Genomic DNA, 144,179 nt, shown 5'->3' with positions numbered 1-144,179 from the left:
ATAGGATTCATAAGGAAAATTTATTGAAAACGTAGATTCCTGGCCTTGAACCCAGAAATCAAAGTCAGGGGATTGTTATAAACCTGGGAACTTGAAATTTTAACAGGCATCTTGAGTGACTGATGGGAATAACATGATTGGATCATTTTAAATATGATAACTCTATCAACTTCTCTATGCATCTAGTAATTTGGTTTTCGATGGGCCTGAGTCTACAAATTTTCCTCTCTTTAAGAACTGTGGAATCAGGCTGTTATAATCCAGACTCTTCCACTTAGCTATTGATTAAATTAACCCCTTTCTGTTCTCTGTCCTAATGTTAGGGTATGTGGGAATCAGAATACAGTATCTGTCTCAGAGTTACCTTGCAGATTTAGCAAGTAAAGCATGTGTGGCCTTACAGAAGTAAGCATTTAAAAAATGGAAGTCCTTATTGATGTTCTCGTCGTCACTGATAGTAGTTTTACCACAGTTTTATTTTTTAGAGGGAAGAAGAGTAGGACATACTTCCCTGGTGGCTCAGATGGTAGAGAATCTGCCTGAAATGTGCGAGAACCAGGTTTGATTCCTGGGTTGGGAATATTCCCTGGAGAAGGGAATGGCAACCCACTCCTGTATTCTTGCCTGGAGAATCCCATGGACAGAGGAACCTGGTGGGCTACAGTCCATGGAGTCGCAATGAGTTAGACACAACTGACTCACACACTAACACATCTAAGAGTCACCTTGTTTAATTAATTTAACACAAGAGAACAAGCAGAAAAAAACACCGATAAATTTTTCAGAAAAAAATTAAACCTACCCTCCACATTCCTTCTCTCCCAAGAATTAGATGAGCAAAAACAACATGGAGGAGAGCAGGATTTCTACCATTTATGTGGATTTTAGCCAAATTTTTTGAACTATACAGGACAGACAGATACCTAAAAACAAATGCTTTTGTTGGAAAGTGAGTGGTACAGCAACAGAATCGTGGCTTAGCTGAAAAGCAGAAGGGAACTCTTTTAAAGTGTTGTGTTTAAAAAATCATTTTTAATTTTCCTACAACCACGTTCAATTGTTAGCTCTTAAAGCTATAGAAGGCCTTTTAGTAAACAGCTTTTGAGGCAAATGATTAAGCTATTAAAAAATGAACGATTGAGCTGTAAAAATAAAATTACAGAATTTACTCCTATGTGATCAAATTTTGACCATGTAATTTTTAAATTGATGTGTGTCATATTCCATCGTATGAATGAGCTATTGGCTATGGTTGCATACCATTCTATCTGGCCCAAGGAGGAGAAATTTATTACCCGGTACTAGATGGCTTAAACTCTGGCATCCGGGAGCTTCCGGGAAGGACTTCCACTCATCAGAACCACACCGCCAACCCTTACTCCCAAGTAGCATTGCCATTAGGAAGTCATCAATGCACGAGGTTGTGGGGGTACAGAACAATACAGGCTCCGCCAGGGTTCGCAGCAACAAAACCTGCCTCGGCTGCGCTCTGGCGTTTACTAACTGGTCTCTGAGTGGCAGATCCTAAACCCATCCCAATGCAAACAGCTAGGGTATCTGGGAAATGTAGTTTTTACTTTCCAACTTCGAAGGCACAGAAAGAATACTAGAAGCAGACTGGAATGCAAGTAGAACATTGTTATAATTTACTTAAATTCCTTAAATTTTAGATTTTTAGGTTTTTTATATTTTTCTCTTTGATAAATAAATTCCTCTAAGTGGAATCTCAGTCAAATGGTATAAATATTTTTCAAGTTTTTATAATTATTGCAAAATTCCCCTCTTGAAAACTTATACCAGTTCATTTTCTTTCCAACTGTCCTGTTCCATATTGTCAATCGCAATTAATGTAATTTAATTTCCTTTAAAAAGGAAAATGACACATCATTTTAAAATTTCTAATTTTTTTTTCTAGTAAGTTTGAACATTTCAGTTCTTACTGTAGGTGAAGTACGATGAAGTCCTTAGACTACCCATTACCCCAGTATTTCTCAGTGGGATAGGCTACCCACTCCAGTATTCTTGGGCTTCCCTTGTGGTTCATCTGGTAAAGAATCTGCTTGCAATGCAGGAGACCTGGGTTCTATCCCTGGGTTTGGAAAATCCCCTGGAGAAGGGAGAGGCTACTCACTCCAGTATTCTGGCCTGAAGAATTCCATGGACTGTATAGTCCATTGGGTCACAAAGAGTCAGACACGACCAAGCGACTTTCACACAAAGCCTGTAGATCATAACTTGATTATGATACAACCACATTAGGTACAAATACTAGACTTGAATTGGAAGCATCTGAGTATCTATCAATATGATTTTTTTTTGCTTTAATATGTATTTATTTGGCTGTGTGGGGTCTTAGTTGTAGCATGCTAAATCTTTGATCTTCGTTGCAGTATGCAGGATCTTTTAGCTGAAGCATGCAAACTCTTGGCTATAGGTTGTGACCAGGGATTGAAGCTGGGCCCCCTGCATTGGGAGTGTGGGGTCTCAACAGTTGGACCGCCAGGGAAGTCCCTATCAATATAAGTATATATGAGTGTGTGTATATATATATATATCAGTTCAGTTCAGTTCAGTCGCTCAGTCGTGTCCAACTCTCCGCGACCCCATGAATCACAGCATGCCAGGCCTCCCTGTCCATCACCAACTCCCGGAGTACACTCAAACTCATGTCCACAGAGTCGGTGATGTCATCCAGCCATCTCATTCTCCGTCGTCCCCTTCTCCTCCCGCCCCCAACCTTTCCCAGCATCAGAGTCTTTTCCAGTGAGTCAACTCGTCGCATGAGGTGGCCAAAGTATTGCAGTTTTAGTTTTAGCATCAGTCCCTCCAATGAACATCCAGGATTGATCTCCTTTAGAATGGACTGGTTGGATCTCCTTGCAGTATAAGGGACTCTCAAGAGTCTTCTCCAACACCACAGTTCAAAAGCATCGATTCTTCGGCGATCAGCTTTCTTCACAGTCCAACTCTCACATCCATACATGACCACGGGAAAAACCATTGCCTTGACTAGACGGATGTATACATATAATTATGAGTATATATATCTCAGAATTTTATGAAATCTGTGGGCTACATGTCCAGGCTCTGAAATTCTTGCCATTCACAGTAAGAACCGTGGAAGGAGGGAAGATCTGTGAGGAAGCACTCTACAGCGCAGGGAAGTCTGAAAGGTCCAAGGTCATTCCATCAGCTACAATCAGCTGACAGAGTCACTACCCTTCTGTGATTTAATGTGGCTTGATGAATTCCCCAGGAACCCTTGGGCTGTCAGGACACTAGTTCCCACATCATTTTCTTCCAGCAAGTAGCATGTACAGCATGCACTCTTAAATGGTAATGAAAATTTTGGTGTTGTTTCCGGGGGCTCCAAAAGAGCTCCTAGTACCAGAGTCCTTTATGTCTCAGCGCAGAAAAGAATTCAGCAAGAGACAAAGCAATAGATAAGAAGTGATTTATCAGAAGAGGAGGCTTGTGAGGCTTTCAAGTGGGCAAGCGAGAGAGTGCCATACCTTGAGAATTTCCTGGGCTATAGTTTTATAATCAAAGGAAAAGCAAGGAAGAGAAGAAAAGCTTCTTTTTCTTGAGTAGTCATAATGCTTCCAGCATCAGCTCCTCCTCCAGATTGGGCAGGGGAATTTTCTTGTCCCTCTGTGGTCAAGCTAGGTCCACAGATTATTGTTTTTAATGTGTGCAGAAAGCATGTGCTAGGGATCATTAACCTACTGAGCTCACTGGGCAGGCTGTGTGTCTCATGCCACCATTGTTTTATTATTTGGGGGCATGTCTCATGCTTCTGTTGCTTGGTTTTGTTGCTAAGCAAGGCTACTTGGTTTTGCAATTAAGCAAACCTGCTTTCTTGAGTAACCATTAACTTACCAAGTCTCCCATATTTTTTGTACTTACAATCCCCTAGTGGGATTAACTCTAATCATGCACTTTGTTCCTTTATTCTGTCCCTATTGGTAAGAGATTGAATGATTGATTGATTTCTTACTATTCTTAAGGTTAAAGATCCTCTCTTTTCTTCCCAAAATAAACATAGGGATGTTTCAGTTCAGTTCAGTTCAGTTCAGTCGCTCAGTCGTGTCCGACGCTCCACGACCCCATGAATCACAGCACGCCAGCCCTCCCTGTCCATCACCAACTCCCGGAGTACACTCAAACTCATGTCCACAGAGTCGGTGATGCCATCCAGCCATCTCATTCTCTGTCGTCCCCTTCTCCTCCCGCCCCCAACCTTTCCCAGCATCAGAGTCTTTTCCGGTGAGTCAACTCGTCGCATGGGGTGGCCAAAGTATTGCAGTTTCAGCTTTAGCATCAGTCCTTCCAATGAACATCCAGGATTGATCTCCTTTAGAATGGACTGGTTGGATCTCCTTGCAGTATAAGGGACTCTCAAGAGTCTTCTCCAACACCACAGTTCAAAAGCATCGATTCTTTGGCGATCAGCTTTCTTCACAGTCCAACTCTCACATCCATACATGACCACGGGAAAAACCATTGCCTTGACTAGACGGACCTTGGTTGGCAAAGTAATGTCTCTGCTTTTTAATATACTATCAATGTTTGTCATAACTTTCCTTCCAAGGAGCAAGCGTCTTTTAATTTCATGGCTGCAATCAGCATCTGCAGTGATTTTGGAGCCCAAAAAAATAAAGTCTGACACTGTTTCCACTGTTTTTCCATCTATTTCCCATGAAGTGATGGGACGATATGCCATGATCTTTGTTTTCTGAATGTTGAGCTTCAAGCCAACCTTTTCACTCTCCTCTTTCACTTTCATCAAGAGGCTTTTGAGTTCCTCTTCACTTTCTGCCATAAGGGTGGTGTCATCTGCATATCTGAGGTTATTGATATTTCTCCCAGCAATCTTGATTCCAGCTTGTGCTTCTTCCAGCCCAGCGTTCCTCATGATGTACTCTGCATATAAGTTAAATAAGCAAGGTGACAATATACAACCTTGATGTACACCTTTTCCTATTTGGAACCAGTACGTTGTTCCATGTCCAGTTCTAACTGTTGCTTCCTGACCTGCATACAGGTTTCTCAAGAGGCAGGTCAGGTGGTCTGGGATTCCCATCTCTTTCAGAATGTTCCACAGTTTATTGTGATCCACACAGTCAAAGGCTTTGGCATAGTCAATGAAGCAGAAATAGATGTTTTTCTGGAACTCTCTTGCTTTCTCCATGATCCAGCAGATGTTGGCAATTTGATCTCTGGTGCCTCTGCCTTTTCTAAAACCTGCTTGAACATCTGGGAGTTCACTGTTTACATACTGCTGAAGCCTGGCTTGGAGAATTTTGAGCATGACTTTACTAGCCTGTGAGGTGAGTGCAATTGTGTGGTAGTTTGAGCATTCTTTGGCATTGCCTTTCTTTGGGATTGGAAAGAAGACTGACCTCTTCCAGTCCTATGGCCACTGCTGAGTTTTCCAAATCTGCTGGCATATTGAGTGCAGCACTTTCACAGCATCATCTTTCAAGACTTGAAATAGCTCAACTGGAATTCCATCACCTCCACTAGCTTTGTTAGTAGTGATGCTTTCTAAGGCCCACTTGACTTCACATTCCAAGATGTCTGGCTGTAGGTGAGTGATCATACTATCGTGAGTATCTTGGTCGTGAAGATCTTTTTTGTACAGTTCTTCTGTGTATTCCTGCCACCTCTTCTTAATATCTTCTGCTTCTGTTAGGTCCATACCATTTCTGTCCTTTATCGAGCCCATCTTTGCATGAAATATTCCCTTGGAATCTCTAATTTTCTTGCAGTGGTCTCTTGTTTTTCCTATTCTGTGAAGGCATTAAAGATAAGGCTTGTTTTATTAATATTTAGTGCTTTAGAAGGGGAAGAACTTGTTATAAATTCACCTTTGAAACTAGAATGTTAACTTCTCACCAGATTAAGACAAGACTCTCTACAAAGGCATTAAATAGCTATCTTTAAAAGCTGATTGAGGGCCTCCCTGGTAGTTCAGCTGGTAAAGAATCTGCCTGCAATGTAATCGAGACCCTGGTTCGATTCCTGGGTCAGGAAGATCCCCTGGAGAAGGGCATGGCAACCCACTCCAGTATTCTTGCCTGGAGAATCCTCATGGACAGAGGAGCCTGGTGGGCTACAGTCCATAGCGTTGCACAGAGTCAGATATGATTGAGCAACTAAACACAAAGCTGTTTACCACAAGTCCGTAAATGGTCATTCCTCTCCACCTAGTGGCAAGATAGGTTAATTGAAAGCAAGAAATATTCTGACACTTGAATGCTAAAGTGAAATATTATTTAAAAAGAGAACAGTTAATATTTACAGCATCAAATAAAGCTGACCACTGTTCTGTTAAGTTTTGGTATAACTTAAAATGCTATGTAAAGTAATCCATGATTGTAATTTGATATTGTGTCATCTAATTTGGAAATGAAAATTCTTGCTGGATGATAAACAGAATATTCGTAACTACAGGCCTTATCTTGAAAGCATTTCTTCTTAATATCTTAAATATTTTATGACCTTAAAAATCTTATTGTTCTTAAGAAAATGCCAAATTATATTTTAACTGTTGCAAGGAGGTTTAGAGAATATATTACCAAGCAATTTTAAAATCAAAATCAGCATTGGGACACTAGGCAGGATATTTTTAGTACAAGAACTTTGCAATCTGGGACTATTAATCAGGATATATTAGTACTTATAACTAGCAAAGGTAGCTGAGAGTCTCAAATTAAGCTGACATTCAGTTTTGAGCCCATATAGGGTCATTGCAGTGGGCATCCATCTGCTGAAATGAGTTCAACATTCTATTAAGATTAGTCCATGCAATCTGCTTATTAAATCATTTGGGTATTACTCCGGATCCTAAGGGACATAAGAGAAAATAACAAAGTAGGAAGAATGCAAGTACTATGAAATGAAAGTAAACAAGCTGAGAAGTCTTTAGTGGAAGTCAGATGAATGGACCAGACTAAATAAGAAATTAAAAAAAAAAAACATACTAAATAACATTAGAAAGCTAAAGGAAGAAATTGGAAGCATGAATCAGGAAAATCAGGTATGAAGGACCAATTGGAGACATTGAATATGAAAAATCTACCAGATGAAATTGTGTAGTAAGAACTGTATCAGAAACACCTTACTACTGTTTTGTGGATACTATTTATCTGAATAATTTACTAATTTGAAAAACAAATTAGTAAAATGAAAGATCAGGTCAATGAACATTTCTGAAGGAATTAGGTAAAGATGAAGTGCTACTGGAAAACTGAGAGAAGGGACTTTCCTGGTGGTCCCATGGTTGAGACTCTTGCTCCCAATGCCGGGGCCCAGGTTTGATCCCTGGTTAGGGAACTACATTCCACATGCCAAAGCTAAGAGTTCCCATGCCACAAGTAAGGATCCTACACGTCACAACTAAGACCCAGTAGCCAAAAAATAAATAAAATAAATATTTTTTTAAATAAGAAAAAGATATACTGACAGATTTTTGCAAAATTTAAGAATGATATTACTATCTAAATGGAAAGCACTCAGAAAAAGTGCTGAAATAGGAAAATATCATTTTAGCATTCTTAAATCTAATTAATTATATTTAAGAATGAATCTGAAATACGTTATTGAAAGGTGCACAAAACTTGAGAACTCTGATACAGTTCTTACTACACAGAAAGACCCTATTTGAAAGCATTATGGGAGGAAGTGTTTGGGCAAGAAAAAGAATGACTCCAACAGGTGATGTAGTCGATGTGGAAAGTATGGGAGAATCACTTACACTTGGATCAGAAGCCTCCAGAGGCTCTTTAAAACACCTTCAGGGATAGACGAGATTGGACTGCTTTCTTTATCCCAAAGATTTTATAGAGTATATATACGTGTGACATATGTCATTTGTATCTGTGTACATTTGCTAGAGGAACAGAGGCCAAAAATCCTCCCATGAATTTATTTACAGGTTGTACATGTAAATATGTACAATTTCCAATAATCAGAAATGATATTTAAAATATATAACACCCAGTACGGGGACTCTTCTGGTGGTCCAGTGGCTAAGACCTCACACTTCCAATGCAGGGGCCCAGGTTCCATCTCTGGCCAGGAAACTAGATCCCACACACTGCAACCAAAGATCCTGCATGCCGCAACAAAGATCGAAGAACCTGTGAGCCTCAACTAAGATATGGACCGGCCAAATAAATAAATAATATAAAAAGAAAACCAAGCATCTGGTACAGCATGAAGCACTGACCACTCAGAGCAGACATCAAAGGGCTGGAGCAGATTCCAGGAGGCTCCTACCTCGCTCTTCACCTAGGGATTAGGAGTACATGCGGGTCGGGCTGGGCCAGTGGGGAGGCATGGGAATGGAGCTCAGGATAGCTTCTATTTGCCAACAGATACCACATAGTTCAAAATTTTAACAGTCAGTATGATCGTGTACCCTGACAGATGTTCCTTGAAGTTTGATGATGCTACACAATTTTCTAAAACATGCTTAACTTGTTTTTTAAAACAAACCTTGGGTAGATGTTATTTTCCTGAGAGGTGGAAACAGTCTCTGTAGGAAAACAATTTGACTTGTTGAAGAGCCTTATCTTCTGACACAGCAAGTCAGAAAAATTACATAGGCACATTAAGTTGTAATAAAGGAGAGAGAATAATCAAAAAATCTTACTCAAGATATTTTCCTGACTAGGCATCTTGCAAAGGTTTTCACTTAAGTTTTTGGGGTTATGTTGTTTCCTATGTTTTAAGGAAAGGTGGTTTAAAACATGAAACCTATTGAGCAAAGTTAAACCAACAACAACAACAAAAACCTTTAAGGATAGTTTCTTCTCATTGCAGACTGCAGGCTGGTATCAGACCCAGTAGATATGAGCAGAGCCACAACTTCCTTCAGACCAGTCTGCATACCCAGGAGTGAGAAATTAACTTTTATTCATTGAATTGTTCAGTTGTTTGTTATATAGCAAAAGACATTCCTTTGTCAGTTATTAATATATTCATCATTTATATGATATATATATATACATATATATTTCACATCTGTGTGCTTAGGCATTGCTGTAAAAATTCAAATTGCTGTTTTCTTTTTTTCTTGTAAAAGGTTGATTAGACCAGTTTCTGATAAAACTAATCAGGAGGAACTTCCCTGGTGGTTCAGTGGCTAAGATCCATGCTCCCAATGCAAGGGGCCCGGGTTCAGTCCCTGGTAAGGAAACTAGATCCCACATGCCAAAACTAGGAATTCACATGCCACAATGAAAGAACCTGCGTGCAGAAGCTAATACCTAGCAGAGCCAAATAAATAAATATTTTAAAAAACTAATCAGGAAAAAAGGAAAAGATGCAATAAATAACACCACCCATGAAGCTCTGCTATTGAAATAGAAAATACACAGAGAAACAAACTTGAAAATCCAGATGGCTGATAAACAAATGAAGAGTTATGTAACCTTTCAAGTAACAAGAGAGATGAAAATTGAAACATCAGTCAGAAACCTGATAAGATCAAGTAAAAGTGAGGATGTTGAGAAACAAGAATTCTCCCATAAAGCTTAAAAGAAAGTAAGCTGGTGCAACCATTCCAGACAGCAACCTGCAAGTCCTTGGTACATCATACTGCTTATACTCTCTATAGAATGTAGCAATTATATTCTAGATCTCTTACACATGTCCCTAAGGATATTTTTTATAGCACTGGTTGTGATAATCAGAATGGAAGAAGCCTAGATGCCTATGAAATGAGAAGTGAGAGATTGTTACATAATATAGTTATATTATGTATATGTATTATATATATATAGCAGTATCCAGAATTAATATTCTAGATTAGTTTATAGCTCAGTGGATCTTAAATATCATGGCAAGTAGAAAAAAAGAAACTATGAGATTTACAAAAGAATACCTTTCAAGGAGATTAAATGCACATACTCAGAAAGCAAAACTGTATTTATTTTTCAGGATACATGTGTATCTAAATAAACATGGAAAAGCATATATTTGAATATTATATACAAGGGTGGAAGAGAGATGAGGATAGTGGATGAATGGAAAAATAGTGAAACAAAAGTAGGAAAAATAAGAGACACTTGTTGATAATGTAAAATGAAATAGGAGAGGATGATTAATTCAATTTTGTGCACTTGATCATCAAAAAGGGATAATAAATTGTAGAAGCTGGGGTATGGGGTTTGGGGTAATTTGAGAGCATAAGAAAACCAGTGCTATCTGAGCATGAGCATGTTGAATTCGCAGGCTTCTGAAGACCCGTTTTTTTATATTCTTCCCGGGATAAGTGGAAGATAATAAGAATCATAGTAGCTATATTTTAATTCTGTTTTAGTTTAGCAAATGATAACAAGATAAGCTATAAAGCTCTGATACATCTATATATATCAGTAAACAAATTTAATAAAATACTTTTAAAAAGAACATGATGTATCATGTTCATCGAAAACCACATTTCCATGTGACAAGCATGCTGATTTTTTCATAGTGGGAATTATTTTGCAATTATCTTGTTAATTGGTATAATGTGGGGCTTAAATTGCATTCATGGATTTTAATATATCATTAGAAATTACTTCAACTGAAGCTTTCATTTTATCTTTCTTTAACTATCATTCATGACCTGGAATGAGGATTATCTTTGGAACTCAGTGCCTCTCAAAACTTTTTGTCTTAGATTTATCCTGTCCTCTACATTCTTTTGTCTTGGTTCCTTTGAAAAATCACAAGAGGAAAAGATTGCAGTGGAGTCTATAGCACAGCCTATTAGAGAAAATAGATGAAATAATATTTTCTTAACTGTTGCATGTGAATATTAAGAGGATATTATGCTTCCCTGTAGAACATCTAATTATATTCAGTGTGTTTTAACATCACTGACTGCTTCTTAGTTGATGGTGTAATGAAAGTTTGTCACATGGAAAACTGCCAACTTTACATCTCAGGGAATCTGAAGAATGTCTTCGGTTGCTGATTAAAATGCTTCAGAAAGTTTTAAAAGAGGAGTGTGTGGGGTTTTTTCTTGTGTGTGGTGAGGAATGATAGACATTACCATTTGAGAAAGAAAAAGCTATTATATTACTCAGAGTTGACGATTACAATTCAGCTGTCATCTTTTTTTTTCATCTTCTAACTAGTGAAGGGTAGGTTACTTATTTCTTTGACTAGTTGAATTGAGAAGGAATAGGTTCAAAAAGATTACCTAGGAAAATGCATAATTATGGTAAATTGATTTATATTCACTCTATGAAAGAATGTGATGCTGCTTTCCTTTTTATTTTCATCATAATTATGCTTATTTTCTCTGGTTATTTCCAGTGAATGTCTAGATACACTGTATTTCAAAATGATTCTGCAGTTCAAAAATGACTGAAGGCAGATGAACAAGCTAACCCTTGGTGTCTGATTATGTTGAAACTATAAGGTCTTGCTTATTTTTCTCAGCATGATTATCATTCCTCATGATTTGTTCCCCCCAAAAGCAGGATTTGTGAGACTTGGCTCCTCTACTCCTGATTTTGATCCCTCCCTATGAGACAGGTAAGTTACAAACTCCCTGGTTCATTACCACAATAAGCACTGTGACTAGGAACACCCTATAGGAGTTGCTTTCAAAATGAAATGGAGCAAGACTCTATGGTCCTCATCCCCCATTCCTCTACCTGCCTTTTGTCTGTGGAAAAACTTTAGCCAAAGAATAAGTTTAATCAGAGAAGTGAGAACATGCAGAAACAAAGGAGAAAACACTCAAAGGAGACCAAATAATAATAGTTTAGTCATTAAGCATAGTCAAGGACCTTTAGTTCCTTCTCCAGGTCTATAGGTAATATTCTGAGCCATATCCTGTGAGCTGTCTTATGGAGACTGAAACTCCTACTAGGTGGAGAGGTTAACTCCATGATGTCCAGACTGTAGCCGTGTCATTAGCCACTATAATTCTAAGAACTGGCCTCAAGAACTGGAAACAGACTGACCTTGGAACTAAAGATTAACTGTACTTAAACAATCAAGATGATGCTAGTCAGACCACCAAAGACCAATTTCAAGATAACTGTCAGAGCTGACTGTGCTGTTTCTGCACGCAAGTCCCTCCTTCAGCCTCTAGCTCACAATTGTCAGTGGGGGAGTCAGTCTTTGAACAGGAATCTGCACTCCCTTGAGATTGTTGGCATCCAAAGTAAAGCAAACCTTCCTTTCCACCAACCTGGCCTCTTTAATGGCTTTTGAGTGGCGAGCACCCAGACCCCACTTTCATATAATTTGTGAAATATGAAACAAAACAGTCATTTAGGTCAAGGGGTTTTAAAATGGAATTGGGAGACCATAAAGAAGGTGGACTTTATACATGTCCCAATGGATAGAGCCATGGAATTCTGAACTGGGCCAATCCACAAATATTGCAAGGACTCTGCAAGAATGCCTACAACTTGTCACAATAATAAACTTTTCCCTCTTCCTAGTGGTAAAGAAACAGACTTGGGTTCAATCTCTGGGTCAGGAAGATCCCCTGGAGGAGGGTACGACAACCTCCTCCAGTAATCTTTCATGGAGAATCCCATGGACAGATGATCCTGGCAAGCTATAGTCCATAGGTTTGCTCAGAGTCAGACGTGACTGAAGTGATTTAGCATGCCCATAAGCATAGCCTTAGCACTCAATCATGACTAGTTTCTACCTCTAACTCCAATTAAAATTTTTTATAATGCAAATCTCCCTTCTTTGCCTTTAAAAGCTCCTGACTTTTGCCCCCTAGTGGACACTGTTTGGATTGAGTCTGTTTATCTGTGTGCCCAGAAGTGCAATTCCCAAACAAACATTTTTTGCTTGATTATTGTTTCCTAGGTTTGTTTAGGTTTGCAGACTGGTAACTAGGATGTGGACTGCAGTCATTTTGCCACTTCGAGACCTGGCACCTTAAATGTCTCTTCAAAAAATTTTATGCACAATCTTCATTTCCCCAAGACTGTAAGCAAAGAATTCTGAGAGTGGAGCTTCCTTAAATCAACATTTGGAAGAGAACTGTGAGACCAACTCTGGACCGTGGCTTCATCAAATCACTAAGATTTTGAGATAGCAAGGACAGTAATCCAGAAGAAATTATGTAAGCACAAGTCTGAATTTAATCTGTTGGAATGTTAGAAAAGAAAGGGTATCTTATTAAAGGGAATTATTGGATTCCTTGGAATATTGCACAGTATATTCCAAGCATAGATAGGCTCATTAGTGAGAAATAGATGTGTGAACAAAGAATGTTGCCTGCCATTCAGGTAAACAAGGGATATTGCCACCCATCAAGCCATCAGTCACTACAGTTGTGCCTGATTATGCACTCTGAGTGAAACTCAGGATGGAGAAAAACAGGATACTGGCCCTACATAGTTAAGAAGCATATCAAAGGAATATTTCGATAAGCCCAGACTCTTGTATCTTTCTGTGATATGGAAAAGCACTAAAATCATTCACTTGAGGTTTTTTGTTGGTGGTGGTGATGGTTTTTTTTTTTAATTAGCAGTGTCCTTTGATGTTAAACTACATATTTTTTTTCCCAATAAAAACTCCTATATATCTTGGTTCCTTCCTTACCTCTTTGGAGCAGTTTCCTCAGAGTCATCTGAGAGGCTGCCTTCCCAGGCTATAGTCTTCAGTAATGTCCTCAAATAAAACGTAACTCTCAACTATCAGGTTGTACATTTGTTTTTTCAATTGACAGAATAGAAAAATGGAAATGGGTAATTACCTCTTCAAAACAGAATGAAAGCCAGCAAGAAGCAAGGGAAAGATAAGAAGTGGTCTTAGACAATGATTCCCAGAACTGGGGTTGGGTCAGAGGAGGAGTTGGGGAGTCATGTAAATGACTTAAAATTTTTTGTGGAGGCTAAGGTATTTTTAGTGAATCCTACAGGTGGGAATTGTGTGTTTGCCTTATCTGGGGAACAGCTTCTGAGCCCAGGAGGATAAAAGACTCGGAACTGCTCATCTAAGACATGAATGGTTAAGAACCCTGAAGGAAAAGTTTAAATGTACATAAGATAATAGAAACATTGTTTTTAAGAGAAATGAGTTCTTGGAAAGTTTGTTAAGGAGAAAGAAGAATCAAAATTTTGAAACAAAGTCAGATTTGCTAATTTTTTAATCTTTAACAGTTTCTGTCCTAAAATAAGGACTTTCCTGGTAGCTCAGCTGGTAAAGAATCCACCTGCAATGCAGGAGACCCTGGTTCAATTCCCAGGTTGGTAAGATCCCCTGGAGAAGATAATGGCTACCAATTTCGGTATTCTTGGGCTTCCCTGGTGGCTCAGACAGTAAAGAATCGGCCTGCAATGCAGGAGACCTGGGTTTGATCCCTGGGTTGGAAAAATGCCCTGGAGGAGGGAATGGCTACCCACTTCAGTATTATGGCCTGGAGAATTCCTATTTTATATTTGGTAGCATTTGCTACTTTTTCTTTAAAATTTACCCTAGTCATATGGAGCTAAGTTCATTCCTTTATCTATGTATATTTATCATTCCCGGTGTGCAGAACATTAAAATTACACTGTATACTACGAGTATGAAAAGAATAAAGATTTTAGTCTTCAGAGTTTGCAATCCATTTCAACAAAATCATTAAGCTCAGCAGTGAGGATATAGGATGAGTAAGTTACAACACCTACCCTTAAGGAGTGAACACTCAGTTTTCAAGAAGGACTATTATTCTTTCTCCTATTCCCTCATTTGGGTTCTTTCCCTACATTATCAAACATTCTTCTATCATCAGGTGAGTGTTCTACAATTCAATTCAATTTTGACATTATCTACACAAAGATGGGCTTCCGAGGCACTTGTGGTAAAGAATCCGCCTGCCAATGTCAGAGACATAAAAAACCTGGGTTCAGTCCCAGGGTCAGGAAGATCCCTTGGAAGAGGGCACGGCAACCCACTCCAGTATTCTTGCCTGGAGAATCCCATGGACAGAGGAACCTGGTGGGCTACAGTCCATAGGGTCACACAGAGTCATACATAATTCAAGTGACTAAGCACTCAAGTACCCAGAGATAAGCATTAGATTAAGAGCTCAGTCCCATAAGACTGCCCTACATTTCATATGCCAATTGCAAGTCCAAGTTGTCACTTGTGCTTCTGACTGACTGGCTGTAAATCAGTTCCCATGACCTCATCTCCCTTGCTACGGTCTGCCTGATTTGCTGGAACAGCTCATAAAACTCAGGATATGAGTTTACTCACTAAATTACCTGCTTGTTACAAAGGATATTTTTTACATATAAATTAATAGCCAGAAGAAGAGATACATAGGGCAAGGTCTAGAACAAAGTAGCTTCCGTCGTCTTGGAGTTTGGGACCTGGCACAGATGGTATGGAAATGTAATTGTAACTGAGCAGGACCCTGGTGCCTTCTCGGGACAGGCCCTCCTCCATATCCTCTGCTTTAGTTCCTCTCTGAAGTGCTTGGATAATAGTATTTGATGCACATTTCCTGAAATGTTCTGCGGATGAAAAAAGCCTCCTTATCTCCAACACATGGAAGATGTTAACTACTTGACAACCATGAAAACATAGCTCTAGTTCTCCTGGAACCTAAGGACTGATAATGTTCACCTTGTGTGACACCAACCTGCTACCTCACATCAGCCAGAGAACTTGATCAAGCTGATTATGAATCTTGTGACTCAACAATAGGGAAACCTCTTTATTGTTCAGTGGCTAAGTCATGTCCAACTCTTTGTGACCCCGTGGACAGCAACACACCTGGTTCCTCTGTCCTCCACTATCTCATGGAGTTTGCTCAAATTCATCTCCACTGAGATGCTATCTAACCATATCATTCTCTGCCACCCCCTTATCCTTTTGCCTTCAATCTTCCCCAGCATCAGGGTCTTTTCCAGTGAGTTATCTCTTCATATCAGATGGCCAAAACTTCAGCTTCAGCAACAATCCTTCCAATGAATAAGCAGGGTTGATTTCCTTCAGGATTGATTGATTTGATCTCCTTGCTGTCCAAGGGGCTCTCAAGAGTCTTCTCCAGCACCAGTTTGAAAGCATCAATTCTTGGGCATTCAATCCTCTTTATGGTCCAAATGTCACATTAGTACATGACTACTGGAAAAACCACAGCTTTGACTATATGGATCACAGTCCACCTCCCTCACTTGGCTTTTAAAAGTGCTCTGCCAAAAGTTTTGGGGGAGCTCGAGGCTTTTTAGGGCATGAGCCACCTTATCACCTTGCATAACCTTGCAAGGAACATGTCTCTGCTCCAAACTCCACTGTTTCAGTTTGTTTGGCCTCGGTGTGCTTCAGGCACACAAACTTGCATCAGCAGTTTGGTTCAGCAGCCTGAAAGCTCTCAGAATTTTTATTTTTCTAAAAATTTTTTAATTTATTTGGCTGTGTTGGGTTTAGTAGTACTATGCAGGATCTTCGTTGTGTCATGTGGGACCTTTTGTTACAGAGTACAAACTCTCTAGTTATGGTGCTCGGGCTTAGCAGTTGTGGCACACAGGCTCTGGAGCTCAAGGGCTCAGCTTAGTTGCTCCAGCATGAGATCTTTGTTCCCTGACCAGGGATCGAACCCCTGTCCCCTGCATTGGAAGGCAGATTCTTAAGCGCTGAACTACCAGGGAAGTCCCTCAGAACCCTTTTTTTTTTTTTGAGTTTTTATGGAAACTTCATTGCAGAGGCTTGAATGATTAAATCACTGGCCTTTGATAGTTGAACTCAATCTCCCACCTCTCAGTCCTCTCTGGAGGTAGGGAGGTGGGATTCAAGGATCCAATCTTCTAACCACTTGGTTGGTTCCCCTGGCAACCAAACCCCACCCTTAGGTGATCTAGGAGCTTCCCAATAGTCACTCAACCCAGGTTCAATTCCTAGGTAAGGAAGATCCTCTAGAATAAGGAATGGCTACCCACTGCAGTTCATTGGAAGGACTGATGCTAAAGCTGAAACTCCAATACTTTGGCCACCTCATGTGAAGAGTTGACTCATTGGAAAAGACCCTGATGCTGGGAGGGATTTGGGGTAAGAGGGGAAGGGGACGACAGAGGATGAGATAGCTGGATGGTGTCACTGACTCAATGGACATGAGTCTGGGTAAATTCCAGGAGTTGATAGACAGGGAGGCCTGGCGTGCTGCGGTTCACAGGGTCACAAAGAGTCGGACATGACTGAGCGACTGAACTGAACTGAACCCACTGCAGTATTCTTGCCTGGCAAATCCCATGGACAGAGGAGCTTGGTGGGCTACAGTCCATGGGGTTGCAAAGAGTTGGACACGACTGAGCGAATAACACTTTCACTTTGGCTTCCCAAGTGGCACTAGTGGTAAAGAATATGCCTGCCAATGCAGGAGATGCAAGTGACACAAGTTCAGTCCTTCGATGGGGAAGATCCCCTGGAGAAGGAGAGAACAACTCACTCCACTATTCTTGCCTCGAAAATCCCGTGGACAGAGGAGCCTTGTGGGCTACAGTCCATTGGGTCACATAGAATCAGATATGACTGAGCTACTGAACACAGGCAACATAACAAAATACACTTTTATGGCTCCCGTCACTTAGGAAATTCCTAGAGTTTTAAAAGCTCTGTACCAGAAATGAGGATGAAGACCAAATATATATTTCCTATTATAAATCTGAGAAATGGACTATTCCTGCCATATCACTAAACAAAGGTGTCACAGCCCTCAGTGATTCTGGCCCTCCAATTGTGAATTTCTGAGCCCTGAGGATGCCCAGGAAGGAGAACAATACCTGTGATGGAGCAGCCATTAGGCTACAGCCTCTCGGATACTGGCCTCAGATAGCTGAGATGCATATGAAAGAAGTGATTTCAGTAAACCCTGACTCCATCATCTTCCCATATATAGAAAAGTGCTAAATTCCTGAATTTGAGATATCTGGTGTTCTTTATTTCACAAAAATACTTTTGATGTTCAGACTATCTGTGCCTCGTTGCAAACCTCTGTATAACCTGACTCCCACCCTTTTCCACACCCCCTCCAAACTCTCCCCCGTCTCCTCAAAGCAGTTGTCTCAAGGCTACTTGACATGCTGCTTCCTGGGTTTAAGTTCTAAACATTTCTACCAAATAAATAAGACATAACTATCAATTTTTAGGTTGTGACATTTTTTTTTAGCAGACAAATCATAATATGATAATTACATGCAATGTAAAGAGACTGCTTATAATCCAATGAAATAGCATTGTGATTAAGAACATAGACATTTTCTTTTTTTTTTTTTTTTTTTTGCTGTACTGTGCAGCATATGGGATCTTAATTCACCAACCAGGGATTGAACCTGTGCCCCTACAATGCAAGTGTGGAGTCTTAATGCATCACCAGAGACGTCCCTAGAACATAGACTTTTAATCCAAATTGCCTGGGTTCTAAACCAGTTAATTTCATTGACTGAATACATGACGTTTGAAGAGATATTTAATATTTATTTGCTTAGTAGGGATAATAACAGAACCTCCTTCACAGAGTGAATTTGAAGTTTTAGTGATTCAATATATCTAAAGAATCCAGAACAAAACCCAGTACCTAGTAAACACTATATTATTAACTGTGATTTTAACAGAAGAATCTGTTATTAATCCTTACATGTGGAATCTAGAAAGATGGTACTGATGAACCTATTTGCAGGGCAGCAGTGGAGACACAAACATACAGGAAAGACTTGTGGACACAGCAATGAAGGAGAGGGTGTGACAAATGGAAATAGTAGCATGGGAACATTTAAAGAACATTTACATTCAGTTCAGTTCAGTTCAGTTCAGTTCAGTCGCTCAGTCGTGTCCGACTCTTAGCGACCCCATGAACCACAGCACGCCAGGCCTCCCTGTCCATCACCAACTCCCGGAGTTCACTCAAACTCATGTCCATTGAGTCGGTTTTACATTACCATATGTAAAATAGAAAGCCAGTGGGAATTTGCTGTGTGACTCAGGGAGCTCAACCTGGTTCTCTGTGACAACCTAAAGGGGTGGAATGGGGTGGGAGGGAGGTTCAAGAGAGAGAGGACATATGTATACCTATGGCTGATTGATGCTGATGTATGGCAGAAACCAACACAATATTGTAGAGTGATCAATCTTCAATTTAAAAAAAAAAGAATGCTACAGAATCTCAGTTCGTTCGCCCAATGCACAAGGAGGTCAAACAAATGGAATTGAGTTTCGAGCAAAGAAAGGTTTACTGTAGAGCCAAAAAAAGAGAAGAGGTGGCTCTAAGAAACTGAAGCTGAGCGGGACCATGTGGGACTCTCCCAGGTATAAAAAACCTTAGTTTTCTCATCGCTTTTTTCATCGTTCCTCCCACTCCATCCCATTTCTTGGGTAGATTTCAAACATTTATGATTAGAGAAAGGAAAGAATTCAGAAACAAAGGAAAAGCAGTCAAAAAACAATAGTGCAACAAGAAAGCAGAACCCTACTCCTCCCCCCACACCACCCCAAAGGAATATACATTGCAGTATACCTTTGAGTTCTTCTACAGGACCTATTGGAAAAGGGCATGGCAACCCACTCCAGTATTCTTGCCCAGAGAATCCCATGGACTGAGGAGCCTGGCAGGTTACAGTCCATGGGGGTCCCAAAAGAGCTGGACAAGATTGAAGCAACTTAGCATGAACAGGAACTCTGGCTCCCCACCCAGGTGGAGAATAGCAACTACATACTGAGACTGAGTGACTGGACTGAACTGAACTGAACTGAGACCCCAGATAGGTTGGAACCAGAAGGCCCAGGATTAAGATTCCTAGATCACTGCCCTGTTACCTCACCACCAACCAATCAGGAGAGTCACACATCCTACAGCCCCATCCCCAAATTTTACCGATAAAAACTCTTCTCTGAAAATTACAGGAGAGTTCAGGTCTGTGAATAGGAGCCAAGCCACCCCTTCTCCTTGTGTGGTCCTTTCTCTGCTCCAAACTCTGATGTTTGGGTTTATTTGGCCTCGGTGTGCATCAGGCATAGGCTGCACATGCATATAATGCCATACCCTTACCTTTGGCAACAAAATGAGTCAATAGCATTAGCTCCAATGGCAGGAGAAAAAAAAAAAAAAGTCTAAACTTTCAATTGACTAGTTTGGCTAAAAGATCAAACAACTTCTAAGAGGCCTTTTCCAGATAAGAAGGTGGAGGAGTAGGTGGATGTGGAGTACATCTCTCTCCATGGATACATCAGGAATACACCTTCAGACACAGAAGTGCATGCAGAACACCAGCTGAGACTGGACAGGAGTACCTGACCAATGGAAAAGAATATATAGTACCACGCAAAACTTGGTAGGATGAAGGAACTAGGGGGAAAACAGGAGTGTTAGTAGGACTGGACCTGCAGGGGGAACTGAAGCAGGGGTCCGATCCCCACATTGGAGCAATTGTCTGAGTCAGAGGAGAAACATTTAAGGCTGAGAGTGAAACAGCTGATCTGTGGCAGCCTAAATGGAATGAGAATCAGACAGTCCTTACCACAGCCATACATTCCGCAGACAGGAGTGCTGGTCCACAGAAGGGGGGACCCTTCTATGTGCCTGAATGGGAAGAGCTATGGAGAAAGACTGGCCAAAGACGTCTTTTGATCACCAGCTACAAGAGGCTCGAAGAAAGATTCTGATAGGGCCATAACTCCTGCTGCGGAGGCAGTCTGTATCCCTGCACACTTGATGCCGCCAGGGTCCCTGCAAACCAAGCAGCTGTGCCACCTTCAGGCTCAACTCTCACCGGGGCAGAGCTACCACAGGCAAAAAAACCTTTCATCTATGCATTAAGGATCACTTTGGTCATGTCGACCCTTTGTGACCCTGTAGACTGTGTCTTGCCAGGCTTCTCTGTCAGGGAGCCGGGTTCTCCAGGCAAGAATACTGGAGCCTATTGGCCAATACTGGTTGCCATACCTTTCAGAACACTATATTTCCTGTGGCCCTAGCCATCAACTCCCCTGAGTACCTGGTCCTGCTAGAACCCCTGTGACCCAAGCAGCTGCATCACCTTCATACCTGGCCCTCACAGGGGCAAACCCAAGTGCTCCAGGACAGCCTCAGGAGCAAACCCCAGTGGACAACCCACATGTAGAGGTGGAAATAAAACCACAATTGAAACCCAGGGGCAGTGTGGCAAAGGAAGAAGACCCAAGACCTTCCCACCAGCTGTACAAGCTACAGATTAAATCCACACGATCAACTAGGTGGATTGTGTTTATGGAATATATAAAAGGTCATAGAGAACTCCCATGAAGGAAAATGTGCTAGTTCTGATGACTGTGGATGTTGAAGGCAAGGACACATAGGAGTAGGACCAGATTAGAATCTGAGCTGCCCCCACAGCAGGTCCAGAGATCAGCACAGAGTTGGAGGGCATCCTAGGGAGCTAAGGTGGACTGTGACTCCCAGTTAGGGAAAGGACCCTGACAGCAGTGACTCAAGAAAAACATTTCTTATTCTTATGTTTTGACTTGTTCTGTAGACTCTTTTGGACTTTTTTTTTCTCCCCTCTGTTGTAGTTGTTGATTTTATTGGCATTATGAAGTCCAGTTAAGCTTTTGAGCTTTTTTCCCCTCAGTCACATTTTTTTATTGTTGTTATAAATCTCTGCCTCTACACTGGGCTTTTGCAGCTCTGTGGAGTTTTCCTTTTTTTCCTCTCTCTTGCTCTTTTCTCTTTTTTTAATTTTAATTTTTTAAACCTATTATTATTTTCTCCACATTTATTCCTTTGTTTGCCTTTCCTACTGTTCTTTTCCCTTTCCTACTGTTCTTTTATACATTAAAGATTGCAGTCAATCTTTAATGTATATAAATCTTCTTCATCTATGTCTATTTAAAGTTGCATATCAATTCTTTCTTTCTTTTCTTTTCTCTCAATATGTTTGTTAGTTTTGTTTTCATTGCTTTATCCCCCACTTTGCACCTTGCTTTAGTTTTGTTTTCCAGTTTGTGCTTTAGTTATTTTTGTTCTGGTAGATATAAATTTTGATTTCCTTTGTTCACCAGGTCAGTCTATTGTACTTTATTTTTGTTGGACTGTTTTGATTTAACTTATGGGTATATGTGTATATTCAGTCACACTTTTTATTGTTGCTATAAACCTCTGCCTCTATGTTGGGCTTTTGTAGTTCTGAGGAGTTTTCCTTTTTTTTCTTTTTTTTCCTTTTTCCTTTTTTCTTCCATTTTTTTCTTTCCTCTTTTTTATAATTTTAATTTTTAAAAACTTATTGTATTTTTCTACATTTATTCCTTTGTTTGCCTTTCCTACTATTCTTTTCCCCTTGCAGTTAATCTTTAATGTATATAAATCTTCTTCATCTACCTCTATTTAATGTTGCATATCTATTTCTTTCTTTCTTTCCTTTCCTCTCACCATGTTTGTTAGTTTTGTTTTCATTGCTCTATTCCCCACTTGACACCTTGCTTTAGTTTTGTTTTCCAGTTTGTGCTTTAGTTAGTTTTGTTCTTAACTGGTAAATATAATTTTTGATTTCCTTTGTTCTCTGGGTCAATTTACTGTACTTTATTTTTGTTGGGCTCCTTCAACTTTGCACATGAGTGTATATGTATATGTTTATATTCCATTATTTTAATTATTATATGCCTGATTTTGTAACTTACATTTGTCTGGGATTCATCTTTGGTTTCTCATTATTGGATATTTGTTTTAGTCTCACTTAATACCATAGCAAACCACATGTGGAATCTTCAGTCCTGACCAGAGATCAAGCCCTGAGCCTTTAGAGTGGGATCATTGATTCCAAGACCCTAGAATACCAGAGAACTAACCCTAGGGAGTATCAAATAGTGAGAATTCACACAAACGAAACCACTTGAATACAAGACCCAGCATCACCCAACCACCAGTAGCACCCTGTGCAGGATGTCTCATCTAAACAACAAAACAAAAATTCAAACCCAATCATTAACAGACAGGATTAACACCTCACTCACCCTTGTCCATCAGAGGAAAAACAAACAAACAAACAAAAACTCAGCACAAATCTCACCCTATACAAAGCTTACACAAACCACTGGACCAACCTTAGGAGGGCAGAAACCAAAAGGAGGAAAGAATTCAACCTTCTTCAAAGAAAGAATTCAACTTTCCTTGAAGCCTGGGAAAGTGAAGTGAAGTCGCTCAGTCATGTCCGACTCTTTGCGACCCCATGGACTGTAGCCTACCAGGCTCTTCCGTCCGTGGGATTCTCCAGGAAAGAGTACTGGACTGGGTTGCCGTTTCCTTCTCCAGGAGATCTTCCCAACCCAGGGATCAAACCCGGGTCTCCCACATTGGAGGCAGACGCTTTACCATCTGAGCCGCCAGGGAATCTGGGAAAAGGAGACCTCAAACACAACAAGTTAAAAAAAAATAATGAAAAGGCAGAAAAATACTACACAAATGAAGGAACAAACTAGAAACACAGAAGTCCAAATAAATGAAGAGGAAATAGGCAAAATACCTGAAAAAGAATTCAGAATAATGATAGCAAAGATGTTCAAAAACTTTGAAAACAAAATGGAGAAAATGAAAGAATCAATTAACAAAGACTTAGAAGAATTAAAGAATAAACATACAGGGACAAACAACACAATTACTGAAATTAAAAATACTCTAGAAGGAATCAATAGCAGAATATCTGAAGCAGAATAACAAATCAGTGAGCTGGAAGATAAAATGGTAGAAATAACTTCTGAAGAGCAGAATAAGTAAAAAGAATGAAAAGAACTGAGGATAGTTTCAGAGACCTTGGGGACAATATCAAACACACCAACATTCAGATTAGAGGGGTCCCAGAAGAAGAAGAGAAAAAGAAGGGGTATGAGAAAATTTTTGAAGAGATTATAGTTGAAAATTTCCCCAACATGGAAAAGGAAATAGTCAATCAAGTCCAAGAGGATAACGAGTCCCATACAGGATAAACCCAAGGAGAAACACACCAAGACACATACTAATCAAACTAGCAAAGACTAAACACAAGGAAAATTTTAAAAGCAGCAAAGGAGAACCAGCAAGTAACATACAAGGGAAACCCCATATGCTTAACAGCTGATCTTTCAGCAGAAACTCTGCAGGTCAGAAGGGAATAGCAGGATATATTTAAAGTACTGAAAGGGAAAAATCTACAACCAAGATTACAGTATCCAGCGAGGATCTCATTCAAAACTGATGGAGAAATAAAAAGATTTTCAGACAAGCAAAAGTTAAGACAATTCAGTACCAACAAACCAGCTTTACAACAAATGTGAGAGGGACTTACATAATCAAGAAATACAAGAGGCGAAAAAAGATCTGCAAAATCAACCCCAAGTAATTAAGAAAATGGCAATAGGAACATGTATCAGTAGTTACTTTAAATGTAAATGGATTAAGTACTCCAACACACAGACTGGCTGAATGGATACAAAAACAAGACCCATATATATACTGTCAAAAAGAAACCCACTTCAGACCTAAAGACACATATAGACTGAGACTGAGGATGGAAAAATATGTTCCATGCAAATGGGGAGCAAAAGAAAGCTGAAGTAGCAATCCTCATATCAGACAAAATAGATTTTAAAATAAAGAAGATTATAAGAGATAAGGAAGGACACTACATAATAACCAAGTGATTGGTTCAAGAGGAAGACATAACAATTGTAAATACCTATGCACCCAACATAGGAGCAACTCAATACATAAGACAAACACTAACAGATATAAAAGGAGAAATTGACAGTATCACAACAATAGTAGGTGACTTTAACACCCCACTCACACCAATGGACAGTTCATCAAAAGAGAAAATTAATAAGGAAACACAAGTCTTAAATGATACATTAGATGAGACGGATCTCATTGATATCTTCAGGACATTTCATCCAAATGAAGAATACACTTTCCTCTCAAGTGCACATGGAATATTCTCCAGGTTAGACCACATCTGGAGAAGGCAATGGCACCCCACTCCAGTACTCTTGCCTGGAAAATCCCATGGATGGTGGAGCATGGCAGGCTACAGTCCATGGGGTTGCTAAGAGTCAGACACGACTGAGCAACTTCAGTTCAGTTCAGTTCAGTTCACTTTGCGACCCCATGAATCACAGCACGCCAGGCCTCCCTGTCCATCACCAACTCCTGGAGTTCACTCAAACTTATGTCCATCGAGTTGGTGATGCCATCCAGCCATCTCATTCTCTGTCGTCCTCGTTTCCTCCCATCCCCAATCCCTCCCAACATCAGAATCTTTTCCAGTGAGTCAACTCATCACATGAGGTTGCCAAAGTATTGGAGTTTCAGCTTTAGCATCAGTCCTTCCAATGAACACCCAGGATTGATCTCTTTCAGAATGGACTGGTTGGATCTCCTTGCAGTATAAGGGACTCTCAAGAGTCTTCTCCAGCACCACAGTTCAAAAGCATAAATTCTTCGGTGATCAGCTTTCTTCACAGTCCAACTTTCACATCCATACGTGATCACGGGAAAAACCATAGTCTTGACTAGATGGACCTTGGTTGGCAAAGTAATGTCTCTGCTTTTTAATATGCTATCAAGGTTGGTCATAACTTTCCTTCCAAGGAGTAAGCGTCTTTTAATTTCATGGCTGCAATCAGCATCTGCAGTGATTTTGGAGCCCAAAAACATAAAGTCTGACACTGTTTCCACTGTTTCCCCATCTATTTCCCATGAAGTGATGGGACCATATGCCATGATCTTTGTTTTCTGAATGTTGAGCTTCAAGCCAACCTTTTCACTCTCCTCTTTCACTTTCATCAAGAGGCTTTTGAGTTCCTCTTCACTTTCTGCCATAAGGGTGGTGTCATCTGCATATCTGAGGTTACTGATATATCTCCCAGCAATCTTGATTCCAGCTTGTGCTTCTTCCAGCTCAGCGTTCCTCATGATGTACTCTGCATATAAGTTAAATAAGCAGGGTGACAATACACAGCCTTGACGTACTCCTTTTCCTATTTGGAACCAGTCTGTTGTTCCATGTCTAGTTCTAACTGTTGCTTCCTGACCTGCATACAGGTTTCTCAAGAGGCAGGTCAGGTGGTCTGGGATTCCCATCTCTTTCAGAATTTTCCACAGTTTATTGTGATCCACACAGTCAAAGGCTTTGGCATAGTCAATGAAGCAGAAGTAGATGCTCTTCTGGAACTCTCTTGCTTTCTCCATGATCCAGCGGATGTTGGCAATTTGATCTCTGGTGCCTCTGCCTTTTCTAAAACCAGCTTGAACATCTGGAAGTTCACGGTTCATGTATTGCTGAAGCCTGGCTTGGAGAATTTTGAGCATGACTTTACTAGTGTGTGAGATGAGTGCAATTGTGTGATAGTTTAAGCACTCTTTGGCATTGCCTTTCTTTGGGATTGGAATGAAAATTCACCTTTTCCAGTCCTATGGCCACTGCTGAGTTTTCCAAATTTGCTGGCATATCAACAGCAGCACTTTCACAGCATCATCTTTCAATATTTGAAATAGCTCAACTGGAATTCCATCACCTCCATTAGCTTTGTTCGTAATGATGCTTCCTAAGGCCCACTTGACTTCACATTCTAGGATGTCTGGCTGTAGGTGAGTGATCATACTATCGTGAGTATCTTGGTCGTGAAGATCTTTTTTGTACAGTTCTTCTGTGTATTCTTGCCACCTCTTCTTAATAACTTCTGCCTCTGTTTGGTCCATACCATTTCTGTCCTTTATCGAGACCATCTTTGCATGAAATGTTCCCTTGGTATCTCTAATTATCTTGAAGAGAACTCTAGTCTTTCCTATTCTGTTGTTTTCCTCTATTTCTTTGCATTGATTGCTGAGGAAGGCTTTCTTATATCTCCTTGCTATTCTTTGGAACTCTGCATTCAGATGCTTATATCTTTCCTTTTCTCCTTTGCTTTTCACGTGTCTTATTTTCACAGCTATTTGTAAGGCCTCCCCAGACAACCATTTTGCTTTTTTGCATTTCTTTTCCACGGGGATGGTCTTGATCCCTGTCTCCTGTACAATGTCACAAACCTCGGTCCATAGTTCATCAGGCACTCTAGCTATCAGATCTAGTCCCTTAAATCTATTTCTCCTTCCACTGTGTAATCATAAGGGATTTGATTTAGGTCATATCTGAATGGTCTAGTGACTTTCCCTACTTTCTTCAATTTAAGTCTGAATTTGGCAATAAGGAGTTCATGATCTGAGCCACAGTCAGCTCTCGGTCTTGTTTTTGCTGACTGTATAGAGCTTCTCCATCTTTGGCTGCAAAGAATATAATCAGTCTGATTTTGGTGTTGACCATCTGGTGATGTCCATGTGTAGAGTCTTCTCTTGTGTTGTTGGAAGAAGGTGTTTGCTATGACAAACAGTGTGTTCTCTTGGGAAAACTCTATTAGCCTTTGCCCTTCTTCATTCCGTACTCCAAGGCCAAATTTGCCTGTTACTCTAGGTGTTTCTTGGCTTCCTACTTTTGCATTCCAGTCCCCTGTAATGAAAAGGACATCTTTCTTGGCTGTTAGTTCTAGTCAAAGTAGCAGCAGCTGCGTGGGTGCAGGAGGGCCAAGAGGAGCTACTCTATGTTCAAGGTCAGGAGGGGTGGCCATGAGTCGATACCCCTCATACAAGGTAAGGAGTAGCGCCTGAGCTTTGCTGGAGCAACCGTGAAGAGATACCCAACGTCCAAGGTAAGAGAAACCCAAGTAAGATGGTAGGTGTTGTGAGAGGGCATCATCAGGCAGACACACTGAAATCATAATCACAGAAAACTAGTCAATCTGGTCACATGGACCACAGCCTTGTCTAACTCAATGAAACTAAGCCATGCCGTGTGGGGCCACCCAAGACAAGCAGGTCATGGTGGAGAGGTCTGACAGAATGTGGTCCACTGGAGACAGGAATGGCAAGCCACTTCAGTATTCTTGCCTTGAGAACCCCATGAACAGTATCAAAAGGCAAAATGATAGGTTACTGAAAGAGGAACTCCCCAGGTCAGTAGGTGCCCAATATGCTACTAGAGATCAGTGGAGAAATAACTCCAGAAAGAATGAAGGGATGGAGCCAAAGCAAAAACAATACCCAGTTGTGGATGTGACTGGTGATAGAAGCAAGGTCCGATGCTGTAAAGAGCAATATTGCATAGGAACCTGGAATGTTAGGTCCATGAATCAAGGCAAATTGGAAGTGGTCAAACAGGAGATGGCAAGAGTGAATGTAGACATTCTAGGAATCAGTGAACTAAAATGGACTGGAATGGGTGAATTTAATTCATATGACGATTATATCTACTACTGTGGGCAGGAATCCCTTAGAAGAAATAGAGTAGCCATCATGGTCAACAAAAGAATCCAAAATGCAGTACTTGGATGCAATCTCAAAAACGAAAGAATAATCTTTGTTCATTTCCAAGGCAAACCATTCAATATTACAGTAGTCCAAGCCTATGCCCCAACCAGTAGTGCTGAAGAAACCGAAGTTGAATGGTTCTATGAAGACCTACAAGACCTTTTAGAACTAACAACTATCTTTTTAAAACTTCTAAAAAATTGCAGAGGAAGGAACACTTCCAAACTCATTCTATGAGGCCACCACCATCCTGATACTAAAACAAGACAAAGACAACACACAAAAAAAGAAAGCTATAGACCAATATAACTGATGAACATAGATGCAAAAATCCTCAACTGGGTTTTAGCAAACAGAAGTCAGCAACACATCAAAAAGCTCACACACCATGATCATATTGGGTTTATTCCAGAAATGCAAGGATTCTTCAGTATATGCAAATCTATCAATGTGATACACTATATTAACAAATTAAAAGATAAAAACCATATGATTATCTCAATAGATGCAGAAAAAACCTTTGACAAAATTCAGCACCTATTTATGAATAAAACTCTTCAAAAAATGGGCATAGAAGGAACCTACCTCAAGAGAGTAAAGGCAATATATGATAAGCCTACAGCAAATATTAATCTCAGTGGTGAAGAACTGAATATCAGGAACCTAATATCAGGAACAAGACAAGGGTGGCCACTTTCACCTGTATTATTCAACATAGTTCTAGAAGTCCTAGCTACCGCAATCAGAGGAGAAAAAGAAATAAAAGGAATCCAGATCAGAAAAAAAGAAATAAAGCTCTCACTGTTTGCAGATGACATGATACTGTACATAGCAAACCCTAAAGACAGTATCAGAAAATAACTAGAACTAATCAGTGAATTTAGCAAAGTTGTAGGACACAATATCAATACCCAGAAATCACTTGCATTTCTATATACTAACAATGAAAAATCAGAAAGACCAATTAAGGAAATAATCCCATTCACCACTGCAACAAAAAGAATTAAATATATAGGAATAAACTTACCTGAAGAGACAAAAGAATTGTACACAGGAAATGATAAGACACTAATGAAAGAAATCAAAGACTACAGAAACAGATGGAGAGATATTCCATGTTCCTGGGTAGGAAGAATCAATATTGTGAAAATGAATATACTACCAAATGTAATCTACAGATTCAATGTAATCCCTATCAAATTACCAATGGCATTTTTCACAGAATAGAACAAAAAATTTCACAATTCATATGGAAACACAAAAGACCCTGAATGGCCAAAGCAGTCTTGAGAAAGAAGAATGGAGCTGGAGGAATCAACCTTCCCGACTTCAGATTATACTACAAAGCTATGGTCATCAAGACAGTATGGTACTGGTACAAAACAGAAATACAGACCAATGGAACAAGATAAAAAGCCTAGAAATAAACCCATGCACCTATGGGTACCTTATTTTTGACAAAGGAGGCAAGAGTATACAATGGGGCAAAGACAGCCTCTTCAGTAAATGGTGCTTGGAAAACCGGACAGCTACATGTAAAAGAATGAAATTAGAACAATTCCTAACACCATACACAAAGATAAACTCAAAATGGATTAAAGACCTAAATGTAAGACCAGAAACTATAAAACTCTTAGAGGAAAACATAGGAAGAGCACTCAATGACATAAATCAAAGCAAGATCCTCTATGACCCACCTCCTAGAGTAATGGAAATAAAACCAAAAGTAAACAAGTGGAACCTGATTAAACTTAAAAGATTTTGCAAAGCAAAGGAAACTATAAGCCAGGTGAAAATACAACCTTCAGAATGGGAGAAAGTAGCAGCAAATGAAGCAACTGACAAAGGATTAACGTCCAAAACATACAAGTAGCTCATACAATCCAAGGCCAGAAAAACAAACAGCCCAATCAAAAACTGGACAAAAGACTTAAATAGACATTTCTCCAAAGAAGACATACAAATGGCTAACAAACACATGAAAAGATGCTCAACATCGCTCATTATTACAGAAATGCAAATCAAAACAACAATGAGATATCACCTTACACTTGTCAGAATGGCCATCATCGAAAAGTCTACAAACAATAAATCCTGGAGAGGGAGTGGAGAAAATGGAATGCTCTTGCACTGTTGGTGGGAATGTAAATTGAAACAGCCACTGTGGAAGATGGTATGGAGATTCCTTAAAAAACTTGGAATAAAACCCAGCAATCCCACTACTAGGCATATACCCTGAGGAAACAAAAACTGAAAAAGACACATGTATACCATTGTTCACTGCAACACTATTTACAATATCTAGAACATGGAAGCAACCTAGATGTCCATCAACAGATGCATGGATAAAGAATTTGTGGTACATATACACAATGGAATATTACTCAGCCATAAAAGGTAATGCATTTGAGTCAGTTCTGATGAGGTTGATGAATCTAGAACTTATACAGAGTGAAGTGAGTCAGAAAGAGAAAGATAAAGATCATATTCTAATGCATATATACAGAATCTAGAAAAATGGTACTGAAGAATTTATTTTCAGGGCAGCAATGGAGAAACAGACATAGAGAACAGAATTATGGACATGGGGAGAGGGGAGGAGAGGGTGAGATGCACAGAAAGAGTAACATGGAAATTTACATTACCATATGTAAAATAGATAGCCAACGGGAATTTGCTGTATGGCTCAGAAAACTCAGACAGGGGCTCTGTATCAATCTAGAGGGGTGGGATAGGGAAGAAGATGGAAGAGAGGTTCAAAAGGGAGGTGATATATGTATCCCTATGACTGATTCATGTTGAGGTTTGACAGAAAATAACAAAATTCTGTAAAGCAATTATCCTTCAATAAAAAATAATTTAAAAAGAATGAAATAATTCATTAATCCACTGAAAAATGACTACCTCTTGTCTATAAAAAAAGAGTTTTTGCTTTTTGAAAATGAGAAACTGTTAATTTCTTAATTTTATTCCCAGAGATTTTCCAAATTTCAGACATTTTTGTGAGTGAGTCTGCCCAGCAGTCAGAAGGCAACAAGCCAAGGAAGGAAAGCTACAGAGAGGCATCAGTTTTATCCCAGGGCTTTGCAATGAAAGTGCCACCTGCTTCTTTTTGGGGTGACTACACCCTGTCCTCTCCAGGCATTGTGGTTTCTCCTGTAAATGTAAGAACCATTTGTCTTTCTGACAACATTTCATTGTCAGGGAGTTTCTAGATAGGGATCTCTGAGCTAAAATCTCAAATTATATGCATTCACCCACCCTTATATTATAATTACTCTTTTGGGCTTTTAAAAAATAACTACATACATCACCAGTTTCACAACTGCTTAAGTGAGTGGTAAGATTAGTAGGCAAACTCCTAGAGAAATCATGCTGGTGACCACAGCTATTAAAGTGCACATTGTTAAAATGTGTGCATATTTTCCTAACCGCTGGACCACAAAGGAATTCCAATAAAATGTTTGCATGTTGTCAGGAAGGCACCAAAGTTTGAACATTTCTTCAACATGATAGTACTGACTTGGCACTTCAGAACAAAAATTAAGGGCTTTGTAAGGGGGTTACCTTAGCTTTATGCTGCCCACTTTGGGATTTCCCCCTGATAAAGAACATCATGCAGTATTTTGGGTGGACATTAAATTTTCCCTTTTAAGAAACACAGATAAAATTACATTTTGTTAGCTGCTTTATTAGGGTTTCCCTGGTGGCTCAGATGGTAAAGAATTTGCCTGCAATACAAAAGACCTTGGTTTGATCCCTGGGTTGGGAAGATGGCCTGGAGAAGGGAACAGCAACCCATTCCAGTATTCTTGCCTGGATAATGCCATGGACAGAGGAGCCTGGTGGGCTAAAGTCCATGGGGTTGCAAAGAGTCGGACATAACTGAGAAACTAATACACACAGCTGCTTTATCAAGTCTTTATATGATAACTAGTCATCAACAATTCTTTCCTTTATCGATTTTAGTTTGGTTAAATATTTCCCAGAGTAAAATTAGAGGACAGGATTTTCCTGCACATATGTAAATTAATTTATAATGAAACAATACACATATTAGACTAATAGAACTGAGAAAGGCAATAGAAATATTGATATCACTAATGAATAAACTATTTGGTCCAGGAGATGAAGTGATTTTTACATTTTGGTGTGTAGGGCTAGCAAATTTCCTTAAGTTATTTCTGGACCCTTTACCTTAATTTCCAACTCAAATTAGCATTATATAAGTGATCAGACAGTTCACAGAGCAGTACTGACACTGTGAATAAATTGGGCTTGCTATCTCTACTTCAGATCCTTTCTAGTTATCTATCTTTCTGGTCAGGTGAAAGACAGGACTTGGTTTAGCAGCTCACTTTAGTAGAAGGGATGAATCATTGGGAGCTCCAAATTTAGCCACAGGACTCACTAGGGAAGTCCGTTCACTACTGAAATTTCAGATAATACTTATATTCAAAATCAGTTAAAAAATTAATCTAGACATCATGTAAAGATCGTCACTGTTATATTCTCATTTGTGTTTGTTTTTCTATATGTGTGTATTAATTTGGTATTTGATGATTTTCAAATCAAAATAATATGAAAGTAATAATTAAAAAAATACAAATACCATAAATAAAAATCCAAGCAAGCCTCAAGCTTGCTTCCACAGCAAATATACTGAAATTGGAGCTACACAGAGAAAATGAGCATGACCTCTGCCAAGAATGACATATAAATTTGTCAAGTGTTCCTTATTTTTCATTTATGCAAGATAAATATTACACCTCAATCAAGGTGGAAAAAAAGTGCAAGCTTATATGTTTTCATAAGACTGGCCCTACATGAACTATGACAGTGAAATAATCCCTTTTGACATGGTGTAATTGCTATAGCTATAAACATAGGTGTCGTGGCAGATGTTGGCTGCAGAGGCTCCTGGGCTGCTGAGAGAACACTTGTCAGCTTTGTTTATGTGGGTGAGGCACTCTTCTGTGTGCTCCACACCCCTGCTTCATTGCAAGATGACCCTGAAGGCAGGATGCTGTCTTCCTTTTTGACCTGACTCTCTTTCTACTTTTGACTTGCAGTAGAGTTGGATCATCATGTATTCTGTCTTCATCCTCACCACCTGAGATTTGAATACGAAGGAACCTCTCCCTGGAATTATGAGGATATTAACAGAGGCCTCTGAGCAGAAAACATTTGGCTTTCACATCAGATCAAAAAGAGAGGAGTCGTTGGAGAGGCAATAATTCTAGAATTAAGGAGTTTTAAAAATATGAGGAAGGATTTCCTCTCGGCCTTATATTATTCAATCAACAATATGTGTTGCTTTTAGAATGAAGAACTTAATACTAGAAATGGAAAACTGAAGGCTGACCATGAACTCCAAGGTTTAGGGGACTTTTTTGCTAACACTTTTTCCTAAAATATTATTTAGAGAAGTAGGGAAAATATATTTCCTTTTAAGAAAAGCAACCTTGGCAAGACACCAACTTTTCTAGAGGAATTAGTCAATTCCATTTTTCTGTTTCTGATTGTTGCTGCTGCTGCTGCTAAGTCACTTCAGTCGTGTCCGACTCTGTGTGACCCCATAGATGGAAGCCCACCAGGCTCCCCCGTCCCTGGGATTCTCCAGGCAAGAACACTGGAGTGGGTTGCCATTTCCTTCTCCAATGTGTGAAAATGAAAAGTGAAAGTGAAGTCGCTCAGTCCTATCCGACCCTTAGCGACCCCACGGTCTGCAGCCTACCAGACTCCTCCATCCATGGGATTTTCTAGGCAAGAGTACTGGAGTGGCTTGCCGTTGCCTTCTGATTGTTACAGATTCTTAAATAACATCTTAAAAAAAAACAACTCTCCAGTGATAGTCTGGATTAAGCAGGTTTCATTGTCTCCATTGAAAATGAAGTATTGCTTATGGAGAATCATGCCTTATTTGTAGTACTTAAATGGTTAAATCTAAGGCTTTTCACTCATCCTCACTCCCACTCCCCTATGAGAGATGTTAATATAGAAAAGTCTGCCACTCTGGTGAGCAATATTTATTGAAACTTCAACTTTCAAATGCTAGTTTATGAGAAAAGACATCTATTTATTTTTTTATATTTGCATTATCTATGTTATCTTTTAGCATAATGTGTTGGGTATATCACTTTTCAGTAGTAAAACAATACATATGTATTGAATTGAGAGGTCTAGTCAAGGGAAAGCTTAATTAATTTCAAGACTAGAAGCAAAAAAGAGCATGTTTTCTACAAATCTTACTGGTTATTTCATTCTGAGCTTGAATAGTGGCCATAATTTAGTTGAAGCACATGGTTATATAACCAGTATTAAAAAAGTATTGAAAGATCCCCCAAAGTCTCAGCTTTCTCTTCTAGGAAGTATGCAGGCATTATAGATAGTAAATATTCCCTTTAACCTTGTAATATTTATCCTTCTTTAATGTGTAAGGGAAACATTTAGATCATAGCCTGATCTAAGAAAAGCAATTTATTCTTTTGGCAAAAATTTCTAATGCATAGTTTACTTTGACATACGTCTCTGATGGCCCTAGTGGTAAAGAACCCGTCTGCCAATGCAGGAGACATAAGAGACATGGGTTCGATCCCTGGGTAGGGAAGATCTCCTGGAGAAGGGCATGGCAATCTACTGCAGTATTCTTGCCTGGAGAAACCCATGAACAGAGGAGCCTGGGGGGCTACAGTCCATAGGGTGACAAAGAGTTAGAGACAACTGAAATGACTTAACACACACACACACACCTCTCTGGATACAAGCCTCTGTTGTTTGATGTAAATGAATATTTTCAAATCACTTTTCAGGAGAAATAGAAAAACATATGTACCCACAGGACTTTTCTTAAGACAAGGTCTCTAGTTGCATATATGCTGTGCTAGGCGTTTCCTGTAAGGGCATACGCCACACACTAGGCTTTTTGCCAGAGTTAGTTTTTACGTATCATTCTGCATTTGTCACACATAATGAGAGCTTGAAGTGGATGTGTCAGGGCCATTTGGCAACTATTCCATTAAAAACACTGCTCTGAGTGTGTGTGCTCAATCGTATCCAACTCCTTGCGAGCCCATAGACTCTAACCCTCGAGGCTCCACTGTCCATGGAATTTTCCAGGCCAGAATACTGGAGTGTGTTGCCATCTCCTACTCCAAAAACAGTGCCATTCTGCTTTTCAGAAACAGGAGGGCAAAGCATAAATTATTAATGCATGTCCTTTTCCAGTGTCAATAAAAGTGATATCTTAGATTATTTTAAAATCTGAGTAAGGATGTAAATTAATGAATAAATAGTGGAGGACAAATGAAAGAGTTTTCAGTTGAGGAAGATTTGAATTGCTTATTTCTTTTCTTTGGACAAGACTTATTAACTGTTTGTCTGATTCCTCACTGTGATGGATTTGAGAGCAAAGGAATCCTTGTTATTGACAATTAATGATTGCCAGTCATATTACTTCTTTTTTAGCAGATTAAAACTATCCTGGGATAGTTTTCTGGCTCACCTATTTCTTGGCTCATCATTCTCATTTAATTTTACCAACTGTTATTACCTCATAATGCCTCTGCCTCAGGCAGCAACAGTTTCCAAGATCAGCATGCTACTATTTGCCAAAGAGGATGGCTGTTCCAGGCCTGTACACCAAGTGTTTAAGGGCCCAGATGGGCTCTGGTTGTAAGTGGTAACCTCAAAATTATCTTGTTTATTCAGTTTTTCCACTTTTTTTTTTTTTGTCATACTCTTTATTTATTTATTTATTTTGATGTGAGAGTGGAAAGTTCTTTTTATTTTCATACTCTTTAAAATTATACATGGTAATTGGAAAAACTTGAGGATATTAAAAAAACTAGAATATATATCAATTAGTTTAAAAAACATATTATACAGAAAATAAAAACAGAAAGGAATCTTTTTAAAATATCATTGGATTAATGTTTTCTCCTCCTCATCCTCTCTCTTTTTCTCACTTCTTCCTTCTCCTTATATTTCTTCTTTCCCTTCCTTCAAGTAATTTCTAACATATCCAAAGGCAAGCCTATGCAGTTAGAAAATATTCTACTCCTGGCAAAGAAAAATATAACTTAGCATGTTAAAGAGATATTTATTGACCACATGGTCAGCTCACAGATTCTACAGACAAAGGTGAAACTGAGGCTTGAATCCCAAGCAGTGCCTACTGCATGGTAGTAGACATGAGCTTGGGTTTTGTAGAATAGGGATGATCAGAAATTCTCAATTTAATTCTGCATTCTATGTGCTTAATCTTTGAGATATGTTACATTGTATTGTTGGCACAAATGCTTGTCCAATAATTCAGATACACCCTATGAGTGCCAGGAAAGGAGTGAAGGTAGAGAATATTTCATTTGTCAATATTTCAAAACACTATTGATTTAGGGAAACTCATGAAAGAACTCAGAATGTCCAGTCTTACAGTAGGCCAATGAAGTCTGTATCTGAGTATAGCTGAAAAGTTTAAGACCCTCAGATAAATCAGCAATGCTTCCAGAGATAAGGAAAATTTCTTCCTTCATTAAGTGATATTCATGTGTCTATTAAATATAGTTATTCATTGTATTCCTTTGAATTTTTTACCCACTGAATTAAAAATTAATGTGATCCAATTAATGAATAAAATTTAACCCTATCTCTTCAGTATATAGGGACACTTCAGTTCAGTTCAGTTCAGTCGCTCAGTCGTGTCCGACTCTTTGCGATCCCATGAATCAGAGCACACCAGGCCTCCCTGTCCATCACCAACTCCCAGAGTTCACTCAAACTCATGTCCATTGAGTCGGTGATGCCATCCAGCCATCTCATTCTCTGTCGTCCCCGTCTCCTCCCACCCCCAATCCCTCCCAGCACCAGACTCTTTTCCAGTGAGTCAACTTGTTGCATGAGGTGGCCAAGGTATTGCAGTTTCAGCTGTAGCATCAGTCCTTCCAATGAACACCCAGGATTGATCTCCTTTAGAATGGACTGGTTGGATAGGGACACTGCTGCTGCTGCTAAGTCACTTCAGTCGTGTCCGACTCTGTGTGACCCCATAGACGGAAGCCCACCAGGCTCCCCCGTCCCTGGGATTCTCCAGGCAAGAACACTGGAGTGGGTTGCCATTTCCTTCTCCAATGTGTGAAAGTGAAAAGTGAAAGTGAAGTCGCTCAGTCATGTCCGACCCTTAGCAACCCCACAGACTGCAGCCTACCAGGCTCTTCCATCCATGGGATTTTCCAGGTAACAGTACTGGATAGGGACACTAGGGGATCACAAAAAACAGTGTTATGTTAATATCCTTATTATAGGAAGCATAGAACGAAGATGGAAGACTGGAGACAATGTTATCATTGGCATTATTCCAGCATCATAATGGTGGAATGTTATCATTTGCATTGTTCACCACCTTAAGAAGAGGTGGCAAGAATACACAGAAGAACTATACAAAAACGATCTTAATGACCCAGATAACCACGACGGTGTGATCACTCACCTAGAGCCAGAAATTCTGGAATACAAAGTCAAGTAGGCCTTAAGAAGCATCACTACGAAAAAAGCTAGTGGAGGTGATGGAATTCCCATTGAGCTATTTCAAATTCTAAAAGATGATGCTTTGAAAGTGCTGCAGTCAATATGTCAGCAAATTTAGAAAACTCAGCAGTGGCCACAGGACTGGAAAAGGTCAGTCTTCATTCCAACCCTAAAGAAAGGCAATACCAAAAAATGTTCAAACTACTAAACAATTGCACTCATCTTACACACTAGCAAAGTAATGCTCAAAATTCTCTAGTTGAGGCTTCAACAGTACATGAACGAAGAAATTCCAGATGTTCAAGCTGCTTTTAGAAAAGGCAGAGGAACCAGAGATCAAATTGCCAACATCCCTTGGATCATAGAAAAAACAATAGAGTTCCAGAAAAATACCCACTTCTGCTTTACTGACTGCGCTAAAGCCTTTAACTGTATGGATCACAACAAACTGTGGAAAATTCTTAAAGAGATCGGAATACCAGACCACCTGACTTGCCTCTGGACATGGAACAATGGACTGGTTCCAAATTGGGAAAGGAGTACATTAAGGCTGTATATTGTCACCCTGCTTATTTAACTTATATGCAGAATATATCATGCAAAATGAAACACAAGCTGGAATCAAGATTGCCGGGAGAAATACCAATAACTTCAGATATGCAGATGACACGACCCTTATGGCAGAAAGTGAAGAAGAACTAAACAACCTCTTGATGAAAGTGAAAGAGGAGAGTGAAAAAGCTGGCTTAAAGCTCAACAGTCAAAAAATGAAGATCATGGCATCCAGTCCCATCACTTCATGGCAAATAGATGGGGAAACAGTGGAAACAGAGACAGACTTTATTCTCTTGGGCTCCAAAATCACTGTAGACGGTGACTGCAGCCATGAAATTAAAAGACACTTACTCCTTGGAAGAAAAGCTATGACTAACCTAGACAGCATATTGAAAAACAGAGACCTTACTTTGCCAACAAAGGTCCATCTAGTCAAAGCTATGGTTTTTGCAGTAGTCATGTATGGATGTGAGAGTTGGACTGTAAAGAATGCTGAGCGCCGAAGAATTGATGCATTTGAACTGTGGTGTTTGAGAAGACTCTTGAGAGTCCCTTAAACTGCAAGAAGATTCAACCAGTCAATTCTAAGGGAAATCAGTCCTGAATATTCATTGGAAGGACTGATGCTGAAGCTGAAGCTCCAATACTTTGGCCACTTGATATGAAGAACTGTCTCATTGAAAAAGATCCTGACACTGGGCAAGATTGAAGGCAGGAGGAGAAGGGGACAACAGAGGATGAGATGGTTGGGTGGCATCACCAACTTGATGGACATGTGTTTGAGGAAGCTCTGGGAGTTGGTGATGGACAGGGAAGCCTGGCATGCTGCAGTCCATGGGGACACAAAGAGTCGGACACAACTGAGTAACTGAATTAAACTGACTGACTGACCATCATAATATGCCATGACTGTGTATTGATTTCCTGGTATATTTGGAATACATAGTCCTAGCACTGTTGGAGTTAATAAGAATTGAGCCACTACTCTAGGTATTTTTCTCTCAGAACTTTAAATAAATTTAGAATTTCCTCATATAGTAATTATTGTATTCCCAGTATCATTTTCTGGTTTCCCCTTTCCCCTCCATTGTATTGGAAAATAATCTTTCATAAAGAGAGTAATAGAAGGAAATGATATAGAAATAACCAAAAAACAATAAAGTGTGTGAGAGTGATAGTCAATAGTAGCAGATTAAGTTGGAATAATCATATCAGTGGACGGAGATAAAATTGAATGTAACTGAGTGGGTGCTCAGTTGTGTCCGATTCTTTGAGACCCTATGGACCATTATGGCCCACCAGACTCTTCCATCCATGGAATTCTCCAGGAAAGATTACTTGTGTGGGTTGCCGTTTCCTTCTCCAGGGGAACTTCCCTGACCCAAGGATCAAATGCATGTCTTCTGTGTCCCCTGCATTGTAAGGCAGATTCTTCACCACTTGAGCCACCTGGGAAGCCTAAGCCAAAATTGGGAAACAGCAGTTTGGTGTTAAAGGATGGTAGCCAGGAGAAGATGACTGAGTTGCAGAGCAGGAAAGACTAGATGGAGGAAGGAATGAGATATAAATGACAGCCATCAGTGAGAAGGTTGTCAGGGTAAAATGAATTATGAATAGAAAAGAAATCTGGTTTTGGATTGACACAATGGATCATGAACTACAGCCAGAAATATACTGACATCTGTCAACACTGTGGGTCTATGGCTGAACATAAAGGCATAGATGGTCTGATTGATCCACTTTGATTTCTAGCTCTGGGATTTCTCTAGTTTCTACTCAATATCCTATCATTACAATTCTTTATATCTGTTACTATCTTTCTCCCCTAAAAGCCAGTGGTTTTTCTGATACTGCCTTCTAGAGACTAGGGTCTTGCTTTCAGAGTTAAGATTCCCACTAGTTAGAATTTGCTGAGGTAGACTGCTGCCTGGATCTCTGCATGTTGCCTATTGACACACTGCCTACCTGTCATGCCTTACTCATCTTCTGTTACATTTTTCTCACCTGGGATTCGACTGTTTCCTTGCCACTATTTTTCCCAGATAGTATGTTCCACCTTGCTTTTCTGAGCAGACCCTCGTGTAATGGTAACTCTGTCCCTACTTGCCTTTAGTTGGAGCTGGTGCTGGACCTGTGCTCTGGACTGTCTCAACAGTAAACAAATCGTGGCCCTCATTCATTCATGAAACATCACTTATCATCCAACTATCTGCTCTGCCTTGTGCTTGGTACTTGAGACACAATGGCAGAAATAACCATGGATGGACACAAGTGCTCTCACATACTGCTGATGAGAGTGTAAATTGATAAACTGCAGTGGGGAGTAATCTGGCATTATTCTTTAAAGTTGCACATGGACATTTCCTGTTATACGACTGTTGCCTGTTTTTGTTTATATTTATAAAAGCACTTGTTTCTCTGCATTTGCTTCACTTTCGTTTACAATATCCTATATTGCTTACACAAAATTTATAATCAGTGGACACTTTGTACAGGCACTTTTCATAATTACAAAGTGAATTAAACACATAAATAGAATGGATTTGTTAAAAATAACCCAACATACAGAAGCCTTGCTATCCTTTTGCTTATTCTTTTCTGACACTTAGTAGCCTGCATGGCATCACGCAGCTTGAGTTCACAGTGACGCTTTAGTGACTTTCCAGCAGAGCTAAAATATCACATCTCCTTGGATAATGATGCTCAGCGGGAGCTTCACCTCTGGAGTTTATGCAGTTCCTTCCAAACAGAAGATACTGACTTTACTCCACACTCCATCCAATCCAGATAGTTCACGTCCTGTCAGCATCCTCAGTTATGAACTATAGGGCAGCAGATCCTCCCCAAAGCAAACACGACATACAGAATTCTCTTCTATACGATTCTATTATACACAAGTGTGAAATATTCATACAGATCAAACATTCATGATAGCTGAGGAAAGTATAAGTTTTAAGATGTGTTTTCTGTGAGAAGGTGTGACCCACATCTGAATCAGTGATACCCTGTAGTCTTTAAAAATAGTCACTATTTTTTTTTTCCTTATTTGCTGGCTCCAAAGGAAAACTGCTTGATTTCTGTTCTATTTAAAACCAAAGCCTGGCAACACACCTTCTCAGGAAGGTAAGACTGAGTGACAAACACGTGAGAAAGTGGTTGAAGGTGAATGTGAAGAGGGGACTGTGAGAAGATCCCCTTACACCCCGAACTTGTCTACATATGTCTGCAGCTTTATCAGCCAGTCATACAAATTGAGATTATCTTTTATGTTTGTGTCCAGATAATTACAGGAAATGACTGTCTATCCACTTGCCAGATGTTAGAACTCACTTGTCTGCCACACTGTTTGGAGAGTTTCCAGGGTCCTGCCTTGCCTGTGGCTAGGAGCTCTGCAGCAGTTTGGTCTCTCTCTGCAGGCTTCTCATCCTGCTGGCCAAGGGATGTTTGTTACCTCTGCCTCTAACTGCCAGCTCCTAGGAGGGAACTCCATTCTTATAATTCTCCTTAAGACAGTTGGAACAGTGTCAGGACATTTGCAAGGCTTACATAGTATGTGCATGTGTGCCTGCTCAGTTACTCCGTTGTTTCTGACTCTTTGTGACCCCATGAACTATGGCCACCAGGCTCCTCTGTCCATGGAATTACCATCCAGACATTGGAGGACATTTGAGTTGGGTGACGTAGCAGTTGCCAGCTCAACATCAACCAAGGTCTGGCTGGTAATGAAAATTTGTGAAGTTGTTGGTATAAGAAAAGTGGCCATGACATTTGGCTGCAGTATCAGGAAATAGCAGGAACAATATCAATGCAAGTGGTGGTGAACTGGCTCGCACATACTCCGTTTAAAAAGAGAAGCTGCTGTTTTTAGAGCTAACTGATTGCTGACCCATGGAAATAGACTTGGTTTTGCCAGGTCTGATTTTATGAGAAAAGTCTGAAACTCATATTTTTAAGTGAAACTTTATTTTCAATGCTGGCACTCAATTTTTTAACTTTTCATTTTAATATGACACTCAGTTCCGTCACTCAGTCGTGTCCGACTCTTTGCGATTCCATGGACTGCAGCACGCCAGGCTTCCCTGTCCATCACCAACTCCCAGAGCTTGCTCAAACACATGTCCATCAAGTCGGTGATGCCATCCAACCATCTCATCCTCTGTCGCCCCCTTCTCCTTCTGCCTTCAATCTTGCCCAGCATCAGGGTCTTTTCCAATTTGTCAGTTCTTCGCATCGGGTGACCAAAATATCGAAGTTTCAGCTTCAGCATCAGTCCTTCCAATGAATATTCAGGACTGATTTCCTTTAGGATGGACAGGTTTGATCTCCTTGCAGTCCAAGGGACTCTCAAGAGTCTTCTCCAACATCACAGTTCAAAAGTATCAATTCTTCTGTGCTCAGCTTTCTTTATGGCCCAACTCTCACATGCATACATGACCACTGGAAAAACCATAGCCTTGACTAGATGAACCTTTGCTGGCAAAGCAATGTCTCTGCTTTTTAATATGCTGTCTAGGTTGGTCACAACTTTCCTTGCAAGGAGTAAGCATCTTTTAATTTCATGGCTGCAATCACCATCTGCAGTGATTTGGAGCCCAGCACTACCAAGGCCAAATCAAACACTTTTGTGTACCTCAGTGGGACTGTGGTCCATGAGTTTAGGATCACTGTTAATAGCTGCCATCATAAGTAGCTACTCTTGCAACCCAGAGCCCAGGTACACTTCCAGGTCCCTGCATTGCAACCATCAGGCTTCCAGTGGCATGTGCACACACACACACACGTGTATGTATACACATGCACACACATGCACACACAGTGCCGATGTGGGAGAATTCCATTCTTCTCAGGGGAAAACCCACATCCTTTCCTCTACCAGAGTCTGGTTTTACCAGCTACTCGAAACAGTCACAGTGTTTTCCCATCTCCATCTCAACTAATGGGCTTCCCAGGTGGCACTAGAGGTAAAGAATCTGTCTGCCAATGCAGGCGACATAAGAGGCATGTGGGTTCGATCCCTGGGTTGGGAATATTCCCTGGAGTAGGAAATGGCACCCCACTCCAGTATTCTTGCTGGAGAATACCATGGAGAGGGGAGCTTGGCAGGTTACAGTCCATAGGGCTGCAAAAAGTAGGACACAACTGAGCAACTGACACACACACCTCTCAACTAATACTTTGTGTGAAAGAGCTCCATTATAGTCCAGATGTCACTGCCCCAAATTCAATAAAGTTTGCTTTCAGTCTTGACTTCAAAGTAAAGCAAAGCAAAGTTGCAACTGCACATGAAATATAATATCATCACTTGCCCCTGTAGGAAGAAATTCTTGAACAAAAATTATGAACACAACTTCTAAGACTAAATTAGTAATTTTCAGGTAGAGCACAGACTGAATCTAGACTTAGGAGAAATTGTCTTCAGTTCTGTGAAGGCAGTGTTGCTAATAAGCCACATTTATATTTTTATACACTTTTATATTTGTATATATATACACTTAAGCCCAATGTTAGACACATTCCTGGGGGTTACTTTTCCACATTCAGGGCTCCCCTCAAGAATAATGAAAAGCTACTTGTGTACAAGTGTGAGGTCCAATTTCCACATCAGAATATGGAAAAACTGCATGCTGCCTTCTCATTGGAAGTTTCTCCTGCTTCAAAATTTAAAGTCCATACTTCACTGGATAGTTTCAGGACCTCAACTGAAGGCAAAGCAAGTGGAGAAACAGAAGCATAGACAAGTAGAGTCCCAAAGTCTACCACTCAGAGTACAAAAACAATATGATGCTAAGGAGAAGGTGAGACGCCCCTCCAGTTTTTGGATAACCCAGCCATGTAGATATTCCTTGTAGGGAAGAAATATTGGGTACATTGGAATGATATAACTAATGCCTTCTGTTCTGATTTCATGCTCATCAGAGAATATTCTGATACTTTGATTTTCCCAGAAGATTTGCTCCCAGAAGAGAACATGCTGGCCAGGAAAAATTGAAAAACATGTTCCACTTAACCAGGTTGGCAATATTTCTCATCATAAGTTAATGAACAAGTTTTCTGGTTATACGCTTCACTTACGTAAATATATAACTCTATGTATAAATACATTGGGAGTGTTCTATGTATGTTTCATACTCGGATATTTGATAATTTGATTTTAAATAGGTATTCACAGATGGCAACATGAGTAAATTAAAATATCATCTTGTATATTCACTTTTAGCTTTTCTTTGTTCATGGACTTGAAAAAATGAATTTTCATTTCTTTTTCTCAAATTATTTTTCAAGGTTAAATAAATTCACATTTCTCTATAGGCAGAATTTGCACTACTGTTAAGAGGGAAGAAGTAAAGAAAATTCACATTTATCAACAGCTCAGTAGTTTTTGGCTCCTTAAATATATTATGTCATTTGTTCTGCACAATAACCCTGGGGTAAAAAAAAGATATTCTCCTCATTTTATAAAAACAGGTTTTTTAAGTGTGTTCAGTAAAACTTGCCCTGGGTCACACGATTAGTAAATTGCAAGGCTTAGATTTAAATTTCAAGAAACTAAGATGATTATTTTATTTCTTCTGATTCATTACATATTTTTTAAAAATTTATTTATGTATGTATTTGGCTTCATTGGGTCCTTGGGTCCTAGTTGTGGGATGCAGGATCCTTGTCATGTCTGGGATCTAGTTCTCTGATCAAGGATTGAATGAAGGCCCCCTGCATTGCGGGGGCAGAGTCCCAGTCACTGGACCACTAGGGAAGTTCCCTGATTTATTATTGACACACGGTAGCCTAAACCTCTAAAAGAGCATATAATCCTGTGTGTAAATAAAAGTTTCAATCTGCCCTAACCAAGATTTAAGTGGTATTTGAGTGAGCCAGATTGAGAGAGGCGGTGCCTCAAGGCTGGCAGACATGCAACATTGTAGAAAAAAGGACTTTAGAGGTAGGAGATTCAGGCCAGAGACATGAGCCAAGAAAATTTAAAACACAAAAATTCTTTGTAAGGAAGTGGGGAGGCACAGGGGAATCTGTGAAAATTCGTGTGAGCCAGTTGAATGTAGCTCCCAAAGAATCAGTTTAGTTGCAGAGAAATAAATGAATACGTTCATACATAGTAGGCAATTGGAACGAGTCATAATGTAGGATCAGCTGTATATTATATCTGAAATACATAAACTTATTTACATACTTAAACTCATATAGAATTTGAAAACAAGACCATCAAATTCTCAGTTACTGTTTTCTCTGAAATATGAGTTTGTTTACTTGATAACTGGACTAGGTGTAGAATTTCAGGTTCAAAATTTGTTTTCCTTCTATGTTTTGTTCTGTTGTTTCAGTGCAAGCAGTTTTTAAGTCTGTTTCTATTATCCTATAAGGAATGTATCTTTTCTTTCTAGAAGCATCAAGATTTTCCTCTTTAGTTGCTATCTAAGATTTCACCATCTAGTCTCGGTGTATTTAATTTTGTGTGACATTTTTTGGCCCTTTTGAGGTTTCATGTGTTTGCAAAGTTCTGGGAAATGCTAGTGATCACCTTCTGAAATATTTCTTCTATCAGGATCTCTCTAAATCTGCTGAAGGATGTTATGCCTGGTGGTTACAATCAGAAAGATTTGCTGACAGTCTTCTGGGTTTGGAATGCTCCTCATTTTTCTTAAGTGTCATCAGCCCTCTAGCATGCTGGGCTATTTCTCTGCAATCAGTGTCCAAACTTATCTTCCTGCAGGGAGGTAGATACTAATTACTTTGTAGGAGTGGGAAGAGAAATATACTAGAGTTGACTTGCCTGGCTCCTCCCTTTGTGGTATTCTAGGTAATTATCCTGCCAGTAGCATCTGGGTCTAGCTTCTTTTCCTAGATTTCATCATATTGAGGCATGGAGAACTTGTGCTGCTGGTCTCAACTCCTAGGTTAAAACTTTCCCAAGAGAATCCTGGTCTGTGATCTTTCTCTTGTCTGTGACATTTACCTAGATAAAATGTCTTCTACTGGTAAGAAGACTGAACTTTTCATAGGTACAATATCAAGAACCGGCAAACAATATGAAATAATGGAGAACACATATAACGAGTTCCCAGAAAGGGTTCTCAGGAATTGGTATTTGTTGTGCTTTGAATATTTTGATAACTAGCCTAAGAAAAGGTTCTCAACTCTCAGATCAGTTTATGGAAAGGACTATTCATACTCATGCTGATGCATGAGTATGTCAGGAAAACAGTCAACACAAATCTCTTGTCACTGAGCCCTACCTTTGCCTGCAGTTCAGTGAGAAGTAGCTCGCATAGCATCCTATATGAGGTGGTAAATGGTTCTAGTATCAAGTTATAGTAACCTTTGCTCTGATTAAGGGTGGAAAAGAAGATAATACCATGTAAAACTTTCCATGCATTTACAGGAAAGAATTGCTATCTTGGTGTCAAATCTTGAATTTGGATAACAATGGTCATGAATGTAGTTGCTGTCTTATTATAGTGGTCACTCAATGGAGAGGTAGTCCTGCCTTCAGAAAAGATATTGAGATTTTGTCCTTAATGGATTTACTTGTAAATAACTTCATGCATCTGATGGTACTACAAGAAGATTGTAATTAAATTTTGAAGATGTTGGGGAGGTATAAGTGTACAATAGAATAGGTATTCAAAATAATGCTGTAGGGAATTCCCAGTAGTTAGGATTCTGCACTTCCACTGCAGGGGGGCATGGGTTTGATCCCTGGTTGGGGAACTAAAATCCCACAAGCCACACAGCTAGGCCAAAAAAAAAGAAAAGAAACAAAACAATGCTCTAGAATTGAATTTATTGACATGGGAAGGTGTTCATGATATATCCTTAAATAGACACAAAGACTAAATTGAATGTGTGAGTTAGGATAGTTTTGGCAGCCAGTAATAGAACATCCAACTCAAAATGAATTAATTTGTTTATTTTTTAAATATTGTATTTTTATGTATCTATTTGTTCGGCTGCACTAGGTCTTCGCTGTGGCCAGCAGGATCTTTGATCTTTGTTGTAGCATGTGGAATCTTTAGTTGTGCCATGGGAACTCTTAGCTGTGGTATGTGGGACTAGTTCCCTGACCAGGGACTGAATCTGGGCCCCTTGAATTGGGAGAGTGGAGTCTTAGCCATTGGACCACCAGGAAAGTTCCCAAAATGAATTTAAAATGATATATTTATTTATTGCAATTATTAGATGTGTTTATCCAATTGGCCTAGACCAGAGATAGGGAAGGCTTTTGGGTTGTTGATTCAGTGACCTAATAATGTTATAAAGGAGCTAGTTTACTTCTCTTTGCTCTCTCACCCAAAATATCTGCTTTATCCTCCAGCTGACTCCCAAAATAATTGAAAGAAGTTGATTCCTCATTCACATTCAGAGGGAGAAGGAGAGAATGACAGACCATCACTTGCTATAAAGACCGAAGAGGAATCTTTCTAAAAGTCTCTAGCAAACACCTCCTAATTTATCTTTGGCTAGAACTGCATCATATTCAGATTTCTAAACTCATAGGGAAAAGGAATGTGACTTTCTTCATAGTCAGACTCACTCACTAAGCTAAGGTCAGTTTCCCAAATCAGAGTATTATTCAATGGAGTATAGGATGATTTGCATTTGGAGAGTCTGATACAATTAAAAAAAAATCTATCTATCTAATGTCTTTGAATAGAATAAAAAATTAATCCCACATTACGAAAGTATTGGGCGCTGGAATTACATTTATTTTACATTTGTTCCTTTTGCTTGCCTGTATGTTGTAGTCTTCTATAATTAAGTATGTGCTGTTGTTGTCTCGTTAACCTTTTAGTGTGGAAAACTTTCAAATCAACCCCAAAATACAGGAAATAGTATAAAGAACCCTTAAGTATCCTTCACCTAGCTTCAACAATTATCAACGATGAATCTGGTTTTATATATTATTTTTGTAATAAGAAAAAAGTTGGTTTTAGCTAAAAAGATCTAATCACCTACTTATCATTTTCTCTAATCCATAGAATTCACCTTTATGCAAATCAGTAAGATTAGGTAAGGAGAGCCCAGTATTGCTCTTGTCAGGTGCTCAAGATCCTTCTCGAATTGTGCCTAATGTATTTCTTTGAGAGTTTGATATTGCTTAGTTTCTTACCCTATCTATGCTTCTCAGAAATTCATGCTGCAGCATCCCCAATGTCAAGAGGAAAAGCACATGACTCTAGGAACTTGGCATACAGATTAAAATGGCTCACTTGAAAGCATAGAGTTATTCTGCAATCTCATTTTTACTTTTAAAATCTGTGAAGATGTGCATTTTAGGCTATGTTTAATAGAAATGGAATTTCTAAATTACTCATCATTGAATAAATTTGATACTGTAGGGAGACGGTACCTGTTGGTCTTATGGTTTCCAGGCTTCCAAGGCACCTTGACAAATACACCTGTGAACACAAGATCCCCAGTTTAAGAGGCACAACCTAGGCTTCTCTCTGCATTTAAAACCCTGATTCTCCCCTCTTTGTTTCCTTGATTTTGAAAGTGCATTCTCTTTAAGGACTTGGGCTTGATATCAGTGCTCTTGCTTTTCTCCACAGGAACCTCAGCTGGTGTGACCTACCCTAGGACCTAATCCTTAGTTGTCAGCCTTACTGACTCAGCTTGGCCAGGTCTGGCCCAGTACCCTGCAAGAAGATTTTAGACGTATGAAAACATAAGGGAGAAGGTACATGTTCATCTAATAGATATTTACTGAGTGCCAACTTTGTGTCTGCATCTGAATGCAGAGTTCCAAAGAATAACAAAGAGAGATAAGAAAGCCTTCCTAAGTGACAAATGCAAAGAAATAGAAGAAAAAAAAACCCCAATAGAATGGGAAAGACTAGAGATCTCTTCAAGAAAATTAGAGATATGTAAGGAATATTTCATGCAAAGATGGGCACAATTGAGGGCAAAAACAGTATGGACCTAACAGAAGCAGAAGCTGTTAAGAACAGGTGGCAAGAATACACGGAAGAACTATACACAAAAGATCTTAATGACCCAGATGATCAGAATGATGTGATCACTCACCTGGAGTCAGACATCTTGGAATGTGAAGTCAAGTGAGCCTTAGGAAGCATCACTATGAACAAAGCTAGTGAAGGTGATAGAATTCCAGCTGGGGTATTTCAAATCCTAAAATATGATGCTGTGAAAGTGCTGCACTCAATATGCCAGCAAATTTAGAAAACTCAGCAGTGGCCACAGGACTGGAAAAGGTCAGTTTTCATTCCAATCCCAAAGAAACGCACCCATCTCACACACTAACATAACAAGGTAATGCTCAAAATTCTCCAAGCCAGGCTTCAATAGAACATGAACTGATTACTTCCAGATGTTCAAGCTGGATTTAGAAAAGGCAGAGGAATCAGAGATCGAATTGCCAACACCCTCTGGATCATAGAAAAAACAAGAGAATTCCAGAAAAGCATCTACTTCTGCTTTATTGACTATGCCAAAGCCTTTGACTGGGTGGATCATGACAAACTGTGGGAAATTTTTAAAGAGATAGCAGTCCACCTGACCTGTCTCCTGAGAAATCTGTATGCAGGTCAAGAAGCAACAGTTAGAACTGGACATGAAACAATGAACTAGTTCCAAATTGAGAAAGGAATATGTCAAGGCTGTATATTGTCACCCTGCTTATTCAATTTACATGCAGAGTACATCGTGCAAAATGCTGGGCTTGGTGAAGAATAAGCTGGAATCATGATTGCCAGAAGAAATATCAATAACTTCCGATACGAAGGTGACACTACCCTTATGGCAGAAAGCAAAGAAGAACTAAAGAGTCTCTTGATGAAAATGAAAGAGGAAAGAGAAAAAGCTGGCAAAAACTCAATATTCAAAAAACTAAGATCATGGCATCTGATCCCATTACTTCATGGGAAATAGATGGGGAAAGAATAGATACCATGACAGACTTTATTTTGGGGGGCTCCAAAATCACTGCAGATGTTGACTGCAGCCATGAAATTAAAAGACGCTTGCTCTTTGAAAGAAAAGCTATGACCACCTAGACAGCATATTAAAAAGCAGAGACGAGACATTACCTTGCCGACAAAGGTCCATCTAGTCAAAGCTATGGTTTCTGTAGTGGTCATGTGTAGATGTGAGAGTTGGACCATAAAGAAAGCTGAGCGTGGAAGAATTGATGCATTTGATCTGTGGTGTTGGAGAAGACTCTTGAGAGTCTCTTGGACTGCAAGGAGATCCAATCAGTCCATCCTAAAGGAGATCAGTCCTGGGTGTTCATTGGAAGGACCAATGCTGAAGCTGAAACTCCAGTACTTTGGACACTTAATGTGAAGAGCTGACTCATTGGAAAAGACCCTGATGCTGGGAAAGATTGAAGGCAGGAGGAGAAGTGGACAACAGAGGATGAGATGGTCGGATGGCATTACCGACCTGAAAGACATTATTTGAGCAAGCTCTGGGAGTTGGTGATGGACAGGGAAGCCTGGCATGCTGCTGTCCTTGGGGTTGCAAAGAGTTGGACATGACTGAGTGACTGAACTAAACTGAACTGAGCTGAACTATGTGTCCGGCACTTAGCTAGGCTTTGGGAATAGTGTAGTTAAAAGAATGGACACAATCCACTGTTATCAGAGACACCAGAAATGTATAGACAATTACAAAACGAGCTAAGAAGTGTGTGTTTTATGAAGTGTTGTGTCCTGTGAAACTCAGAGCAGGGCTCCTTAAGTGGCTCAGGAATGTGTTCTAAGAACATGATGCAGTATGATTTGAGAGACAAGGAAGGAGTGGTTTGGTAGTAGTTTTCTATATTTGAATGAAAACTTGCTCTTGTTTAACCACACAGAGTGGCTTCTTAGAAGTAAAGGGATAGTCAAAAGCAGGAAATTGTTTCTAGGGTTTGCTTCATACACTTATTACACTGATTTGGCAAGAAAGAATGAGCATAAAACTTTGATTACTTTGGGGTGGAAATTAGAAAAATAATTGTATTCTTTTCAGCCTGAACTTTTTTGGTGAGCATCTTTCATGTGTGTTGGGAATTTTATTCAAGTCTTGGTACATTTTACTCTGCTTCTTCTTCCAGTAATGAAATTTCTTTGTTGTCTTGGTGACATCTTAATCATTGGTGAGTCCTTGGCCTTCTGTGGAGATTCTGTAAAGAATCTGTCTACAAAGGAGGAGACCCAGGAATCCTGATCAATCCCTGGATCAGGAAGATCACCTGGAGAAGGGAATGGCTACACACTCCAGTATTCTTGCCGGAGAATTCATGGACTGAGGAGCTTGGTGATCGACAGCCCACGGGGTCGCATGGAGTTGTATACAACTGAACAACTAATACTTTCACTTTTTCATTGGTCTTCTGTGAAATCTTTTTCAAGAAGAATCAGTTGCTCTACTCTTTCTTTTCCCTTAACCCCGTCTCTTAACAGGTGGAGCTTCAAACCATTGGTATTGGCCTCTCCTCCTGTGCCTTCCTGGTTGAGAAAGCAATTAATCATTCTACTTGCTAACCTCAGAACTCTGTATGGTGGTGGTGGTGGTGGCTTAGTTGTTAAGTCGTGTCCGACTCTTGTGACCCTGTGGACAGTAGTCTGCCAGGCTCCTCTGTCCATGGGATTCTCCAGGCAAGAATACTGGAGTGGGTTGCCATTTCCTTCTCCACAGAACTCTGTATAGTATTTAACCATAATATATTTTTTAAAGAAGTATATGGGCTAACTGGATTAAAATTTAATTTAATATTTAAGTGAACTGATTATTGTGATTACTTTATCATTAAAAAACTATATCAGTCAAAATTTTTAACTTCATTTTTTTCTTTCTTGTTTCTCCACAAAAGAATGGGATAGTGGTGGTGACATTGGCATTTGTTCTGAAACCATCTTGATTGAGTGAATATGATGTGACACTCATTTCCCCTTGAGTAATTCAGAAACAAACACACCCAAGCAGTGGTGAACTCCTCTAAGGTGGAGATAGAAGGATAGGCTGTGTCGACGCACAGTTAATCAGGGCTGAGTAATAGAGCTGAGTGAGAAAACAAATGAAGAAAGCCCTATGCTTACCCTTTGTATGCTCTTCTACAGATGTATAGTCCTGACCTCAGGTTACTTAAGCAAAAGACTGTCTTGTATCTGGACTTTTACTTTTCCACTGTTAGCCCTCTTTTCTCTTCCATTTCAGGTATTCAACAGACACAAAAATCTGTCACTATAAAGTGACAGATTGGGCTTCCCTGGTGGCTTAGTGATAAAAAACCCACTACCAATGCAGGAGACATGGTTTCAATCCCTCATTTGGGAGGATCCCACATGCTGTGGGGCAACTAAGCCCATGCATCACAACTACTGAATCTGTGCTCTAGGGCCTGAGAGCCACAACTACTGAAGTCCCCGAGTCCTAGGGCCTGTGTCTCATAACAATGGCAGCCACCCAGTATAGCCAAAAAAAAAAAAAAAGAAGAAAAAAGAAAGTGGCTCTTGATATAGAATTGTTATTGTTCAGTCACTAAGACATGTCTGACTCTTTGTGACCCTATGGACTGAAGCATACCAGGCTTTCCTTTCCTTCACTATCTCCCAGAGATTTTCCAAATTCGTGTCCATTGAGTCAGTGATGCTATCTAACCATCTCATCCTTTATAGCTCCCTTCTGACTTTAATCTTTCCCAGCATCATGGTCTTTTCTAATGAATCAGCTCTTCACATCAGGCGGCCAAAGTACTGGAGCTTCAGCTTTAGAATCAGCTTCCTATTGAAATCTCCAAAGTGATGCCAAAAACTGGGGACAGTCATTGCCCTCTGTCAGGGGTAGATACCCTATGAAGTCAAAAGATTTGCTCTCCTAACAACTACCAGCACCCAGCTCCACATATGTATAAACAGACAACAAGGGAGAAGATTCCCCTGCCTGGATCACTGCCTTGTCATAGTGAAAGGGCTTGTGTAACTCAATGAAGCTATGAGCCATGCCATGCTGGGCCATCCAAGATGGATGATCATAGTGAAGAGTTCTGACAAAATGTGGTCCACTAGAGGGGGAAATGGCAACCCACTCCAGTATTCTTGCCTCAAGAACCCCATGAATAGTATGAAAAGGCAAAAATATATGACACCAGAATATAAGCCCCTCAGATCAGAAGGTGTCCAACATGCTACTGGGGAGGAGTACAGGGCAATTACTTATAGTTCCAGAGAAAAATGAAGCAGCTGGGCCAAAGTGGAAATGATGCTCAGTTGTGGCTGTGTCTGAGGGTGAAAGTAAAGTCTGATACTGTAAAGAACAATATTGCATATGAACCTGGAATGTTAGGTCCATGAATCAAGGTAAATTGGATGTGGTCAAGCAGGAGATAGGGCTTCCCTGGTGGGTCAGATAGTAAAGAATCTGCCTACAATGTGGGAGACCTGGGTTTGATCCCTGGGTCAGGAAGAATCCCTGGAAAAGGAAATGGCAACCCACTCCAGTATTTTTGTTTGGAGAATCCCATGGACAGAAGAGTTTGGTGGGCTACAGTCTATAGGGTCGCAAAGAGTTGGACATGATTGAACAATTAACACTTTCACTTTTCAAGCAGGAGATGGCAAGAGTGAACACTAACATCTTAGGAATCAGTTCAGTTCAGTCGCTCAGTTGTGTCCGACTCTTTGCAACTCCATGAACCGCAGCACGCCAGGCCTCACTGTCCATCACCAACTCCTGGAGTCTGCCCAAACCCATATCCATCGAGTCGGTGATGCCATCCAACCATCTCATTCTCTGTCGTCCCCTTCTCTTCCTGCCCTCAATCTTTCCCAGCATCAGGTTCTTTTCCAATGAGTCAGCTCTTCGCATCAGGTGGCCAAAGTATTGGAGTTTCAGTTTCAACATCAGTCCTTCCAAAGAACACCCAAGACTGATCTCCTTTAGGATGGACTGGTTGGATCTCCTTGCAGTCCAAGGGACTCTCAAGAGTCTTCTCCAACACCACAGCTCAAAAGCATCAATTCTTCAGCACTCAGCTTTCTTTATAGTCCAACTCTCACTTCCATACATGACCACTGGAAAAACCATAGCCTTGACTAGACGGACAGTAAACTATTAATAAAATGGATGGGTGAATTTAATTCACATGACCATTATATTTACTACAGTGGGCAAAGAAATGGAGTAGACTTCATAATCAACAAAAGAATTCAAAATCTAGTACTTGGGTGCAATCTCAAAAATTACAGAATGATCTCAGTTTGTTTCCAAGGCAAACCCTTCATCATCACAGTAATCCAAATCTGTGCCCCAACCACTAAGGCCAAAGAAGCTGAAGTTGAATGGTTCTATGAAGACCTCCGAGAACTTCTAGAACTGACACTAAAAACAAGATGTTCTTTTCATCATAGGGGGTTGGAATGAGTAACAGGCAATTTGGCCTTGGAATACTACATGAAGCAGAGCAAAGGCTAACAGATTCGTCAAGATAACACGCTGGTCATAGGAAACATTCTCTTCCAACAACACAAGAGACAACTTTACACTTGGACATCTCCAGATGGTTAACACCGAAATCAGATTGATTATATTATTTGCACCTGAATATGGAGACACTCCATGCTGCTGCTGCTGCTGCTAAGTCACTTCAGTCGTGTCCGACTCTGTGTGACCCCACTGACAGCAGCCCACCAGGCTCCCCTGTCCCTGGGATTCTCCAGGCAAGAACACTGGAGTGGGTTGCCATTTCCTTCTCCAATGTGTGAAAGTGAAGTCGCTCAGTCGTGTCCGACCCTTAGCGACCCCACGGACTGCAGCCTACCAGGCTCCTCCATCCGTGGGATTTTCTAGGCAAGAGTACTGGAGTGGCTTGCCATTGCCTTCTCCGGAGACACTCCATACAGTCAGCAAAACAAGACCTGGAGTTGACTGTGGCTCAGATCATGAGCTCCTTATTCAAAATCCAGGCTTAAATGGAAGAAACAAGGGAAAACCACTAGGCCATTCAGGTATGACCAAAATCAAATCCGTTATGATTATACAGTGGAGATGATGAATAGATTCAAAGGATTAGATCTTGTACAGAGAGTGTCTGAAAAACTGTAGACGGAGGTTTGTAACATTGTATAGGAGGCAGTAACCAAAACCAAAACCATCCAAAAGAAAAGAAATGCAAGAAGGCAAAGTGATTGTGTGAGGAGGCTTTATGCATAACTGAGGAAAGAAGAGAAGCAAAAAGTGAGGGAGAAAGGAAAATATGTAATATACTGAGAAATACATATATATTGAAAAGAGAGTTCCAGAGAACACCCAGGATAGACAAGAAGCCTTCTCAACAAAAGAAAACCTATTCTGAGCAAAGTTAGGCTGGTCCCATTCTGTTTCTAATGTGCAAAATGCCTGCTCTGGCTGGACTGATGTGAAGTCCATGTCCATATAATCTACTCACTATCTCTCCACTGCCCAGAAGTATTTCATCTTCAGTTTTTTTTTTAATGTTGATATATTTTATTTAACTCAATTATTATTTATGACTCAATATATTATCCTATTGGGGCTCCTCTGGTTGCTCAGTGGTAATCCACCTACAGTGCAGAGACACAGGATACACAGGTTCAATCCCTGTGTCGGAAAGATCTCCTGGAGGAGGGCATGGCAACTCACTCCAGTATTCTTGCCTGCAGAATCCCATGGACAGAGGAGCCTGGTGGGCTGCAGTCCATAAGGTCACAGAGTCAGACAAGACTGAAGCAACTTGGCACACACGCATATTCCTTCATAAGATATCAGATAGTGAAGTGAGATAAACAAAAAACAAAAGAGCGGTCTTCGTGCAGTTATGACAGAGATTTCATCAGCGCTCTCTCATTAGGCTGTAAGTTACCTGATAGCTGTCACATTGTAGGAGGCGATCAAAAAATGCAATGAGTGCTCTTCTGAAGCCCAAGTGCTCTGTTTCCATTTCATTTGAGCAGAAACAAGTAGGGAAAACTCTATCCTGACATCAGCCCACGCCAGCTCATGCCTGTTTCCCTACTCAACAGCCTAACTGCCTAAGATAAACTCCCTAATAGGTTCTGCTGCAGCCCCCAGATCCAGATGGGCTGGGGTGGGGGGCAGGCAGGGGGTCCGGGGGTGCAAAGCAAATTGTTTCCTTGGAACTCCTTTATAAATGGGTGGACGGGGATTTAGGAGGGGAACTCTCCTCAGCCTGTCTGTAGAATAGCCTCCCCCTTCACATCCTTTTTATATTTGCTTATCTGCCTTGAGCGCTTACAGTTTCACTGCCTTTCTTTTTTTTTTTTCAAGAAAGACTATCTTTCTGGACTTTTGCCAGCTGTTCTAAATATACTGCCCTACTGATAAGAGTCTCGATTTTTTTCCAGTTCACAAGTTGGTGGGCCAAGTGATCCCTTATAAAATTCTAAGACTTGATAAGAAAGTGCGTTTTAGCAGAAGAGTACAGAAGAAAGGTCGGGGAGGAATCGCCATCCTTTGCTTACTATGGTAAGAAACGTGACGATCTCAGAGGAGTGAAATATGGCAGAACTCCATCCTCGGTGACACTCTCACGCGCACTCGGCCAAGCTCTGGAGCAAACCCTGACTCACAGATTTACGTTCGTGTTCCAGGGCAGTGTCTGGGGCGGGGGTGGGGGTGAGGGGCACAGGTGCGCGATGCCTTCAGGTCCTACTCCCGTCCGCGGTGAGGCCATGCTGCAAAGCTGGTCAAAGGAAAAACAGTTAGCTCATCAAACACATGCACTTTCAGATTACCTTGACTCGGGGTATTTGGTGAGGGTGGCCAGGCTGCTGGTGTACATGTGGCCGCCCACGTCAGTGTGGACGGACGCGTTGGATTTTGTGAGCTGTGCTGGAGTAGGAATGCTTTGATTGTTCAGTGGAGATGCAGGAGATCTAGTGATCAGAGGTCTTGACATATTGGGCCGACTGTCCCTCTGGCTGAGTGGCGCATGGGCCCAGGCGGGGAGCGAGGGAGGGCTGGCTGGGAGGGCGGGGCGGTCTTGCTTCTCTAAGTAATGCCGGAGGAGCAGTGCCCCTTCCACCGCCCCCTCATTTCCCCCCGGAGCCGGGGGTTCGGGGAAGCGGCTGCACAGAGCGGGCCGCGGATGCTGCTTCGAGAAGCCCGTGTCTGGGGCCGCTCATCTTCAGTTTGTACTAGATTAGTTTCTTATTCCATGAATCTCTGAAAGATAATATGTTTCACTTGATTCTAAAGATAATTAAAATTAAAAAGCATTTCTGAATAACGCCTCGTTTTGGACCCTAGGAAAATGGGCATAACAAGTATACAGATACATTTTAATGAGCATTTAAAAGAATTTGTTTTTGTTTAATTTCATAACTTTTCAGTTCTATATGTCTCTTTTGCAGAAATAAAATGATTCTTTTAAAATATTTTTTATTTTTGTGCTCAGATATAGTTTCTGTTGATCTATGAAATGTTCTGTACAAAGCTGTATGGTGGTACAGTTGGGCTACTTTAGTTTTTTAAAATATGGACTTAGCCAAATATATTTGACCATGTTAAAAACAGTATCTTTTTATTAAAAATTTGATTGCATAAAAAAGGCCTTCTTAAACGAACAGTGCAAAGTAGAGGACAACAATAGAATGGGAATGACTAGAGATTTCTTCAAGAAAATTGGAGATATCAAGGGAACATTTCATTCAAGGACGGGCGCAATAAAGGACAGAAATGGTACGGACCTGATAGAAGCGGAAGATATTGACAGGTGGCAAGAATACACAGAAGAACTAGACATAAAAGGTCTTAATGATGTAGATAGCCACAATGATGTGATCACTCATCTAGAGCCTGACATCCTGGAGTCTGAAGTCAAGTGGGCCTTAGGAAGCATCACTACAAACAAGGTTATTGAAGGTGATGGAATTCCAGCTGAACTATTTAAAATCCGAAAAGATGATGCTGTTAAAGTGCTACACTCAGTGTGTCAGCAAATTTGGAAAGCCCAGCAGTGGACATAGGACTGGAAAAGGTCAGTTTTCATTCCAATCCCAAAGAAGGGCAGTGCCAAATAATGTACAGACTAATGTGCAGTTGTGCTCATTTCACATGCTAGTAAGGTTACGCTCAAAATCCTTCACACTAGGTTTCAGTGGTACATGAACTGAGAATTTACAGATGTACAAGCTAGATTTAGAAAAGGCAGAGGAACTAGTTTTTGTTGGCTTAAAACTCAATATTCAGAAAGCTAAGATCATGGCCTCAGGTCCCATCACTTCATGGCAAATAGAAGAGGAAAAAGTAGAAGCATTGACCAATTTTATTTCCTTGGGCTCCAAAATCACTGCAGATGGTGAAATTAAAAGACATTTGCTCCTTGGAGGAAAAGATATGACAAACCTAGATAGCATGTTAAAAAAGCAGAGACATCACTTTGCCAATAAAGGTCCATCTAGTCAAAGCTATGGCTTTTCCAGTAGTCATGTACAAATGTGAGAGTTGGACCATAAAGAAGGCTGAACACCAAAGAACTGATGCTTTTGAACTGTGGTGTTGGAGAAAACTCTTGAGAGTCCCTTAGACTGCAAGAGATCACACCAGTGAATCCTAAAAGAAATCAGTCTTGAATAGTCACTGGAAGGACTGATGCTGAAGCTGAAGCTCCAATACTTTGGTCACCTGATGCGAAGAGCTGACTGTTTAGAAAACACTTTGATGCTGGGAAAGATTGAAGACAAAAGGAGAAGAGTGCAGCAGAGGATGAGATGGTCAGATAGCATCCCTGACTCAATGCACATGAGCCTGAGCAAACTCTGGAATGTAGTGAAGGACAGAGAAGCCTGGCATGCTGCAGTTGATAGGGTGGAAAAGAGTTGGATACAACTTATTGACTGAACAACAATGTGACACATCTACTGTGGGTTTTCAAGACACCTAAATCCACAAACATATTCCTCCTGACTCAGCTTCTGTGTTACACAGAAGGACACAGGAAAGACAGTCCACCCTAAATCAGACACAAGAAGGTCACTCTGAATATATTTTCTTCACATGATAGGCAAAGGATTCAGTTCAGTTCAGTCATTCAGTCATGTCTGGCTCTTTGTGATCCCATGGAAGCAGCATACCAGGCTTCCCTGTCCATCACCAACTCCAAGAACTTGCTCAAACTCATGTCCATCGAGTTGGTGATGCCATCCAACCATCTTATCTACTTCTTCTCCTGCCTTCAATCTTTCCCAGCATCAGGGTCTTTTTCAATGAGTCAGTTCTTCGCATCAGGTGGCCAAAGTATTGGAGTTTCAGCTTCAGCATCAGTCCTTCCAATGAATATTCAGGACTGATTTCCTTTAGGATGGTTTGATCCCCTTACAGTCCAAGGGGCTCTCAAGAGTCTTCTCCAACACCACAGTTCAAATGCATCAATTTTTCAGCACTCAGCTTTCTTTATAGTCCAACTTTCATATCCATACATGATTACTGGGAAAAACATAGCTTTGACTAGATGGACCTTTGTTGGCAAAGTAATGTTTCTGCTTTTCAATATGCTGTCTAGGTTGATCATAACTATTCTTCCAAGGAGAAAATGTTCTTTTAATTTCATGGCTGCAGTCACCATCTGCAGTGACTTTGAAGCCCAGAAAAATAAAGTCTGTCACTATTCCCATTTTTAGGAATACATAAACCTAAATATGGGCTTCACAAATGGCTCAGTGGATAAGAATCCATCTGCCAATGCAAGAGATGCAAGAGACTCAGGTTTGATCCCTGGGTTGGGAAGATGCGTGGAGTAGGAAATGGCAACCCACTCTAGTAGTCTTACCTGAAAATTTCCATGGGCAGAGGAGTGGGGATACAGTCAATGAGGTCACAGAGTTGGACATGACTGAGTATAGCACAGGACAGCACAGCAGAGGAAACCTAAGTATATAAGAATATAGGACCATATAAAGAATTTCTTTGAGTTTGGAATGTAGATTTTCATAGAGGAAAAAAGTCATGAGGTCCTATTAAAATGAGTCTAACAAGTCTTAGCCCAAAGTCACTCTGGGGAGAATGTCTTCCTTTGAACGAAAGAGTATAATCAATTTTAGTAAATTTTAATGTGAAGTAGAACATAGTATATGAAACTAGTATTAACATTTAATTAATGAAGATTTCATTTCTTAAGGGCTATAAAACAAAAAGAAATCTTCATTAATAACCTGGAAGTTTTTACTTTATCATTGTTTCTTCTTTGCTTCTGGATGAGTTGTAATTTCAAGTGAGTAGACAGAGACATGATACTATATATTGAATAACTTCCAGTAGATATCCATGCTTTTCTTCTGTGTTATCTCTTAGTTAGAACTGAAAGAGCTGAGGTGTTGCTCTCACCAATGCCAAGTACGGAATGCCCCAATGAAGAGGTTTCTTGAGTTACCGTTAGAGAATGATTCCAGTTCTTGGCAAGCTAATCCCACACTTCACTGTGGATCCCAACTTTTACAGCTGTTCAGATGAGCCATGGTTAAATGGCTGAGTAGAAGTATTCAATGATACTTATTTGCCTTCTTTACAGTGATTTTTAAGATTGGTTCCACATACCTCCTTTCTCCGTCCTTCCCTCTCTCCTTTCCATGCATATTTTTGAAAGCCCATATGTCTTAGGAATAAAGTTACTGTCTGTTAAGAATTTAGTTTAGTGGGGTTGAGATAAAATAAACAAAAATTTCTAATGCATTATGGTAAGTGTTATGATACTATGAGAACATAAAGGAGAAACACCCATTTTACAGGGATTAGAGGAGGCAGTTTAAAGATCTTACCTGACACATACACAGACATTTGCATATACATGTGTCAGTACACATTTTAAAAAACTAGATTATTATCTTCTCAGAAATAAGATAATAATGACTGTGTTGGTGGATATGCTTGTCTCCACCACAGGAAACACCACTGTCCTAACTGAGGGTTAATATATGCAAACTATATGAATTTTCTAGAAGAGTGGTGGCATGTCATTTTGAGATATTAATGCTTTTTACTGTATTTTTAATAAATATGAAAGTAAAACTTTTATTATATGCATGGTAGAGTGGAAAGCATGTCAGATTAGTTAAAAAAAGTTGTGTTATATAGCAACTTCCCACTAGTTATCTATTTTACACATGATAGTGTATATATGTGTGTGTGTGTGTGTGTATATGTGTGTGTGTATGTGTGTGTGTATATGTGTGTGTGTGTGTGTGTATGTCAATGCTACTTTCTCAGTTCATCCCACCCTCTCCTTCCCCAGCTGTATCCACAAGTTTGTTCTCTATGTCTGTATCTATGTCCTTTCCCTGTTGTACAGTAGAATCCAACACAACATTGTGAAGCAATTATCCTCCAGTTAAAAAAAAAAAAAATCACCCTTATAAGCAACAAAAATCATGTCTTCCTTTATATATGTATATATTTCCCCATAGCACCCTTTATTAATAAACAAAAACATTCTTTAAAGAAATAAATGTTAGAACTATATAGAGTTATTAACTGTGATTTTGACCAATTTAACTTAATTAAACCTCAGTTTCTTATTGGAAATGTGTGATTGAGAAAGATGATTTATTTTTTTTTCTGGATTTAAATATCTGACTTTTATTGAAAAAATCTAGTTTATATGGTTTATAGAATTATTATAATCTGAAGACAATAGCTTTTAAATTCCCAATCCTAGAAAGTACCAGTATTATTTATGTTTTCTTGCTCCCTATAAAATTTGACTTTGTCTTACTAGTAACACAGTCTCCATCAACTAGCCAAGACCCGTCAGACTGGTTCTAGTTAGATCATCAGTGACTTCCCTCTTCTCCTTAATCCAGCCCTCAAAGTTGCTGATAGAGTCTGGATACACACACTTGATTGCAGACCTTGGTCTCCACAGGAATCTCCCCTGCTGGTTAGCAATGTATCGGTGAGTTCTCTTTTCCTGTGTCTAAAGTTAACTTGTTTAAAATGGCATGAACCACATCAAGGAATGTGTAGATCTCTAATTTATTATTTGCTTAATATGGAAAAATACTTCTGATATTTAAACTGAAATTTTGTCAAGAAATAGATTTCTCTTCTTTATATATAATGTTCCCTGTCCTCTTCTGTCTCATTCCAAAATGTTTTTCTATATACTTTCAAAACAGTTCAACAAAAGATAAAGATACATGGTGTTTTACAACTGTCTTTTAGTTTGTTTTGTTTTGAGGAAAATAGAATGTGTTTTTACCTTGAGTTGTTTTTGTCCCAAGTCATGTTATATATTATGGAGAAGGAAATGACAACCCACTCCAGTGTTCTTGCCTGGGAGATCCCATGGACAAAGGAGCCTGGTGGGCTACAGTCCTTGAGGTTGAACATGACAGAACGACTAAACAACAACAACAATGTTATATATTATAGTACATTATACTATATTATATACTTAATTAAAATTATACATGAGAAAAAAACTGAAACCAACCGTAAAGATCAAACTTATGCTTCTTTCTGTAAATAAAAATAGTATAAATTTTAAAAACTATATACGTTTTAAAAGAACAAGAAAAATTTAAGAAGACAACAGGATGAAATGATTATAGTTGGATTTTCAAAATAAATCCAGTGATATACCTAGACACAATCAACTTCTCTAATAAAGAAATCATAATTATTTTGAGGCTGTTTTCTTTAAAAGTTAAAAACTAGTAACAAGTTTACAGTGTACTAATTTGGACTCTGAAAATTTTATCCTCATATTAAAAATTTATTTTCTCTGATTAAAATATTGGCATGCTATTTGTTTTTAATTTCTGCTTTGAGAAGAAAATAGTTTGAAAAGTATAAAACTCCTAATGGGATCTTAAAAATGAAGAACATATAGGCTCTGTAATTGATAGAGAGTCCTACAAAGTTATGAGAATTTTAATACCCTCTATATTTGTTCATGAATCAACTAAGAGCTAGAGACATCACAAATTTAATCAGACTTTTCAAGGCTTCCTGCCTTTTTCAAGTACCTCTCTATAATCCATGATGGTTTTGTACCTACCTTTTTGTCTGCCTTACTTTTTACAATATTACTGTAGAAAATGGCTTTTATTTAAATATATAACTCTATCTAACTCAAGATTCTAAATTTGATTTCAGGCTACACTGATTTGAGTTTGGACTTTGTGTAGGGGAGTTATAATGCAGGGGTATTGGAATGAATTTTTCTGAGTATAATCTCTAATTTGAAGCAAAAAATATTTTCAATTCTGCTTCATCGTAGATGAAAGATATGTCTCAACAGAAAACAAACAAAAACTTCCTGATCTAAAAATTGTATAAAAGTGAAGCATAACTATGTTTGAGTCAGCCTAGGAGATGTTCAGAGAATGGATAGAGTGAAAAGGGATTAAACTTTTTGTGCACATTTGCTGGAATAAATGAGCCAACTAGAATGTTTTGAAGAAAGAGGTATATTGAAATATATAGGGAATTTCATTTTTTAACAGTGATTATTATAGGTTTTTATTTTTTACTGAAATATAATGTATATATAGGAAAGCATGCATTAAATATTTTTACAACTCAGTGAATTCTCATAAGCTGAACACATTTGTGTCAAAAGCACTCAGATCAAGAAATCAGCCCTCCTGAAGCTTTTCCCTTCTTCATTTCCACTGACTATTCCCAAAGATTTCCATTCTCTATAGGCAATTTCTTTTTAAGGCCACTGGTTCATAACTGGGAAGGCAAATCAGAAACAGGTGGAAAGATTATCAAATGACATGCTTCTTTTTTATTTTTCCTCTTTTTTTTTAACACCAAAAACATTTTGTATTGGGGTATAACCAATTAGCAATGTTGTGATAGTTTGAGGTGAACAGTGAAGGGACTTAGCCATAAATATACATGTATCCAATTTCCCCAAAAGCTTACTCCCATCCAGGGTGGCATATAACATTGAACTCTGCTACTTTTTCTTTAAGAATATTTCTAATATGCTTCTTCACTACTTCAGCTACATAGCTTCTTCACTACTTTACCTGTTCTAAATGAAAACCACTATTTGTCAACGAAGGTCCATCTAGTCAAGGCTATGGTTTTTCCAGTAGTCATGTATAGATGTGAGAGTTGGACTATAAAGAAAGCTGAGTGCCGAAGAACTGATGCTTTTGAACTGTGGTGTTGGAGAAGACTCTTGAGAGTCCCTTGGACTGCAAAGAGATCCAACCAGTTCGTCCTAGAGGAGATCAGTCCTGGGTGTTTATTGGAAGGACTGATGTTGAAGCTGAAACTCCAATACTTTGGCCACCTGATGCGAAGAGCTGACCCATTTGAAAGACCTTGATGCTGGGAAAGATTGAGGGCAAGAGGAGAAGGGGACAACAGAGGATGAGATGGTTGGATGGCATCACCAACTCAATGGACGTGAGTTTGGGTAAACTCCAGAATTTGGTGATGGACAAGGAGGCCTGGCATGCTGTGGTTCATAGGGTCGCAGAGAGTCAGTCACGACTGAGCGACTGAACTGAACTGAACTGAATTTTAGAATTTAAAAGTTAGAAGAAATTCAGATCAGGTAAACATTTTTCTTCAAATACTATTGTTTTCTCCAAATTCTAATTTTATACTGTTCTTTGAACATGAAGAAATCAACACATTACTTTTATAAAAATGTACAACAGAAGGTTAAAGAAAACTTTTTCTGGTGTAAATTTACAGGGAAGAGAAGAATATATTTATTAAATAATAATATAATATATAAATATATAATAATATTGATGGACATGTCTGCTGACTGTATTCACCAGCAAGCACTGACAACCAGCAACCACTGACAGCAGAAGAATTTATAGTCATTAATATTTTACATGTTTAGACAGATGAAGGTAAACTGAGTACTATTCAAATGAAACAAAATGGACAACTTTAATTTTTACTCAGTAAGACAAGCATTATCTCCCAACTTATATACCCCATGGATCCCTTTCATTAAATTCACTGGGTGCTTACTAAAAGTAGAAAAGTCCAGTTCTCATTCAAGAATTCCCATGAATCTCTGGTTGAGGTATGGGAATTGTATTTTTAAAAGTTACACAGAGTAATTCTTATTTACTATAAAGAACTGATACAGTGTAAAGCCATAAAAAGAAAGGAACTTTTAAGACAGAAAGAACTTAAAGTAGAAATGAAATGGGTCAGCTATTAAAGAGGTGGCCCTTTGTTTTCTTTAAATTGGTATAATTATATCTTAATGGGAGGTGTTCTCTTCCCGGTCACCTTTTCCTCCAAGGGAGAAGAGTAGTCATTTACACAACATAGTGATGATTAAGGAAGAGAAGATAATTTCAGAATGTATGGGAAACTGAAGGGTGGATACAGACATAATTTGGGTAGTTTGTGTCTGACAGAGAGGGTGGTCTTACTTGGGTTAAAAATCTGTTTGCTTATGGGGAAAAATCTCAATGTAAAATTAATCTAGCAACATTTTCCTTTCTGCCCTGAAATTAGCCAACAGATAGTGATAATGAAGGGTGAGGTGTAGGTCCAGAGATGCTTTATGATGGTGCTCCAAGTGTTTAATGCTCTGTATCACTTTTCTTTCAACTGAGATCCGTCCTGGTCCATGTAACAACTTTTAATGAGTTCTCATTCTGTACTAAGTTCTTTGTGTAAGAAACTGATTTGTTGAGCACCTATATTATGTATTACACCTTTTGTAAAATGCTATCTGATTTAATTTTGACAATCCTTTGAGAAGCTGTTATTATGATCTCTCCTTTAAAAGACGAAATAATTGCAGCTCAGGGTTAGTGAGTGTTGGATCGAGAAACTGACCCGGACCTTTCTGGCTCTGTAGTCTATTCTTTTTACTATAATACTGTCTCTTGTGTCTAGGAAGTTAAAAGAAGAGTCTTTGGAAATTTTGCTTTCTAACATAGAAATGGAAAACACACACATATGCATATACACGCATGGAGAAAATGTGTATGCATGTGTAGGAATACCTGTTTATATAATGTATAAGCAAAGAAGTCAATACCGGTTAATATTAAAGAATGGACATATATACCAAAGGAGGAAGAAGGGTAGTATAATTTTATTTTCACTGATTGATCTTTAGAAATGTTTTAAAGAATTCATAGACTGTCCTTATTTAATTTTCTTAAAATTGTCTCTGTATTTAAACAAGATAATGTGAACTAACTTTTATCTCAAAAGTGATCAGCATTCAATTATATAATTGCTTTCTAAAAAAGATTGCAACACTTGCTATAGTGTGAAAATCAAGTTCATCTTAGTGCACCATTTCATGGAAGAAATTCATTAGTCTGTAATAACTGTAACTGTCCCGTGAACCTTTGTTATTATTCATTTTTGACTGCTTTCCTCCAAAATATCCTTGTTTCAATATAACATGGGAATAAAGAGAAACACTCAAAAAATAAAGCAACATCACAGCTTTCTTGTCAGCACTGAGATTTATAGGCATGCCTGATGCTTTCGTCCTTGAGGATGGGGACATCAGGCAGTTGTGGAGCAGGTCTTCTAAGACTGTCAGTGGTGAAATGGGTGTTCTGTCTGCATTTCACAGCTTTCTCAGGATTAGAGTTTAGAGGAATTCTGCTAAGTACGTTTCAAAGAGCACTCCTTTGGATATACTCTCATCGAAGATGGTGGATGAGAATTTTGAAGAATGGTCTCACGGTTTTAATCATAATTTGAAAGTTTTGAAATGAGTGGGGTAGACAATAGGAAAATTTTAAGAGGTTGAGAAAGCAAAGTGGGCTGCAGAAGTACCACGTCATGCCAGAACCTGCAAGCCCAACCTTCTCCTATGTATATATATATGGCCTGCATGATTGAGCAATTTCTGAGATCTTTAGAATAATAACTCCAATATGATAGAAATAAGCTTATGATATTTGTCAACAACAAAATAGAAATGTTTCCTGTCTATCAGCCTCAGAGACTGATTACTTAGAAGACTATCCATTGAATAATAATATTGTTCCTTGAAAATATAACTTTTATATCTTTTGACACATGAGACAGTTAAATCAGCATAGCAGTACCACTAAGGCAGATAGAGGAGGCATTGTGGGGATGGTGTAGCATTGTGATTAAGAACCTATGTTTGCAATGGGATAGACTGGGGTTTGCAATCAGATACTTTGGATTCCAAAGTATCATATAGTCACCATTAAATTGTATCTTGCAGCCTTTCATCTGAAGATGTCAGATGATATCTTTTTTGAAGCTACAGAAGCAGATACAGAAGGATTTAGCACTCTTTAAAGTTGAGCTATGAGTCAGTGCAGAACAAAGTAATAATTGCCATCATTTGTTTCACATGTGCTGTTTGCTACCTACTGTTCTAAAATATCATGTGCATTTAATCTTTATAAAAACACAATGGTTTTATTATTATAACCATTTTCTAGATGAGGAAACTGAGGCTTAGTCAAGTAACAATATTTGCCCAGAGGTGATAAATGGCAGAACTGGTAATTAACCCAGGTCTCTGTGTGTGTGTGTGAGTGTGTTAGTTGCTCAGTCATGTCCAACTCTGTGCAACCCCATGGACTGTAGCCTGCCAGAGTCATCTGTCTATAAGAATCTCCAGGCAAGAACACTGGAGTGGGTTGCCATTCCCTTGTTCAGGGGATCTTCCCGACCCAGGGATTGAACCTGGGTATCCTGTATTGCAGGCTGATTCTTTACCATCTGAGCCATCAGGGAAGCCCTAACCCTGGTCTATCTGATTGCAAACATAGGTTCTTAATCACAGTGCTATACCATCCCCACAATGCCTCCTCTATCTGCCTCAGTGGTGCTACTGCTATGCTGATTTAACTGTCTCATGTGTCAAAAGATATAAAAGTTATATTTCCAAGGAACAATGTTATCATTCAATGGATAGTCTTCTAAGTAGACCTCTGATGCTGGTAGACAGGAAGCATTTCTCTCTGTATTCTATAAATTAAGGGATACCACAGTCAAAGATTAGGTAATTCGCATGTGATCACAGGAATGAGTGAGTCAGTCAATACTAAAGATGCAATCTGTCCTCCCAGTTCACCTGTGTACTGAGTCCAGCGTTACCAAGTAGAAGAGTTAAACTAACACAGGTGTCTACCTGACCCAGGAGATATTATTGTTGCTGTTGTTATTATTGCCATTTGAATTTGTATAGAAATGTATCAACTTTAAAAATTGATTATTGCACATTAAAAGCTTATCAGGTCATAGTAAAATTCAGAAGATATATATATGTATATATAGTAGGATATATGTGTGTATATATCGGGGACCAGCCTCGATATGGCCCAGGGTATCCTCGGGATGAACGGTGTCGGCGTCAGAGAGAGAGAGAGAGAGAGAGAGAGACAGGGGCTGATGATTCCTTGGTTTACGCTGGAAACCAATAAAACCCCAGCACGGGGTTTGCTCTGTTTACATAGGCCGCAGGCGCCCTCTTGAATCACTGGAGGCACCCCACCAGGGCACCCCCTCGAGTGGGTCTTAGAAGCCCAGGCAGATAAGTAAACTCAGAGGGCCCAGCGCTCCAAGGATCTCAACCAGAAAAAGGAGAATAGAGAAAAGGATGGAAAAAGAGAAAGAACGACATGGGGAGACCAAGCTTCAGTGAGCAAAGCCCCAAACTTTATTTTCCAGTGTTGCTTTTATACCCTAAGTTATGCGCATAAGAAACAGAGAAAGGGAGGTGTAGAGTCAAACCAAAATCACGTGGGGTCAGCAGTCTTGACCCTTATCAGGATCAGGGCTTATTTTTGTGTGTCTCGTGATAAAAGTTTTAGGTGGTTTACATCATCTTCTGGCCAGGGGGCCTGCTAACAGTTTATGGCCCTCTCTCCTAACAATAGGTTAGTTAGCTAGTACATCATCTTCTGGCCAGGGGGCCTGCTAACAGTTTATGGCCCTCTATCCTAACAATAGGTTAGTTAGCAAGTAAAAGGCTTATATTCTTTTAAGGTGACTTTCCTAGAGTCAGGTGCTAGACACAAAACAAAGTTACATTCCTATAAGGCACCGGTGTAGTGAGCTACAAGAAAGGAATTTATTAACTTAAGATCTGATGTGGTTAAATCAAAGGCTACTACTTATATTCTCTATATGTGATTAATATATTTCCAAGGATACAGTAGATAGAGGAAACTTTGCAGCAAGCATTGATTCAACAATGAAATCTTTTTTAGTACTATTCTAATGATTTTAACTTCTTCAACAGATTCCTGTATTTTAGAATATTAGGCTTTCTGTCCTTGCATGGCTGGGAGGCTATAAACAGTCACACTCATAGTTGTAAGAGCCCGGACAAACTTGTCATGCAAGTTAGAAAGCTATCAGAGGGGCTTGGATTGGAACACTCCTATTAAGCCGAGGAGAACTTTTAAACTACAGCTCTGAATTAACGTTTTCAGAGAAAGGTGGTTGGGGGGAAGCCCCCGTAAGTATTAGAGGACTTGGTAAGAGGCGTAAGATAGTAAAGAAGTCAGACTCCGGTTTTCTTTGGGGTAGATGCTCAGGTAAGTCCAGGGGGTCCCTCGAGTCCTGATTAGCCTTTGCCCATCAGGCCTCTTCCCCAGTTGACCTTTGCCACGGGTAGGATTTCCCTCGCTGGCTCCCGGCAGTTCTTTACACAAAATTGCAACATATATTCTTATTTGATACCCATCAACTGTGAGGCAGACAATTTTAATATGATCATGATTTTACAGGTAGGAAAACCAAAGATTAGGAAGACTGAGACTTCCAAATCTCTGATTGGTAGAACTGGAGTTTGAACATACACCTCTAACTCTGGGCCTGAACTCTCTAACACTGCCTGCTGCCACCACCACATCACGATCCCTGGAATCTCAAGTGCTGTCTTGGTTGTACTACGTGCTTAGTCACTCAGTCATGTCTGACTCTTTGCGACCCCATGGACTGTAGGCCACCAGACTCCTCTGTCCATGGGATTCTCCAGGCAAGAATACTGGAGTGGGTTGCCATGCCCTCCTCCAAGGGATCTTCCCAACCCAGGATCGAACCCAACCCAGGGATCAAACCTGCACTGCAGGTGAATTCTCTACCATCTGAGCCACCAGAGAAGCCCACTCTCTTGCTTAAGCAGAGATAACTTTCCTTGCTCTTTAATAATTAGCTTAACCTTAATGTCTCTACTTCCCTAGTCCAGAAAATAGCAAAGATAATCATAATCACAGGAAACTAGTTGATCTGATCACATGGACCACAGCAGAATGTGGTCCACTGGAGAAGGGAATGGCAAACCACTTCAGTATACTTGCCTTGAGAACCCCATGAACAGTATCAAAGGGCAAAATGATAGGATACTGAATGAGGAATTCCCCAGGTCGGTAGGTGCCCAGTATGCTACTGGAGATCAGTGGAGAAGTAACTCTAGAGATGAGTTGACTCACTGGAAAAGACTCTGATGCTGGGAAAGGTTGGGGGCGGGAGGAGAAGGGGACGATGGAGAATGAGATGGCTGGATGGCATCACCGACTCTGTGGACATGAGTTTGAGTGAACTCCGGGAGTTGGTGATGGACAGGGAGGCCTGGTGTGCTGTGATTCATGGGGTCGTGGAGAGTCAGACATGACTGAGCGACTGAACTTAACTGAACTGAATCAATAATACATATAAAATATTTCAAAGCAATCTTTCAAACCTTAAAATACATTCAAGTCATAATTAAGCACTTGGATATATATTACTGGATCCAACAGCAAAGCTAGAGTTGGGCTTCTTAAGTAGAGTTCTAAAGCTTTGCACTAAACTGTATACCTCATGGCTGACCATTGGCTTGATTTACAGACTTTTAGGGCTAGACAGCTCCAAAGATGAGTACTTTTACACATTTTCTTTACCAGTTGAATCCTTTATACACACAGGTCAGTTCAGTTCAGTTGCTCAGTCATGTCCACCTCTTTGTGACCCCATGGACTGCAGCACGCCAGGCTTCCCTGTCCATCACCAACTCCCAGAGCTTGCTCAAATAATGTCTATCAAGTTTGTGATGCTGTCCAATCATCTTGTCCAATGTCATCCCCTTCTCCTCCTGCCTTCAGTCTTTTCCAGCATCAGGGTCTTTTCCAATTTGTCAATTCTTCACATCAGGTGACCAAAGTATTGGAGTTTCAGCTTCAACATCAGTCCTTCCAATGAATATTCAGGACTGATTTGCTTTGGATGGACTGGTTGGATCCCCTTGCAGTCCAAGAGGCTCTCAAGGGTCTTCTCCAACACCACAGTTCAAAAGCATCAATTCTTTGGTGCTTAGCTTTCTTTATGGTCCAACTCTCACATCCATACATGATTGCTGGATAAACTGTAGCTTTGACTAGATGGACCTTTGTCAGCAAAGTAATGTCTCTGCTTTCTAATATGCTGTCTAGGTTTGTCATAGCTTTTCCTCCAAGGAGCAAGCGTCTTTTAATTTCATCCCTGTAGTCACTATCTGCAGTGATTTTGGAGCCCAGGAAAGTAAAGTCTCTCACTGCTTCCATTGTTTCCCCATCTGTTTGCACACAAGATTCATGCAAACCCCTGCCGTATGGAGCAATGTTGCTATGGGTGGAGTGGGACTGAGACTTGGAGGCCTTACCTGCTCTATCACCTCCTTATCCCCTCAGGCACATGAGGGAATTGAGGGACTTTTCAACCTGCTTTGAAAGCAACTTAATTCTTCATTATGAAGGAGGAATAATGACAAAGCCAACATTTGTTGACCATGTACTGTTTACTAGTCATGATGCCAATTGCTCTATATGTGTTATTTCATTAACACTTAGAAGAACCTTACAGTTAGGTTCTATCATTATCTCTATTTATAGGAGGGGAAATGTAGACGTAGAGAGGGTAACTTGCTTGTAACAAGTGAGTAGAACTGGGCCTAAACCCAAGCTATTTGACCCCAAAGCCCAGACCTATATCCACTAAACAAGAAAATAGAAGTTATTTGCATAAAATCATAGAACTTGTTACAATGAATCCTAAGTGGAATCTTGGTTTCCTTATTTATTAGCACCAGACTTATTACTCGTATCTCAAAATTGTGTGGCCAGAGAATACTAAGTAAAATACTTTATGTATCTCTCATATATAAAACTTGCAAGGTAATTAGTAAATATATTTCTTGAATGTCCTCTTGTCACAAAGATAATTACAATAAAAAAAATCACAATTTACCTTGGTTGCAATTAATCTGTTTTATATAATGGACTAGTTCCAGTTCAACTATGACTGATAGTAAACTTAAAGTATCTTATATAAAATGTCATTTTATTTCAGTTTAATGTAAGGCAAGTCTGGAGTTAGGAAAGTAATGGCTGATCAGGAGATTCACCAAGTATTTAGGAATCCAGGCTTCCATTGCTATGTTGTCCCATGAGCATGAACATACAGCCTCCCAATCATGGTTCAGTGTGATTGCCTGAACTCCAACTAGCACATTAGGATTCTACCCACTGGGATAGACACTCCCAGAACTTAAATCCATATGGAGACTCATGAATAAGGGACACTCTTCTATTTTCCAGGCAACCATATGTCCAAACAGAAGTCAAAGATTCTACAACTAAGGAAAATATTTGGGATAGGCAACTATGAGCCTCTAGCACAGACATGCTAAATTTGAATAATGAGACATATGTCCTGTTGTGAACAGTAGGCAGATAGATATATGGGTATGAAGTTTAGACAAGTGATCTGCATTGATAGATTTATAGATTTATAGCCATTAGCATTTAGATGTGAATTAAAGCCACAGACATTGGTGACTGAAAATATTTAGTTCTTTCGGGTAAGATAATACTTTTCTTATACTTTTATGGTGCTAATTTGGACTATTAATTCTACCTTATGTTAATATGAATCTGTGCATATTTCACTGCTACTATACAATGACAATACATTAAATTATAACTAAGTCAAGGTGAGTATATAATCCAATGATTAATTTTACAAATTCGTGTTCCATCCAAAAGTTAAAACTCAATACATTCATTATATTATAGGTCAGCAATTGGTGCAGGAAATTCACTAACCAAAAATCCCACTTTTGTAAGAATAATATAAACATTAACAGAATCCATACATTTTCCAATTCTTCCTCATTGTTAAATTAATTCATATGGGTTTTATTGTGTACATAAACTTCTAGATTTTCTAAGGGATTCTTTGTATATGGCATACAGTGCTTGCCAGGGAAACAATGAGGAGGACACCACAGAGTCTTAGCACATTTTCCAGCTGGCACATTCCAATTTTAAGGCCCATCAGTGATTTGCACAAAATGCAATTTTACAAGTTTAGGACTTTTAAAACTGGCTTAGGATGTAAGTAGTCAAGAAACTTTATGACTTTCTCATATAAAACTCAGATTATTTCAAATGACTTGCAGACCTGTAATTTGACCATGCCAAATAATCTGGTATCAGCCATCAGAAAAATGATACGTGTGAAAAATTATGCTAAAGTTGATTGCTTAGAAAATTGTGAAGTTTAATTGTAATAATGTTGAACATTTCTTAGGCTATTTGAGGCATGGAACACTAGCTTTGGTGGAAACTAAAGCATATGTAAATAAATTAAAATTCCAAATGTTTCCTACAAATGATGAAAATGAGAGCATATTCAACATCATTTAAACTGGGAATTACGGGTTGCTGGAACTTCTGGGATGTTGAAATTGCTCTCAGATTTCTCATCTGAGAAACTTAGCACTAATATGAAAGGACTTAGTTCTTAAATAAAAGCTCTAATACAGAGACACAGGTCACTGGTCTTTCAATTTACAGTTAATTTCCGCTACATAGTGTGAACTGTTATAAGAGGCATCTAGACAAAGTCATGGGAAAGATTTGGTAGGAGGACATCTAATGCTACAAAAAATTTCTGAAAGTCAGTGCTGTACATTAGCAGCTTCAAGAATGTCTCTGGCTCAGGTTTCTCAATCATTTTTTTCTTCTGATACTCCTGCAAAAATTACTCATGCACTCCCTGTTGATGCTTATTTTTCTTCCACATTTTCAAGTGCATACCATTCCCTATGGCTAGCTGCAATGATGTCTCATCAACATTGCTGTGTGAAACTGCTGCTTTTAAAATTGCCTACTCAGGTCATTTTGACTTACTATGTTGACCTGGAAAGGGTTTGAAGAAAATAAAGCAAATATGTTACTGCAATTAAGGACTAAAATAGCTCACTTTATAAGTATATAGACACATATCTAGTTACTTAATACAGTCTTTAAATTTTTGTACCCCATCTATCTGTGACTATAAATTTCTAGAGGTCAGGCAGAGTGCCAACCTAAATCTCTTTGTAGTTTCCTGTGCTACACCATATCTGGCTGGGAACTTAATGAAGAGCTGTGATAACACAGTTGAGATCAGAGACATTCTTTACTGTTGAATTGTCATTAATGCTTATATAATAACACGTGTTAAAAAAAGTCTGATGATACCATATGTGCAATCACAAATTCCTTTTAATGTAGGAAGGATGAAAGATATTATCACCTGAGTTTTACGGTCAGTTAAATACAAGAATCATTAAGCTATGGGTTTTGTCTAAGCTAACAGTCAGTGGTAGGGTTGTCTGTCTTTTCCAACATTTACTGAAAACTTACTATTGCATTAAGTAATACAATGCTTTTTAAAAAATTACTACTGCACTCAGTAATACTGTATTCTTATGTCTATGATTTTAATAACTTTTAACTTCTTTATAATGTGAAAATGCCACACAGAGCCATTTCAGGAATTAGTGAAGTGTTGTTAGATATTTTAAAAAATTATCTTTCAGGCTCTACTACAAAGCCACAGTCATCAAGACAGTATGGTACTGGCACAAAGACAGAAGTATAGATCAATGGAACAAAATAGAAAGCCCAGAGATAAATCCATGTACCTATGGACACCTTATCTTTGATAAAGGAGGCAAGAATATACAATGCAGAAAAGACAATCTCACAAGTGGTGCTGGGAAAACTGGTCAACCACATGTAAAAGAGTGAAACTAGTTCACTCCCTAACACCATGCACAAAAATAAACTCAAAATGGATTAAAGACCTAAATGTAAGACCAGAAACTATAAAACTCCTAGAGGAGAACATAGTCAAAACACTCTCCGACATAAATCACAGCAGAATCCGCCATGACCCACCTCCCAGAATATTGGAAATAAAAGCAAAAATAAACAAATGGGACCTAATTAAAAATATAAACTTCTGCACAACAAAGGAAATTATAAGCAAGGTGAAAAGACAGCCTTCAGAATGGGAGAAAATAATAGCAAACGAAGCAATGTACAAAGAATTAATCTCAAAAATATACAAGCAATTCCTGCAGCTCAATCCCAGAAAAATAAAAGACCCAATCAAAAAGTGGGCCAAAGAACTAAACAAACATTTCTCCAGAGAAGACATACAGATGGCTAACAAACACATGAAAAGATGCTCAACGTCACTCATTATCAGAGAAATGCAAATCAAAACCATAATGAGGTACCATTTCACACTGGTCAGAATGGCTGCTATCTAAGTTTACAAGCAAATGCTGGAGAGGGTGTGGAGAAAAGGAAACCCTCTTACACTGTTGGTGAGGACGCAAACTAGTACAGCCACTATGGAGAACAGTGTGGAAATTCCTTAAAAAACTGGAAACAGAACTGCCATATGACCCAGCAATCCCACTGCTGGGTATACACACCTAGGAAACCAGAATTGAAAGAGTCATGTGTACCCCAATGTTCATCACAGCACTGTTTACAATAGCCAGGACATGGAAGCAACCTAGATGTCCATCACCAGATGAATGGCTAAGAAAGCTGTGGTACATATACACAATGGAATATTACTCAGCCACTGAAAAGAATACATTTGAATCAGTTCTAATGAGGTGGATGAAACTGGAGCCTATTATACAGAGTGAAGTAAGCCAGAAAGAAAAACACTAATACAATATACTAATGCATATAAATGGAATTTAGAAAGATGGTAATGATAATCCTGTATGCGAGACAGCAAAAGAGACACAGATGTATAGAACAATCTTTTGGACTCTGTGGGAGAGGGCAAGGGCAGGATGATATGGGAGAATGGCATTGAAACATGTAAATTATCATATGTGAAATGAATCACCAGTCCAGGTTCAATGCATGATACAGGGTGCTCGGGGCTGGTGCACTGGGATGACCCAGAGGGATGGGATGGGGAGGGAAGTTGAGGGGGGGTTCAGGATGGGGAACACATGTATACCCATGGCAGATTCATGTCAATATTTGGCAAAGCAAATACAATATTGTAAAGTAAAATAAATAAAACTGAGATAAAAAAATTATCTTAGAGCTTGGTATAAATAATTTCACACTGCTCCCCCCACATAAAATTGTTTTCACTGAATAATATGTGGTGCTATTTTCCAGTATTGAAGAACATACTAAGATTATTTTAAAACTAATTTTTGTTTCTATGCTAAGAATATTACAGAGAATATTGTTCATGACATTACAGAGTATTCTATCTATTAGAATGCAAAAGAATTGCACTGCAGCCAAATAATTGTTCAGGTTTTATCTTATGGGTACCATGAAGAATGTACTTGAACAGGGTTTATTTGTTTTCCTTGCTTTGTTTTTGAGTTGGCTTCTAGAAAGCTTCAAATTTTGTGGTCTGACTTAAGGAAGTATCCAGATGGGGAATTATGATAAGTAATTTTAGTACTAGTCTCATTTTGTGTTTTCACTTATGTTTTATTTTCTTCCTGCATCTCTAAATAAAACCATATATAAATAAAATTTAATACTGTATATATTTTAATAATTATATAAATGTAAGTATATATGATGCTAAAGCTGAAACTGCAATACTTTGGCGACCTCATGTGACGAGTTGACTCACTGGAAAAGACTCTGATGCTGGGAAAGGTTGGGGGAGGGAGGAGACGGGGACGACAGAGAATGAGATGGCTGGATGGCATCACCGACTTGATGGACATGAGTGTGAGTGTACTCCGGGAGTTGGTGATGGACAGGGAGGCCTGGCGTGCTGTGATTCATGGGGTTGCAAAGAGTTGGACACAACTGAGCGACTGAACTGAACTGAAGTATATATGTACTGTAGTGGGTAGTCATTCCCTTCTCCAGAGGATCTTCCCAACCTAGGGATTGAGCCCAGGTCTCCTGCATTGCAGGCAGATGCTTTATCATATGAGCCACCAGAGAAGCCCATATATCTGTATGGGGGTACTTTAAATCAATCTAGAACAAGGTAGAATATAAATAAAAACATTTAAAATAAAAACAATGAGCTTCCTACCATTTATCTTGGTGCTATAAAAAGAAAATGGAACCAACTGTCTAGAAATTAGATTACTAATTTGTTATGACTAACTTCTCTTTGAGAACTATTCATAGTTATTATTGTAGAGAATACACACATAATTCAGTCCAAGGGTCTGGCTGATGCTATCAGAAAATTTATATGTATATTCCTATAACAGTGGACACAACACAAACATGTTATTTGTAACTTTATAAGGAGTAATGCATTTGTATTTCAAAAAAAAAACATGGCAATGAAAACATATGATCCATGAACATATATTCAAAATTTTAGTTCCTCCTTGGATATTTTAATAGTCTTGTTCTAGTTTATAGTAAGACTCTAATCTCATAAGATTGAAGATATCACCAGTAAGTGTGGATAAAAGTCTTCCACAAAGGACAAAGCATCTGAAGTATTTGTGTGGATGAAACAAGCAGGCACACTCTATGATGTAGAGAAATGAGCTAAATATAAAATAAAACCTGAATCAATATTTATCAATTGATATTTTAAAACTGAAGCACTGACTTAGGGAACTGGAGAAAGCAAGAGAGTTCCAGAAAAACATCTATTTCTGCTTCATTGACTATGCCAAAGCCTTTGACTGTGTGGATCACAATAAACTGTGGAAAATTCTGAAAGAGATGGGAATACCAGACCATCTGACCTGCCTCTTGAGAAACCTGTATGCAGGTCAGGAAGCAACAGTCAGAACTGGACATGGAACAACAGACTGGTTCCAAATAGGAAAAGGAGTATGTCAAGGCTGTATATTGTCACCTTGCTTATTTAACTTATATGCAGAGTACATCATGAGGAACGCTGGGCTGAAAGAAGCACAAGCTTGAATCAAGATTGCTGGGAGAAATATCAATAACCTCAGATATGCAGATGACACCACCCTTATGGAAGAAAGTGAAGAGGAACTCAAAAGCCTCTTGTTGAAAGTGAAAGAGGAGAGTGAAAAGGTTGGCTTGAAGCTCAACATTCATAAAACAAAGATCGTGGCATCTGGTCCCATCACTTCATGGGAAATAGATGGACAAACAGTGAAAACAGTGTCAGACTTTATTTTTTTGGGTTCCAAAATCACTGCAGATGCTGATTGCAGCCATGAAATTAAAAGACGCTTACTCCTTGGAAGGAAAGTTATGACCAACCTTGATAGGATATTAAAAAGCAGAGACATTACTTTGCCAACAAAGGTCTGTCTAGTCAAGGCAATGGTTTTTCCCGTGGTCATGTATGGATGTGAGAGTTGGACTGTGAAGAAAGCTGATCACCGAAGAATTGATGCTTTTGAACGGTGGTGTTGGAGAAGACTCTTGAGAGTCCCTTGTGCTGCAAGGAGATCCAACCAGTCCATTCTAAAGGAGATCAGTCCTGGGTGTTCATTGGAAGGACTGATGCTAAAGCTGAAACTGCAATACTTTGGCCACCTCATGCGACGAGTTGACTCACTGGAAAAGACTCTGATGCTGGGAAAGGTTGGGGGAGGGAGGAGACGGGGACGACAGAGAATGAAATGGCTGGATGGCATCACTGACTCGATGGACATGAGTTTGAGTGAACTCCGGGAGTTGGTGATGGACAGGGAGGCCTGGCGTGCTGTGATTCATGGGGTCGCGGAGAGTCGGACCCAACTGAGCGACTGAACTGAACTGAACTGAATGTCATAAGTTGCGTGCTCAGTTGTGTTAGACTCTTTGTGACCCCATGGACTGTAGACTGCCAGACTCTTTTGTCCATGGGATTTTTCAGGCAAGAATACTGGAGTGGCTTGCTGTTTCTTCCTCCAGGGGATCATCCCGACCAAGAGATCGAACCCATATCTCCTGCATTGGCAGGCGGATTCTTTACTTTACCACAGAGCCAGAGAGGCAGCTATGGGGTCACAAAGAGTCGGACACCACTTAGCAATTGAACATGAGCATGAGAACTTCATAAGAGACTATGCTGTTACTTCATCGTGGTATCTTTCCTTATGCTTTTGTTTGGATATCGTCATTATGTACAGACATTTAATGATCCCAAATAATATATGGCTCCTGAAATTAATGTCCCCTTATTTTAATTTATCACTTTTCTGTGCTACAATAATGCTTAACGGTAGATAGATAAAATCACAATTGGAAAATTATATATTTTAAACAGGTAAAATAAACATATAACCAAAAGTTTAATTATTACATTAAAGTGTTTTATGAAAATCAGGCTTTACTTAAATAGTAAATAGTCTTCATAATGACTGACTTATCTTTTCCTGTGTGTAATATTCCAGTTTTGTGTGTAAGACTGAGGCAGACCAGACAGAAGTGCTATGAAAGACAGGAGGTTGAAACCCATACTGTGGTACTGACAAATGATCAGTTCAATTTGGAGTAATCAACCTCTATTCAGTTCCCTCTGTGAATGTATCTTGAGCAGCAGAGTGGTCAAAGATTAGAGATAAGTAAGGCTCAGACATTATCCTCAAAGGAACTCAAAATATATATTCTGATGTGACACTTAGGAGTGAATAAAACTTACTGAAGTGGAGGGGACTTTTCTGAACTGAATCTTATGTATACAGAGGCATCTATGATGAAAGCAAAATACAAACTCTAAGTTACTCTATATAGGAGGCAGCAGGAGCAAAGACAAACAGCCAGAAAGCTTATGGGGAAGAAGGGGAATGCGAGGCCAACTGAGGCCAACTTGGATTTCAAGTGGTTTCAGTCATTGACTCTATCATTTCCAGAAGAACAGTTTACTGTAATGGACAATGATTTAGAGATTAGGGAAGTAAGCTGTAGGATGAGTTTTAGTGAGAATTGTCAGAACAAGGTCAGTGGTAATGGGATTAGAGACATGTTACATTAGATTTGCCATGTAATTGAGACTAAAAAATGCAATTATTATATAAGTTCTCAACACAATTAACATTGACTTGTAGGATGGTGCTTACAATAGCCATCAGTAATCTATGGTCCAAGAGTCAAACCTGGCCCATCATCTGTTTTTGTACAGTGCGTGAGCTAAGAATTATAGCTTTTAAATGGTTGAAATGAATTAAAAAAACATTTTATAAGTGAAAATTATACAAAATTCAAATTTCAGTGTGCAGAAATAAAGTTTTATGGAACACAGCCGTGTTCATTTTTGTATATATTAGCTGTAGCTGCTTTTAAACTACAATGGCATAGCTGACTAGTTGCAATAGAAATCCAGAAATCTGCTACAGTTACTATGGGACCTTCACAGAAATCTGTTAAAGTTACTATGAAAGTGAAAGTGAAAGTTGCTCAGTCCTGTCAACTCTTTGTGACCCTATGGACTATACAAGCCATGGAATTCTGCAGGTCAGAATACTGGAGTAGGTAGCCTTACCCTTCTCCAGGGGATCTTCCCAACCCAGGAATGGAACCCAGATCTCCCGCTTTGCAGGAGGATTCTTTACCAGCTGAACCACAAGAGAAGCCTGCAGTTACCATGTGGCCTTCAACAAAAACTTTGCTGATCTGTGGCTTAAGTAGTTAATAATGTATTGAGATCACCAGCTTTATAGACATTGTATACATTTTCATTCAAAACAGCTCAAGTGGACTGAGAAGATGAAACATTCCAGATAAGAATATTAGCACGCTTACCCTTGCAGAAGGGGCTTCCCTCATAGCTCAGTCGATAAAGAATCTGCCTGCAATGCAAGAGATCCAGGTTCGATTCCTGGGTCAGGAAGATCCCCTGGAGAAGAATATGGCATCTCTAAAATAGTTTTGAAAGGTGGGAGAGAGGAACAGAGGACACAGTAGTATCCCAAACAAGTTAGTGATAGGAACTCCATGAAAAGACATGTATATTAATGCATATATATGGAATCTAGAAAAAGGGTACAGCTGAATCTCTTTGCAGGGCATAAATAGAGACGCAGATGTAGAGAATGGACATGTAGACACGGGTGGGGGAAGGAGAGGGTAGGACAGATGGAGAGAGTAGCATGGATTTATATACACTCTCACGTGCAAAATAGTTAGCTAATGGGAAGCTGCTGTATAGCACAGGAAGCTCAGTTCAGTGCTCTGTGATGACCCAGAGAGGATTGGGCGGGGAGGATGGGAGGAAAGTTCAAGAGGGAGGGGATACATGTATACATACAGCTGATTCACTTTGCTGTACAGCAGAAACTAACAAAACATTATAAAGCAACTATAATCAAAAAATTTTTTAAAAGACATGTGTAACTGTCCTCCTTAGTTTCTCTCTCTCATTTAATTTGAAAGCCATGATATTTCCTTTTAAAAAGAATCTATCATAACTTAAAAAATACAAATTAAAAGTTGCTCACTTACTTTTGCTATTTCACTTCTTACTATTAAAAATTTTGTGTTTTTCTAATATACTTCTCTATGCACACACACATATATTTTTATTATTAACATTTACAAAAGCCAAACATAAGGTGCATATTATTCTGCAACATTTTTTCATTAAAATAGTTCATTGGCCTTTTGTATGCTAATACAGGTAAATACTACCTGTATTTAGTGGCAGCATTTAAAAATTTTCTATCTCAATGAAAAGTTATTGCAGAATACATATAACTTCTGTGTTATATTTCACAATTTTACACATTCATTTGATGATTATATCAATTGTTTCCTACAATTACAAATTATATTCTTCATCTGGCATGTGTTGAAATTAGTTAAGAAGCCTTTCCCTCTGCACATTCCCTCTAACATTTTACTTACATCTGCTGTACACATCTCCTTTCTTCTGTAACAAGTGAATAGCAAGCATGGAACGGAGGGACAAGAATCCGTTTATAAGCTTGTTAGGCACATCTTCACATAAGAAATATGCACAAGTGGAGAAGTTTTTTCATACTTCAGTAATCGTCATTCTAGGAACAAGAGTTTGGAATCCCACTTAAAGATGAACTGGAGATGGAAGAGATTGGGGAGAGGAAGATAAAGTTTCTTTGGCTACAGCCCCGTGGGGAAATCACAGAACAAAGGGAGGAGACCAAGTAGATCCCTGGAGCCTTCACTACATCCCAGTGACTTCAGCAGGGGCAGAGGTCTGTAGTGATGACAGACCTCTGTGATTTCCCACTGAACAGGACATTGAGACACAGTAAAGATGGGATGAAGGTGTGCCAGCGACCAAAATGATTATACCACTTCCTAGTCCTGTATCATGCTTCCCTGGTGGCCCAGTGGTAAAGAATCCACCTGCCAATGAGGAGATGTGTGTTTTATCCCTGGGTCCAGAAGATCCCCTGGAGGAGGCCAAAGCAACCCATTCCAGTATTCTTGCCTGGGAAATCCCATTGACAGAGGAACATGGTGGGCTACAGTTCATGGGGTCACAAAAGAGTTGGATCTGACTTAGTGACCAAACAACAAGTCCTGAATCACCAGGAAATGAAGTCCCCTTGATTTCTGTAAGCAACAATTATTTACTATAAAATTCTTCACAATTTTCAAGAAGTTTTCACATTCATGATCTCATTCAGGGTCCTACAGGCAACCATGTGCTTTAGACAGTGGGTGGCCTGTCACTTATTGCCAGATGGAGGAACTTAGTTCAGGGTCTAAATAACTTGTCCAAGCTGGTAAGGAAAGGGTTGGACTTGGAATTCTCTGTATCCTGAATCCACCCCATGTGGTCCTCCAGGATAACCCTGTCCTTTCCCCCAGTTTTCATGTACCAGACTTCTGTGGAGACAAGAACACATGCCTTGTTTCTACCAGCATGATAAATACCCCCAAGAAATTGAAAATAACAGCATCATGATTCAATAACTTGGCCCACTCTGACTTTTCATTTTCTCTAACTTTTGAGTTTGTTTAGAAGCTATTGTAACACAAGGGAATGGTAACTAATCAAACAAAAGCAGGTTGATCAACATTTTGCAGTAACATATTTTTGAAAACAGAACAAATGGGAGAGGTTGAGGAAGTTTGATGCAGAGGGGATTTCCTGCAGCGTTGCTGAAGTTTAGAGGTAAATATCAGTTCAGACACTCTGGCTCTTTAAAAAAGAACTCTGGTTCTTTTCTAGAGTTATGTGTATCCTCGAAGTTTGTTTCAGAAAAATATTACGAGAATAGAATTAGTAGCTTTGCCTGGAACCTGATATGGTTCAAACTGTAACATATATTATGTGCCTGCTAAGTCACTTCAGTTGTGTTTGACCCTATGGGATCTTCCTGACCCAGACATTGTCTCCTATATTGGCAAGGAGGTTCTTTACCACTAGTGCCACCTGTGAAACCCAAAAGTTGAGGATTTAGGGAGTTCCCTGGTGGTCTGTGTGTTTAGTCAATCAGTTGAATCCAACTCTTTGCAGCCCTTTGGCCTGTAGCCCACCAGGCTCCTCTGTCCATGGGAGGAATTCTTTTCCAGATGAGAATACTGGAGTGGGTTGCCATTTCCTTCTCCAGGAGCTCTTCCAGACCTAGGGCTTGACCCTGCATCTCCTGTGTCTTCTGCATTGCAGGAAGATTTTTTACTCACTGAGCCATCAGTTCAGTTCAGTTCAGTTCAGTTCAGTCTCTCAGTCGTGTCTGACTCTCTGCGACCCCATGAATCACAGCACGCCAGGCCTCCCTGTCCATCACCAACTCCCGGAGTTCACTCAAACTCATGTCCACAGAGTCGGTGATGCCATCCAGCCATCTCATTCTTGGTCGTCCCCTTCTCCTCCCGCCCCCAACCTTTCCTAGCATCAGAGTCTTTTCCAGTGAGTCAACTCGTCACATGAGGTGGCCAAAGTATTGCAGTTTCAGCTTTAGCATCAGTCCTTCCAATGAACACCCAGGATCGATCTCCCTTAGAATGGACTGGTTGGATCTCCTGGCAGTACAAGGGACTCTCAAGAGTCTTCTCCAGCACCACAGTTCAAAAGCATCAATTCTTCGGCGATCAGCTTTCTTCACAGTCCAACTCTCACATCCATACATGACCACGGGAAAAACCATAGCCTTGACTAGACGGACCTTGGTTGGCAAAGTAATGTCTCTGCTTTTTAATATACTATCTAGGTTGGTCATAACTTTCCTTCCAAGGAGTAAGCGTCTTTTAATTTCATGGCTGCAATCAGCATCTGCAGTGATTTTAGAGCCCAAAAAAATAAAGTCTGACACTGTTTCCACTGTTTCCCCATCTCTTTCCCATGAAGTGATGGGACCAGATGCCATGATCTTTGTTTTCTGAATGTTGAGCTTCAAGCCAACCTTTTCACTCTCCTCTTTCACTTTCAACAAGAGGCTTTTGAATTCCTCTTCACTTTCTTCCATAAGGGTAGTGTCATCTGCATATCTGAGGTTATTGATATTTCTCCCAGCAATCTTGATTCCAGCTTGTGCTTCTTCCAGCCCAGCGTTCCTCATGATGTACTCTGCATATAAGTTAAATAAGCAAGGTGACAATTTACAGCCTTGATGTACTCCTTTTCCTATTTGGAACCAGTCTGTTGTTCCACGTCCAGTTCTGACTGTTGCTTCCTGACCTGCATACAGGTTTCTCAAGAGGCAGGTCAGGTGGTCTGGTATTCCCATCTCTCAGAATTTTCTAGTTTATTGTGATCCACACTGAGCCATCAGGGAAGCCTTAATATGTATCATAGGCCATTTAAAATTCTATGATGGAAACAGGCTTTAAACATTTTCATAGCTTGTACAGTGCCTGAAAGTGTCTTGCATGTGAATGGCTCAGTAAATCATAGCGAAGTCTTACATTGCACTTGCTACATGCTAGGCTCTGTTGTAGGCACTTTACCTACAGTAATTCATTTAATCCTTAATGATAATCCTCTGAGACTGGTGTTATCATTATCATCTTCATTTTTTGAGCAAGGAAACTGAGGCACAAAGAAATCAAATTACCTGCCTAAGGTCAGGCAACCAGAGCCAGGAATGGCTTCAGGAGCCTGGGATTGGGGTATGTTTTAAACCAAAACTACTCTTCCTTCTGAGTGTCCTGAATTCATTCCCCAGGAATATCTGTTTCGCCTAAGGAGTGGGTGTGGTGTACACTATAGTATAATCCATCCATTTGCTTTCTTTCTCAGGTCATCTGTGGTGAGGGCCAGGAAGAGGATTTGTCTGGAGCCCTGGGTTATTGGCCTCATCACCTTTCTTTCCTTAATTGTCCTGGCAGTGTGCATTGGACTCATCGTTCATTATGCAAGATACAGTAAGTATGGGTTGCCCTGGCATCATGTGATTTACCTCAAATATTTCCTGATCTACATTTCTGTTTTGATTTGCCTCAGGCTTATTCATTCAGTACCATAATTTGTTCTCATGAATAGTTCAAAAGCATCTTTACCTGCCTTGTTACTCATTTAATCTGCACAAGCCAAGGAAGATTCTTTCTTCTATCTTTGATGTAGCAATGCTTCCTGCTGGGAATATCATGCTAGTTTTCATATTCATTGACAAGCAATAATCAAGTCTTAATTAGGGGAAAACCATCGGAAAGGTAGAGTCCAATGTTTAGAGAGGTTTGAGGTCATAGGATTTTAAATCATCTTGATTTAAAATAACTCCAACTCATTGAAATCCTGACAGTTCAATAAACTATACATTCAGAGATTATGGGCTGGTAGGCTCTATTCTGTACTAGTAAATTGGAAAAATGTTTATAGCAGTATATGTTGAATAAATGTCTATTGTTATTTTAAAATCATCTTGGGATATATTGCAAGTGATTAAAGAAGACAGGATATGCTGAGAAGGTTAATTATAAAGAGGTTCACTCTGTGATAATCAGGTACCTCCCTGCTAGATGAACCATGAACACTGCTCTGTTATTAGAAAGGTCCCCAGGGTACTTCAGAACTGTTTTTCCAGGGCATAACAACCCTTCTGAAGTTTCCTTCTTACTCTGTATCAGGTTTTAATTAGTTGACTCCACTTTGACCTATTGGTTTAATATGTCTCTTAGTGGAGAAGGAAATGGCAACCCACTCCAGTGTTCTTACCTGGAGAATCCCAGGGACGGGGGAGCCTGGTGGGCTTCCGTCTATGGGGTCACACAGAGTTGGACACGACTGAAGTGATTTAGCAGCAGCAGTAGCAGTGACTAGATAATGCGTTGATATTTAAGACCCTGTAACCAAAAAAGCTAATCACTTGATTCTAATTTAATTGGGAATTTGCAGAAGTTGCTTTCCTGTGAAGAAAGATAGTGATCTGTAAATTGGTTATCTTCTGCTACCAGACACAAATCCAATCTTAATTTCTTAATCAAGGTGGATTATTTCTGGGAAATTTAAAGAAAAAGTATTTAAAGATTTTTTTGAAGTGGGGATAGAATTTGCCTACATACTGGTCTTTGAATTTGTAGTATCTATATTTTGATAATTTCTCTGGAACATGTTTTTAATATAAAAAGAATAGCTAAAATAATTTTATAATTCTATAGCTCTGTTCTGAATATACTAAGTCTCATTATGCTGCAAGCATCATGATTTCTCTCCATGGATGTCTAAGACTATGTTTTATGCACTTTTGTATTTCTAGAACTTAGCAACTTCCTGGCACATGTTAGATAATTAATGTTTATTGAATGCTGAATGATGAAAATGAATGAATCATACCTACGATATTTTCTTGGAGCCTATTTAGGCTTGTCTGACTTAACAAAGAATTCCTAGTAATGTTAGGGATCTCATTACTTCAGTGAGAGAAAATTTTCCTTAGTACTATTTTGCCTCTTTCCAAGTCATATATTATAAAGCTTACAAATTTTACTAATATGCATACAATAAAAACCTGGTAATATTTCTTCAGTACCCTGTTCCTATATATCCTATTGTTGCGATGATCATCTGAGTAATATGGAACACACAACTTCCACTGCCCACGCAATACACCTGAATAAATAGTGACTGCTATGATATGTGTTGCTGTCATATTTGTCACCTATCTTCTGTTTACAGATGTAACATAAGAACAGAGTAGATAAAGCACATGGCATTTAGGAGCTGGCATGCCTAGAGAACCAAAGTGAGCCAAACAAATCTATTGTAGAAACAGGCAGATAAAGATGGAGATGATCAGGCTTGAAAAAACATCATTTTGGCATAAAACCCAGGCAACATAGAACTGTGTGTGCAGTTTGTGTCTGGTGGCCTTTGGGACTGTTTCTATCTCTTCAATAACTTGAATAACAGCAGTATGCCTCTTATGAACATCATGTGGGTTATAGAATCCCCTACAGTGAATAATTTCCTGTTAGAATATTAACAGCCAACTCATGTTCATTTTTCTTACTTTTCTGTTAACATTCTCTATGATATTTTTCATCAACTACTCATGCCATGGGCTTCCTTGTGGCTTAGCTGGTAAAGAATCTGTCTGCAATGCAGGAGACCTGGGTTCGATCCCTGGGTTGGGAAGATCCCCTGGAGAAGGGAAAGGCTACCTACTCCAGTATTCTGGCCTAGAGAATTCCATGGACAGTCCATGGGGTCACAAAGAGTCAGACACGACTGTGTGACTTTCACTTTCACTTTCACTCCTGCCATATAATTCTGTCAACTGGAAATGTGTTTTGACACCTAGCAACCTATTTGACTCTATCAGGCAAATTAAAATATTGATTATAGTAATTTGTTTATTTAGTTGTAGCATATGAAATTGCTGATATTTGACCATTTTTAACCTATATAAATGGCAATTTCAAATAATTCAATCTAATAATTAAAAAAAAAAACAAGTCTAAGGATATAGAAGAGTATGTTCATCTCTTCTTTAGAACCTTACTATTCAGTGTGTGATTTGGTATCAGCAACATCAGCAGAACCTAGGGGCTTGTTAGAAATGCAGAGTCTTGGACCCAGCTTTAGACTGAAGGTAAACTATTGGTCACTATTTCAATATATTAAAAATCATACTTGAAATTGTGTATATTGTGATCTGTTTGCATTTCAGGTCACACAGGCCATTCAGGGCCAGGAAAGGAGGAAGAAAAATCCTCCCTAGACCCTCACTTAAGTGGCAAATGCTCAGGAGAACTTGACCATTCAGCGCCATCCACCTCCTTTACAAATCACTACTTCCTCCCCCAGTCTTGTCCAAATCTGACCAGTGGCTTCCCTTTCTATCCCAACAAATCCTCAGGATGACCAGAATGATCTGGTAGAGTCTTTTTTTTTTTTTTGATTGCTCTCATGCATAACTAGAGATTTCTCCTATAGCTTCAGTGAGTGAGTTTGGTTTTTTCCATTCCAAGAAGCAGTGTATCATGAAAATGTGTGCTTTGGGAGTTAGATGTTAGCTTGAAACCCAATTTAATCTTTTTTTGGCCATCTTATGTTGAGGTTGGACAAATGCATTTACATTTCTGAGACTACAGTCCTTTCTGTTAGACGTGGATAACATTGCTTTCTTACGAGGGTTATTTTAAACTGAGTGAGACATGTGAATATGTTAGGGATATAGGTGTCTGATGTTAATTTCCTTTCCCTCTGGTGTTTAAGTGAGAGAAAGAATGAGAAGCAAGAGAGAAACTGAGGTTGAATGAGACACACTCCATTTTCCTATTATAACCATACACAACATTCTTGGTCACTGTTGTATTCCTAATGCTTGGCACAGTCTCTCACACAAAACATAGTCAGCATTAATATTTCATTGAAAGAATCTTCTGAGCTCTGTGCTTGCTTAATGTAAAGGAGAGTAGAAGAAAAGCTATGCTGCATTAATTCTTCAGCAGATCAAATACTTGGGCTATTTGAACTGATGCAGAAAGTAGAGACATTGGCTAAAGAAACAAAAAAGCCAATACCTCTGGCTGGAGGGAGAAAATAAATGGAGAGCCAAGAGAACCAGGTGAAACTATGTAGTGTCCCTGGAGGGGTTACCAATGTGGCAACTCTAGCTCCTTGAAATTCTATACACTGAACTCCTGGCGTTTTAATCCCTACTCTCACCTCCTTCTTTAGCCAGAATAAATTTTCTTATTCTAGAGTCCTTGCAGCCAGAACTGATGGGTAGTTTATGGAATTTGGAGAAATCAACTTTTAAAATATAAAAATGTGTTTGCTCTTGGGAAGCTTCTGAAGCTCAGATGGCCTGACTAGCAGCTTCTTGTGGTTTATTCAGAAATATCCATGTGACTAATTAGTCTACAGGAACACCAAGCATTTTGTATGGATTTTACACTCTAAATCTTATAATGATGAATGTTGTTGTCTTTTACTTTTGAGATAACCATGAAGCTCAGAGCAGGATGATGGAGATGATCTGGGTGGGACATTTTTTCATGTCTCAGTCTGTCCAGCAACTACCAAACTAGGAAATGCCTGATGCTTTACACACATCTGATAAAAAGGATGATAAATTTTTGCCTCTTTCCTTATAGATCAAAAGAAGACCTACAATTACTACAGCACATTGTCATTTACAAGTAACAAAGTATATGATGAGTTTGGAAGAGAGGCTTCTGAAAATTTCACAGAAATGAGCCAGAAAATTGAATCAATGGTAAGCATTTCCCCCCATTTCTAGGGCATTTGCTATCACTTTCTACCAAAATTTTTAGTATCCTAGCTTCTCAAACATCCATTCAACTGATCTTGTATATCTTTGCAAAAAGGGGAGAGACCCTACCTGAGAGATATTGACAATACATGACTTGGAGAACTTTATTCCTTACAGGACTAAACTCAGTGACCTTTAGTCTTTTCTATTTGTCCTTCTTACTTACCCTTCTTCAGCTAGTGATACACTATTGATCAGCAGAGTCCAGAAATTCTGAGAATGTGAGGGTGACCCAAAATATGGTTGTTGTGTCATTGATTTCCTTAAGAAGAGACCTTTAGCAAAAGACACAAGATTGAAATTATTCAGACACATATTGAGTAGTATTTTAGTACTAAAAAGTATCCAACCTTGGACAAGTTTTTAGTACACAAATCTATAGGAAATCCTTGGATATTCATCTTTATCCTTAGGTCAGCAACACGTATCCTGAGGAATAAATGAAATATTTTAAATAGTGGAAAACTAAGCATGCATGCTAAGTCGATTCAGTCATGTCTGACTTTTAGTGATCCTTGTGGACCATAGCCTACCAGGCCTTTTTGTCTGTGGGATTCTCCAGGCAAGAATACTGGAGTGGGTTGCTGTGACTTCCTCCAGGGCCTCTTCCCAACCCAGGGATCGAACCCGCATCTCTTACGTCTCCTGCATTGGCAGATGGGTTCTTTACCACTAGCACCACCTGGGAAAACTTAGCACTATAGGCCAAAATAGCAAGAGCCTGGGTGAAGACTTATCATTGTCAGACTACTTAGAGAATAATTTGAAAGCTTCCTGATAGTCTGTGAGGTAAGTAGTGAAATGATGTGATGGAAAGAACCCTAAACTAGGAACTGGGACACCTACTTCTAAGTCCATCTACTAGCCAGTGATGTGTCATTTGGCACATCTCTTTGTCATTCTGGAAAAATTCCCTTATGTGAAAATTAAGGCACTAGACTAGAAAATTCCCAAACTGTTTTCCAGTATCCTGAGAGAGAACAGAATGGCAGTGGTCCACCTGGAAGCTCTCTGGTAAATAAGAAGCCTAAGGATTTGGATCCTTTGCTAAGGAGAAGATCAAATCCTGGTTGAATTTGTATTTGTAAACACCAAATCAGGGAAATATCAAATAAGCTCTTTTTTAGGAGATATATCTGCTTAAAGATATGTATGGATATATATATATATATATATATATATATATATAATGTAATATATAGTAAAGGAAAGGAAATGGAAGCAAATATATTAAGTAAAAATGCAACTATTTTTCTTGTTTTCTGTGCCAGTCACTAAATTTTGTATAAGATTCAGACTAACTTAAACATAAAGGAATATAAATAGGAAGCTCAAACTCCAATACTTTGGCCACCTCATGCAAAGAGTTGACTCACTGGAAAAGACTCTGATGCTAGGAGGGTTTGGGGGCAGGAGGAGAAGGGGATGACAGAGAATGAGATGGCTGGATGGCATCACCGACTCGATGGACATGAGTTTGAATGAACTCCGGGAGTTGGTGATGGACAGGGAGGCCTGGCGTGCTGTGAGTTATGGGGTCTCAAAGAGTTGGACACGACTGAGTGACTGAACTGAACTCTTCAAGTAATTTGGAAGCTATTTGATTAAAAAAAAACAAAAAACCTTTAAATGTATTTCCAAATGAATGCTGTCATTAGAGGGCTCAGTTGAATTGTGCTGATTTGTTCATAATTGAAGTAATTGTCCTTGGGAACAAAGAGTTGGAAGTCAAACAAAATTGAAGAAAGAATAAAAAGGCTCATTGTTCATCAGTTAGTCACCAGCTTGTAGTATCTGTGTTTGGTTCCCAGGTGGCTCAGTGTTAAAGAATCTGCCTGCCAATGCAGAAGACCCAGGTTTGATCCCTGGGTTGGGAAGATCCCCTGGAGAAGGAAATGGCAACCCACTCCAGTATTCTTGTCTGGAAAATCCGATGGACAGAGGAGCCTGGCAGGCTACAGTCCATGGCGTTGCAAAGAGTCGGACACAACTGAGCAACTAACACACACACACCCATCGGCTATGTATCCCTGTTCATCTGAGCCTTCCTAAGAGCATGAGTGCTGAACTGGGTGTAGATTATGACAGGATGTTTGGTAATATTTTTCACCAGGTTTGAGAGCCATGTGACACCATTATGCATTCATTCTCACATTCATTATCTCTTCCAAGTACTAACCAAGCCTAACTCTGCTTCTGAGATCAGATGAGACCCAGCGTGTTCAGGATGGTGTGGCCATGGATTGAATTTATGACCTACCACCTGACAGAGTTTTTTTCATTTCCTTTGTCTACCTACAGTAAAAGTCTCTATCTCATAGTGTGAATACTTTTCTTACATTTCAAAAAACCCAGTCTGTTTACTCTCTTTTATCTCTTTCTGAGTGTAGCACAGCAGACATCACTCCTAGCCCCCATTCTATGGTTCCCCAGCTCATATAATTCTTAAGGCAGAGTTCAGTAGAAATCGCTGAACAGAGTACAAAAAGAGACTCCTCAAGTTCAGCAATTGTGAAATGTCGGTCAATATGTTTTGCTTTTAAGTTTTTAAAAAATGTTTTAAGCTTCTAGAGTTTTAGAAAATTATCCTTGCTGACATATTTTGAATATTTTTGAAACAGGTGAAAAATGCATTTCATAAATCTTCATTGAGGGGAAAATTTGTCAAGTCTCACATTATCAAGTTCAGGTATGTAGATCTAAAATACGGACTTCTGATTATAATTTGAAGCTAAAGCTGTTAACCTGGTCAGTAATAAATAGTTTGAATTGTTCATATGTGATGTAACTTAACAGATTAATTTTGTATCTGTTCTGTGTTAAGTCATGAGTTACAATGTGCCTTACTCATTCTTCAAATCCAAAAGAAAGAATTTGCAAGATGATTTTGAGGGAAAAAATGAAAGTGAAAGTCTCTCAGTTGTGTCTGACTCTTTTCTACGCCATGGATTGCATAGTTCATGGAATTCTCCAGGCTAGAATACTGGAGTGGGTAGCCTTTCCTGTCTCCAGGGGATCTTCCCAAACCAGGGATCAAACCCAGGTCTCCTGAACTTCAGGTAGATTCTAATTGGATTTTTTGGCTTGTTTGTTTTTTGGAAATTAGTTAGAACAAATAGGGACCTAAGCCCCATCTCTTGGTTTAATAGCAAAAAAGTGTCCTATTTAAAATAGTGTAGTAGATGAGTTTTCTTTCTTCTCTTTTTGGTTCTCCTTCCTACCATTTCTCTTTCCTTTCTTTCATTTCACTCATCTTTTCTTTTTTTTTCTTTGCTATAAATATTTAAGATTTCAGATCTGTTCATCACTTCAGTTCAGTTCAGTCACTCAGTCGTGTCCAGCTCCTTGCGACTCCATGAACTGCAGCACGCCAGGCCCCCCTGTCCATCACCAACTCCCGGAGTCCACCCAAACCCATGTCCATCGAGTCAGTGATGCCATCCAACTATCTCATCCTCTGTTGTCCCCTTCTCCTCCTGCCCTCAATCTTTCCCAGAATCAGGGTCTTTTCTAGTGAGTCAGCTCTTCAGATCAGGTGACCCAAGTATTGGAGTTTCAGCTACAACATCAGTCCTTCCAATGAATACCCAGGACTGACTTTCTTTAGGGTGGACTGGTTGGATCTCCTTGTAGTCCAAGGTACTCTCAAGAGTCTTCTCCAACAACACAGTTCAAAAGCATCAGTTCTTCAGAGCTCAGCTCTCTTTATAGTTCAACTCTCACAACCATACATAACCACTGAAGAAACCATAGACTTCACTAGATGGTCCTTTGTTGACAAAGTAATGTCTTTGCTTTTTAATATGCTGTCTATAAAGGATTAATCTCCAAAATATACAACCAGCTCCTGCAGTGACCAAATCAAAAAATGGGCCAAAGAACTAAACAGACATTTCTCCAAAGAAGACATAAAAATGGCGAACAAACACATGAAAAAATACTCAACATCCCCCATAATCAGAGAAATGCAAATCAAAACCACAATGAGGTACCATTTCACACCAGTCAGAATGGCTGCTATCCAAAAGTCTACATGCAATAAATGCTGGAGAGGGTGTGGAGAAAAGGGAACCCTCTTACACTGTTGGTGGGAATGCAAACTAGTACAGCCACTATGGAGAACAGTGTGGAGATTCCTCAAAAAACTGGAAATAGAACTGCCATATGATCCAGCAATCACACTCCTGGGCATACACACTGAGGAAACCAGAATTGAAAGAGACACATGTACTCCAATGTTCATCGCAGCACTGTTTATAATAGCCAGGACATGGAAGCAACCTAGATGTCCATCTGCAGACGAATGGATAAGAAAGCTTTGGTACATATACACAATGGAGTATTACTCAGCTATTAAAAAGAATGCATTTGAATCAGTTCTAATGAGGTGGATGAAACTGGAGCCTATTATACAGAGTGAAGTATGCCAGAAAGAAAAACACCAATACAGGATACTAATGCATATATATGGAATTTAGAAAGATGCAAATGATAACCCTGTATACGAGACAGCAAAAGAGACAGGTATATAGAACAGTCTTTGGGACTCTGTGGGAGAGGGTGAGGGTGGGATGATTTGGGAGAATTGCATTGAAGCATGTATATTATCACATGTGAAACGAATCGCCAGTTCAGGGTCAATGCATGTTACAGGATGCTTGGGGCTGGTATGCGGGGATGACCCAGAGGGAGGATAAGGGGAGGAGGGAGGTGGGAGGGGGGTTCAGGAAGGGGAACTCATGTACACCCGGGGCGGATTCATGTCAGTGTATGGCAAAACCAACCAATATAATATTGTAAAATAATTAGCCTCCAATAAAAAAAAGAAAAAAAAAAGAAAAAAAAAATGGGAAAGTGCTAAGAGAGATTAAAAAAAGTTACTTACAAAAAAAAATTATATGCTGTCTAGGTTGGTCATAACTTTCCTTCCAAGGAGTAAGCGTCTTTTAATTTCATGGCTGTAATCACCATCTGCAGTGATTTTGGAGCCCAGAAAAATAAAGTCTGTGACTGTTTCCATTGTTTCCCCATCTATTTGCCATGAAGTGATGGGACTAGATGCCATGATCTTAATTTTCTGAACGTTGAGCTTTAAGCCAACTTTTTCACTCTCCTCTTTCACTTTCATCAAGAGGCCTTTTAGTTCCTCTTCACTTTCTGCCATAAGGGTGGTGTCATCTGCATATCTGAGGTTATTGATATTTCTCCCAGCAATCTTGACTCCAGCTTGTGCTTCTTCCAGCCCAGTGTTCCTCATGATGTACTCTGCATATAATTAAATAAGCAGGGTGACAATATACAGCCTTGACGTACTCCTTTTCCTATTTGGAACCAGTCTGTTGTTCCATGTCCAGTTCTAACTGTTGCTTCCTGACCTGTATACAGGTTTCTCAGGAAGCAGATCAGGTGGTCTGGGATTCCCATCTCTTTCAGAATTTTCCACAGTTTATTGTGATCCACACAGTCAATGCTTTGGCATCATCAATAAAGCAGAAATAGATGTTTTTCTGGAACTCTCTTGCTTTTTCCATGATCCATCGGATGTTGGCAATTTTATCTCTGGTGCCTCTTCCTTTTTTAAAACCTGCTTGAACATCTGGGAGTTCATGGTTCACATATTTCTGAAGCCTGGCTTGGAGAATTTTAAGCATGACTTTACTAGCGTGTCAGATGAGTGCAACTGTGCAGTAGTGTGGGCATTCTTTGGCATTGCCTTTCTTTGGGATTGGAATGAAGACTGACCTTTTCCATTCCTGTGGCCACTGCTGAGTTTTCCAAATTTGCTGGCATATCAAGGGCAGCACTTTCACAGCATCATCTTCTAGGATTTGAAATAACTCAGGTGGAATTCCATCACCTCCACTAGCTATTCGTAGTGATGCTTTCTAAGGCCCACTTGACTTCACATTCCAGGGTGTCTGGCTGTAGGTCAGTGATCACACCATCATGATTATCTGGGTCATGAAGATCTTTTGTGTACAGTTCTTCTGTGTATTCTTGCCACCTCTTTTTAATGTCTTCTGCTTCTGTTAGGTCGATAATATTTCTGTCCTTTATTGAATCCATCTTTGCATGCAATATTCCCTTGGTATCTCTGACTTTCTTAAAGAGATCTCTAGTCTTTCCTGTTCTATTGTTTTCCTCTAGTTCTTTGCATTGATCATTGAGTAAGGCTTTCTTATCTCTCCTTGCTATTCTTTGGAACTCTGCATTTAGATGCTTATATCTTTCCTTTTCCCTTTGCTTTTCCCTTCTTTTTCACAGGTATTTGTAAGGCCTCCTCAGGCAGCCATTTTGTTTTTTGTACTTCTTTTTCTTGGGGATGTTCTTGATTCCTGTCTCCTATACAATGTTACGAACTTCGGTCCATAGTTCATCAGGCACTCTGTCTATTAGATCTAGTCCCTTAAATCTATTGCTCACTTCTGCTGTATAGTCACAAAGGATTTGATTTAGGTCATACCTGAATGGTCTAGTGGTTTTCTCTACTTTCTTCAGTTTCATCAACCATCAGTAAATAGAATCCAAGGCATAACATTTAAGCAAAATACTATATGAGGATCTTAAAATAATGTATTATCTTCATATAAATTATTTGCAATTTCCAAAATAAAATAGCTGCTATTTCCAACATTATTTCAATGACAAAAGCTCCAAGTTGCTCATCAGCCTGTTACTTAGTTGCCCACTTTCTCTTGAAAATTCTATACTCTTTGATGTTCAAAATATTCCTTTTTCTTGGATCTGTATCTGCTTCTCCAGTTATCAAATTTTCATTCTTTCAAGAGGACTTCATTCACGCACATCATGGTTTCCTATGCTATGGAAATCCAAGTTTCTATTTCCAGTCTAAATTTTTGTCCTGGTTCTAGAACTATATGCTTGCCCATGCACACTTCCTTGTGCGTGTTTCACAGAAAATTCTCAAACTCAAGAAAAACCTAATTATGCTAGTAAGAAACCTGGAAGTCTTCCATACTCCTCCCTTTCCTGGGCCCCTTGAACTTTGTGAATAGCTAAGTTCTACCAATTCTACAGGACAGGGGAAACAGAGACTCCTGGAGAACACAAATAAAACCTTGTATGCATCAGGACCCAGGAGAAAGGAGCAGTGACACCATAAGAGAATGAGTCAGACTTGCCTGTGTGTGCTTGGGAGTCTCCAGGGAGGGTGTGGGTCAACAGTGGCCTGTCGTGGGATCAGAGGAACTGACTACAACAGTTCTGGGAGGCCTGGAATGCTGGCATAAGTTATTTTGAAGGAGATCACCATTACTGCCATTCAGTACAGTTCAGTTCAGTCGCTCAGTTGTGTTCAACTCTTTGTGACTGCATAGACTGCAGCACACCAGCTTCCCTGTCCTTTATCCACTCCTGAAGCTTGCTCAAATTCACGTCCATCAGGTCAGTGATGCCATCCAACCATCTCATCCTCTGTTGTCCACTTCTCCTCCTACCTTCAATCTTTCCCAGCATCAGGGTCTGTTCCAATGAATCAGCTCTTTGCATCAGGTGACCAAAGAACGGGAGCTTCAGCTTCAACATCAGTCCTTCCAATGAACACCCAGGACTGATCTCCTTTAGGATGGACTGGTTGGATCTCCTTGCAGTCCAAGGGACTCTCAAGAGTCTTCTCCAACACCACAGTTCAAAAGCATCAATTCTTTGATGCTCAGCATTCTTTATTGTCCAGTTCTCATATCCATACATGACTACTGGGAAAACCATAGCTTTGACCTTACAGAATTTTGCCAGCAAGGTAATATCTTTGCTTTTTAATATGCTGTCTACGTTTGTCATAGCTTTTTTTCCAAGGTGTAAACTTCTTTAAGTTTCATTTCTGCCATTACACAGCCTCAAACATCAGCAGAAAATTGGATTAAAGACTTACTGACCATAGCCTTGCCCACCAGAACAAGACCCAGTTTTCCCCACAGCCAGTCCCTCCCATCAAGAAACTTTCACAAGCATCTTATCCATCAGAGGGAAGACAGAATGAAGACCTCAATCATGGATCACAACCTTGCCTAACTCAATGAAACCATGAGTCAAGATGTGTAGGGCCACCCAAGATGGATGGGTCATAGTGGAGAATTCTGATAAAATGTGGCCTACTGGAGAAGGGAATGGTAAACCACTTCAGCATTCTTACCTTGAGAACCCCATAAACAGTATGAAAAAGCAAAAAGACATGACAGTGAAAGATGAAACTTTCATGTCAGTAGGTGTCCAATATGCTACCGGAGAAGAGCTATTGCTCCTTGCAACTAAAGCAAAGACAAACCTAGACAGTGTATTAAAAAGCAAAGACGTTACTTTGCTGACAAAGGTCCATATAGTCAACGTTATGGTTTTTCCAGTAGTCATGTATGGATGTGAGAACTGGACAATAAAAAAGTTTGAGTGCTAAAGAACTGATGCCTTTGAACTGTGGCAGTAGGGAAGAATCTTGAGGTCCCCTTTGGACAGCAAAGAGATCAAACCAGTCAATCCTAAAGAAAATCAACCCTGATTATTCATTGGAAAGACTGATGCTGAAGCTGAAGCTCCAATACTTTGGCCACCTGATGTGAAGAGTTGACTCACTGGAAAAGACTCTGATGTTGGGAAAGATGAAGGCAGGAGGAGAAGGGGATGACAGAGGATGAGATGGTTGGATAACATCACCAACTTGATGGATATAAGTTTGAACAAACTCTGGGAGATGGTGAAGGACAGGGAAGTCAGGCACGATGAAGTCCATGGGGTTGCAAAGTGTCAGACATGACTGAGCAACTGAAAAACAACAACCAATTCTATCTTCTGAATCACTTTCTAATTTGTTTACCGCTTCATCCCAGAAATCTTGCTATTCATTATTCTTTCTTCTGTTATCATAATATGAAGATGTGCAAATTTGTTGGAAAGATAAAGTCAGTCTTAGAGGTATTGATTTGAGATACTAAGTGATCCTCTGAGCCTGAAATATGAGTCTGACATAAGGGAGGAAATGGAAACTGAGTTGAAGACATAAATTTGTTCAACATCAACTCAGAGTATTAGAAAGTGTGGGTGTCAACAGAATTTCTCAGAAAAGGGGTAATGCAAGAAAAAAAGGATTGTGAAGAAAACTTGAGGAGTTTTCTTAAGGAAATAGAAGAAAAATATTTTCTTAAGGAAATATTTAAGGAAATAGAAGAAAAATAGCAAACTAGGAAATAGACAGGGAAGGAGCAGGCAAAACAAAGAATCGAGAGAAGCACCTCTGAAACTAATAACAGAAAGTTTTAGTGAGGGAGTGGTCAGCATTGACAAGATTCCTGACAGACCAAGTAATATGACTAGGAAGAATCCATGGGAAATGTCAATGAGGAAGTCATTAGTGTTCAAGTAGAGAAATGACTCAGTTGAACAGAAGGGGAGGAATTAGACTGCAATTAAGTAAATGTGAGATAGAATGTAATTTACCCATTCAAGAAGGTTTTCTGTGATATGAAGGTGTGAGGTAAATCATACAGCTGGGGTAGAGGGAGGTTTTGTTTTTGTCTCTGTCAACCAACCAGTAGATGAATAGCTTACAGGAAAGAAGAAAAGAATAAGTACCGGATGTATAGGGGTGCTACGGCAGTGAAAAGGGGGTTGAGATATATAACAATGATCCCTTTAAAGCTCTATTTTTCCAGATTACAAAAGCAATATGAAATTGTGTGAAATTCAAATAACACAAGATTACAAAAAACAAAAAGCAAAAGTCCCCTCTTTAATAGTTTCATGCCCAGAAATAACACATCTTTTTTTTTTCCAAAGTCATGGCAACTTTATTGAGTGTGTGGCGGGGGCCTCAGTCATGATAGAGACACAGGAGGCAGCCAAGGAGGGTGGGAAGGTATCCATGTAGCCCTCCCAGAGGGCCTGGTGCCGGGAGTCATCCAGGGAGTGGACCAATGCCCAATACTGATTAATCATTCAGTGGCCAGTGGTCTGGGCCACAGGGTTCCATGAACTTCTCCACAAGGTCCACAAACAGGCCTCTGACATCCTTATTGTGGGTCAACTTGGAGGCCACATTCACCAGCCCCCAGGACCTGGCTTCCATCTTCGAAAAGACACAGAGCTTTCCCCAGAGGGCAGTTTGATCTCCTTCAAGTCCTGGAGACTCTCCTCCTCTAAGTCCACATCCATGTCATCCACCCAGGAGTCCACAGCTCCTGGGTCCAGTTCGGGATCGTGAACTCAGCACAGAAGGCAAAATCCCCAAAGCTCAGAGACTCCAGTTTTTTCCTTCCCTGTCTCAAAGTGATTGTTGGCAAAGAAGACAATGGCTGCGTAGTCCCTGGCCAATCACTCGAACAGGAGGAAGTGCTGCTGGGTGTTGTTGACCAGGGAGCCCTTCATTTCCTCTACCACCTTGAAGACTCAAAGTTGTCAGACTGACTCCAGTAACTCTTGAGGGTGATGCCGGTTTTGGTGCCAATGTCATCCAGGTCTTTCTTGGTGCCCTGGGACAGATTCTTGCCCAGCGCTTCCCACACGAAGGCCTGGTCAGAGGCAGAGTCCCTCTAGATGAATAGTGCCTGTCAAGAGGGCAGGATCTGGAAGATGAGCTGGTGCTGCAGTTTTGGTGGTTCGTGGAGCAGGTGCTCAAGCACGTGGAAATTACCATAGTGGTCCATGATGTAGCTCTGGAGCATCGCTGCTGTGGTGCCGGGCTGCTTCAGGATTCCCCAGCAAGCACACCCTGAGGGCCACTGCGTCGCTCACCAAATCACCATCCAGCCAAAAGTAATACACATCCTCATTGATGAGGGTCATGTTCCCCATGAAGATGTCCAGCTCGCTGGTCACAGCGACACCAAGAGCCCCAGTAGAAAGAAGGACTGCTTTGGCCTGCACACGGCTGCCCAACACATCTTGTTAGTAATTTACTTTTATTTTTTTCCCAATGACTGCATATAGATTTAGCTGGCTATATAGTTTTTCACTACAAGTGTATGCCAAGATTGATTTAGCCACTACCCTTTTGATGGGCACTTGGGTTGTTACAATATTTTTTTTATTTAAAGATAAAGTTAAGATGCTGTATGTATACATATCTCCTTGCACCAAAAGAGTGTATTTTGAAGATTAAACTTCTAAAAGTAGAAATGCTGCATCAGAGAGGATGGATAATCAAATTTATAACAGATAAACTGCCTTGCAAAAATGAGATTCTAGTTGGTATTCCTACCTACAGTTTGGGAGCACAGGAGTTGATGCAGCATACGGGTGAGTAGTAAGATTCTTTGGGGTTCTGGTTTAAGATGGTGAAGCAGGAAGAGAAAACTCACCTCCTCCCATAGACTCACTCAATCTACAGATACAGAAGAAACAATTTTCTCTTAAAAAGAACAAAACAAAAAACCCAAAGGTTGACTGAGTAACTATTGCACATTGGGCAAATGAGAAGAAAGTCACATTGAAGCAGGTTGGAGAGGCTGGGACACAATCTTGCCATAAATCCTGTTCTGCCACACCAGGAAAAAATATCTCAAACCCAGAGATTCTCCCTGATGAGTGAAAAGTTTGAACCCCAAATCAGGCACCTCAACTTTTAGGACCTGTACCGAGAGACAAGCCTCCAAAACATCTAACTCTGAAAATGAACAGGAGTCAAGTGCTGAGATCTACAAAATTGTATCTATCTGGGAGATGGCTCTTAAAGCGCCCATGCAGTTGGACTCACCCTCCTCAGGGCCCAGCACAGTGGCAGCCTATTGAACCCAGACTGAAAGGGAACTGGTTGTGATTGTGAAAGAAGGGGTAGGGTATAGACTGAGAATGAGAAAGAGTAGTCAAGGATGGTTCCAAAGTAGTAATTCATTCAAATAATGCTAAGGCTCATTAATACTCTATTGTGGAAATAAAATGCATGAAGTCAAGACAACTTGGTCAAGCTTTCTAATGTCTTTAGGATCAGGAGTTGTTTAGAAGAGCCTGAAGATTACTTGGGAGAAATCACTGGATTTAATTAATCCTGAAAGCCAAAACCAGTTGGTTTCTTATTTACCATACATTTTATTTGATAAGTTTGAATGGTTGACAAGAAAATTGTCTTTTGATGTTAATAACCCAAGTATTTAACTAGATCCTGTGGTGGTAAGGAAGACCATAGGCTACCAGCTGACTATCAGAAAGGCTGAGATGGGAGCTTTGAATGTGGTAAACAATAGGAATTTTGTTGTTGTTTTTCAGTCCCTAAGTCATATCTGAATCTGTGTGACTCCATGGACTGTAACACGCCATGTCCTTCACTATCTCCTAGAGTTTGCTCAGACTCATGTCTGCTGAGTCATGATGCCATCCAGCCTTCTCATCCTCTGTCACCCCTTTCTCCTCCTGCCCTCCATCTTTCCCAGCATCACGAATATAGAAGAAAACAAATTAGATCTTTTACAATTGCATTTACAGATTTGTTTTGGGTGTTTGTGATTCAAATGAGTTAAAAAGAGAAACTAGAGTATGATATTGCCATAAATCTTATTTGGAACTTAACCTTTTAAAACTCTATTTCTCTCTTTTTTTCTTTGTTTGGTCCACAGTCAAGAGGAACGTGGAGTGTTGGCTCATATGCTGCTGATTTTTAGATTTCCTTCTACTGAGGACCCTGAAACCATCAATAAAATAATACAACATGTTCTACATGAAAAACTGCAAGATGCTGTAGGACCCCCTAAATTAGATCCTGAATCAGTTGAAATTAAAAGTAAGTTTATTTCTTCTAATTCAATTCTCTTACATAGAATAACTTTGGTCTTGGGCACTAATCTTTGAAAGTTTTTGGATGTTTTTCATTATGGGGTCTTGCCACCAACAGAATACTTATTTGGGACTAAATTGATCCAAATGAAGTTTTCAAAAATTTAATACTACTTTAAACTTACAACTCCCCTGCAAGTCTGTCATTAACTCATGAGCCTGCATTCTTTTTCTATATTGGGCCTTCAGTTCAGTTCAGTCGCTCAGTCGTGTCCGACTCTTTGTGCCCATGAATCACAGCACGCAAGGCCTCCCTGTCCATCACCGATTCCCGGAGTTCACTCAAACTCATGTCCATCGAGTCGGTGATGCCATCCAGCCATCTCATTCTCTGTCGTCCCCTTCTCCTCTCATTCTCTGTCGTCCCCTTTTCCTCCTGCCCCCAATCCTTCCCAGCATCAGAGTCTTTTCCAGTGAGTCAACTCTTCGCATGAGGTGGCCAAAGTATTGGAGTTTCCACTTTAGCATCAGTCCTTCCAATGAACACCCAGGACTGATCTCCTTTAGAATGGACTGGTTGGATCTCCTTGCAGTCCAAGGGACTCTCAAGAGTCTTCTCCAGCACCACAGTTTAAAAAAAACATCAATTCTTCAGCGCTCAGTTTCCTTCACAGTCCAACTCTGGGCCTTACATTTTAGCTATAGAATCCAATGATGAATGGAAAAAGTAGCTCTGTGTATTTATTCCTCTTCCTCTTGCTTACTTTTTATGTTCTGAGTATGATGGCTTATATGCTACTGATTTTTAGATTTTGTGAAAGATTCATGCTATCTACCTATTTTCATCCAAATGTCATTAATAATCCTTATTAGCTTCTTCTCTTGGAGAAGGCAATGGCAACCCACTCCAGTACTCTTGCCTGGAAAATTCAGTGAACGGAGGAGCCTGGTGGGCTGAAGTCCATGGGGTCACTAAGAGTCAGACATGACTGAGCGACTTCACTTTCACTTTTCACTTTCACGCATTGAAGGAAATGGCAACCCACTCCAGTGTTCTTGCCTGGAGTATCCCAGGGATAGAGGAGTCTAGTGGGCTGCTGTCTATGGGGTCGCACAGAGTCAGACAATACTGAAGTGACTTCGCAGCAGCAGCTTCTTCTTTTAGGCCCTTTGCTGATGAAAAGTATATCGTTTATCTTTTGGCAAAAATTATTTTTGGTATATTTTACAACTAACTTGAAAAATCTAAATTTTTTGTTTTTTTCAGTGCAAGGGAACATAATAAACAGTGATAGGTCCTCATAACTAGAAAGTGAAAAACACACAAGACCCTCAGGGGAAATATAAGATTGGTTAAAAGCTCAGTCATATGCTATATAGTACAGTGTTAGTCTCTAGAAATGGTGTACCAGCCACATGTATATTCTTAAAGTTTCTGGTAACCACATTAAAAAAGTAAAAATAAACATGTGAAATGTATTTAATTAATTTATGCATTTAACCCAACATATCCAAAATAGTATTATTTCAATAAGTAGTTCATATAACTGTCTACTCATTGAAATAATAATGCAATTTATAATACATTGTAATCACAATGTATTTCATATTGACAAATAGTCCATGGAAATATTTTTCATGAGGTTTGAAATCGATTGTATATTTTATATTTATAATGCACTTCCGTTTAGCCAGATTTCAAGAACTTACTAGGCACATGTGGCTGGTGAATAAAGTATTGGATATGGCAGCACTAGAAACTATAGAATAAAGGACAAGTAGAAAGAAGGAATAAAAGTGCTAATATAAAAGCTGACATGTAACTAGAGACCAAATTTGGTGGTTAGTCCCTCTACTTGCTTAGAGAAGGAAGCCCAGTAGTCAGGGCCAGCTATTAGTATGTAATTTGTGGGGCCCAATGAGAAGTGAAAGTCTGAGACTCTTTTGAAAAACAATTAGACGGTGCTGTTAAAGGTACTAAGATATATGATTTTTCTTTCATGATCTTTCTTGATTTATCATGGTATTTTTTATTTATTAATTAATGATATTCTAAATGAAAAAGTGGAGCAGGAAATGGCAACCCGCTCCAGTAGTCTTGCCTGGGAAATCCCATGGAGGGAGAAGCCTGGTAGGCTACAGTCCATGGGGTCGTGAAGAGTCGGACATGACTGAGCAACTTCACTTTCACTTTTCATTTTCATGCATTGGAGAAGGAAATGGCAACCCACTCCAGTGTTCTTGCCTGGAGAATCCCAGGGACGGAGGAGCCTGGTGGGCTGCTGTCTATGAGGTCTGACACAACTGAAGTGATTTAGCAGCAGCAGCAGCAGTTAAGTGAAAAAGTCAAAATTTTAAATTAGTAGCATGAGTTTTGCTGATCACCTTTATATTGTGAAATGCAATTTTCAATGCAAATATGAAAGCATTTAATTTTTATTTGGAATCATGAAAATTATACAACTGTATTTCATAACTTATCCAAGCATGCATCTTGGTTACCATATTAAAAGAAACACTAGAGAAGTCTAGCTCAACATTGTTTTTTTCCCTTCTAGATACAGGCATTTTACCAGTGCTCTCTACCATAAGCTTATGTGAGGAAGGACCAAAACATCCTTCTATATCATAACTTTCAGCTAAAGCTTTTGGCTGATACAAAGAAGTAACGGGCACAAGAAAGGGTATGGTAGGTCCCTTAGTCGTTTGTGTTTATCTGAATGTCATTACTGTAGTGTTCTAAGCAAGTTCTGGTTCAAACAGAAAACTTGGCCTCCTGGGGCTGTCAGTAACCCCAGCAGACAGATTACTTCACTAGTGATGACTAGGTAATTCCAAATTCACTGATTAAAGGTCACATTCCTGAAATAGGTTGAAACTGCAATTAGGCTAGATGGTAAGTTTGGCTTACTGATGTGGGACTTTTCACAATGACTCCATTTTGAGTCTCTTATTTATTTTTGTAATAGTATCAACATGCAAAGCCCAGATTTTTTCTAGGAAAAGCTTGAAATAAAGAATAGAATATTGAAATAGGGAGACTTGTGGTGGTGTTTTTAAATATTTACTGAGAGTAAATGGCCACTTCTTCTTTATTTTTTCATTTTCCCCAAATGTAGCCAGAACAAAGTCAATAAAGGCTTTCTAGAAAATAGATTTTTTGTGAATCAATACTATTAAATACTATAGAAATTGACAATATATATATATTTTTATATCTAGAAATCCTATCTTGCCATGTTGAAAGAAAATAGGTGCAATCTACTGAATCAGGAAATTTGAGTATTGAGAGTTTTATGTAACTATCGGTTAGTTTAGCATTTGCATAGGATTAGTTTAGCATTTGCATAGGATTAGGGTCTGATTGTTGAGCTAACGAGTCCCTGGCTAGAGTTGAATGACAATTTGAGGGCAAATTGTCTTGCTAAAACTTTAGCGAAAAGAAGACCAAGAAATGGACAGCATTGTTTTTCAATGGGAGTGAGAACTAATTTATGAACATGCACTAGGGTATGTTGTACAGATGGCACTATGCTTATGAGTTTGGTAAAACAAATAATACAAAACTGAAATAATGGTCAATAAAAATATGATTGCATTTGGGGAATCAAATTAAGATTTAGAATAGGATTTCCCCCCTAAAAGCTATGGACTACCTACATCTTATTTCCTGCTATAAAACTCAGATTCCTGGGTTTCAGGACAAACTCAGAATTACTGGGAAAAGGAAAAGGAATTTACAGTATAAAGATGCTCTTTAGGTGACTTTCAGCCACACTAAAGTTTAAGAAACTGTTCAAATCTCCCTTTTCCCCAAGAAAATGAATACACTATGTCTATGATGAACTGTTGCTTTTTGAAAGTTTTACATCACAGAGATACTATCTTTTAATGGAATTGAGCAACCTTCAGTATTTTAAGTACTCAGAGGCATTATGAAATTCTGATGTGCAGACCCTGTTCTATTGAGCATTTCTGTGTGTTTCAGAAATCAACAAGACAGAAACAGACAACTACCTGAACAATTGTAAGTTTAACACGTTTATTAAAATTGCATTACGTGAATGAAAAAAGTTAACTCTAGATTACTTAAGTTTACTTTGTCAGTGTTGTGGGGTCAGAATAAAGTTTGATTTGTGCACATCTCATGGTGTTTATCTTACCCCTGAAGTACCTTTTATTGCAAAAGGATAAAAACTAGGAGGATTTTGAAATGGATGTATGGGGCCTGTGACAGATGTGTAGTAGAAGTGAGTGGTACAGTTGTTAAAGAAAAGGCAAAAATATTTCTTAATGTTCTGATTGCAGATATCTACAATATATCCTCATGAAAATTTTCTAAAGATTGTATAGAAATAATTTGTATATCAATATTTTTCAGCTAAAGGCAGAAACTTAGTGCTACTCCACACTAAATAAAATCTTGATGTTATTAATCTCATATTATAAAAATTGTTGACAATTATGGGACTGGGTTTCTCCAAGCCAGGCTTCAACAGTATGTGAAATGTGAACTTACAGATGTTGAAGCTGGTTTTAGAAAAGGCAGAGGAACCAGAGATCAAATTGCCAACATCCGCTGGATCATCGAAAAAGCAAGAGAGATTCAGAAGAACATCTATATCTGTTTATTGACTATGCCAAAGTCTTTGACTGTGTGGATCACAATAAACTGGAAAATTCTGAAAGAGATGGGAATACCAGACCACCTGACCTGCCTCTTGAGAAATCTGTTATGCTGGTCAGGAAGCAACAGTTAGAACTGGACATGGAACAACAGACTAGTTCCAAATAGGAAAAGGGGTAGGCCAAGACTGTATATTGTCATCCTACTTATTTAACTTATATGTAGAGTACATCATGAGAAATGCTGGGTTGGATGAAGCACAAGCTGGAATCAAGATTGCAGGGAGAAATATCAATAACCTCAGATATGCAGATACACCACCCTTCTGGCAGAAAGTGAAGAACTAAAGAGTCTCTTGATGAAAGTGAAAGAGGAGAGTGAAAAGGTTGGCTTAAAGCTCAACACTCAGAAAACTAAGATCTTGGCATCCGGTCCCATCACTTCATGGCAAATAGATGGGGAAACAGTGTCAGACTTTATTTTTGGGGGCTCCAAAATCACTACAGATGATGACTGCAGCCATGAAATTAAAGACGCTTACTCCTTGGAAGGAAAGTTATGACCAACCTAGACAGCATATTAAAAAGCAGAGACATTACTTTGCCAACAAAGGTCCATCTAGTCAAGGTTATGCTTTTTCCAGTGGTCATGTATGAATGTGAGAGTTGGACTATAAAGAAAGCTGATAGCCGAAGAATTGATGTTTTGAACTGTGGTGTTGGAGAAGACTCTTGAGAGTCCCTTGTACTGCAAGGAGATCCAACCTGTCCATCCTAAAGGAAATCAGTCCTGAATGTTCATTGGAAGGACTGATGTTGAAGCTGAAACTCCAATACTTTGACCACCTGATGCGGAGAGCTGACTCGTTTGAAAAGACCCTGATGCTGGGAAAGATTGAGGGCAGGAGGAGAAGGGGACCACAGAGATGAGATGGTTGGATGGCATCACTGACACAATGGACATGGGTTTGGGTGGACTCCGGGAGTTAGTGATGGACAGGGGGGCCTGGCGTGCTGCAGTTCATGCGGTCGCAAGGAGTTGGACACGACTGAGTGACTGAACTGAACTGAAGTGATGGGACTGTGGTATATGTGGATGAAAATACTGAAGACCCAAATAATATCTTCACCCATATTTTAAAGGTACTGACTCAAGGCACAGTGTTTCTTCCTTCTATGGCAGAATATCCTACCATGATTTAGAGAATATATTTGATATTTAACAGAATTACACAATACCTTTCTATTAAAAGATGAAAAGAAATGTACTCACCAGCTCAGAATGTTGGTTAATTCACAGGGCTTAACTAAATGTAAAACCAAGGAATAATCCCATTACATGGCATATCTTTTCACTACTAGTATTTATTGGAAACTTGTTATGTACTAGTGCTGTGTTAGTCAATAGGGACATAAAATGGATGATTTAATCCTTGCTTAAAGCATCTTACACTTCAATGAGACTAGATATATGAGACTAACACATGAACACAGAATTACAAGACAGTAGTTCTCAAACAGGGGCAATTTTGATCCCCCCAAGTGACTACGTCCTATTGTGGCATTTGGGTTATCATGATGGTTGGGGGTCAGGGATGCTACTAGTATCTAATATGTATAGGCCAGGGATCCTTTTAAACAACGTGTGATGCACAAGACGGACCCCCCACAACAAAGAATTATCCATCTGAAAATGTCAGTAATCCCAAGATTGAGAAACTCTGTTATAAACAATATTCTGTTACTAATATTAGATATATTTACATACAATATATGTACTAATGTATATTAATCTGTTGTATATAGAGATAAATCTATACATCTGTATATACATACACAGGTTTCACAGTTGGCTCAGGGGTAAAGAACCCACCTGCCAATGCAGGAGATTCAGGAGACTTGGATTTGATTCCTGTGTCAGGAAGATCCTCTGGAGAGTAGGAAATGGTAACCCACTCCAGTATTCTTGCCTGGGAAACCCCATGGACAGAGGAGCCTAGTGGGCTACAGCCTGTGGGGCTGCAAAGAGTAGGTCACGACTGAGTATGCACAACACAGTTTGATACGTAAAAACAATTGCTAACAAATGCATCCTCTCTTCTACAGGTTGTGGGACACGAAGGAACAAAACCTCAGGACAGAGTCTCAGGATTGTTGGTGGAACAGAAGTACAAGAGGATGAATGGCCATGGCAAACCAGTCTGCAATGGGATGGGATCCATCGCTGTGGAGCAACTTTAATTAATGACACATGGCTTGTGAGTGCTGCCCACTGCTTTAGAACGTAAGTATTGAACCTTGAAAATGACTGGATGGTGGTGGTGGTTTAGTTGCTAAGTCCTGTCTGACTCTTGAGACCCCATGGACTCTAGCCCTCCCAGGGTCCTCCATCCATGAGATTCCCCAGGCAAGAGTACTGGAGTGGGTTTCTATTTCCTTCTTCATGAGAATGACTAGGGTAAGCAAAGTGCTTTGGACTTAGTAGGATGGAAATACCTCATGAGAGATGAGTTTAATACAAATTAAAATTATATACATATATATGTATGTATATGCATGTTTTATCACAAAGGGCTTCCCTGGTGGCTTAGTTGGTAAAGAATCAGCTTGCGATGAAGGAGACCTGGGTTCAATCCCTGGGTTGGGAAGATCCCTTGCAGAAGGGAAAGGTTGCCCACTCCAGTATTCTGGCCTGGAGTATTCCATGGACTGTATGGTCCATGGGGTCACAAAGAGTCGGACACAAGAGAGTAGAAAACACATAAATGTTAGTAAGAGGTTTTATAGTCTAGAAATGGAAATGGTATCAAAGAACATGTAGATAAATTATCCACTGAAAATTACACAGTAATTTGTCAAAGGAAGCAGGACTTTGAGAATTATTTTTGGACATTGAGCTTGGTGTGAAAAACAAGAGCCATTTCTCAGGTAGATTCTACATATCTACCTGAGATAGATGCTAAGTGAATTGTAGTTTTGATCCTGATGGAGAAATTCTAAGAAAAAATTAAATACAAAGAAAGTAGGTAGTAACAAATTATATTGATACAACTGAATAGATTGACTACCTATATTTCAAGGAATTTTGATTCAATCTTCCAACCCATTGCAAAATGCCTGAGGTATACAGGATAAGTAATGCTTTGTTAAATTATTGTGTAGCAGTTTTTATTTTCAGAGAAACGTGTGGATAGGCAACATGGTGCACACAGAATGCATATAGTTCTCTCATTCTGTACAAGATATGCTTTCCATATGTCCCTTGGAGTCACTGATGCCCAGAAATATCAAAAGGCCCTAGAATCTGGAGTGGGTGGCTCAGTATGCAGACTGAAGTGCACATCCTAAGAAAACATGCATGTGTGCTCCATTGCTCAATCATGTCCAAGTCTTTGCAACCCTGTGGACTTTAGCCCTCCAGGATCCTCTGTCCTTAGGATTCTCCAGACAAGAATACTGGAATGGGTTGCCATTTCCCTCTCCAGGGAATCTTCCTGACCCAGGGACTGAACCTGCATCCCCCTGTGTCTCCCTGCATTGGCAAGTGGGTTCTTTACCACTGAGTCACCTGGGAAGCCCTAAGAAACATGACACAGTGGTATTTCCACCTTATCTGACTCCTGAACCTTAGATTGGAAAGCATTTGTATCTATGCATAGAAACTATAATTTTAAAAGGAAAACTTACTTTGACATATGTGTGCTAAATTATTTAATATAAATAGTTACAGTAGTAACATGGTAAAGTGGGATTTCTTCCTCATACTTTATCCTCAGGTATAAGGACCCAGCCAGGTGGACTGCTTCTTTTGGAGTCACAATACATCCTCCAAAAATGAAACAAGCCCTCCGGAGGATAATTGTGCATGAAAAATACAAATATCCATCGCATGACTATGATATTTCAGTCTTAGAGCTTTCCAGGCCTGTTCCCTACACAAATGCAGTACACAAAATTTGTCTCCCCGATGCATCCCATGAGTTCCGCCCTGGTGATGTGATGTTTGTGACAGGATTTGGAGCACTGCAAAATGATGGTGAGCATCTGAGGAGAAAGTCAAATCATAGTAACCTAATTTGGTATGCTAAGGCATTTAAAGAATGGAATGCCATTATGCCAAAATATGTTGGTGGGTTGGTCATATGGACCTGCGCCAATCAGGTCCTACATACATGAAGATATGTAAATTCCTTCATGCTTTAGGTTACTTTCAAGTACATCACTACAACTATAGTAATGGTGCTTGATAAGATGATGAAAGTGAAAGAGGAGAGTGAAAAGGTTGGCTTGAAGCTCAACATTCAGGAAACAAAGATCATGGCATTTGGTCCCATCACTTCATGGGAAATAGATGGGGAAACAGTGTCAGACTTTGTGTTTTTGGGCTCCAAAATCACTGCAGATGCTTATTGCAGCCATGAAATTAAAAGACACTTACTCCTTGGAAGGAAAGTTATGACCAGCCTAGATAGCATATTAAAAAGTAGAGACATTACTTTGCCAACAAAGGTCCGTCTAGTCGAGGCTATGGTTTTTCCCGTGGTCATGTATGGATGTGAGAGTTGGACTGTGAAGAAAGCTGATTACCGAAGAATTGATGCTTTTGAACTGTGGTGCTAGAGAAGACTCTTGAGAGTCCCTCGGACTGCAAGGAGATCCAACCAGTCCATTCTAAAGGAGATCAGTCCTGGGTGTTCATTGGAAGGACTGATGCTAAAGCTGAAACTCCAATACTTTGGCCACCTCATGCGAAGAGTTGACTCACTGGAAAAGACTCTGATGCTGGGAGAGATTGGTGTCGGGAGGAGACGGGGACGACAGAGAATGAGATGGCTGGATGACATCACCGACTCAATGGACATGAGTTTGAGTGAACTCTGGGAGTTGGTGATGGACAGGGAGGCCTGGGGTGCTGTGATTCATGGGGTGGCAAAGAGTCAGACACAACTGAGCGACTGAACTGAACTGAACTGAACTGAAGATGGCTGAAAGAGTGAATATGTCTGAAATTTTTGCTAGGGTAATAATACTCTTTTTGATTCCATGTACTGTAAACTGCCAGGCTCCCCTGTCCATGGATTTCTCTAGGCAAGAATACTGGAGTGGTTTGCCATTCTCTTCTCCAGGGATCAAACCTGGATCTCCCACATTGCAGGCAGATTCTTTACCATCTTAGTCACCAGGGTATTAACCACATAAGAGATTAGGGATCATTAATATTTACAGCCAATTGTGAAGATCAGAGAATCATAAAACCACCATCTTTCCCTACTGAAATTAACTTCTAAGCTTAATAATGACATAGAAATTACTTAAGCAACTTGAGGTTCTTTCCTAGGCACCTAACTTCATTTAAAATAGTTATACTTCATTTCCCAAATACCACTGTATCTGAAAAAATACATTCCTAAGATTCTATGTGCCAGCTCATCCAATAACTAATTATAAAAGACTTTCTTCAGGTTTATAGAATATATGCATATATATATATATATATATATAAATATAAATATGAAGTCTATTATTTTCCCTTTAGGTAGCAGTCAAAATCATCTTCGGCAAGTACAGGTAGATCTCATAGACACTAAAAGCTGCAATGCACCCCAAGCTTACAATAATGCCATAACTCCTACAATGCTATGTGCTGGCTCCTTGAAAGGAAATAGAGATGCATGCCAGGTAAGTGATTTGCTGCATAATTTTTTGTTCACCTTTTATTTTGAAATAATTACAGCTCTACAAGAAGTTGCAAAGATAGTACAGAGGGGTTCCCTATAATCTTCACTAAGTATTCTCCAGTGGTTACATCTCATATAACTAGATTAGAATATAAAAGCTAGGAATTGATCTTGGTACAAGATGTATTTCTTGCTTTTTATCACATGTGCAGATTTGTGTCATCATCACTTCAGTTAAGAACTCTTCCATCACCACAGAGATCTTTCTTCCTTTATAAAAACATTCATTTCCTTCCCCCATCACTTTATCATCACTAATACCTGGCAATCACCAATCTGTTTGCCATCTCTATAATTTTGTAATTTCAAGAATGTCGTATGAGTAGAATCATACAGTAGCCTTTTTTCAGAATTTCATTTTGATTTTTTTATAGTTCTGCTGTATATTACAATTATTTTTTTAAGTAGATAAATTAAGATTTTTAGTTGGAGTTTCAATATCAAACTCTCAAAAATTCATAGAATAAGTAAACAGAAAAGTAGAGCAATATAGTAGACCTGAAAAGCACCATGATTTACCTATTAGTGTTTTTAACCATACTCCCTCTTTGTAGGAAAATTGTGTGGTTCCTCTAAGTTTAATACGCATAACTTATCATAGTCTACTGGTGTTGAGATTTTATTAGTTTGAGTTGGATTTGAAATAGAAAACATACTTCCCCTTAAGCCTCTTTAACCTTTCATCATTCATAATATTAAATATTAATAAATATAAATGTTAAATATTTCCTCTCTATAAATACTGATAGCCACATCAGACAAGTTTTTGCTTCAAGTGCCAGATGTAGCTTAGAAAACTTAAGAGGAGAAGGGAAGTATATTTACTCATCATCTGTTCTTTCTTCCCTTCTGGTTTTCTAAAATTTTTTTTAAATTATTTTTATTTTTATTTATTTTAATTTTTTATTTTTTTATTGGAGGCTAATTATTTTACAATATTATATTGGTTGGTTTTGCCATACATTGACATGAATCTGCCCCAGGTGTACATGAGTTCCCCCTCCTGAACCCCCCTCCCACCTCCCTCCTCCCTTTATCCTCCCTCTGGGTCATCCCCGCACACCAGCCCCGAGCATCCTGTAACATGCATCCACCCTGAACTGGTGATTCGTAATTGAAAGACAATTGCTTTACAATATTGTGTTGGTTTCTGCCATACGTCAACATGAGTCAACCATAGGTATACATATATCCCCTCTCTTGAACCTCCCTCTCACCTCCCACTCCGATAGGTTGTCACAGAGCACTGGGTTTAAACTCCCTGCATTATACAACAAATTCCTACTAGCTATCTATTTTACATATGACAATGTATATGTTTATAATTCTTTTTATATAATTTCTTTTCTGTTTCAGAAACTTCCTTGAGCCATTTTTTTTTTTTTAGTGTAGATATGCTAGTGTCAAATTCCCTTAGATTTTGTTTGCAAAATTCTTTATTTCCTATTTATTTGTAAAGCATAATTTTGCCAGGCATATAATTTATGCTTGACAGTTTGTTGTTTTTTTTTAGTGCTTAAATCATGGCCTCTGTAATTTATGATAAGAACTAGCTGTTATTAGAATTGTTTTTCTCTTGCAGATGAAGTGTCATTTTTTTCTTGCTGTGTTCAAGGTTTTTTCTTTGTCATCAGTTTTCAGAAGTTTGAATCTTGGCATGGATTTCTCTTGGTTATACTGCTTAGGGCTTGCTCAGCTTTTTAACCTGCAAGTTTATTCCCTTTGACAAACTTGGGAAAGTTTTAGCCTTTATTTCCTTGAAAAATTTTCAGCTTCATTTTGGAATCCAATAATAGATATGTTAGCTCTTTCCTTTGGAGAAGGTGACGGCACCCAACTCCAGTACTCTTGCCTGGAAAAATCCCATGGACGGAGGAGCCTGGTAGGCTGCATTCCATGGGGTCGCTAAGAGTCAGACACGACTGAGCGACTTCACTTTCACTTTTCTCTTTCATGCATTGGAGAAGGAAATGGCAACCCACTCCAGTGTTCTTCCCTGGAGAATCCCAGGGAGGCGGAGCCTGGTGGGCTGCCGTCTATGGGGTCGCAAAGAGTCGGACACAACTGAGGTGACTTAGCAGCTCTTTCATTATGTTCTCAGAGGTCTCTGAGCTTCTGTTCATTTTTTTTCCCACTCCTCTTTCTGTGTGTTCAGATTGAGCAATTTCTATCATTCTATCTTCAATTTCACTGATTTTGTTTTTACTTCCATCATCTCCTTCATTTTTCTGTTAAGCACTTCTAGCGAGCTTTTTATTGGATTTTTTGTTTGTTTGTTTCATGATGGAAATTGCCCATTAAGACATTTTTGTGATGACTGCTTTAAAATCTTTGTCAGATAATTCCAAATCAGTGTCAGTGTCTGACTGATTGCCTTTTCTTATTCAAATCAAATGTTCCTGGTTCTTGGTATTGAGTGATTTTCAGATATATCCTGGACATTTTGGATATTATGTTATGAGTTTCAGCATCTTATTTAAATCTTCTGTTTTTACAGGACTCCTCTGACATGACAGTGAAGGGGGTAGGGGAATGAGGTAGCATTTCCCCGACTCATTGTCCCCTGACACCAAGGTTGAGAAAGAGACCTTTGTTACTGCTGGATGGAGGTGGAATTGCAGGCTTCTCACTTGGGTTTCCTTTGTGGCTCAGCTGTAAAGAATCCACAAATGCTGGAGACCTGGGTTTGATCCCTGGGTTGGGAAGATGCCCTGGAGAAGGGAAAAGCTACCCACTCCAGTATTCTGGCCTGGAGAATTCCATGGACTATATAGTCCATGGAATCACAAATAAGACATGACTGAGCCACTTTCACTAAGTGTGGGGTTTTTTTCTTTTAAGATGGGAGAAAATTATTAAATTTATTTTATTTTTTGGTTGTGCAGTGCCTGGCATACAGGATCTTAGTTCCCCGACCAGTAATCCAACCCACGCTCCCTGCACTGGACTGCCAGAAAAGTCCCGAAACTAATTAAATCTAATTTAAAAAATAATATATACCATTTTCCTTCATTACCCTTCTTGGTGGAGGAACAGAAAATCCCCTCACACCCTCCATTTAGGGGATTTCACATACAAAGTCTGGGATGGTGAGGATGAAGTAAAAATATACCACTCTGGATGGGGGCAACTTGTTGCTGCTCCCCTTGTGGTCTCCACTAATATGATGGGATAGTGGCCTTATCACTGCTTGGCTCTTCACTAGGTCTGTTCTGACATCACCCTAGAGATAGAGAGAGTTCTGCCTCATTGGTATTGGTGGGTAGTTCATGCTTCCCAACTGGTTACCACAGGGGAGCAAGAGGAAGTCTTCATCATCACCTGGCAGGGATGAAAGAGAGGCTCCCCACTCAGCCTCCTCTGATACCAGTCAGGTGGGAACTGGACTTCCTTAGATTCTATAAGGGTGGAAGTCCAGTCTCCCCACTTGGCCCTTGCTGATGGGGTTGGGATGGGACCACATTTTTTTCTGTGATTGACTCACAGTGTGTACACATCACCCAGCTTATACATGATCAGCTCATGGCCAATCTTATTTCATTCCTACATATTTTAACTCCCAACCTTCTTTCCATCCTCAACTCCAGATCTATTTTGAAGTAAATCAGAGTTGTTTATAATTTCATTTGAAAATGTTAACTTTTCTATTAATACAATGCCTTTTTGATGATAGTATTAGATGTGAATGTCTCATAAATTTGGGGAACTAAAGAGGAGAAACCAAGTTTGGCCTTGTGATTATAACACACTGCTTTTCTGTTTTCAGGAGGAATCTGGCACTTCCCCCTCTCAAAAATCATCAATACCTTTATATGCAGAAATCTTTACTTGGGTCTCTTACTCCCTCCCATCTCAGTGGCCTGTGGCTGCTGCTGCTGCTACTGCTAAGTCACTTCAGTCGTGTCCGACTCTGTGTGACCCCATAGACGGAAGCCCAACAGGCTCCCCCGTCCCTGGGATTCTCCAGGCAAGAACACTGGAGTGGGTTGCCATTTCCTTCTCCAGGCCTGTGGCTACCTCCTCTTAAAATATGATCTTGTTTTGGGTTCTATGGGCTTCCCTGGTGGCTCAGAGGTTAAAGCGTCTGCCTCCAATGCGGGAGACCCGAGTTCGATCCCTGGGTCGGGAAGATCCCCTGGAGAAGGAAATGGTAACCCACTCCAGTATTCTTGCCTGGAAAATCCCATGGACGGAGAAGCCTCGTTGGCTACAGTCCACGGGGTCGCAAAGAGTCGGACACGACTGAGCGACTGAACGGAACGGAACGGAATCCTGAAATACACTGATTTTCCCCTTCCTCCTTTTCCAACAACTCATTTCTGGTTCCTTATTTTGGTTTCTCTTTATTTCCCTCTCTGCCTGTCTCTAAGCCTGGCTGTTCCTTAAGACTCATCATTTTTTTCTCTACATATACCTTCAAAGAAATTACCTTTTCTTTAAGTTAGCTGTCACTTTAATGTCTTCCAAATCTACATCTCCAAAATTAATCTCTTGCTCAAATTCAGTCTTGCATTTCCACATACTCCCAAACCATTTCCATTTATATGTTTTAAGTTGTTAGTATAAGACTAACTTTTATATATGTTCCATCTTAAACTCAATAGGCATTCAGTCAGTTGAGTCGCCCAGTCGTGTCTGACTCCTGCGACCCCATGGACTGCAGCATGCCAGGCTTCCCTGTCCGTGAAATGTTTTTTCGTTTCAAGTTTCTCATTTATGTGGTTGGCTTTCACTATTCTTGAAATCTTTTACTTTTAAATCTCTTTCACATGTAATCAATTAAATCATAGAATATTTCCCCCTTACTATTTCTTCCATATTTATCTCCTTGTCTCCATTCTTTCCGTTAAGAACTTAATCTATTGCTTCATTGCTTCGTATCTTAATCACTAAAACTGGTTTCTTGTTTAGCTTCTGGCTTTAAGTTTCTGTTATGGTATGTACATTCTTTTGTAAAAAAATTTAGTGGAGTAGTTGATTTACAATGTTGTGCTAGTTTCTGCTATACATCAAAGTGAATCAGCTATACATACCCATATTCTTGAATAAACTTCCTGTTCTGTTTTTCATTAAACCACTCACTAAATGTAACTGCATTTAAGGGAAAAATAGCAGTAGATACAGACCAACGGACCCCCTCAAAAGTTATGCAACTTTGTAACCAGAGAATTAACAATATCATGAACAGCAAAAATAATTGTACCTTGAAAAATAACTTAGTGTAGGTAGGCAGATTGCCCAGGGTGGCTGGCGGCTGACTGAGGGAAAGTTAAAAATGCACGAAAACAATAGAGTAGAAATACTGGCTTGCTGAGGGTGAGACAATGCACATGGGAGTGTAGCTCTGGGCAGAGGAGGAAGTACAACCTGGCAGGACCCGAGACTTAAGCAAGGATGGGGTGTGCCTCTCTAGGTAGGGAGAAGGATTCCTGGGCATAGACACTCTTAACGTTTTCTTAAACTAGAACCTCCAAGGCTTCTGCCTGTGCAGTAGCTGAGCTGAGAATTTTTTTTCTGAAAATTGCAGTTCTACTCCCATTATTCTGGCTCCCTTGCCTAAGTCCAAACACCTATAAGCCATCACAACTTCCACTTTGTACCGATGTAACTCCCCTATTCACCAATCACATGTGAGCTAACTAGTGTTAACAGAACCAACTGTCTCTTTCTCCATTTGATACTTGCTGGACATCACCTTAGTTTTCAGCTTGTATTGCTGTTAGACTCACTGCTATCTTTTTTCCTTAATTACTTTATTATCAGACTCATTCACTCCTGTCTCTTAAACAGATTTAAGCTTTGTAGTTTCTGGCATATTCCATTTCTTTTTCTTAATCTGCTATGTCTTCACATAGGCCTGGGTGTCAATTATCAAAATGGTTTGAAGTTATCCGATAACTTCATACAGTACACTTTGTTTCTATCAGTAGATTGTACACTCCTTGAGGGAAAGGCTCATGTGTTTAGACTCTTTTTACATCTCCTACCACATATGAGAGTATAAGGAAATATACTTATTGGTTAATTGATTTAAAAATTACAAGCACATTATATCTAATTGAGTTATTATTAGTGTTAGTTAATGGGTAGGGTAGGGAGAAGGGTTTCATCTACTTTTATGCAGATGAAAGAAAATTTGCAAAGAAATTAGTGTAAAGTAAGGGAAAAAAAGCATGGGCTTCATAGTGAAATCACTCTGGATATTGAATAGCATGTGATATCAGGAAAATTGCTAAACTCTGTTAGTTTCAGCTTCTTCATTGCTAAAATAGAGAAAATGAAACCTAACTCCTTGCTTCGGAGAAGGCAATGCCAACCCACTCCAGTATTCTTGCCTGGAGAATCCCAGGGACGGGGGAGCCTGGTGGGCTGCCGTCTATGGGGTCGCACAGAGTCGGATACGACTGAAGCAACTTAGCAGCAGCAGCAACTCCATACTTTGTTGCCAGAATTACATGAGCTAGTGAAATGATATATTCATTATTTAACACTTCATACAGTGTTGAACATGTAATGAGTGGTCAGTAACTAGAGACCCCAGGATTTTGGGGGAAGATTAGTCAGCACCTTGTTTTCATGACCCATATAAAAGAAATTGCCTACTGGCTTTCACAAGGCATAAACAATTGGACTTTGTGGTTATATATACATATTCACTAAGTTCTATTTTGTGCCAGGCTCTATGCTAAACACATTATGTACACTGTCTTACATAATCTTCAAAATTATCATTGCAGGTAGGTATTATTAGGAGCATTAGCAATAAGTAAATTAAAGGTCTTAGCCAGCTTGGAGGGGCCAGAATTGAGCTTTAAACCCAGGTGTCTGACTCTGACGTCCATGCTTTTTATCAGTAGTAAACTTTTCACCCTTCTTTTAGGAGATGTGTCATACTGATAGTGTGTGGGCAGTTATTTGTCAGATGTATCAGATTGGGGCTGTTCTGACAAGAGATGAAGTCTTTCATCTCAGAGTCCTGAACCCTGAGTCTAACCAGCTCTCCAGGCAGGGGAGCTCCTCCTTTATGCGAATTACTGGCATAGATAAAGGACATCACTTCTCATTTGAGCACACTGAAGATTTTTGAAAACTGCCCCTTTCATTAAACTCACGTTAGAAAATAGCACATTTCTCTGTAATAAGCTGCATTATTAATTACTAATCTCTCCCTTCTCCTTTAGGGCGACTCTGGAGGACCTCTGGTTAGTCCAGATGCTAGAGATATCTGGTATCTTGCTGGAATCGTGAGCTGGGGAGATGAATGTGGGCAACCCAATAAGCCTGGTGTTTATACTAAAGTGACTGCCTTCCGGGACTGGATCACTTCCAAAACTGGTGTCTAAGAGAGAACAGCCTAGCAGAATGGAACACATTTTTGTGTACAGGTCTTTCTTAGAGGTTCAGAATTGCAGAAGTCATCATGCAGGTCACATAGATCTGACCAATCGAACTAAACCATCTGCTATTTCCTTCCTAGCTCTGCTCCACACACCATCTTGCTTCTACCAGATGGATTCTGTCTCAACTTGCAGTCACTTGTTTTTCTAGAAGTTTTCTGTCATCAAATTTTGACTTGTTGACATAAATATCTCTCATGCATGTACGCAGTTTGAAGTGATCCCTTCCTTCATTTCCCTGGCTTTTCTCAACTCAGTAAATTTCCACTTTCAAGGGTCAGGACAAAGAGTAAAACGAAATATGAAAAGAAAAAAAGTACATTTTTTACATACAGAAAAGTATTAGGTGTTTTTTCTTAATGTGGTGAAGAAAATGATCATAATCATTATGAAAGGTAAAGAGACAGCAGAGAACCAAATACTTCGTGACAGTGAAAGAATGGGAACTAAGTTAAGGAAATAAAGAGAAACCAAGATATAATTTATTTGCATTTCCAGCAAGCTGACAGAGATAAATGTGGGGAGAATTCTATTTTCTTTTGGCCTACAATAATTATACAAACTTTATGTAATGTATTTAAGTTAAAGTAAATAGTATTTATTTAACATGGCACTACTGAGAATGTAAACATATAATAAAAATAAATATCATCAATTTGCTTAACATTATGATGATCCACAAAGAAGGGGAAGATGGGGGAAATGTTACTCATCAATATACTGTGAATTCCTTTCAAATCTGAGGCTGGAGTGAAAACTTGACTAAGAACAAGCAGCGTACATTATGTGGTAAGATTTTTGTATGGTTGGGTGGAAAGAAATAAAAATGGAATCTGTATGAACTATTGAATGAAATGGTATTATCACCAAGAGTTTTTGTGTTTGTATTTAAAGTTTTTCCACATTGCATAGCTGTGAAGGGAAATAATGTCCAGGTGTGAGTGTGTATAGTTGTATAAATGCAGCTACAGGTCAGACCTCTATTTTGAGATGACTGCTGATTCCGGCCTTACCACTCCACCTCCTTGCCCTCATTTCCAGTTCATTCTTACACCATGTGTCTCTTAGACTCCTCTGGGCTCAGATGGGAGGATATTATGGGGAATTTATCCTGGAAGATGCCTCCCTGCTACATCTAGCATGACACTGAATTGCTCACTGCTTGGATAGAAAATTGATAGAAAAAGCCTAATATCAACCACCTTCCTGATTTCAGCTTTGATAAATTACTATTGAGTTGTTAGACATACAACATTCAAGTGATGTAGGCACTTTGAAGTTAGGATTGGTTTCGTGTTAGCGGTGAGATTTCACTGAATCTTTGCATTACTCTTTCCTCATTGTGTATAACTACTCATATGAGTTCTGTTTTGTACCATAACCACTTTGAAAGAAACATTAGTAGAAAAAAATCCACCTAAATAACATTGGCATATGAACTGATACAATTTAGGCACTTGGCTAAAATATGATATGAAATCTGACATGAATTGACAGTGCTAAATGTTTTGTAGAAATATATTTAATTTAATGAATTCTTTTGAAAAAATTGAGGAAAATGATGAATTTTAAAGAAAGACTTAAGTACATTTCCTACCATTTCTCTCAGTGTTCCTCTTGTTTGAGTATACTTCACAGTTAGGCCTCTAGGTGGCACCCGTAGGCTGTAGGTAAATAAAGGGAAGCAAGCTCTTAGGATGTTCAAGTAATGATGAAAGCTGTAGTAGGCATTCTGTATCAGGGTCTTGTAAAACCAAAAGAATACAATTCATCTTTAAGAAGGTGTTTAAAAATTAATCCATATAAATTGATACCATGTTAGTATTTTCCACATTTCTGGAGGTAGTTTCCAAATTAAAGTAAAATTTACAATGTGATACGAATTTCTTTGGCAAACTTGAAGAGATTTAAATTAAGAAGAAATTTTAGAAGTTTAATTTCACAGTAGCATAATATTTCTCAGAGAAATATTTCTCAAAAGATCTTAGAAATAGAAGTTTGGCCATAGTGAATATATAAACGATAGTTCAAACCTAATGTGCACAGAGAAATATATAAAATAGTATCATATTTTTAAATGGCAATTTTCTTTAAAAGTTAACTTCTAAAGGATTTCAGATCTTCCCTGGTAGCTCAACTGGTAAAGGAACCACCTGTAATGCAGGAGGCCAGCGTTCAATCCCTGGGTCAGGAAGATCTGCTGGAGAAGGAAACGGCAACCCACTCTAGTATTCCTGCCTGGAGACTCCCATGGACAGAGGAACCTGGAGTACAGTCCTTGGGGTGGCAAACAGTTGGATATGACCAAGTGACTAACACAACAAAGGGTTTCAGTAGTCTTGAACTTGTCTTTTTTAGCCATTTCATTGGAGAAAGGTAAGAAGTCATGACTGAAATAATATTTATTAACTGTGCAAGAAGGCAGGCATTTCTCAGTTATATTTTCTCTCTTCCCACAGTACCTAGTAAAGTGCTCTGCAATAACAGTCTTTCAACAAATGTTGTTGAACTGACCTTTTATATTTGTATTATGCAGAACATGTAGCTTTGTTACTATTTACACATCAATTTTAAGAATTAATCCAGATTTTACACTGTGTGATATAAGCCAGTTATTTAAACACACTAAGCCTCAATATATTCATTTATAAAGCAGGGATAATATTCACCTCAAATGAATGCTGTAGAGATTAAAATGAGATATTTAAAAGTGCTTAACAAGGTTCTTAGAACATAGCAGTTGCTAAAGAAATTGTGCTGTTATAGCTGTTGCTGTAAACTACAGTGTTATACGATTGCTACTTGATTATTAATAGATTGAATAAGTGTTTTTAAGATGAAAAGATGATTAGATCAACATAATGGGCTGGTTTCTTGTTTAATTTTAATTCTACAAAAGAAGTTTTATTGAGATAATTCCAAAACATATTACCAAGTTGTTTGTTATTCTCATTTTTCATTTCAACTTTAAAAAATGATAAACCTTTTTAACTATTGAGCTACTGGACCATATGATGATCTACAGTCTAGTTCAAAAGATGCCTCCTCCATGAGGCATTCCTCAACTCTCTCAAGTGGAGAATTTTTTTTCCTGAAATTTCTGACCACTTAAAATAATTCTTTATAATCAGATAATCATAGACTCACACAGAACTGTAAAATATAATACATGCATGCTAAGTTGCTTCAGTCGTGTCTGTGCGATCCCATGGATGGTATCCTGCCAGGCTCCTCTGTCCGTGGGATTCTCCAGGCAAGAATACTGGAGTGGGTTGCCATGCCCTTCTCCAGGGAATCTTCCTGACCCAGGGATGGAACCCACATCTTTTATATCTCCTACACTGGCAGTTGGGTCCTTTATCACTAGCGCCACCTGGGAAGACCAGAAATATAATACAGAGAGATCCTATGTATTCTTTATCCAGTTCATGGAAATGGTAACATCTTGATTAGCTGTAGTACAATATCATAACCGAGAAGTTGACCGTGAGACAATCTATCAACCTTATGAGAGTTTATGTTTTTAAAACATGCAATTATTTGTGTGTGTGTATTTAGTTCCAGGGAGGCCTGACGTGCTGTGATTCATGGGGTCACAAAGAGTTGGACATGACTGAGCGACTGAACTGAACTGAACTGAATTTTATTTCACGTGTGGATCTGTGTGCCACCACCAAGTCATTGATGAAAGAAAAGGGATTAAAGGGCATCAAACCACGCCATGATCAGAGCAGGGACAAAGTCTCAGTTATCAGGGAGTCTAGGAGAATTTCTTTGTTCTGTTTAAAATCTACTTCACCCCTGGACTCATCACCCTTGGAGAATAAAACCTAAACTCTTTATTATGATTTGAAAATCCATAAACAGCTTGACACTCTTCCTACTCATTAGTCAGGACACATTTCGGGAGTTCCTCTCTTACCAGGAAGCCTTTTCTGACATCCCTAGTCTGGTGTTCCAGATTGCCCCAGGCATATACCTGTTACTGTGCTTTCTACAAAATGGAAACATCTATTTTTGCATCTGAGTATCCTACTAGACAGTTTCTCAAGAGCTCTTTTCTGTCTCTGTGTTTCTGAACTGGTGTCTGGCTCAATGGAAGTAATAATCCCATCCAGCTGAATAACACTGAAATGTACTATTAGGATCTAGCTGCTGTATGCAGCTCTGTGCTTTCTCCCATTGTGCCCTTGTATTTAACCTGTTCTCTAATTTTGCTACTACTTCAGATTTCTGAAACATGCTATTCTGGGCCTTTCAAATGCTGTACTCCTAATCTAGAATGTCTTCCTCTGACATTTTTCTCCTGGTAACTGTACTTTAAAAATTAGTTCACACCTTTGTGAGACTTATCAACTTTTTTTTAGTCCATGCTGCACAGCTTGGCATAGGAGCTCTTAGTTCCCTGACCAAGGATCGAACCCAGACTCTCATTAGTCAAAGTGTGAAGTTCTAACCGTTAGATCACCAGGGATTCCCAATCCACTGTGTTCTTATGGATTTTGTGCTTATTGTCATCAAGCCATCATCTCATCCTGGAAAGTTCTACAAAGCCCACAAATATTAATACAATTAATTTTTAGCCAATATTAATTTGGCCCTAACTCCCTGCATTTTACTAATTCCTCATTTTATCCTCTACTCAGATCCATATCAAAGACAAACTTTTATTTCATTTCAACAAGTATATTTAAAAATTGTTTAATTATACAAGCCAGCAACATATTAACACATTATTCTTGCAAAAATAATAAATTCATTACAGATCAAGATAAAGTTTCTTTAGTTATCATTTTCAATTCTTGTCCTTTTCCTTCTCCTTGGAAGTAATCATTATTTTGGAATCCTTCTAGATATTTTTAATATATTTACCTTTTTATAAATAAATACATGAATTTAAGTATATACATCAACTTCTATTAAAAATGTAAATATTATTTTCTTTTGTTTCTGTCATTGTATCAAATTGTGATTCTGCATCTCATGTTTTTGCTCAATAATTTTTCTTAAATTTTTTCTATACAGATTTATAACTCTATCAGTCAGAGTTCAGAGCAGAAAAAGCATTTTATTTATTTATTTTAGAAAAGACATTTTAAACAGAAAGCAATTTGAAGCGTGAAATCATGTATTTCAAAAGTTATCATAAGGGCTGGTGTGAAGGCCTAGGCTGAACTTCAAGGATGACCCATAGAACCGTAGAGAACTGATGCCCAGAAGAGATAGCCACTGGCACTATTGAATTCAATAGCTAAGATTCAGGGATCAGAAAGACACAGGGATCAGAAAGCAGCAATGATACTACTACTACAGCCTCCTGACACCCATAAGCTGGTCTAGTCTTTGCCTACTCACAAATTGTTCCTTAGACCCTAGGGAGCTGGAGAATAGAAAGTAGAATGCTACTGTAAGAAACAGAATATCCCCATGACCTTTCATCAACATAAATCCCAAGACAGCCTCATTTTCGCCTTAAAAGTCATCTGACTTCCTTCTCCCTTTCAAGTTTCATACAAGTGCATCTAGATGGCAGAATCTACTTTGCATCCAGAATTCTAAATGCAAGGCAGTCTTGGAAATGTCTTTTTAAGCTTTCCAGTCTCTGCAGAATAGAAAGGGACCTTAGAAAGGATGATGAGTAAGGCACCACACCAATTATAACCTCATTCCTTTTAACTGCCAAACAATATTGCATTATATAGGTACACAGTAGTTTAACCATTGTTCTATCAATGAATATTTTGTTTCTATCTTTTCTGTTGAGAACATTGTAACAAATAATGAAACATTGTAATAAATAAATAAACCTTATATACTCCTGTTTCAGTATATGTGCCAGGATAGATATTTAGATGTATAGCTAGAAGTGAAACTGCTTAGTTGTGTGTGTTAGTCACTCCGTCATGTCTGACTTTAGCCCATAGGGAAAAGAGTGTTAAAATTAAATAGGTGATGTCAAGCTACTCTCTAAAGTTGGTGACTCAATTCTAATTCCTACCATCAATATATGAGAATTCATTTTGAAATAGAATTCTTAATTTTTAATTTTAATAGTGTTATTGAACTGTTCTAATGTGCTTCTATAATTATTCATGGATGGTATTAAGCATATTTTATGTTAATGCCATCTCTATTTCTTCCGTGAATATTCTGTTAAAATCTTATCTACATTCCATATTTCATTTAAAAAATATTTTATTAATTTTTAGGAGGCATACCTATTTTTGGATATTATTCATTTTATTTAAGCATATATGTTATTTGATGAACATTCTAAAGGAGATCAGTCCTGGGTGTTCATTGGAAGGACTGATGCTAAAGCTGAAACTCCAATACTTTGGCCACCTCATGCGAAGAGTTGAGTCACTGGAAAAGACTCTGATGCTGGGAGGGATTGGGGGCAGGAGGAGAAGGGGATGACAGAGAATGAGATGGCTGGATGGCATCACCAACTTGATGGACATGAATTTGAGTGAACTCCGGGAGTTGGTGATGGACAGGGAGACCTGGCGTGCTGTGATTCATGGGGTCACAAAGAGCTGGACATGACTGAGTGAATCAACTGAACTGGATACTAAGAATTTTGATAAACATTGTGAAAAACAAAGAAATATAAGCTATAGTTCTTGCCTTCAGGTTTAAGTAGCTTATATTTTCATTGGTATGATAGAACCCTACACAGAACAGATTCAAATAGAAATCAATATAATAATTTCTATTAAATTGAAAAGTACTGATGATAGTAAATATTATGGGCCATAAAAAAGGATTAAAGAGAAGGGTTTAGATTAAAGATTAACAATTCCAGGGAAGGGTTTATGAAGGTCATAGCAATTAAGTTGGACCATGAAGCATGGATAAACATTAGATGGTAGAAATGGCAATCCTGGGTGTGTTAATCTTAGAGGTAGGAAAGCACTTGCCATTCAAGGAATGTGTGTGTGTTGGTCACTCAGTCATGTCCAACTCTCTGCAACTCCATGGACTGTAACCCAACAGGCTCCTCTGTCCATGTCCATGGAATTCTATAGGCAAGAACACTGGAGTGGGTTGTCATGCCCTTCTCCAGGAGATCTTCCTGACCCAGGGATCAAAACCAGGTTTCCCTGCATTGCAGGCAGATTCTTCACCATTTGAGCTACCCAGGAAGCCATTCAAGGAATAGAACTGTGAGAAATAGCTCAAGGAAAGTGAGGTTTTAGGTAAAGTCATTGTGAAGATAATACAATGTCCTGTACATTGTGTCAAGCCCTTGGCCTACGTGGTCTCAGTTCAATCCAGTTCAGTCGCTCAGTTGTGTCTAACTCTTTGCAACCCCATGAATCACAGCACACCAGACCTCCCTGTCTATCACCAACTCCCGGAGTTCACTCAAACTCACCTCCATCGAGTCGGTGATGCCATCCAGCCATCTCATTCTCTGTCATCCCCTTCTCCTCCTGCCCCCAATCCCTCCCAGCATCAGAGTCTTTTCCAGTGACTCAACTCTTCGCATGAGGTGGCCAAAGTATTGGAGTTTCAGCTTTAGCATCAGTCCTTCCAATGAACACCCAGGACTGTTTTCATTTAGAATGGACTGGTTGGATCTCCTTGCAGTCCAACAGACTCTCAAGAGTCTTCTCGAACACCACAGTTCAAAAACATCAATTATTCGGTGCTCAGCTTTCTTCACAGTCCAACTCTCACATCCATACATGACCACGGGAAAAATCATAGCCTTGACTAGACAGACCTTGGTTGGCAAAGTAATGTCTCATTTGTTATGTATATATATGTACATATATGTATATATATGAGATATATAATATCTCAGTTGATAACAATTACCTTACATGTACAATCTTGTTAGATTCCATTCTTACTTAAAAGTGAAGCTGAGAAAGATTTATACCAAACAACTAGTTACTAGTGGTCCTGGCCTTGGGACAGAAGTCATCCCCTTCCTGTTAAAGCACCTTGTCATGGAAAAGTATTGGTAAAAACAAAATGGCATTTTAAGGACCTTGAATATTAGCCAATGAGGTTTCCTGAAAGCAAGTGAGAGTTTTGATGATTTTTAAATGAAGAAATGTCATGAATATGTTTTAGGAAGATGAGTTATACCTATTAATATTATCAGTCAGGTCCGTGTTCAAAAGTTTCCTCCTCAGAGACGCCTTTCCTGACCACCATAAAGATAGCCTCCCACCATTTTCTACCCAATTATTCTGCTTTATTTTCTTTATAGCATTCATAAATATCTCATATTAAGTATTTCCTATTTTCTTGATTCACTTAGTAAAATAATGCTTGACTAGATTAGTTAACTCCACTTCCCATAAAGAATTATCAAAATAGAACTGATAAATCCTATACCAAAACCTACTTCCATCAGTAAATCCATCCCTTCAAAAATGTGCAGAGTCCAGGGAGAATTTTTAGATTGTTTCAAATGAGAAATGCTGTGGCAAAATTATTATTTTTTAATTGAAGTATAATGGCTTTACAGTATTGTGTTAGTTTCTGCTGTAACATGAAGTGAATCAGCTATATGTATACATGTATCCCCTCTCTCTTGAGCCTCCCTCCCATCCCCATCCCATCCTTCTAGGTCATCACAGAGCTCCCTGTGTTATTTAGAAACTTCCTACTAGCCATCTATTTTACACATGGTAGTGTATATATTGTAACAGAATTATTGTATCAAAAAAAAAAAAACCCCACAATGTACATTTAAGTCCTTTGTCAGAGACTGCTCTGGTAGGTACAGTTGGTTTCACTGAGGAGGAGCCACAGTATCAGGAAAGGGGTGGATGGAATCTGAGTCAGAACACTGATTCACGAATTTGTGGTGATATTGCTTGGGTGGACCTGTCAGATGAACAATCCACATTATGTCTATGTCTTAGTATCCAACTCAAAGAGAATCTTCATTTCTTCCTTTAAATCACAGATCCAAGTTGTCATCAACACTTGTTAAACAAGTTTCCTTTTAATTGCTTTCTGCTATTGCACCCAGCCCTTAAGATCCCAAGTATCACTGTGGTTAGTACATTTACCTGAGAACCACTGATCAGGACAAAAGAAGTGCAGAAGTTTCCTTTATCATTACTAACATCAACAGCCATTATATCAGTACATTATGTACAGGTAAGTGGAGACTTGCTTGACTAAAATTCTGACATAAAAAGAATTAACACTTTCCCCACTATGACTCCCACCCAAGGGTTGCAGTAAAACAATTGAGTTTGAGGGGAATTTGTAATTTTTCCACAGTAGTTTGGATTTCCTGCCTGGGGGCAACCCTATTATTTACATGTTGTACCTGGGATCTGTAGGTTTTCTTTTTAGCAATTTAGGGAGTGCTCCAAAAAGCTAACATGCAGCTTAACATTCTGTGAATGAAAAACAATATTAATGTGTGACTGCTTTTTACTTAATTTTTTTCTAAATTTTATATTGGAGTATTTAGTTGATTAATAATGTGTTAGTTTCAGGTGTACAGCAAAGTGACTCAGTTATACATATATATGTGTCTATTCTTTTTCAAATTATTTTCCCATTTAGGTTATTACAAAGTATTGAGCAGAGTTCTCTGTGCTACACAGCAAGTCTCTTGTTGGTTATCTATTTTATATTTTTATTTATTAAAAAATGATTGGAGTATGATTGCTTTACAACATTGTGCTGTTTACTACAGGACAGCAAAGAGAATCAGCTATACATGTACATATATCCCCTCTTTTTTGGATTTCCTTGCCATTTAGGTCAATGTGTGACTATTTTAAAATGGAGAGAAGGAAGCAGAGAGATAATTTCCTTCTCTCATAAAGCTAATGTTAAATTGTTATTGGTGGTAAAGATTATGAATCCTTCATTTTTGTTTAATATCTGAGCTTTCTGAAGTGTTTTCATGGATATAACCTTGAATCTCACAGTACCATTGCTTCATAAGTGTTCTCTATAGAATAATATATAAAATTATGTATTTTTATCTGTAAAATGTTCATAAACTATGATAGACATGTGTTACCTCAAGTATCTAATTAGATTATTACTTCATTATGTGAACAATGATTATTCTTGCCAATCTTTTAAAAATGTGCATGGAGTTTTCATTGCAATGTATACAATATACCAAAATTAACTGATCCTAATTTATAATACTTATAACATTATAAATTAGGATAACTGAAATACAAACTCTTATTTTACAGAAATATTTCTCTAAAAAATGTGCATCCTAACATAATACTCCTAATTAACTATGCTCCAATGTGAAATAAAAATAAATTCATGTAAAAATGTAATTAGAAAGAGCATGCTCAGTCAGGGGAGTCCTGGAGAGAAGGATTGGGAGTTTGGGATTAGTATATGCAAACTATTATGCATAGAATGGATAAGCAACAAGGTCCTACTGTGTGGCACAGGAAACTATATTCAATATCTTCTGATAAACATATTGGAAGAATATGAAAAGAATGTATATATATATGTGTAACTGAATCACTTTCCTGTATAGTAGAAATTAACACAACATTGTAAATCAACTATACTTCAATGAAATAAATTTTTAATTTTTCAAAAAGAAAGAGCATGCTCACTGTGATAGAGCATACTAAGAATATCTTCTTGAACTTAAGTAAATGTTGTTATGTGATTTCTTTTTATTAAAAATGTTATGATATTTGTAACCCTGATATTTTCTTATTAATTACATCTTTGGTCTATCAGTTAAGGAAAGAGCGTTCACTCACACTTAAAAGTGGAGAAGAAACAAAAAGATTGTTTTGTTCTATTTCATTTTGCCTAAAAGTTAGTCATCACCTTTATGCTGGGTGGGAAATATTTTTATTTATAGAGCACCTCCTCCTTCTCTATCATTCTGACACTTGTGTGAAGTCCTAAACTGAAAGAGTTCAAAGGATTAAGCCATTGTTTCTAAGCACTGCTAGTTAGCCAGGAAAGGTTCAAGCCCTAGTTCAGTGAGTAACTTCTCAGGGTGAGGCAATAATCGGATTGCCTGGGGGATCTTGGGGGAATCTTAAAGCGTGGTTGCCTCTGCAGGTGCATTTGCTGAGACCTTAGGTAGTCTGTGGCTGCACATGAGTCCTGAGTGATGAAAGACCAAGAGGGAGAAAGGAAACCCTGCAAGTGAAAGTTAAAGACTTCAAAAGCATATTTTACTAATTCAACTTCTTTTGTAGGGCTGATCCAATGAAATAGGGAAACTCTTAAAAGAAAGCTATGTTTTAGATCCTTGCCACAGAAGCTTTGAGAATTCACGGCAGTGAGATGGGCACTGCTCTGATCCAATATGGCACTTCATATTTGTGTGTGTTCTTTTTATATAATAAGGACATAATAAATAATATAGGATCATGATCATAGTATAAAAACTGTAATAAACTTAGGCATCAACAAGTCCTAAGGCACTTCTCTTCTCCTCCTGGCCCCTCTTACCTGGCAAGGTCTTCACTTACTTTTTCCACTATCCATTGATCAGGGGAGGGAAGTAGAGTCTAAGTAAAGGTAACCTGGCACCAAACATCGTAACTCCTGAAAAATAATTTCATAGCACAGATCCAGAGAGGTTCAGTCATAAGCTTTAAGGTAAGCTCATAGGCTTCACTTCCATTTTCCCCTTTCTTCCTTCTTTCCTTCCTCTCTCCTTCCATCCTTTCTTGTTTCCTTCCTTCCTGTCTTCAAATGTCTTTTGCTACTAATGTGTTTAGATTGTGGATATTCTAGGGGTGAGCAAGAGAAAAATAAATAAAGATTTGGAATGGTTGACTTTTCTAATATGTCTGTCTTATTCATATTCTTTATTTGCAGACCAGTGACAGTTTCTCGGACATCTTTGCCACTGTGGGTGATTGTCCTCATTGTGTTTGGAGTGGTGGCAATCCTAGGAACCACAATTGGTCTCCTAGTTCATTTTCTGGCAGTAGGTTGGTAAAGAATACATTTCTATTTCTTTAAGTTTGCGACAATCTTCATTTCTATTTCTACAAGACAAAGAAACAATTGTAAACAACAAATAATCTCCTTTTAGAAAGGCCATTAATGATCCAAGATCCTAGAAATAAGAGTTGTCAACATTTGTCAGTGTATTACAGATATCTTGTTGAATATACACAGGTAACATAATGTATGCTTTATAAAGACATGAGCGCATAGATAATTGGCAAAAAGTGAAAGTTGCTCAGTTGTGTCCGACTCTTTGTCACCCCACGGACAACACAGTCCATGGAATTCTCCAGGCCAGAATACTAGAGTGGGTAGCCCTTCCGCTCTCCAGGAGATCTTCCCAACCCAGGTCTCCAACATTGCAGGCGGATTTTTTACCAGCTAAGCCATCAGGATTCTTTACCAGCATAATGTATGCTATATAAAGACATGAGTGCATGGAAAACTGGTAGATAGGCAGAAAAAGTAATCTACCAAGATGGTATCAAGGGTGTTATTTTATATTGATAATTAAAATATTATACTCATTGTATGTTATGAAGAGAGAAGGAAATGGCAACCCACTCCAGTACCCTTGCCTGGAAAATCCCGTGGATGGAGGAGGGTGGTAGGCTACAGTCCATGTGATGAAGAGAATCAAAGAATATTTAATTTTGACTATTTGTTTCTTGATAACAAAGATATTAACAATAAAAAGTCTTCTTAACATACATTTTTAAAAAAGACTTTGAGAAACAAGAGAGAAGTTGGAGTCATTTTTAAAAATCATGTGTTTTAACTTTAGACATTTTGTTATTCATATCCTGCTATGAAAGTTTAAAAATAGGCACACACGCTTCTCATTTGTCTGTCACACTTCCCAGTAGTTTGTTACCAATATTATTATTTTTCACTGACAACATTTGTAGCACTTTATTTTGGTTTATAAATATAATTACAACAGTTGTTTAGTTTTGAATGAATATGTTTTCATATTCAAATATTCATATGCTCACCATTACACCTTATCCATGACTTTGCTATGCTTAGATTTTTTTTCCTCCTAAGCTTCATATACTTTAATTTTAAGAGTCAAACTGTCACAGCTTATTATAAAAAAGCAGGCCCTCCTCCGCTACCCTTATTTCCCATTTCTCAGAGCAACCGTTTTCAGTTCTTTAAGTTGATTCTTAACATTGCTATTCCTGGACTTTTCAGCTATTGATATCTATTTACTTTCTATTCATATCATACTTATTCACTCCCTGGCTACATGGTTGTTGATTTGGAATTTCCCTTTAGTGACTTTCTAAGAATAATTTTCAACTGTTGACTGTGTTTGACCCCCTAATGCCTGGATTTCTTTTTTATTATTTTATTCACTTAACTGTGGGCTTCCCTGATAGCTCAGTTGGTAAAGAATCCGCTTGCAGTGCAGGAAATCTCGGTTTGATCCTGGGTCCGGAAGATTCTCTGGTGAAGGGAAAGGCTACGCATTTTAGTATTCTGGCCTAGAGAATTCCCTGGACTATATAGTCCACAGGGTCTCAAAGAGTCGGAAAGCAACTTTCACTTTCACTTAGTTGTGGAATGTATGTTCCAGAAACTTTCAGGGAAGTTTACATTTTTACAACTCACATGTCTGAAAATACCACAATCTACTTTTGACCTTAATTAACAGTATAGAATTCTAGGTTTAAAAAGGTTTTCCTTCTGAATTTTGAAGTTAGAGCTCTATAATCTTCATGCTTTTATAGTTTCTGCCAAGAATTCTGGTGACATTTTGATTCTAAACTTTTGAATGGAACCTCTTCTCCTACTCTTCCATCTTCTGAAACCTTATTGAATTTTTTTCTTTGTCCCCAGTATTTTGAAATTTCATGGTAGTTTGATATAATCTAGATCTTAGTTTTATTCATTGTGCTGGCATTTAGTGGGTCCTTTCAATCTAGAAATTCATGTGCTTCAGTTCCTGAAATTTTTCTTAGATTATTTCTTTGATAATTTTCTAGCCTTTTTACCCTCTTTCTGGGGCTCCTGTAATTTGGATATTAGGCTTCCTAAATGTAGTCTCTAATTTTCTTATCTGTTTCTATTTTTCCATCCCTTAGTATTTTGTAAAATGACTTTCTTGGTCATTTTCTCAAGTTTATCTTCCAAACTTCTACTGAATTCTTTATTTCTGCAATTTTATGTTATTCCTTTATATAACATCTTGGTTTTATTTCTTATGAAATTTTCTCTGCATATAATAATCTGTTTTCGTTTTTAATCTCTTTTCTCAAATGTTTTCTCTGTTTATTTTGGCAATATTTCATATTAGATACTTGTCTCAAATATATGCTAATCTTTCAGCTCAGTGTCTGCTAATATTTAAGATTGGAGATTAAAGAGCTGACTGAAGCTCACTATGAAAGAGATATCTGTTGACAATGGTTTTAACTATAGGCTGTGTTATTTAGGTTGCTTTGTTGAGAAAATTCAAGTTACCAGTACGTTTAGATGTTTTTTCTTGAACTGGTCAGAATTCCTCGGTGTAGAGAAACTTCATTTGTTTTACATGAGCATATTCTGGGCTAGGGGAAAATGAAGTGGAGTAGGGGAAGAGTACATCATATACATTTTTAGAATGTGCACATGCTTTCAACAGTGGCTCAGTTTCACTAATTCAGAAAATTTAGCAGTTGGGGAAGACACTGGGATCTAGTTGCTTCGATCATTTAGAGCTCTTTAAATTAAGCCTTCCCTTGTCTTTTGGTCTTTTTCTGAGCTTAGAGAAAGGAGAATGTTGTAGTTCTTTTACTCCCACAGCCTTAAATAGAAATGTTCTCTTAAACTCTATTGCACCTAGAGCACTCAGTACAAAAAATACAAACAAAAAACCAAAACCCAATCCTTCAAAACCACGTGTGTGTAAATTGCAGGGTTTCTATACAGAAATAAGTTGTAAGTAATCAAGTCATGGAAAGGTTGTAAAATAAATCTTTCTGCACCTTATCTATCTTTCTCAATTCATATTTGCATTTGGACTACTTTAGAGATGAGACGGAGAAGGCAATGGCAAGCCACTCCAGTACTCTTGCCTAGAAAATCCCATGGATGGAGGAGCCTGGTAGGCTGCAGTCCGTGGGGTCGCTAAGGGTCGGACACGATTGAGCGACTTCACTTTCACTTTTCACTTTCACACATTGGAGAAGGAAATGGCAACCCACTCCAGTGTTCTTGCCTGGAGAATCCCGGGGACGGGGGACCCTGGTGGGCTTCTGTCTATGGGGTCACACAGAGTCGGACACGACTGAAGTGACACAGCAGCAGCACAGCAGAGATGAGAATGTTAATCATAAGGTGCAAATATGTCTTTTAGATTTTTCATCTCTAAAGGGTTGTTTTCATCTCATCAGGTACCAACAGAGTACAAAGGCTGTATTCACAGTGATCTCGGCATACTGAGCAATCTCAGTGGTATATTAGGCTTCTTGCACAGAATTAAAGTAAGAATAGAATACTCAAGAAATTATTTCCTTGGACTTCCCAGGTGGTCCAGTGGTTAAGAATCTGCCTACTAATACAGGGGGCACAGGTTCGAACCCTGGTCTGGGAGATTCCACGTGCTGTGGGGCAACTAAACCTGTGGGCCACTGCTGAGCCTGTGCTCTAGAGCCCACACACTACAAGACAAGCCACTGCAATAAAGAAGCCCTTGGATAGAGGAACTTGGCGGGCTGTGGTCCATAGGGTCTCAAAGAGTTTGACACCACTGAAGCAACTTAGCTCACATACAAGCACAACAACTAGAGAGTAGCCCCCACTTGCCACAGCTAGATAAAGTCCACCTGAAGCAATGAAGACCCAGAGCAGCCAAATATAAAGAAAATTTTAAAAAGAATTGATTTCCTTGTTCTAGGGTATAGTTTCTCAGCCTTAAATACCTTAGATATTAAATGTTCCAGTTTATCCACTGGCTCTGGGAAGGTGCTCCTTGAAATTGTAATAAAATCAGTTTGTATCTTGCCAACTTATTGATTTACACTGAAGAATAGTCATGACTGACTATTATAATAAGTAGAGGTATATAGAAATCTAAATAAAGAACTGAAGGATGCATTGTGAACAATGAATTATGAAAAATAAAATTGAACATCTTCAAGGTCTATTTTTTGCTACCTACAGTAAAACCCAGTATACTACCATTGCAAAGGCTGATCTCTATGATAAATGATCCATGACCACAGACCAGCTAACAACAAATAAAAATATTCATTCACAGATGATTATTTATAACTACACATTTTCAGCATTTTAAGAAGTTTTCGGCTTCTTTTTCCATCACTTTTCTCACTGTAAAATATTTCCACCATATTTATAATGACAATGCATCAGTTCAGTTCAGTTCAATCTCTCAGTCATGTCCAACTCCTTGCAACACCTTGGACTGCAGCATGGCAGGCCTCCCTGTCCATCATCAACACCCAGAGTTTACTGAAGCTCATGGCCATTGACTCAGTGATGCCATTCAACCATCTCATCCTCTGTTGTCCCTTTCTCCTCCTGTCTTCAATCTTTCCCAGCATCAGGGTCTTTTCTAATGAGTTTGTTCTTCACATCAGGGGGCCAAAGTATTGGATTTTCAGCTTCAACATTAGTCCTTCAAATGAGCATTCAGAACTGATTTCCTTTAGGATAGACTGGTTGGATCTCCTTGCAGTCCAAGGGACTCTCAAGAGTCTTCTCCAACACCACAGTTAAAAAACCTCAATTCTTCAGCACTCAGCTTTCTTTATAGTCCAACTCTCACATCCCTACATGACTACTGGAAAAACCATAGCCTTGACTAGAAGGACCTTTGTTGGCAAAGTAAGGTCTTTAATATGGTGTCTAGGTTGGTCACAACTTTTCTTCTAAGGAGTAAGTGTCTTTTAATTTCATGGCTGCAGCCACCATCTGCAGTGATTTTGGAGCCCAGAAAAATAAAGTCAGCCACTGTTTCCACTGTTTCCCCATCTATTTGCATGAAATGATGGGACCAGATGCCATTATCTTGGTTTTCTGAATGTTGAACTTTAAGCCAACCTTTTCACTCTCCTCTTTCACTTTCATCAAGAGGCTCTTTAGTTCTTCTTCACTTTCTGCCATAAGGGTGCAGTCATCTGCATATCTGAGGTTATTGATATTTCTCCCAGCAATCTTGATTCCAGCTTATGCTTCATCTAGCCCAGCATTCCTCATGATGTACTCTGCATATAAGTTAAATAAGCAGGGTGACAATATACAGCCTAGATGTACTCCTTTTCCTATTTGGAACCAGTCTGCTGTTCCATGTCCAGTTCTAACTGTTGCTTCCTGACCTGCATACAGATTTCTCAAGAGGCAAGTCAAGTGGTCTGGTATTCCCATCTCTTTCAGAATTTTCCACAGTTTATGGTGACCCACACAGTCAAAGGCTTTGGCATAGTTAATAAAGCAGAAATGGATGTTTTTCTGGAACTCTCTTGACGATCCAGCGGATGTTGGCAATTTGATGTTGATAGATCCTTTGCTTTTCTAAATCCAGCTTGAACATCTGAAAGTTCATGGTTCACGTACTATTGAAACCTGGCTTGGGGAATTTTAAGCATTACTTTACTAGCATGTGAGATGAGTACAATTATGCAGTAGTTTGAACATTTTTGGCATTGCCTTTCTTTGGAATTGGAGTGAAAACTGACCTTTTCCAGTCCTGTGGCCACTGCTGAGTTTTCCAAATTTGCTGGCATATTGAGTGCAGCACTTTCACAGCATCATCTTTTAGGATTTGAAATAGCTCAACTGGAATTCCATAACCTCCACTAGCTTTGTTCATAGTGATGATTCTTAAGGCCCATTTGACTTCACATTCCAGGATGTCTGGCTCTAGGTGAGTGATCACACCATTGTGATTATCTGTGTAGTGAAGATCTTTTTTGTCTTGTTCTTCTGTGTATTCTTGCCACCTCTTCTTAATATCTTCTGCTTCTGTTTGGCCATACCATTTCTGTCCTTTATTGAGCCCATCTTTGCATGAAATATTCTCTCAGTATCTCTAATTTTCTTGAAGAGATCTCTGCTGCTGCTACTGCTAAGTCACTTCAGTCATGTCTGACTCTGTGCTACCCCATAGATGGCAGCCCACCAGGCTCCACCATCCCTGGGATTCTCCAGGCAAGAACACTGGAGTGGGTTGCCATTTCCTTTTCCAATGCATGAAAGTGAAAAGTGAAAGTGAAGCCACTCAGTTATGTCCGTCTCTTCACGACCCCCATGGACTGCAGCCTACCAGGCTCCTCCATCCATGGGATTTTCCAGGCAAGAGTACTGGAGTGGGCTGCCATTGCCTTCTCCGTGAAGACATCTTTAGTCTTTCCCATTCTATTGTTTTGCTCTTTCATATTTTATTTTAATTATGGTGTCTGCCTTTCTGTATTCATACAGAATTTGTAGTTTAACAATTAAATTTATCATTTAATTATATCCTGATTAGTATCTCATGTATGCTTTTTCCATATTGAGCCTGTCTCTCCCACAAGATAATTTTCAAAGGCAATGATCATGCTACAAAATAATGTTAACATTTATTTTAGTGTTTATTATATGCTAGGCACTACTAAGTATCTAGCATATTCCTAGATGCTTACTATCTATCACATATTAGGGGTAAGATGCATTATATATCAAACAGCATAGTATCTATAAAAATTTAGGAAGCAAATATAATGGATTAGATTGGGCTTCAGAGTCAGACAGGTCAGGAGGTCAGGTATTGATATTTGGCTCTTTTTAGTAGCTAAGTGATGCTAGGTAAATTACTGAATATCTCTGAGACCACATTTCTCTTGAAAAATGGGTATTCTTCACGTGGTTTTTATAAAGTATCTTCACATAGTAGATGCTTAGTGGTAATAATTTTTTAAAATACTTACTTTTTATTTTATTTACTTGGCTGTGCCAGGTCTTAGTTGTAGCACATGGGGATTTTGATCTTGGTTGCAGCATGCAACATCTTTAGTTGCAGCATGTGGGATCTAGCTCCCTTATCAGAGATCAAACCCAGAGCCTCTGAATTGGGAACATAGAGTCTTAGCCACTGGATTACCAGGGAAGTCCCAACGATTTTTATTTATATTCCCCAAACTGATTATTCTAGACAGATATCATTTATAGCATGTCCTAGCTTCCTTCATAGCTCAGTTGGTAAAGAATCTACCTGCAATGTAGGAGACCCCGGTTCAATTCCTGGGTCGGGAAGATTCACTGGAGAAGGGATAGGCTACCCACTCCAGTATTCTTGGGCTTCCGTTGTGGCTCAGCTGATAAAGAATCTTCCTGCAATGTGAGAGACCTGGTTTTGATCCCTGGGTTGGGAAGATTCCCCTGGAGAAAGGAATGGGCTACACACTCCAGTATTCTGGCCTGGAGAATTCCATGGACTATACAGTCCATGGGGTAGCAAAGGGTCGGACTCGACTGAGCAGCTTTCACTTTCACTTTCATCTGTCTCAATCAAGATGTAACTCTTCTTTCTGACCTTCGTCTGATATAGATCTGCTCCATTATTGGTCTTATAAATATTTTCTGCAAAGCCCAGTTTATCTAATCAACTGCTCCAGAAAGGTTCACAAGGCTTATAAATATCTAATATGAACATATTATTTACTATTAATAAATGGTATTACCATGTAATCTATATCTGGATTTGAAATCCAATTCACTTAAATAATCATTGGATCATTTCCTTATCTCACAGAAAACAAGACCTACTATTACCAGGGTAGCTTTAAAGTGCTGAATATCCCATATAATAGAAATTATGAAAAGGAGACATCACCAGAAAATAACTATCTTAGCAAAATTATTGAGACGAAGGTAAATTAGTATTTTCTTATATTTAGTTCATTGTTAATTCTCTGAAACATAAATTACTGGAATTTGATGTTTGATTCTGTATTCTCTTTAACAGATGTCTGATGCATTTCAGAGTTCTAGCATTTACAGACAATACATCAATTCTCAAGTCATCACACTGGTGTAAGTAACTGATAACTGTTAGAAAAGATATCAACCTATCACATATATCATTATATTTCAAATACCACTATTAAAAGAGTCTGTTGACATATTACAATCATTAGCCAGTAAGTTACTAATGAATGACATCATCCTAAGCTAAATATCAGGCTAATTGTTTAGCATACAACTAAAGCAAAGTTTGAGCTATTTAGTTAAGTTCATTTTTAGTGACACTGAGACTACATTAATTCTTAAATCACATATGAATCATTTCTCTAGTATTTAAAGTTTTTATGTTCAGCAAATACTAACTGGTCCCTTAGACCAATGTTTGATGGTATAACATTTTTATTTAGCTGTAACATAAATACATATCCTATTTTTTCACGTTTTCCTATTCTTGAAAGTTAGCTAACCACCTTGGAGGACCGCCCTAGAGTTCTTTTAGGGTAGAAAAGATCATATCTACCCCAGACTTTGATGCCAAGGAAATCCTTTTAGTGGCCACAACAAGAAGCAAAATAGCTGTGCTGTGTTTTCTGCACGAGTTTGCAGAAATACGGACTAGCTAATGGAGCTCTGTGTGCTGTACTTCATCACTGTTGTGTCTGATTCTTTGCAACCCCATGGACTGTAGCCTACCAGGCTTCTCTGTCCATGGGGATTCTCCAGGCAAGAACACTGGAGTGGGTTGCCATGGCCTCCTGCAGGGAATCTTCCCAACCCAGGGATCAAACCCACGTCTCCTGCATTGCATGTGGATTCTTTACTGTCTGAGCCACCAGGGAAGCCCAAGAATACTGGAGTGGGTAACCTATACCTTTTCCATGGGATCTTCTCAATTCAGGAATTGAACTGGGACTCCTATATTGCTGGCAGATTCTTTACCAGCTGAGATACCAGGGATGTCCAAAGGAGCTCTAGAATAAAAACAACCTGATCCAGCTTTGTTACTTAGCAACCCTAGAGTCTTGAGTGAATGGCTACATCACTCTGACTCTGCTTCCCTGTCTGTGAATAGTGATAATGACACATAAACAGCATTCCTCATAAAACCATACTCAAGATCAAAGAAAATAATGTGTATGGAAATATTTACAAGTAAACACTTTTCCAATGAAGGCTATTATTGCTTTTACCTTAATCAAGGCCACCAGACTGTGTCTGCCCTTCTTCCGCTGCTCCTGGAACTCAAGGGGACTCCTTCAAAAGCTCAGCTAGAATTAATCTTGGGAATTGATTTTAGTATTGGAAACAGTGGAAGGCTAATACTAAAGGATATCTTTCAGACAGGACTACAACCACCCCAAGGCTTCTGCTTGGTTTTCCCACACACATAACTTCAGGTATCTATAGAAAGTGTGAGCCCATGGAAAGTGATGGAGAGGCTACAGGTCCGAGGTTTTCATTTGGGCACACTTTGCTGATGGCTCAGACAGTAAAGAATCTGCCTGCAATGTGGGAGACCCAGGTTCAATCCCTGGGTCTGGAAGATCCCCTGGAAAAGGAAATAGCAACCCACTAAAGTATTCTTGCCTGGGAAATTCCATGGACAGAAGAGCCTGGTGTGCTGCAGTCAATAGGGTCACAAAGAGACATGATTGAACATCTAATACTTTTGACTTTCAACTGCTACTATAATCAAACTTGTATTACCTGAGTGCTACCTAGGAATGACTATTTATATAACAAAAGATAATCATTCATTAGAAAGATCTAAAGCATAATAATACCACTTCAGACGCTAACCCCAGAGATGCTTGACAATTCTTACAAGCCCATTAGCCAGCCTCTTGGACTTGCCCCACCCTCATTCCAATACCAACCAAATCTGTCCTGAACATGGCAGTCAGGTTAATCTTCCACAAGCACAGTTTTATTCAACAACTTCTCTTTACCACTACCCCTTGGCTAGCATTCAAATTCTCTTCCATCTGAGCTCAGTCTCCTAGACACTGTTGTCACTGGTTAACTGGGCCTAGAGACAGAGTGCATAGTGTAACGAGTTTGGGTTAGGGAGTCAATTGTACTGTGTCTGGATCTTAGTTAATTACTGTGTAATGTTTAGCACATTGCATGTTTGAGTGCTCAGTCATGTCTGACTCTTGAGACCCCATGGACTGTAACCCATCAGGCTCCCCTCTTCATGGAATTCTCCAGGCGAGAATAATGGAGTGGGTTGCCATTCCCTTCTCCAGGGAATATTCCCAACCCAGAGATTGAACCCGGGAAACCTGCATTAGCAAGAAGATTCTTTGCCACTGCACCACCAGGGACGCCTATGAGCACATTAGGTAGACTTTCAAAGTCTCAAGTTTTCCTAGTCTGCAAAATGACACCTGAGGTACAGGGTTGTTGTGGAGACTGTGTGTGATAATAAATGTGATAAAGTAGTATCTGGAACACAGCAGATACCCAATAAATGCTAATTAATATTATTGCTATCCAGTTATTCTGCAGTACTATTCCTCCTTTGCTCTGCCTGATAGCAATTTTTGTTTGATGATGAAATAGTGATAAAAATATTTTAAGGTCTATTGTGTATGTTACTTCTTCAATAAAAATTTCTCTGATACTTTAAGTTAACCATGACTTGTCTTATTTGCAGATAAGATAAACATCTTATTGCTTTGCCTTATTTATTATAGTCATTTGTATAGATGTCATCTCTCTTAGAAATCTGGAAACTTCTTGAGAGTAGGAACCCTGCTATAGTCACCCTTGTATCACCCCATAACACCTAGTCACTTTTCATAGCGGCTCAATAAATGACTGATGAATGTAGCAATAAATGATCCCAGTTCTTACGTGATACTTCTACTCTGTGCCTGAAGCCTTTCCTACATTTTTAGATGTGTAGAACCACTTGTCTTCTAAACTGAATAGCTGTATGCATACAAGCAAAGGTAGGCAGCTGGATGATCCTGTGATTAACTTAAAGTGAAGGTACTACACACACCTACAAAAGAACCGAAGTGAAGAAATAAGAGGTCAGGGAATAAAGACAAAATGTTCCTTTTTAGCAACATATGAAACCTTTACTGTGTTTTTAGTCCTGCTGACAACAGTGTGACAGCACATATATGGCTGGTATTCAAGGCGTCCAAATCAATGAAGGAAAGCACAAGAAGAGGAGTTGAAAGCATCTTACGTCAAATGCTGAGGAACCACTCAGGATCCTTGACTACAGATCCTGATTCGCTTACACTTGAGGGTAAGCTTATGTACTAGATGGAAGTAGTGTTGCTTTCATCTTTTTATCCTGGACATATATCACAAGCACCAAGCACAAAGCTGACTTTCATTTTTTTAATGAATAAATCACGGTTTTATATCAGAGCAACAATTTGTATTCATCATTATTAAAACACATTTAGATCATAATAATGCCACATCTTAAAATTGGTTCTCTGAGGGAAAAGCTGCGCTTTATTCTAAAGTAAACAGTAAAACTTAGAACAATCTTTACAGTAGTCATGTATTCTTGTATTCTTTTCATGATCTCTTATAACTTTCAGAAATAGGATTTGATCAGCCATTATAAGACAAGT

At 39.1% G+C, this 144,179-nt stretch overlaps 2 protein-coding genes, 1 non-coding gene and 1 pseudogene across 3 annotated transcripts in view; 3 read left to right on the top strand and 1 right to left on the bottom strand.

The window, feature by feature from the left end:
• The first annotated feature begins 32,942 nt into the window (after positions 1-32,942).
• On the top strand, positions 32,943-33,044 carry LOC129562265 (U6 spliceosomal RNA). The gene has a single exon (XR_008687179.2). It is a non-coding gene; the product is annotated as a U6 spliceosomal RNA (small nuclear RNA).
• Positions 33,045-62,222: 29,178 nt separating this feature from the next.
• On the top strand, positions 62,223-121,511 carry LOC129561878 (transmembrane protease serine 11E). The gene is made up of 10 exons (XM_055434719.2): positions 62,223-62,261; positions 85,724-85,848; positions 90,025-90,146; positions 92,825-92,892; positions 102,761-102,924; positions 106,906-106,944; positions 109,650-109,827; positions 111,320-111,579; positions 113,080-113,222; positions 120,463-121,511. The coding sequence occupies exons 1-10, from the start codon at positions 62,254-62,256 to the stop codon at positions 120,622-120,624; spliced, it is 1,269 nt and encodes a 422-aa protein (XP_055290694.2). The 5' UTR covers positions 62,223-62,253; the 3' UTR covers positions 120,625-121,511.
• LOC148777869 (acidic fibroblast growth factor intracellular-binding protein pseudogene) lies at positions 100,024-101,519 on the bottom strand (annotated as a pseudogene).
• A 10,931-nt stretch (positions 121,512-132,442) lies between the features above and the next one.
• TMPRSS11B (transmembrane serine protease 11B) overlaps positions 132,443-144,179 on the top strand; it is a 16,144-nt gene continuing 4,407 nt past the window's right edge. Inside the window, exons 1-4 of the mRNA XM_055434379.2 lie at positions 132,443-132,608; positions 140,366-140,484; positions 140,579-140,646; positions 143,682-143,842. Of these exons, the coding sequence (XP_055290354.2) occupies positions 132,443-132,608; positions 140,366-140,484; positions 140,579-140,646; positions 143,682-143,842 (514 nt within the window). The remainder of the gene's footprint in view (positions 132,609-140,365; positions 140,485-140,578; positions 140,647-143,681; positions 143,843-144,179) is intronic.

The sequence above is a fragment of the Moschus berezovskii genome, chromosome 5 (assembly GCF_049115385.1).
Source record: "Moschus berezovskii isolate FMDL1 chromosome 5, NW_MosBer_1.0, whole genome shotgun sequence".
Taxonomy (NCBI): Eukaryota; Metazoa; Chordata; class Mammalia; order Artiodactyla; family Moschidae; genus Moschus; species Moschus berezovskii.
This window is presented reverse-complemented; position numbering and strand designations above follow the sequence as displayed.

What these genes read in the sequence shown, in the direction of transcription:
- LOC129561878 (XM_055434719.2), top strand. An exon ending in CGTTCATTATGCAAGATACA is followed by an intron (nt 85,849 to 90,024) that starts GTAAGTATGGGT and finishes CTTTCCTTATAG; the next exon opens with ATCAAAAGAAGACCTACAAT. An exon ending in GAAATAGAGATGCATGCCAG is followed by an intron (nt 113,223 to 120,462) that starts GTAAGTGATTTG and finishes CTTCTCCTTTAG; the next exon opens with GGCGACTCTGGAGGACCTCT.